This window comes from Copadichromis virginalis, linkage group LG15 (genome assembly GCF_057382275.1).
Source record: "Copadichromis virginalis isolate Kocher_CV1m ecotype Utaka linkage group LG15, C_Virginalis_male_GT1.1, whole genome shotgun sequence".
NCBI classification, from domain to species: domain Eukaryota; kingdom Metazoa; phylum Chordata; class Actinopteri; order Cichliformes; family Cichlidae; genus Copadichromis; species Copadichromis virginalis.
This window is the reverse complement of record NC_140632.1, coordinates 33,066,554-33,173,209: the sequence shown is the minus strand read 5'-3', so window position 1 is coordinate 33,173,209 and position 106,656 is coordinate 33,066,554. Positions and strand designations below refer to the sequence as shown.

General features: G+C 40.9%; 5 protein-coding genes across 7 annotated transcripts in view; 3 read left to right on the top strand and 2 right to left on the bottom strand.

Annotated features, from left to right (window-relative positions):
* Positions 1-1,272: 1,272 nt before the first annotated feature.
* On the bottom strand, positions 1,273-11,772 carry nus1 (NUS1 dehydrodolichyl diphosphate synthase subunit). Its single transcript, XM_085432969.1, has 5 exons — positions 11,207-11,772; positions 5,154-5,285; positions 3,614-3,766; positions 2,123-2,222; positions 1,273-1,962 (listed from the first exon to the last, which is right to left on the bottom strand). Exons 1-5 carry the CDS (start codon positions 11,616-11,618, stop codon positions 1,872-1,874), a joined length of 888 nt encoding a protein of 295 aa, XP_085289095.1. The 5' UTR covers positions 11,619-11,772; the 3' UTR covers positions 1,273-1,871.
* A 5,478-nt stretch (positions 11,773-17,250) lies between these two features.
* psmc6 (proteasome 26S subunit, ATPase 6) lies at positions 17,251-25,766 on the top strand. The gene is made up of 14 exons (XM_085432967.1): positions 17,251-17,384; positions 17,791-17,870; positions 18,302-18,341; positions 18,562-18,614; positions 19,044-19,111; positions 21,402-21,516; positions 21,695-21,782; positions 22,859-22,920; positions 23,006-23,129; positions 23,460-23,521; positions 24,668-24,788; positions 24,872-24,952; positions 25,237-25,308; positions 25,388-25,766. The coding sequence occupies exons 1-14, from the start codon at positions 17,300-17,302 to the stop codon at positions 25,504-25,506; spliced, it is 1,170 nt and encodes a 389-aa protein (XP_085289093.1). The 5' UTR covers positions 17,251-17,299; the 3' UTR covers positions 25,507-25,766.
* Positions 25,767-27,979: 2,213 nt separating this feature from the next.
* cgrrf1 (cell growth regulator with ring finger domain 1) lies at positions 27,980-36,424 on the bottom strand. Its single transcript, XM_085432968.1, has 6 exons — positions 36,184-36,424; positions 34,044-34,174; positions 32,097-32,274; positions 30,799-30,946; positions 30,286-30,393; positions 27,980-28,967 (listed from the first exon to the last, which is right to left on the bottom strand). The coding sequence occupies exons 1-6, from the start codon at positions 36,285-36,287 to the stop codon at positions 28,665-28,667; spliced, it is 972 nt and encodes a 323-aa protein (XP_085289094.1). The 5' UTR covers positions 36,288-36,424; the 3' UTR covers positions 27,980-28,664.
* Positions 36,425-40,612: 4,188 nt separating this feature from the next.
* Positions 40,613-78,590, top strand: ddhd1b (DDHD domain containing 1b). Its single transcript, XM_085432966.1, has 13 exons — positions 40,613-41,562; positions 43,594-43,770; positions 44,198-44,326; positions 48,070-48,217; positions 48,316-48,425; positions 53,972-54,078; positions 55,993-56,249; positions 56,776-56,851; positions 60,857-61,006; positions 68,631-68,695; positions 68,851-69,029; positions 69,767-70,024; positions 74,657-78,590. The coding sequence occupies exons 1-13, from the start codon at positions 40,848-40,850 to the stop codon at positions 74,839-74,841; spliced, it is 2,556 nt and encodes an 851-aa protein (XP_085289092.1). The 5' UTR covers positions 40,613-40,847; the 3' UTR covers positions 74,842-78,590.
* Positions 78,591-95,241: 16,651 nt separating this feature from the next.
* Positions 95,242-106,656, top strand: part of stxbp6l (syntaxin binding protein 6 (amisyn), like) — a 22,711-nt gene continuing 11,296 nt past the window's right edge. Inside the window, exons 1-2 of one of the 3 annotated variants that reach the window (XM_085432963.1) lie at positions 95,242-95,446; positions 100,446-100,613. In XM_085432963.1, coding sequence (XP_085289089.1) covers positions 100,460-100,613 — 154 coding nt within the window. In that variant the 5' untranslated portion in view covers positions 95,242-95,446; positions 100,446-100,459. The remainder of the gene's footprint in view (positions 95,447-100,445; positions 100,614-106,656) is intronic. The other 2 variants (XM_085432962.1, XM_085432961.1) reach the window with 2 other exon arrangements.

Genomic DNA, 106,656 nt, shown 5'->3' with positions numbered 1-106,656 from the left:
GACAGAGAGGGAGAGCGACAGATTTTCTGTTATAACCTTCATGTTATGGAGGCACAGTGTGCGCACTCAGGTCGCATCAGAGCATCGGGCCGTATAGTGTGAGACCTGCATCGTGACCTACCAACTTCTAACCCCTGCGAGTCAATTGTGCAGTTTGAGCAGGAGCTGAATAACGCGACTGAAAAAATCGCACAGTGTCTGCCCAGCTTTAGGTGTACTGTCATCCGAGACTTGCACCGCAGTGTCGGCGTTTGTTTCCCTGTTGGCCATGCTTCTTGTTGTGGTCATCTGTTGTCTTCCGGTATTTTCTCTGTAAGCGACCTTTCCTCGACCAATGAGATGAGCGGTAATCTGAATTGTTATACTCGAATTGTCATAAGTGTGGTGTCAGCTCATTGGTCACAAAGCAGGAGAGGGGCTGGGAATTATGTTTTCAAACAAAGTGTTAATTCCATAAACATTTATAGACTACTTTTGATTCTCACTGTATTACGGGACAAAGTGCGTCCCTTATTAGCTCAATACGGGACGTGTACTTTTGTTTCTAAATACGGGACGATTCCGTATTTTAAGGGACGGTTGGCAACCCTAGCCAAGTCACCCCTCCACGATTTTTTGAAATGATTGGTCTGGGAAGAAAATTGTGTAGTTTGGCATTGCTCAGCTTCCTTAAGAATGGCTTCTTGGCAGCAACCATTTTACATGAGGCTTCGAAAACATATGGATCACCTGAAGGGTCAGATCCATCTCACGGGTCTTGTGCCAATACCTTGCAGGATTTTTTCTGTTTCTATATCTCAAGGACATGGCAATACGTGCCTTGAGATGACTGTTGTGTTTTGGTGAAATAATAAAACTAAAATGCAAAGAATGCTAATATGCCAAGTTTTCAGTTAAAAACTTTTTTGATGCACAAATACTATTTGATGCCCATCAGAATGTCACCGTTGGCATTTTTCATAGCTGGATTTATGCTTGATTCAACGATCTATATGCTAAGTGACTTTAAAAAAAAAACAATAAAAAAAAACAACATTGTACCTAACCATTTTCAGACTAATGTCCGAAGAAAAACTTCAGACAAACTATTATTCAAGACCACCTTAAAAATGACAAACAAGTCTTGCTGCACTGAAGCAAAATATAAAGAACTGAGTCGTGTCCAAGCACACAGTGAGTCGAGGTTAAATCATAATAGAAAGAGTTCATTCTGTCATAAAAGGAGCTTTCTTTTCCTCTAAGAGTGTTAACAGACACAAAAACACACTCAAATACACACAGTGCATTTCTTTATTTCAGACCAAAAACAATGTTGAACAACCGTCTGTATGTGCATGAAACAACACTACACATGAACATGACTGCAAGCTGGAGGCCACAGAGACAAACAGAGCTACAGGAATTTCTCATATTTACACATTAGCCACTCTGCTGTTCAGCTCCTGTGCTGCATGCCCCTAAACTGCTGCTATATTTCCTTGTGATGCAGCTTGCACAAAAAGATTCGTTTTTTCTTTATATAGTCTATGTGAAGGCAATTTTTCCATCAGCAGTAAATGACAGCTGGAGAAAGAATGAAACAAACGAGGGTGTTAGGACCACCGAGTCTGTGGAGACAGTCTTACGTCAGTGCCATTTTTTCTTGTTTTACCGAGCATGTTCCATGAGTCCTGGAATGTGAATTCATTAGAAGACAAGCTGGTGGTAAACATTGGCTGGCTATGTTTCCTGGTTTCCATATATTTGAAATGTCTTGTTGTATTAGAGGTCCAGCAGATGGGCATAGCTGAGCCGACGAGTAATGAGGGACGGTAGTCATTATCTGTCCGGGATGTCCTGGCTGTGTAAAGCCCACACTTGTGTATTTAATATCACTGTCCGAGCCGCTGCTGACAAGCCCCGTACCGCTGCAGGGCACCCAACAAGTCCTCATACGAGATATTTCTGTGGGATGGCAGGGAGCTGAGGGCACAGAGTAGGTTACACATTGAACATAGTGCGCTTCAAAGTGAATTCAGTTAATGACATCAATTTCAAAATTCAAACAAACTTTCATACTTTATTGTCATTATTAAACGTGGTCCATCGAAACGTGCAAATTCTGAGATGTAAAGAAGCTTACATGAACTCTGTGAGCCTGATGTGCCAGGGGAGGAAGCCCAGTGTGCTGTTCACAGGACCAAACTTCACCACCAACTCAGGGTCTGGAATATTCTTTGATTCTGAAACAAGCACAAAGAAAGCGAACATGTTATCAAGACAATCTTTTTTCTCCTATTTACTGAGAATCTGCATGTTCTGACTATAGAATGAACTCAAATCTGAGAGTGGCTCCCATTCAGCAGTACTTGTGTAGCTGTCACCCGAGATCCACAGCCACACAGGTTAAAGAAAATTTAGGTAATATACATCCACTCTCACTGGATAATACACTTCTCCACAGTTATGGTCATTTTTGGTGCCATAAATGTGTCCAATCCCCGGAATTTTAGAAAACTTGAGTCATTATTTAAGTTAAATTGATTTTCTAGAGGTTGTTTGTTTTGCATTTATTTGTCTCCAATTGGCTGAACTGTTGCATTGGATAGTCTAATTAAATACAGAAGCCTAACCAGTGGACTGGAATTCTACTGGGGCAATATGTTGTGTAATACCTCTGTTACAAGATGATTTATTTCTTAAAATAGTTTAATGGTTTTTGGATATTATTTTGTGTCAAATAACAAAAAGACATTTTGACTGCTACATCTGTGCTTCTTTGTTCTTTCCAACACTCATAAATTACATGGCACACATTCACTTTTCTCCTCTAAGTATTTTTTTGGACATATCCATACGACACTTTTCCTAGGCCTCTTTACACAAGAGGTTCAACAGTGGGGAAAAATGCCCAGGAGAAACATTTTACAGCACTTCAATGTCATGTCCATCTCTTGCATGTAAAAGTACAATCCCATGACATGGCGCAGCTAACCTGGATCCTCTACAGGTTACGCTCCTTCTTTAAGCTGTCCAATAATGATTCAATCCTATTCAGTTTTATTTATACAGCACCAAATCACAACAACAGTTGCCTCACGGCACTTATATTGTAAGGTGACCCTAAAATAATGCAATGCAATAATAAATAAAGAAAACCAAAAACGCCAACAATCATATAACCCCCCCCCCCACCCCAAAATGAGCAAGCGCTTTGGCAACAGTGGGAAAGAAAAAAAACATTTTTAATATTAAGAAACCTCCAGCAGAACCAGGCTCAGGGAGGGGCGGCCATTTGCGTAACCAGCTGGGAGTGAGTGGATAAAGACAGAATAAAATACTTAATACACGTCTTAATTACTTTTAAAACACACAGTACACACATCCACTGGATCTTGAAATTCTTTTGCTTTCAACAGTAATGAGTTAATGAACTCCATGACACACTTCTAATGATTAGGGAAAAGAAGCCTTCTAAGACTCTTTCTTAATAAGCACACGCAGCTTCAGTAACCCCCTCTAGCTTTATTAAGGGCTACCAAGGTGTTCCCAGGTTGGTGAGCAACAATCTCTCAAGTGTGTTCTGAAAAACATCAAAGTATCTTTACACATGCACACAGGCATAAAGTGCTACCTCTGAGAAGCAGGTCTAGCATGGAAACATTAATGTCTTTGAAGCTCCTTTCCTTGTTTTCCACAGAGCGGCAGAGCTGCTGTGCTACATGGACAATGCTCTGCTTCCCATCGTCAGGAGACAGCACCCTCACTGTGGGCCTGCAGGACACAACTGCAACAAAGGACACATAAAAACACATTAAATTAAATATGACTACTAATGGTATTCTTCTGCAAATACACACCCAAATTTTCAACTTTGTAAATTTTTTTTTTTTAATACTGTAACCTCACTTGCACACCTGATGTAGACTACTGGAGCACACTGGTGAAGTATGGATTGAGGGATTTTAGATTACACCTGGGAAACATATTGTTGGGTAAACTGAGAAACTGCTGGGTCAATATAATGATGCTTCGGCTTCAGTCAGACATTACCTCAGTGGAACAAGCCAATTAGTGACATTATTTATTTATGTTACCATCTATGTTCATTTCGTTGACTAATAATTTTTTTCCACAAAGGAACTACTTAAAGAAAACTAAAATATGTGGATAAATACTACGATGAAATGAACTGACACTTTCTGACTCACCTATTCTTAAATGTAACCATTCACACCAACCATGTAACTTCACTGTATGAATGTGTGGCATTTATTACCAATCCAAGTCTGAATAAAAAGCTCTGACCAGCCAGACCAGTGGACTCGTAGCTCAAAACATGACTGGTCAACTGGGTATCTGAAATTATTTCTCTTCCTCAGATGTGACAGCAACTTTACCAAGAACAGCTGAAACTGCCCCATGAAATTTTACCTGCTACTTCTATCTGTAGAGAATCTGATGAACCCAGAATTTCCATTATTTTATTGTCTTAATTCGAAACTTCAGGACCAGCTCATCATGGTTTAACATTGACTTAATTTTTTTTCTTGACACTGTGTGAGGACAAAAAGTTCAGCCTGTACATACATTACATGAAAAGTTTGAACTTGAGAGTAAGTGGCTCAGGTGTGTGTTTTTGCACAATTACGTAACTACTCATTTAATTGTCTTTCTTTTATTTATTTTTTTGCTGTGTTCAGTGGTTGTAGAAATGGTTTATATTAGCATTTAGCTGAGATTCTGAGGTTTCTATGGATATCAGACATGTTGATATTTGCATCAAAGAATTGACGTTAAACTACAGTTTAACCCCTTTGCCCCCAGAACCGGGGGCTCTCCAAAGTAAAGGGTGTAAGGGTCTGAAGTTTGAAGTTTTATAAGTGGATTCCATCTAACCTAATGAAGAACAATACAGAAAACAAAAATGAGGTTGTAGGCACTTCCAACAAGTGGACACAGAAATTTTGGAATGTAACTACTTATATGTAACACAGTCACAGAATTTAATTACAAGAAAAACATTGATCTGGAAATATACAATTAAAATACAGTTACTAATCAAAATGTTGGTATTACAAGTTTAAAAGTTCTTGTTGGTAAAAAGCTTCCAAGTACATCTGAGTCTGTAATTGTATGAACTTAAAATCAAAGATATCATGCCAGGTTCTTACCATTGTGCTGGTGTTGGTCACTACCACTGCTCAGGAACTCCACACTGTGCATAGATCCATCAACACCCAGCAGATCCTGTTGCTGCCTTTTTATTTCCTCGAGTAGACGAGAGTTGTTCTTCTGAAAAACACCTGGGTTGAGGAAAAGCACATCATTCAGTTCAGGTTGATCAAAATCACCAAGTAGACCTAAGACAGAAACAGTAATTGTGAAGAAACATGACTTTTGGATTGATAGAATCTATTTTCTTTAAAACAAAGCAAATAAATCCAAAATTAGGGGCAACTGTGGCTCAGTCAGTAGGGTGCGTGGTCTACCACTTGGAAGGTCAATAGATAGATTGGAGAAACCAGGTATCAATGTGCAAAATACTGAATCCCCTAGTGCAGGGGTGGCCAACCCGCGGCTCTCGAGCCGCATGCGGCTCTTTGCCTGGTTTCATGCGGCTCTTACGTTCATATCAAAGTTTGTGTTTTGATTTTTTTTATGTTGTTGTTTTAAAATGTGCGCGTTCGCTTCGCTTGAGTTCAATACGGTATTTTCATCAAATGCGCATGTGTGTGAGATGAAAATACCGCAAAGTTTCCCAGTAGGAGCAAGTTCGCCCTTAAAATGGCAGGAAAAAAATGCACAGCAAAAAGAAAATATGAAGATGAACACAGGACGTTTTTAACAGAGTGGGAGAGTTTATATTTTTTTGTTGGACGCAATGGTAAGCCATTCTGCCTTATATGTCAGACGTCATTAGCGCATTTCAAAGCTTCAAATCTTCAGCGCCACTTCAGCTCACTCCATGCTAACATCGACCAGGAATTTCCAAAAGGGACTGAACTTCGCAAGCACGAGTTGGCCACTTTGAAAAGTCAGGCAGAAAAGCAGATACAGTTTTTCCAAAAATTTACGAAGCGGTCAGAGACCATAACGCTCGCATCCTATCAGCTGGCTTGGAACATTGCACGGGCTAAAAAGCCATACAATGAAGGGGAGTTCGTTAAAAAATGCCTCAGTGATGTTGTTGAAATCTTGTCTCCTGAAAACGACAAATTAAAACGCATGGTATCAGACGTCCAACTGTCCCGCCACACTGTTGAACACAGAATATCGGACATTAACACGGCTATTGAATCACAGTTGCACTCTGACCTTCAAGCATGTGAGTATTTTAGTGTCGCATTGGATGAGAGTTGTGATATACAAGACAAGCCTCAGTTGGCAATATTTGCACGGTCTGTTTCAAACGATTGTGTGATCAAAGAAGAACTCCTGGATATTGTGCCATTAAAAGACAGAACCCGTGGCATAGATGTGAAAGAAACCATGATGGCTGCATTTGAAAAAGCAAATCTGCCCATAACGAAATTAACTGCAATAGCCACGGATGGAGCACCAGCCATGATGGGATCTGTGAACGGGCTTGTGGGGCTGTGCAAAGCTGACCAAACTATTCCTGACTTTTGGAATTTCCACTGCATCATCCACATGGAGCAACTCGTGTCTAAATCATTGAATTTAGATAACGTCATGAAGCCTGTGATGGAAATCGTCAACTATATCCGCACACATGCGCTTAACCACAGGCAATTCAAGAATCTCATCGCTGAGCTGGACCAAGGGCTTCCAGGTGACCTGCCGCTGCACTGCACTGTGAGGTGGCTGTCAAAAGGCCAGGTACTCTCTCGCTTCTTTGAGCTTTTGGATGCCGTGAAACTGTTTATGGAAAAGAAGGACAAGGACTATCCCGAGCTCTCGGACCTCAAGTGGATTATGGATCTGGCCTTTTTGGTCGACATGCTGTGTCACTTGGACAGACTGAACCTGACCCTGCAGGGTAAGTTAAAAATGCTCCCTGACCTGGTGCAAAGTGTGTTTGCGTTTGTCAACAAACTGAAGCTGTTCAAGACACATATTCAAAAGGGAGATTTAACGCATTTTCCCACTCTGCTAAAAGCCAGCGGGCAAGTCGCCAGTGCTGCCCTGAGTAAGCAAAGAGCCAGATATGCAACGCTGATTGAAAACTTGCACGAAAGCTTCGTGACCCGGTTCCATGATCTACAATTGAAAAGGCCACAGATTACGTTCCTCGCCGACCCATTTAATGCAGAGACCGGCTGTTTGAAAGTCCCGCTAGTCACAGATGAAGCTGCGGCTGAGTTGGAGATGATCGATCTTTGTGAAGAGGACCAATTGAAACCTGCTTTAAGGGAAGGGACCATTGAGTTCTGGAAAAGTGTGCCAATGGAAAAATACCCCAATGTCAAACGGGCTGCGCTTAAGATACTGTCAATGTTTGGGTCAACATACGTCTGCGAGTCTGTGTTTTCTACCCTAAAACATGTGAAATCAAAGCATCGATCTGTTCTGACTGACACACATGTGAAAGAATTGCTTCGAGTGACAACAACGGAATACAAGCCAGATTTAAAGAGGATTGTTCAAGGCAAGGAATGCCAGAAGTCCCACTAAACAACATGCATTATAAAAGTAAATGCTATTGTAGATTATTATATTTTTGTTTGTGGACTTGGTTGAACTGAGAGTTCGTGTGTGTGAGACAGTGCACACAATGTTCATTGTTGAAAATGACTGGCCTGTGGTTTTAGTACTGTAGGAGTCCATTTCTGTCATTATCATGTTGGTGTGTGACATTTACAATAAATCTGGCTGAGCAGAGATGTGTGTATTTTGTGTGTGTGTGTGTGTGTGTGTGTGTGTGTGTGAGTGAGTGAGTGAGTGAGTGAGTGAGTGAGTGAGTGAGAGAGAGGAAAGGATGGGTGATGTTCATGTGTGCCCATGCGTATGATGTGGCTCTTTGCGGTAACACAGTAAAAAAAAAAGTGGCTCTTGGTCTCTGACTGGTTGGCCACCCCTGCCCTAATGCATTCATCTACATGTGTTTAAATTTAAATATGATCAACCTATCTCTAATAATCGGCTATGTACCACAGGCCTTCAAGCTGGCTGTAGTTAAACCTTTACTTAAAAAGCCATCTCTAGACCCAGCCGTCTTAGCTAATTATAGGCCAATCTCCAACCTTCCTTTCATATAAAAAACCATTGAAGAAGTAGTTGTCAAACAGCTAACTGATCATCTGCAGAGGAATGGCTTATTTGAAGAGTTTCAGTCAGGTTTCAGAGCTCATCACAGCACAGAAACTGCTAGACCTCAGAGTGCAGCGTTCGATACTGTTGACCATAATATTCTATTAGAGCAATTAGAACATGCTGTAGGTATTACAGGTTCTGCACTGCAGTGGTTTGTATCATATCTATCTAGTAGACTCCAATTTGTTCATGTAAATGTTGAGTCTTCTTCACATGGTGAGGTTAATTAGGGAGTTACACAGGGTTCAGTGCTAGGACCAATTCTGTTTACATTACACATGCTTACCTTAGGCAGTATCATCAGAAGACATAGTGTACATTTTAACTGGTATGCTGATAACACACAGCTCCATCTATGAAGCCAGATAACACACACCAAATAGTTAAACTGCAGGAATGTCTTAAAGACATAAAGACCTGGATGGCCGCTAACTTTCTGCTTCTTAATTCAGATAAAACTGAGGTTATTGTACTCGGCCCTGAAAATTCTAGAAATATGGTATCTAACCAGATTCTTACTCTGGATGGCATTACCTTGGCCTCTAGAAACACTGTGAGGCACCTTGGAGTCATTTTTCACCAGGACATGTCCTTCAACGCACATATTAAACAAATATGTAGGACTGCTTTCTTCCATTTGCACAACATCTCTAAAATTAGAAATATCCTGTCTCATAGTGATGCTGAAAAACTAGTTCATGCATTTATTACTCCTAGCCTGGACTACTGTAATTCATTATTATCAGGAAGTCCTAAAAACTCCATGAAAAGCCTTCAACTAATCCAATGCTGCAGCAAGAGTACTGACAGGGACTAGAAAGAGAGAGCATATTTCTCCTGTATTGGCTTCCCTTCACTGGCTCCCTGTTAAATCCAGAATTCAAGCGAATTCAAAATCCTGCCATTAGAGCATTTCACTCTCACGCTCCCGGCTTACATGTTGTTCCTAGAGTATTTAAAAGTAGAATGGGAGGGAGAGCCTTCAGTTTTCAGGCCCCTCTTCTGTGCAACCAGCTTCCAGTTTGGATTCGGGAGACAGACACTATCTCTACTTTTAAGATTTAAGATAAAGCATATAGTTAGGGCTGGATCAGGTGACCCTGAATCCTCCCTTAGTTATGCTGGCATAGGCTGCTAGGGGACTCCCATGATGCATTGGGTTTTCCTTTTCAGTCACCTTTTTCACACACTATGTGTTAATAGACCTCTCTGCATTGAATCATACTTGTTTTTAATCTCTGGCTCTCTTCCACAGCATGTCTTTTATCCTGTCTTCCTTCTCTCACCCCAACCGGTCGCAGCAGATGGCCCCGCCCCTCCCTGAGCCTGGTTCTGCTGGAGGTTTCTTCCTGTTAAAAGGGAGTTTTTCCTTCCCATTGTCGCCAAAGTGCTTGCTCATAGGGGGTCATATGATTGTTGGGTTTTTCTCTATATGTATTATTGTAAGGGTCTACCTTACAATATAAAGTGCCTTGAGGCGACTGCTATTGTGATAAAATTGAATTGAAAATTGAATGTGTGTGAAAGTTAGATAAAAGTACTGTATTTACGTCTGTGTGATTCAGTAATCAGACAGACACAATGTGGCATGTTGTATGAAGTGCTTTAACTGAGGGATAGGTAGAAAACTGCTAAATAAAAAACCGTCACCATAGTGGAGACTTTACATCATTTGGCAATGACAAAAACTACAATCTGAGAGACCCTAAGGTGAGGAGCTTGGTCATTAGAGAGGGATGGAATAGAGCCGCTGCTCCTCCATATCAAAAGGGGCCAACTGAGGTAGTTTGGGAATGTAAAATAACTTCAGTCAGAAGGCACTCTCCCTAATTCAGTCAAAACATTAATATCAGTTAGCTTTACGAGATTTGTCATTTAGGGAGAAGGGGACAATAATTTCAACAATTTGAGGCTAAAATGCTCAGCTGCAGTATAACCTCCGCTTAAAGTTAAAAAGCAGAAACATAACTGTAACAGGGGAAAAAAAGCAACAAAATGAAGTCTTGATGGATGCTCAATCATCCAGGTAAGTGAATCCCAAAAGTTGATTCTGTTCATTTGGATGTAGCGTTTTCACTCAGAGAAACGTTTCGTCACTCATCCATGTTTCCCCAATCTTATAAACAGTGCATTTGCACAATAACGTTTTATAAGGTTAGTGAAAATCTGCAGTCAGCTGAGGTCACTGTCAAGTTACTTGGATGAGTGATGAAACGTTTCTCCTACTGAAAATGTGACGGCCAAATGAACAGAATCAACCAAAAAAATGAAAAGATGAATACAAGTTTAATAGTTAAATATTGCGCAGTTGTTTTAACGTTTGAATAGTGTCTGTAGCTGAAAGTATGTTGAAACAAAATTAGGACTTGGAAGTGGTGAAAAAAGACAGATTTAATTTGCATTTAATGTAAACAATTAAACAGGGTATTGCTAATCTGAAAAGGAAAAGATTCGCTACATCTTCAGCCTAAGCATTAAAGGGGAAATTTATACAGAGAATGAATGTAATACAATGTAATCTTAAAAGCCTCAAAGTTGGAAACAATATCTTTAAAATGCATATTAGAAACAATGTACATCTAATAAAATAAAATAAAAATGCTTAAGAGTCAGAAGAATACTGAATATTTAAAGCTCACACGCATTAATACTCTTTAAGACTGGAATTATGATTTTCTTTTTTCCACTTAAGAATCTGTGTGTGTGTGTGTGTGTAAGAGAGAGATATAAAGATATAAAATATGGGTTCAGTGACATCTGCAAATCATTGCATTCACATCGGATGAACTTGTCCAAATAATATCCAAACTACACTAAACTACGTGTATAGTTTTTTTTAAAAACAACAAATTTAAAGCTATTTTTGATGAAGCTGTGATTTATTATTTTATGAACTTCACTGTATAAAAGCGCAAGCAGCAAACTCAGCTGATAGGAGTAACATGCTTACCGTGATTATCATACACGCTAACATAGGATATGCCGACAGCCATACACCACACCACCACGTTTGCTATGTCCGGATAACTGGGCTCTTCTTCCGCAACCAACAGGCCGATATGGACCGGTATCTTCTTCAGGGACTTTCCGTCAGACAGACACCGTGACCGGCCACCGCCGGTGCTCTTTTCAGTTATCGGTTTAACATTAGCATCTGGGCCATGATTCAGATTATTCTGAAAGTCTGGAAATCCAACTAGAGATATCGGCAACAGCAGGACAGTCGCTGCTCGCTCCCACAGCCGGCCCTTCCAGCTCTGGATGCGGACGTGGAGCCAAGAGAAGAGCGCTCTGTTGACGTGAACGAGAATCAGTAATAGCCGCCATAACAAACTGTACATAAGCGCCATTTGTGTCCGCATTTCGTGTAGGGGGAAAACCCAGGATAAAGTACAAGAACACGACCACTTTATTCTGATATATTATCCGCGTAAATGAGCTCAGCAGTGCTTATGGCTCATCATGACTGCAGCCATCTTGTTTTCTGGTTGGCAACCTCTGAACTCCGAACCCCGCGTGTGATACACGTAGCTCTCGGATTGGACAAGGTAAGCGAGACGCTGCTGCGTATGCGTTTGACTACAGAGAACCGAACAGAGTAGAGATGTGTCGTTCGCGAACGAAATGGCTCTTAGAGCCGGGTCTTTGACGTGAACGACGTAATTTATATTTAATTGGGTTGTGGTTTGCAGTGTTTTGTGTTGTTTCACTTTAAATTTGTAAAAGGAAAAAGCTGAAAATTTAAATAGTTAAAAGTTGAAATGTGAATAGTTGGTTTTTGTATTATATGATTTATTTATTACATTTTATGTGGAGTGAATAAATAAAAGTATATTTACGGTGGCCCCTAGAGACAAAGCACGTAAAAACTGCAAAACACGTAAAAACTCCAAAACATGTAAAAACTGCAAAACACGTAAAAACTCCAAAACATGTACAAACTCAGAAGCACACAAAAACTCAAAACACGTACAAAATACAACAGAAGTGTGCCAGGATGCTAGGACGCAGTGTTGAGCTTTGTTACCTAGTGGCTACACCAGCCAGCAAGTACCAAAGACCGGATTTGGTGTGTGGTAGTAACAGGTAAATGAACTTTTTTTTTTTAAATTATTTGAATATATATGAGTGCTTGTGTATAAATGCACAAACAATACACACATGCTTTCAATTGTGTCATTTAAGTGATCTAGGTAGCTCTGTTTTGGAAGTTCAGTTAATGCTAGAAATGTGTTTTGGAGTTTGTACGTGCTTTGTCTCTAGGGGCCACCGCATATATTTATATATGTTTATATATAAATATATGCGGTTTATATTTATATATAAACATATATATAAATAAAACAACTTCTTTTTTTTACATTAGTAATTCCTTTTGTGCATAATTTTATATTATTGTTAATAATAAATTAATTAAAGCAACAAAACAACCTGAAGCGCCGGTTCGGAGCCAAAAGAGCCGGCTCTTTTTATTGAGTCGAGCCAAAAGAGCTGGTTCTCTAAAAAGAGACGGAAATCCCATCACTACAGTGTGGTCTGTTGTTCATTAATGTAAGTCATGGAATTTAAATTGTGTGGACTGGACTCAGTTTTCAACTCATGCAAGTTTAGATAATAAACAACGTCTATTTTTCAAAGTCACGCTATTCAAAAATTGGATAACTTCAGGGTCAGCTTTGAAGTTATCTGGATAAGTCAAAAATCCTGTTTCATAGGCCTCTATACTGTGAAGAAAGGCTTTAAGCTTATGTGGGTAACTTCAGGGTTGACCCTGGGTTTTACTTTACAATCACTGTACATTTTCTATACACACGAAGAAACAGTGATATTTCTATATGATTGTTTAATGTCATTTCACTGTACTTACGGAGAGAACTTTGTACCCACACTGAGGCTACTACTGGCTACCCTCACATATTCAGTTTTTTCACCGAATACATCATCTAGTAAACGACTTCATTGTGTATGCCAAATTTTGCTAGTTTTGGTCATGAGTTATTTAAAAATGAATCTGTTCTGTCACGCACAAAGAAATTACTTGATCAACAACTTATAAACAAAGTAACCTTGAGAGCTTAAGTACAACCTGATATCAGATTGCACGCCTAACTTAACCTTTCATACAACTCATAACATGGACGACACAACAGCTCCCCAAAAATGAAGCCAAAACGTCTCTATCGCCCCCTGGTAGTGATGGCCCGCTTGAAGCTGACGCTCCGGAGCGTGTGTCGAAAAAAACAACACACTGGTTCAGAAGCACTGTGTCGAGGCTTGCTTCGTTTGGCAAAAGTCACGTGACCAGTGACGTCCGAAGCTTCATTACGCACGTAACTGCTTCGGTACCTGATTCAAACGGATATAAGGAAGTGAATCATCCACGGGATTCGTGGAGTGTGTTGATGGTGACAGAGAGCGAAGAGGTGATCATTCCACTGACAGATATGGAGCCAGCGAGGAAGAGAGGACATTCTGGCGTGTGGGAATATTTTGAGTTGATTTTGCTCAATTCATTTTATCTGCCGAAGTGAAAAACTTGAAATGTCCAAAATCATGTTTTCATAATGGAAATATCATTACAGCATATGACTTTAGGAACACTTCCATGTGAATTAAAGCTAATGAAGACTACAACAATGTATTTGACACTATACGTACATTACATTGCTACAGTTTAGAAAATCATTTTGTTTATTGTTTTTAGGTGATAGTCTGCAGGACCCAGGAATACCTGCATATCTACCAGCTTGCAGTGTAGTTCCTGCACTCCACAGCCTCTTCTGTTCCATGCAAGTGGATTTTCTCCAGGGCAGGAGAAACTATTTCTAAGAAAAGAAACAGACTCAGCCAGCGCACAGTAACACTAATCCTCTTTTTAAATGTAAATAACAAAAGGGCTACCTTACATTGATCATGTTTTTACTTTGCAAGTTCTTGATTAGGGGTGGGTTTTGATTATCGCCTTTCTGATTACAATCCATGCTAAATTGAATAAAGTGATATTGATTCATTAAAATCCCGTGTCGATTTGTAAATTAACGTTATTATGCCTGAAACGCCAGCATCTCAGGTTAAACCTCACAACATGTCGTCAAACACCATGCAGCTAAAACAGTAACTGCGAGCAGGTTTACGGATTCTGCATACAAACGTGAACACAGAGCGCGGACCCGACGCGTCAGAATCAGATTTTGGTGCGTCGTCGGGTCCGCGCTGTGTTTGCCTCTTTTTTTTCCCGCTGGCTTCTGCAGCTGCAGGTTTCATAACTCTCTGTTTACATCTCTAATTAAGTCTCACATGTGTCAGCTTTCTTTTAATAGATACGAAATTATGGATATATACTGTTAAATGATCAGACTTGTAATATTTCTGACTGAGGCAAAACTTTCCAGATTCCAATCAAATTGAATCGGATCCTGTATCGAATCAAAAATGATTCTACAAATCAGTGACGATGCAGCCGTACTCAGCTCCCTAAGCATTTTCCCTTTCCAGTTCACAATCAATCCCACCCCTAGGTCAAAAATATGTATAGGACAATTGGCCTCATCTAATATTTTGTATGAACCTGTCCAGCTGTCCAGTGATTAAACGACAAGTAGATGGAGGCAGGACTTCACAGCAGGGGCATACTCCATAATGTGCTGTGCATTCTCATATGTATATTATATATATTGCTCACTTATTGTATTTACCAACATCAAGGAGTTATGAGCAAAGAAAGGCCACACCATAGTGCAATAGGGAAAGTTTATTGATCAAAATGTATTACGCAGATACGCATTACATTTTTTTCAGCCCCCCAATCGAGAAAACAAAACCAATTACATGTTCAAAGCAACGGAACGGTGGCCCAATATCAGAGAGAACTCCACTCTTGAGTGAGCAGTGATAATTGAGCAGTCCGTTTTATTTTGCAGATTCAAGCTGCTCTTCAAAATTTTCACCACCAGATGTCACCGGAGAGGACTGTGTTGAAAAGCTTCGAGTAATGAACCGTTTTTCAATACAAGCTTCAGTGCTTCGGAAAGCTTCATTTGGCCATCACTACCCCCTGGTGTCTGGCTGCAGTATAGGTCATAAATCCCACCTCCTCCATGTTAGCGGATGGGACTGGGGTAAGACTAAAATAAAAATTTCTCCAAAGATTCTTTCGTTAACTATCAATAGTTCTCATCATTTATATTCAAGGGGTCTCCTTTCCCATGTTTGATTCTTTGACTGGCAGCTGCAGTCACGGTGAAACTTGTGTTTGGGAACGGCAGATAGAGCAGGCAGATAAAGTTAAAATTTACGTTTAATTTTCCCACAAATTAATTCTTTTTTTTTAGCACCGACTCTGTATTTTTATTTTTATTTTTACAGAGTTTGATTCAAATATTCAGGTTAAAAAACGAATCTGAATTCATGTTAATGGTCACAAAGTTACATGTGCAGCACTCTGGACAGCTTACATCCTTTAGGAGAAATAATTTGTAGCATTATTATTTGTTTTTCAGTACTCAGGCAGCAGCTTTAACACTGCTGTATGTCTGACCACAATGCAGGAACAGACTGAACCAGGACTACAAACCTGCTCCATCTTCTCATCTCTGGAGATTTCCATTTACAAAGCACCAACAACTCAAAGGTAAATATTATATTGGAAAATCTGTTTATATATGTTGTTTATATAGTATGTATGATATATAAGGCTTTGTCCTTTTTTAAATAAACAGCTCGTATGTCAGCAGAACTTTTCCATTTTTCCATTAATAGAAAAATGATCAACATTATTCATTTCCTGAAAACTGATAGTGAGCAGTTATTCATTTAACAGTATTTATTTATAAGAAACAATATTTTTATTATATACAAGGACCAATGCATTTTCATTTTAAAATCACAGTACATGTTCATTTAAAAGACAATCCAATGACAATCAGAAAATAAAAAGAGACAGAAATACAAGTTAACATTTAGAATTTGTTTTATTGAATTGGAAAATATTCTCAAATTGCTGAGCAATTTGATTTAAACAGGGCCCAATAAGAAAAGCTGATTGAAAGAGCTTTATATTATAAAGACCCTACAATGCAAGAGAGAAAACCCCAACAATCTGATGATCCCCTATGAGCAAGCACTTGGCAACAGTGGGCAGGGAAAAAAAAACCTTTTAATGGGAGGAAACCTGCGGCAGAACCTCAGGCGGGCGGCCATCTGCCGAGACCGGTTGGGGGATTATAATCCAGTTATAATCAAATTTCTCTCTTGCGACGACATTTTTGATGTTTGATGTATTTAGGTATTCATCTGCAAGGAAAAAGATGACTGTTTTTCCTTCAAGATGAATACTAAGTTGATGTTAAAAAACACCACTTCAAGTTGTGCGGTGATGGCTTTGGCCAACAGTGAAAAACTTGACTATGCCATTTGGCTTCTTTTTTGCGTCTGACGTTCAGTCAAGCTATGTGCAATGGTTTTTACAGCTGTGGGTTTCTGTAACTCCAGAGCAACCTGAACATATTCGACACTCCCAAAGAAATTGCGCAAGTCTCTAAGAATGTACTTTTCCACATTTTTTAGGTTTTGTGGCGTTATAGTGAGTTTTTTTTTTATCCCTGAGTTCGCCCCATACTTCTTCCAAAAGCCAGGTGTGGATCTTTGGTGTGCATACACAAGTGCACTTAATCTTTAATTTTTTAGCTATGCGGCTAAATAATTTATGAAGGACTATTTTAATGTAAGCTTTATTTACACGATCATCTAGTACAAACGGCTCAGGTTTTGGTTGGGACGTTCGTCATCTTTTGTCATCATCTAAGATGAGCTCTGTAAATTTTCTATAGGGTCCTCTTGTTTATTTATTTATTTCTATTAGTGTTATATCAGTTATTGCATTATACGTGTTGCATGTCAAAATGACAGGCAGCAGTGTGTGTGTGAATATCAATCCCAGCGAACAGCAACATCACGGGGCGCGAAATTTCGCTATCCGACTGAGGTAAGTGAACGAACCAAGAGTGGAGTGACACCGCATTTTCCCATCATTCAGCGGGGCGTCATGGCGGACACTAGAGAAAAAGCGCTGCAGGACTACAGGAAGAAATTGCTGGAACACAAAGAAGTTGATGGGCGACTAAAAGAATGTAAAGGAACATTTAACACTGATATTTGCGTTCGTGCTAGAAATTCGTGTTGTTTAGTTGACTGGTTACTTGTAGATGGACAGGCAGCATTGACTAGCATACCAGCTAGCTAGTGCTTTGTCATGCAGTTAGCTTCTTGGTGGAAATGTATGGAGGCTACCGGGTCTCGCTACCAGCTTAGGAGCATAAACACGACAGTGATACAGTTCGTCCGTTCATTGGATAATTCATATTTTAAGGCTGGTTAATCTAAGAATGTGAGGTCATTATTTGTTAACGTTATCAAGAGCTATAAGTAGAGCTAACGTCTGACTTTTCACGTTGATGCGAGCATTAGCTATAACAAACTGTTCCAATTAGCTCTTAGTGTGTGTATGAAACATGTTGACTGTCCGTTGTTTTCCAGTGAGAGAGCAGCTGCGAGAACAGACCAAACAGTACGAGAAATCAGAGAATGATCTCAAGGCTCTCCAAAGCGTCGGTCAGGTAAATATACCGTGTGGAAATTAATCATTTGGCTTCAACTAAAGACTGAAGGTTAACGTTGTACATCAGTGCAGTCACACTCAAGCAATGCAAAGAGAAGACTGTTCACTTGTTATCTGATGACAGAAATCTGAAGCCAGTGACAGTAATTAGATGTGCGATATTTCTGGCTGTCAACAGACAGAAACAAGCAGTTTCCACCAATGCGCTAGAGTGCTAAACACTTTCAGCTGACTAAGCTGCTTTGTGCTACAGGTGAGAAACTAACAGCAGACAATATGAAAAGAGTGATTTTTCTTTTCTCCTTTTCCCCTTTGTGTCCCAGTTAAATAACTAATAGTGAGGCTATAGTACATGAAGCTAATTTCAACACAAACAGAAGGGACCTGATGTATTTTTTTTTATTAGCTAACTATTTGTCTTCCCTGCAGATTGTTGGAGAAGTGCTCAAACAACTCACTGAGGAGAAATGTAAGTCTTCCCATATATTATAGCAGAGGTAGAAAAGGCTGATTGATTTTATACTTCTCTTTAGTCTTCTACTGTCAGGCTCATTATGCAACACCTATGTTGAAGCCTGGTAATCAATGGAAATAACAAATGTGAATCTGTGACATGTGTTACAGTGTTAAACTCAGGTGTGTGGTTTGTTTGTTTTTTGACTGAAGTCATCTGTGTTTCTAAATTACAGTCATTGTAAAGGCTACCAATGGACCCCGATATGTGGTTGGATGTCGCAGGCAGGTAAGGGTTGATCACATTCTAGTGTTTGTGCTGTCTTGTAATGCAGAATTTTCTTTAGGGTTTGGAAGCCCTCTGTAGTCACATCTGAGAGCTTTGAGTGCTAAGTCATTTGATTTTCATCATTTATCAATGATGAGGAAATAAAAATAGGTTTACAAAAGACTCTGTACCAATGACCAGATCTGTTTCTTTGTGTACAATGTTGTAAATCAGCTGGAAGTACTCCATTATTCAGCACTGAGTTATGTAATTTTTAGAATCAGCAGTGGCAGTCTAACTTTATTCTTGTATATTGGGTCAATACAGCTAAAGAAGAAACACACTTCACAATGTTTACATTGTGACATATTAAAAATGATTTGTTTAATTTTCACTAATCAAACTTTCTCAAAAAATGCTGACCTGACTGTATAAAATGGAAACTTCCAGTTGGACAAATCCCAGCTGAAGCCGGGGACCAGAGTGGCTCTGGACATGACTACGCTTACTATTATGAGGTAAGGTGGATATGATTATTATTTTGAATTGGTTCACCAGAATCATGTCTCACAGCACTAAGAAAAAGGTTTATAGAGGCACACCAGGTAAGACCCCAGGTGCAGGCTGTGTAAAGAAGCAGTGAGATCAGCACATAACAGCAGGGTGCAAGATGCTAGCAGGCAGGGCATACATGGAACACCATAGCCAAGTGGCTGGAATAGTATACAGAAACATCTGTGCCAAGTGTGACCTGAAGTCCAGAGGTCAAAACGGAATACAACCTAGAGGATGGTGGTGGCTAACCAACAGTATTACTATTACCATAGTAGTGGACAAGCAGAGGAAGGAGGCCGTAGTGATAACAACATCAGGAAGAAGGAACAGAACAAGCTCAAGAAGTAATAAGGGCTGAGAGAGGTGCTCAAGAAGATGTGGAGGGTGAAGGCAACAGTGGTCCTAGAGCACGTGGTAATCGGAGCACTCAAGCTAGTGACCCCCAAACCTGGCGAGTGGCCCGAGCAGATCCCAGGAAATGTGGAGCTTCCTGAAAACCCAAATTAGGAACACAGCATCTTTTATCAGGTTGTTATTCACAATAAGCTACAATAGTAATTCAGCCAGGAAACAAGAGAGAGCTGCTTTGATGACACAGGAAAGCTCTGACTGAAAGTTCAACAAAGTGCTCTCCTGCTTTGCAGTACGGCCCTCAGCACTGATTAATAAACAATAGATTTATCACAGCACACAGGTTTGTTTACTTTTACATCTCTGAATTAATAAGTCTGCTGCAGTGGGGAAACTCCATATGGGTTTGCTTTATTGTCATTATATGACATAATGAAATCACAGTTGCAGCTTCCTTTAAATATCAATATAAATTAAATAATTTTCATACTAGTTGTGGGGGCTTTCATCGGCCTGTAGGGCTTGACTGAAGACATTAAGCTGAACAGATGATGAGCTGGGTGGGAGGAGTCAGGATGTTTTTGGCTCTTCTGCATCTGGAATTGGCGATCTCCTCCAGGAAGGGCCAGAGAGCATCTGACGATCCTCTGTGCTGTGTTTATCACGCTCTGCTGCTTCCACTGTACCACACTGAGATGCAGTAAGTAAGGACACAAGCAGCTTCTGATTCAGTTTCTTTTTACTGAGGATTGGCACAAAGTGCAGACCCTGCATCGCCTTCACTGCCATCGCCCGTGTATTCTCCAACCATGAGAGATAATTTATTATAATTTATGATTGCAACTCCCAGAAATCGTCTCTACCCAGTCTCCATAGAGGGTATAATCCCCTGCAGTCTTACGGAAGGCAACGAGGACCTTCCTGGTTTTTGAGGTGTTTAGAAGCAGGTTGTTGGCTTCACACCACTCTGTCAGCAGCCTCATTCCCCTTTGTGATTAGGGATGGGTACTGGTATCCGGTGCCATTATTTCGGTGCTTTTTTTTTTTTTTCCTGAGATGGAAAGAATTTTTTGGGATTCTAGCCAATCATTTTACCTTTCCAAGGACAGTAGGCGGGCCGAGGTACGTACATTCTTTTAGAGCAGAGCTACAGATTAAAAATGTCCAAGGCAAAGTGGTCAAAAGTCTTGCTGTACTTCACAGCAAAATATGCAAACTCAGCAGCCTTCAACAAGTGCTTTAAGGTGATGCTGTGCAAAGGAGGTAACACCTCGAATCTGATGAAACACCTGGCGACGCATAGGGTTTTTTTAAAAGCCGAGAAATGCACCGTATTTGATAGCTTGCTGCGAGACCTCACACCGAGCACATCTACTGCGGGTGTGGTGCCTGTTATCGGACCCGGAGTTAGCAACATCCCCCAAGAACCAAAAGAGTAGAGTCCTGGCCCCTAGCCCTGCCAGTGTAGCAGAAATGATGACAGATGATGGCAGCAGCAGCCGTTCTTCTCTGGGCGAGTAGCTTAATGTTGTTCGTGTGTAATTTACATTAAGTAGGTTAACCATGTTATTACATTAATGCACGTAAGGTGAACTAGCAAACATCATCATAGCTACATGCGGCTGTCTTCTTGTTTGATGGCAGATACTCCCTTCACCCTGGCCAAAAAGGCTAAAATGACCAAAGAAAAAGTGGAAAACAGTTAAACATGAGAGGTTTTTGGACAAAGTTTGTGTTCTCCATTCTTTAAGCACCGGTATCGGATAAAACCTAAACGATACCCATCCCTATTTGTGCTGAAGCCCATCGGGGTGGTGTCGTCTGCAAACTTAATAAAAAGGAAGCTTCCTGAACTTGGCTTATGTGATGATGCCAGTGTATGTGTGGCCTGTTTTTTCACAGGTACCTGCCCAGGGAGGTGGACCCTCTGGTGTACAACATGTCCCATGAGGACCCTGGCAGCGTCTCCTATTCTGAGATCGGAGGCTTGTCTGAACAGATCCGTGAGCTGAGAGAGGTACAACAAAAATGAAGTCCTCCTCAACTCTCGTGTGCTCTGCATTATTTATCTCAGTGTGACTGGCTCCAGTGTTTTATTACATTTTGTTTGTATGATTTCACCTTCACTAGTCATTGTTTTACATTATATATTTAAATGAGTCTACAATAATGGGGCTGCTGCTGTTTTCCTGCAGGTGATTGAGCTCCCACTGACCAACCCTGAGCTTTTCCAGAGAGTTGGCATCATTCCTCCTAAAGGCTGTCTGCTGTATGGGCCCCCAGGTAACTGTCATTTCCTGGTGTTTTCACATTACAGCGCCAAATTGCAGCAATAATTGCCTCAAGGTGCTTTATGTTGTAAGGTAGACCCTACAATAAGATAAGATAACCTTTATTAGTCCCACACGTGGGAAATTTGTTTTGTCACAGCAGGAAGTGGACAGTGCAAAAGTTACGACGCAAAAATTAGAATACAATAAGAATAAATACAGTACACAGCTGTACAGAATAGAATAAAATAATATACTATATACAGTAGAATAAAATCGAATAAAAATATACAATAAGATAAAAATAGAATAATACAATGCTTTATTCTCTTGAAAACATTCATAAACCTATGAATATTTCTTCCTAATGGCCAATGGCATGAGGAAGAGTACATCTAACAGCTAGGATCAAGTTAGAATACAATGTTTTCACAGCTTGCCAAGAAATCCTGTGATTTCACTCATTTTAGTCCAAAGAGTCTTCTGTGTTTCTTCTTGTCTTTGTGTTAAAGTGAGGCTGAATAAGCTGAATTTTACTCATTTGTCACTAGTGTTTCAACTGCACCTGATTTTAATCACAATTAGAGTTCTTCATTGTTTTTCATATGCAAAAAGTGACTTTGAACATACAGTTCTAGTTAGCCTTGGGTTGTCAGTGCAAGCCAAAGTGCTGTACACATTAAAGGCTACACGCTCTAATCACACCTCAATGCAGTGTGGAGCAAATTGTTGCCTAAGCTGAAAATGTCAGCCTTGTCTTGGTTTCAATACACCTTCTTGAACTGATGTAATCACACCAATTTTCACTTAACGCATGGTGTGAATACGCCAATAGGCTTCATCATACATCCATGATATGTTTGTTTTATGGGTGCAACAATTTTTTTCCCCCACTGATTCTTCGTTGGGAGCATAATGTAATCAATCAGCCGTAAAAGCCTGGTGGGGGTGTTGGTGTCAGGAAGACAGGCGGGTGGCATGGACACCCAAGTCTGTGAATGTGATAAATCGAGTAGAACACGATGTAGTATTTTTGAAATCCGTACAACCAGTACTTCTAATGGTCAGTGATGATTTGTTGTGAAACAGGCACTGGAAAAACTCTTCTTGCTAGAGCTGTGGCCAGTCAACTGGACTGCAATTTCCTGAAGGTGAGTCTCAGCAGCTCCATCAGAGTGTACTGCCACACTCGGACACAGTCACTCAGCTTATTGTGTGTCTGTGTGGCTGCTGTAGGTGGTGTCCAGCTCCATTGTGGACAAGTACATTGGTGAGAGTGCCAGGCTGATCAGAGAAATGTTCAACTATGCCAGGGACCACCAGCCATGCATCATCTTCATGGATGAGATTGATGCCATTGGTAAGTCAGCGTCAGCTCTACAGAGAACGATAGGAAATGCTTTATCCCATATTTGGGAAATTCTTTTGTTAAAGTAGTAACGCCGTATTTCCAAAATTCAGATCATACTTAAAGTTAAGACGTACTGAAAACAGGAGCTGTCTTTTTATTTGCCTGCTTGTCACCAGTTTGAATTAAATTGAAGTACTTTGTAAAGACATGTCACAGGTGTGAGCTTCAATACTGACACAGCAAGCACAAAGTTCATTCAAAAAAGAGTTGTGTACTGAGCATTTATTTACAGTGAAATTGTTAGAAGGGTGCTTGAGATACTTGTGTTTTTCCCTGTAGGTGGCCGACGTTTCTCAGAGGGAACCTCAGCTGACAGAGAGATTCAGAGGACTTTGATGGAGGTAACAGAAGCACCAAAACACCACTCAGCAGCACTCTTTGTTGTTTGAATATAAACAGCAAATATGGAACAGTGTGATCGCCTGTTTTGCGTCATGCTTTCATGTTGCAGCCAGAAGGTGCTCAATCCACCCAATACCCCAAGTGTCCAGCTTAGGTGCCGTTATAAAAACTAAAAAACATTTCATTGGACTTCATTTTCCATTCTACAGAATTGTATTGTACTTGGAGGGTGTCCTTAGCTGTATCAGTCCCTGCCAATAATAACTGCCAGTTATCAGTTTATAGTAACTCTGCAGTCACGTAGTGACTATCTACAGTAAGAAACATACTAAACCAAATGAATTTGAAAGCAAAGTACAAATGAAAGTATAATTGAGCCTTAGTGAGTAAGGATGCACGTTTTTACCCTGCACGAGAAATAAGCTCACACACAAAATCTCCATCAAATTGATGCAAAGCTTTTAAAGTGGACTGGTTCTTATACAGCGTGCCTCATTCGCCCATACATACAAGCACTTTCTATGTTTAAATACTTTCTATATTCTATATACTGGGGCTAGTGTCTCGCCTGCTTTCCCCCCTGAGCTACAGCATCTCCACTTTTGTTCTGCCATGTGTGACATGAATCAGAAGTACTCCAAATTTCTGGGCTGGTACTCACTATGCTATCCACATACCACACATTCCCATTTTTCTATACAGGAGACAAGTTTACCTGAAAGTAAAATTGTGTGGTTACAGTGTTGTAAGAGAGAATGTCTGTGATCCTAACATGAGCAATAAAAGCGTCCCGATTCTCTGAGTCTGTGAGATTAAAAATGCTTTTGGCTGCTCACAAGCAGCACATCAACTCACCCTAGATGCCCTTCCTGACGCAGCCACCCAACCCACCCCACCCATCTGTTGTTATTATAACAGATGTTAACACAAAGACATTAACAGCACAACACGCTTTTTCAATCGTCTGTACTGGGTCTGTTTAGGCAATAAGACATCACGTCAGTATGTCGGTTGTTCATTTGAAGCAGACCTTTCCAAACATTTGTTGTTTTTAACTTGACTCTTGTAGTCACCAGTAACATGGTTGCCGTTGCAGTGGACAAGTGCTTAATCACACAGAATACATGACATCTGTGTGTTTTCAGCTGTTGAATCAGATGGACGGCTTCGACACATTGCACAGAGTCAAGATGATCATGGCCACCAACAGACCTGACACTCTCGACCCTGCCCTGCTGCGGCCTGGCAGACTGGACCGCAAAATTCGTAAGAACTTCTCCTGTTCAGCTTCTCTGTCAGCGCTATGTGAGCCCACGCAGGAAAACCACTTTCCTTTGTCTCTTCCTCAGACATTGAACTGCCCAATGAGCAGGCTCGTCTTGACATCCTTAAGATTCACTCCAGTCCTATCACCAAGCACGGAGAAATAGGTGAGTAGACGAGCTTCACCTCAGTCCTGCTGCACTTATCCAAATGTCAAACGGACTCTGTGTTACTTTGGTAGTTTGCTCATTTAAGGTGCTCTGCCTGGAAGTTTCAGCATGTTAACTTGACAAAAATCCCTCAGATGAACAACAGGTTGCTTTCCTCTTTGCTGCCTACTCATGACTTGTACATATCTCTGTTCTTTGAAGGCTTATGTTAATGTATTTGTTGCAGAATAATCGACACGTGACCTCCGTTTTCATGGATCTAACTGTATGATTACTTTCAGATTTTGAAGCCATTGTGAAGCTGTCAGATGGTTTCAATGGAGCTGACCTGAGAAACGTGTGCACAGAAGCAGGTCAGATGATCATTCCTTATCAGATCTATGATGAGCTCTGAGAAGCTCTTCTCTCACATGGCTCTGTGTATGTTTTCAGGGTTATTTGCCATCCGCTCAGATCGTGAGTACGTAACTCAGGAGGACTTTATGAAGGCCGTGAGGAAGGTGGCGGACTCAAAGAAGCTCGAGTCTAAGCTGGACTACAAACCTGTATAACTTGTCTGTCCTTTTCTTTATTTTTTATTCCTCTGTCATGGATTTGCTGTGTTAAAGTTTGTTTGTTGGGAAGCGGTATTAAAAGGAAAAAGGAAAAAAAAATCCCTCCACCTTTAAGATTGCCAAAAGTGACTTTCATAGTGACGTTACCTGCTGTTTCCACTTATTAGTCGAACCTGCCTCAGTGTTTACACCACATGAAAGAGGCTCTGTCTTATAATCTACACTTGTATAAAACGGCTTTATGTCCACAAATACAACTGTTGCCGAAGCTGTGTTTTATTTCCATCGTTCAGTTTTCCTCTTAATTATTCACAACTGAAATGGAAATTTGACAAAAACATGCTCCTGTTAACTAATCACATCCACAGATGACCACAGAGGTGTTCAGTTTATGTTTTAGTCTGCTTTTAAACTTTTTCAACCAGTCTCTGATTTTTATCTAGAAGGGTGATATTAACCTTTGAAATGCATATTTTAAGATGGCAGCAACTGGGACATAATAATATGGACTAAACTTTATGGATCCATGGTGAAGGTCCTACTTGATTTAATTTAGTGTTATTTATATAGCGCCAAAGCACAACAACAGTTGGCTCTTTAATATTGATTATAAAGACCTCACAATAATACAAAAAACCCAACAGTCAGATGACCCGCTATGAACAAGCACAAAAATAGGAAGGAACAACTCCCTTTTAACAGGAAGAAACTTCCAGCAGACCATCTGCTACCACTAGTTGAGGGTGAAGGGAAAGGAGGCGCGCCAGAGAATAATAACTAATGAGTAACTAATGCAGAGTGTTGTATGAACACACAGTAATTGAAGAAGAAACACTTGGTACATCATGGGAAGCAGCTGAGACCAATTGGAGTGTAAATGGATCCAGTCCTAACTCTATGCTTTATTTCTAAAAGTAGAGAGGGTGTCTATGGAGGGCCAGGAGGGACAATTCATGAATTAATTTTATCAGTCAGCCTCACCAATCACAGTCAGGGGGCGGGGTTAACGCTGGTCGAGTCAACACCATTGCTTTGGCCTTTCAGCGGGCGTTTCTCAGCGCCAACAACAAACAGAAACTAACTAAACTATCGAGTCTTTCTCTCGTGATGTTCGTATGTGTCATGCTCATTTCAGTCACCAATTCTGAATTATAACTAACATTAAAAACATGTTAAAGGAGGAGAGAGAGCAAATAAATCTGATTAATATCTGATCTTTGAGTTTTTGTTCAATAATCAGCATGACCTGTGTATACACACATAAGCTTTATTAAAATGGATAACATTGGTGTCCGTCATGTAGTAACTGTTTGGTTTAACTGTACCAGGCTTGTTAGTGAAACACAGACTAATATTTTATTGTGAATAATAATCATGAGGCTAAACAGGCAGTCCAGCTGCTGCCTCAGAGCCCTGTACACCATGGAGCGAGGACAGCATCTCCAGGATATCTTTCCATTATCTGGAATCGCTGACCCCAACACTGGGACCAGGATAAGAGGTTAGGAGCTCTAAGTTAACCCAAGGTTTCCCAGCATGGGCACATGAAAGCATCAATGGTCATATCTGTGTTCATCAACATAAACTCATCCTTATTACTGCCAACTATTCCAGAGATGGGAAAACCTGCATCGTAAAGAACATAAAAATATGGCAGTCAAACGCAACACTTGTAAAAGAGATGAATGCTTCAGTTTGTTGCAGGTCAAAGTGAAATGAATGCGATTGGTTGAACGAGTGTTCGTGATGTGTGTTCTTTGTTATCTGCATTATTTTCTTCAGCGTAAGAGACTCAGCAGCAGATTAGAATCAAGTACAACATTCATACATTTAATAAATCACCAAATTAATACACGCATGTTCCTGTGACCATGCGACGCACTGATTTTAGTACAGCAGGCTGCACACTGCTCATATAAAACATATTCCCCCATTATATTGTCACTTAAAACATGCTGTAAATAAAAGACTGAATGAAAATATAAAAACAAACGTCAAACATGGGCTCAGTCTACGTTTGATATGATAATGCCATCCAGAGTAAGCAAACAAGAAATTAGAGGTCATCAAGGTCTTTAAGTCTTACAGAAACACCTGCAGTTTAATTATCACGGAAAGATAAAGTATTATCATAGAAGTGAAAATGTATGCTGTTCCTTCTAATGCATCAAAGTTTTGCTGTGTAGTTTGACACAGAACTCGGAAGTTGGAGCTGGACAATGTTCCAGAGTTTAGTTAATGAGCATCAACAGTGAAACTAAACTCTGGCAAGCAGTTATGTAACAAGTTACTGTAACCAGTTTCCATGTTTTTAGTCATCATGTTTAGTAATTTATTACAATTATGTTATTATTTAAATTGCAATGGCTCTCAGGTTGTTGTTTTTTTACCCTGCATGCTCACACTACAGTCAGCTGAATCAGCTCGTTTCTGGGAGGTGGAAAATGAAGAGATTGACAGCTTTGATGAGTGCAGGTCTGGACAATCTTTTTATTGAATTAAAGGACAAGAAAAACAAAGCCAAAAATAACCTTGTAGCTTCCACTTCCACCTGTTTCTACCATAGAATCACCCCGGCCATCACTCTGGGCTGTTTTTCTGTTCATATGTCAAAAGTACAACACAGCTTGTATGCATGTTGTGCAGGACTGTAGTTTTAAATTATTAACTGGTAACTATAAGACAATTATGGAGTAACACAAAAGTGGTGAATATAGGTAATATAATGTATTACTTTTAGGAAGATTATCAAGTAATATCTAATCGATTACTTTTGTGAGTAACAACCACATCATAAGCGGTCACAGTGATGCCACTTTCAGCAAGAGGAGCCAGAAAACATCACAATATCCTGTTTGCGGAAGAACTGAGTGAACATAAGGAACTGTTTAGTGTAACAAAAGTACTGCAGAACAACCCGAGAACATCCTTCCATGTATGGTGGAGGCAGTGTCACTCTCGTAGAAAGGAAACTATCCCAGAGGCTAGCTGAAGCACTGCAGAAGTTGGGTAACGCTGTAAAGTCCTGGAGAATGTTTTAAAGAAAGCCACCAGACCTTAAAGGAGCACAGACAGGTCTGATCTGCTGCTAACCAAAACACCTGTCACACAGGCGACAGATCCTTGTAGTCATCTCTTCTATCATCTTCACCAGTTCACTGACAGTCATTGCTCTGTGTCAGTGCAAACGACTCCTGGACAAAGGCTCTACAGATGGGGCAGTGCTGGAAAAAGGACACGCAGCTGTCACACATGCAGGCGTGTCTGCAGGGCAGCAGCACCCTGTTCACTGCTGCATTCTGACACACCACACAGTCTCTGCCCTCCGTCCCCTCTGACCAGTCCTCCTCCTCCATCACTGGGATCTGATCCTCGCTCTGAGTGTCACTGGGTGTGAAAGTGTGCCCCGAATCAGCAGACCCAGACATCCCCCCGCTGTCAGCAGACATGAAAAGAGGCTGCAAGAGACAAGAGATAGGTTTTTCTTAAACTGCTGTAACAAGGCCCTAAGTGCTTGGCAAACTGGAGATTTTCACACGTGTATTGACACTGACAGAGACGACACAAAATATGTAACATTTTGCTAGTCTAAAGCCACAAGATCTGCCTGATAGGCATCTGCAGTAATCTGCATCAGGGTGAGAACTGCAAGAAGAGTCAGTGAATTCCTCTGAGTGTTCATCCTGCAAGTGACGGGAATTCTAGCTCTACTAAGAGAGCCTGCTCTTTTGGTTTCTAAGCAGCTCGTCAGAAGTTTTGTTAAGTTTAGGTAAAAAATTAACTAAGTAAAATGATGTCTATAATTAATGACTAATGTTTATTATATATAATGACTTATTAAAGTACAAAAACAAACATCCATCTCAGTTTGCCAAAAAACATACAATCCCTGATTATAAACTTTGAATTATTTACAGTGAAATAATAAAAGACAATCAAACAACTAAATAAATGTAACTGCTTAAAACAAAAAGAAAAAAGCTCTTAGTCCCATTGTTGACTTCAAAGAGACACATTTCATTCCTGACTGACACACCACTACATCATGATACATATTCCTTCAAAGCACACATTACAGAAGGCAGGAAGCACTGCATTAATGAAACCTGATTTACCACATGGAGCCTTGCTCTAAAAAACTGTCACATTTAAGACTGTCCTTGAAATAACTGTTTAAACCCAAACTTTTTAGAGCCATAATGTGGCACTACATAATAGTAACCAACCTCCTGTTGTTTGTATTGTTGGTAAAATAAAAAAAGCTGCTTTTTTGTTGTGCTGGCCGTGGCTGCAGCAATGACTCTAATGGTGAAAACCAAGGAAAGACTGTCCACTTTCACTCTTGGCCTTTAAACACAAGTGCTTCTTGATTGCTGGCTGGCTGCGCTGACACAGGAGAATCCAGGAGTCACTGGGATTTATGCTTCAGTGGGAAATGAAGTCATAACCGCAACCCCCTCTGAAACCATGGGTGAAAAATAACTGAACAAAGCCAACAACTATTCCGTTTTGTTCTTCTCATGCATTTTCTGGCCAATTCTTCACCTCAGTTTTTGAATTTGTCAGTGACAGAATAACAATGGTCTCAGTATAAGGAATAATACTAATAAGAATAATAGCATCAACCTAGAAATAACAGCAAAGTCCTGACAGTTTGATCAAACTGACATCAGAATGTACAAAGAAGTGGACCTTTTATGTTATTTTTGACATTTAATGGTGTCCTTGAAATCAAATGCATTATTATTATTATTATTATTATTATTATTGACCAACCTTTAACTCGTACATGCTCCCTTGTGAGGTGAGGAGGTACTGGAAGAGAATCCGTGCAGAAAGCTTGTATTTGTCATCAGGAACATGAATAACTATGACACTAGCCACCTGAAAGAGAAAACATTTACAATCACTTCTACCAGTTCACCATGTAAATCTGCATTTTTTTAACTCACTGTGAGTGTTGCTGTTCTCTGACTGACGGCTGCTCCCACTTTGACACACTTTAAGTTTTCTTATTAGATAAAACTCATCGTTAGGGTTAGATCAGACTGCTCGGGGAGTTCTCATGATGCACTGCCCACTTTCTCTACCCCCACGCCCCTCTTCATTTTGACCACACTGTTACCCTGAGTGAAGGCAAGATGGTATAGTGTTGCTTCACAGCAAGAAGGTTCCTGGTTCAAATCCCAGTTGGGGCCTTCCTGTGTGGGTTTCCTTCTCACAGTATAAAGAGCCTTAAGACAAACTGGAGATGTTTATAAAATAAATAAATTAAATGATTAAACTCACAATGTCGTTCACGTGTCTTTCTTGTGCCTCTTCCAGGGTCAGCACAGCCACGAGAGGGTAGCGCTGTCTTGGCAGTGGTCCAAAATCAGTGATGCCCTGATCAGCGGGGATTTGTGCGTGCCGCTCCGCTCTATCTTCACTGCTGATACTGAGAGAAGGTCAAAGACACTAACGGCAGGAGACATGAAGACATGCTTCATGTCTTCCTTCATAAGGCAGACATGAAGCATGAAGCTCAATGAGTCAAAGAGCGGAAATGTTAGAAATGATTGCTTTGACTGATGACTAATAACACAAACTTTGCTGCCACTGGCACAAGAACGTGAACAGACCACATGTAACAATTAGTCCAGTGCCAATCACCTGAATGGACCTCAAAGGTTCCTACAAGCGGAAACAAGCTCCACTGTGTGATCTCAGGGACTATGCTGTTATGCTGTAAGTGTTTGATGACCGGACCCTAGCCCACTTGGTCCAGCTGGGCGGAAAGAAAGGAGCCCCAAAAAGACAACATGGGCACGCCCACCCCCTCCAGGACACAGTGTTGGGGTCAGGTGCAATGTGTTTCAGGTGGAGGGCAGTGGCACAGGCCCTAGCAATTGGATACCCGGCTATCAAGGCTGGCTGCTGCAACATCGGTGTGCTCCAACTACAGGGGATCACACTCCTTAGTCTCCCTATGAAGGTCTTTTCCAGGATACTGGAAAGGACAATTTGTCCATTAGTTGAATCTTAACAGTGTGGCGTTCGTCCTGGTCATAGAACATTAGAGCAGCATTGCAGCAATAAGTCGGACTCATTTCTGGTAGGTGTTTTACTCCGCTAGAGCTCTTTGTCACTGATTCTCTTCATAATAAATTTTATGAACAGAAGTTCTAGGCATATTCAGGTGCCGGAAGGCTTCCACTTTGGTAGCCTCAGCCTCATCTCTGCTTTTTTTAGATGATGTGGTTCTGTTGGCTTCGTCAGGTGGTGGTGGCCACCAGCTTGCACTAGAGTGGTTCACAGCAGAGTTTGAAATAGCAGGAATAGAAATCTCCCATTCTAAATCTGAGGCCATCTGAGGCTGGGTCAAGGACGAGTTGACGCCCCAAGTAGGGGAGTTTAGATGTCTCTGGGTTTCGTTCAGGAGTGAGGGAAGAGGGGAGTGACACACAGTGTGAAAAAAGAAAGAAGAAATTTCTACACTCCAGCTCGACTGAACAACACAAGTTTAGATCTCACAGGTCAAAGATTAAGTCTAAACTGTTTGACAGAGGCATACCACTGAGATACTTGGTTAGCAACAAATAGGATACTGGAATTTCTGGCAATAATAGTAGTGGAGGTTCAGGGCTTCCTGGAAATGCTGGTGGGTGCTGAGCATCATGCCATGCTGGTGGGCATGTAGCACTCCTTGTAGGGTACTGACCTCACAGCCCCAGAAACAGCTCAGGACACAGGACTCCAGACAACAAGGTCTCACCAGCACACCGTCTGAACAGAGCAAAAACAGAAAAAGGTTCAGTGTTCCACAGCATCACCATTTAGAGTTCTTTCCATTGAACAGCAGACCACAAATCAAATTGATAATTATATAGACTACACAGTAGGGCTGGGCCATATTATACCGTTCACGGTAATACCGGTATAATGTTAGACAACGATAGGAAAATGAAGTATCGCGATAGAATATGAGTAAAACGCGCATGCGCAGTGCCTTTGTTTTCATACGCACATGGCCGATTGTTGAGTGAAACAGATGAACCAGAATTGGTTTGTAAAAATGGTGCAACTTCAGTGATGTGGAACTGGTTTGGTGTTTGTCCGTCAGATACACGACAAAGCACATTTTTTTGCAGAACATGCAAGCGGCCGTCGTTATTGTCGTATTTGTCGGACTAAGATGCTCTTAAATCTGGGAGTAATCTGGGTCCTAAACCCCGTATACTTCAGGTCAAACGAACACTGCAGCATCACTGAGAGTTAAAAACTGTCTAAATTCTTTCATCTTTAATAAAACGATCAGCATTGCTGCTTTACCAGGTGTAACTATGAAGTTTAACTTCCAGGCATCCATGAAAACAAAATTTATTACATTTAACGGAGTTAGAAGCTAGCAGGAAGCTAGCGGAAGTTAGCTCGCTAGTTTCGCTAGTTACCTAAGCATGATATAGCATGTTCTGACTGAGAGATTTCTGAAAAAAAATCAAACGTACAGCTCTGCTATCACGTCCAACATAAATGAAGACAGGAAACTAAACAGCAGTGACATTTGTAGGGTTACTGAAGTTGGGCTAGCTGGTATATAATGATGTGCTACGTGATCGCTAGCGACACAGCTATGTTAGCATAACATAAACAGTGAAGCTGGAGGACGAACACTAACACTTTTCCACTTATAAAAGTTAACGTTAAGGTTCCTGATAGTTAGAGACAAATGCAATCGCATGGCAGGATACTGTAAACGGACCAAACTTCAGTCAGGAGAACTGAGATAATCCATCCACAATAAAAGGTTAGTCATTAATATACTGCAACAACATGGGAATAGAGCAGCTGCCAGAGAATTCAACGTTAATGAATCAATGGTACAGAAGTGGAGGAAGCAAGAAGAATGAGTTTAATAAAGTTTGATTTATCTGACTGCTTTGTTTCGCTTAATGTGCCTTATAATCCCGTGCACCTTATGGTCCGAAAAATACGTACTGCACACTGCAGTTTAATGTTGCAAAGCACCTCTTTTTAACTTCAGTGGATATTATACATGGTTATGCTCAGGATATGTCAGCCCATTTCTACTGGAAATGCCTTTTGGTTAAACTTTCAGCAAGGAATTTGCATTTGCACTGTTACATTTTTATAAAGCTTTAATGTACATAAAAACCAGCTTCTTGTTTAAGTGAAAATAAATGGAAGGTTGTCTTTTTGCGCTAGTAATGTTGTGGAGTTGTATTTTGTCTCGCATCAATTATATCGTCAGTTATATCGTTATCGCAAATTTTCAAATATATATCGTGATAAATATTTTTGGCCATATTGCCCTGCTCTACTACACAGAAACATTCTCTTGGCAGTCAATAGATTTACAGTTTTTTCTATTTAGTACATCCAGCTGGACACCATCCTCTGGAAACACACTAGAATATGAGGGTTAACACAAGTTTCTGGATGCAGGCATGGAAGTTTCACATCCCCAAATACTTTTGGGCCAAAAAATACCTTTTTCCAGTAACAGCATTATTTCATTCCTCATCTGTTCTCACCGGTAACACTTGCTGATCCAGAACCCAACTCCAGGGCGAAGGGATTGGTCACCTGAACCATCTGTTTCTCTGGTAAGCTGGGCTCTTGCTCATCATAGCTGCGAAGTATAACTGGAACGTCAAAGCCAAACCTACAGAAAAGAGGCGAGAATAAGCAGAGTCTCTCTGTCTGGTGGTGTTCTCGCTTAAATCTAAACCGATTCGATTAAATGCAGAGGGGTGCACACACTGGCTGGCTGTGTAGAAACATGCTCTTCTGAATTAACTGCTACTATGTTGACTGTAGTCTAGAACATGACACAGTTATGCCTGGAAATGTTTCTACAACCAATTATCAACAATCAAAAATCCAACTCAAGTGCAGATTCTGAACTTTATTGTAAAAGGATTGAACAAAAATAATGCATTGAGGAATTACAATCCTTTATACAGAGACCCAAATCTTTAGAGCTTCAAATGCAGGTCATATGAGCAATTTGTTATTTCTTCATCAGCTAACCAGATACAACGTCTGAATTGTTTCTAAGTGTTGCATGTCCATTTCACAGAATAACATATTCAAGAATAACAGGCAATTATTAGGTTGCAAAATGAAAGAAATTCAGGTAGTGAGCAAAAACTTCAGAGGAACAAAAACCAATTGTCAAGGAGAAAAAATGACAGATGGCAGAGTTCCTCAGAGTAAACGGCAGCCATTCACCATTATTATCACTGCCATTGTGTACACTGCTCCCAGTGCTAAGGCTATTTCTAATTAGGCACTTGGAGGCCTACACGACAGCAACGTTGGGCTTCTACCTAAACACTTTAGCAGCTTTGAAGTGATTGGAGGGGATTTTAACCACAACAGGTTCAAGACTGCGCTCCCCAAGTTCAAGCAATACAACAACTTTAAAACCAGAGGGGTGAACATGCTGGACTCTTGGTGTACACAAACCACCAACACACATACAAGGCAACCCCCTGACCCCACCTGATCATCTTTCCATTATGCTTGTACCTGCTTACAAACCTCACTGAAGCACATAAAGCCAATGACAAACAGAGGATGCAGCCTTAGCACTTCTACTTTAGGCACACTGAGTGAAGCCTCTCGGCGAGACCACATAAACATCCAAGAGTATGCGAAGACAGTAACCAGCAACACTGCACAGTGTACAGAGGATGTCACTGTAGGTAAGAACTTCACTACATGTGGCAATCAGAAAACCTGGAAGACCATAGAGGTGTGCTCCCTGCTGACACATCACTGCTCACAGCACTCGGTATTAACCCACCTGGACAGTAAAGACAACCACGCCAGACTCCTGTACATTGATTTTATTTATTTTTTCTCCTTTGGGCGGGGGATCAGAAAAGAATTAAATGGTAAGCCGCGCTACTAGAGTCACATGTCATATTTACTATCATCTACAGGTCGAGGCCTCTGACAACGAATATTATTTTGAAACATCACTAGCCCATTATTTTTTTCACCTCGTTGTGTGTGTGTGTGCACATTTGTGAGGTTGTTCTAGTAATCTTCATAATACCCACAGCCCTAAAGTGCACCCCGATGAGACCCAGAAACCAAACTTAAGCAATGGTGAGTACACTAGCGTGGATAACGCCAGGTAGTGTGGTAAGAACATTTTCACACCCATCACCGGAACACAAACATCATAACAAAGCCCAGAAGTCCCAGATTGATCGCTCAGTGCAGAAGCTATGATTGTCTGGCAGCATCACCGAGGGGAAAAAAATCATCAAATTTGTTATTGCCCGTCGGTTCCAGTCTTAAGGCAGTCATTAGTGACTGTAAACATTATGATTAAAGTATCAATGGGAACGATACTAAACTCAGATTTTTAATTATGATAGTTTCTCCAGTTAGTTCTGAAACCGTGAAAATTAATGGACTGTAAAAAATAGTTTGGATTATTTTAATTACAGGTCAATGCAGTATTTTGTTCAACAGAAAATAAGCAAAATGATTGATAGACATGTTACAGCACGCTGCGCCAGACCTACATGCTATGTTATATCATGAAGGCCACATTCAAGTCGTTAATATATAAAGTCGAAGGGTACCTGTGTGGTGACAACGAATGTAAATTATATATCAAAGTGTGGCTAACTATATTAGCTAAATACAACTTACCAGCCGAGGACCATAGCAGCGGTTACAACGAAACAAAGCGACACCACACTAATATAAAAGAGCGGAGAGTACTCGTAGAGTGTGGCTAGAAACACCCCTGCCATTTCACATCAGCTTCAAGAATAAGCGTGTTTATTTAAAAAACCTCATATAACACCTTGGGTTCATTCCAATAATCCATCTTGCTTAGCAAGGTTCTCACTGAGACGTAACACGGAAATAGCTTCTTCTTCTTTTTTGTTTTTATTATGTATTGGTGGTTGTCAAACAGCAAAATGGTGCATTACCGCCACCAACTGGTGTGGAGTGAAATATCACAAAAATTTGAGAAAATGTCTGAAAAAATAAATTTGAGAAAAAAGGCAGAAACCTAACTTTTTTTCTCAGAATTCTGGAAAAAAAGATGTGCCCACTTTTATTTTTCCCCAGTGACTTTAATCCTCTTCCATAATTTGAAACAGTCTGATAACTTTCACTCCCGGAAGTATCTCTGTGGCTGTCATAGTAAGTAAGAGCTGTTCATATTCTTCAAATACTAAGGAAAGAAGCATCAGCACTTCCTTTAGCAGAGGATACACTGGACCACCCTTTATGAAAGGGGAGGAGAAAACGCCGCCCCATAATTCATTGTGACGGATCATCCGACCATTCACGAAAATAACAACAAAGTAGCAAGAAAGTTGCGCGTATCATGTAAATGTTAACTGCATTTTCCATTCATGCTAAGGAGGGATAAGAGTACTTTTAGAAAGTGAGTTCTGGCCCTGTGATTTATAACCGTAGAAGCAAAAAAAATCATAATGGAATACTGCATTTTGTGTTTACTTGTGTTATCCTTCTCTAATATTTAAATTCGTTTGATCATCTAAAACTTTTACATGTGGAAAATACACCAAAAAAATATGAGATCAGGAAGCCGGGGGGGGGGGGGGGGGGGGGGGGGGGACTTTTTCACACCAACTCACAAACTTCAAGTCCACACCTGACGATACTGGCTGTCTGGGAGCTCCTCCCTGAATCACCAATAAAGCAATATGGGATAGGCAGGCTCTCGCTTAGACCAACAAGAGAGCGGGGAGAATGGCTTTGAGCTGACCAGTGGGAAACGTAACTGATTTTACGGCCTTCTGAGGAAGAGGTTTTATGTTTCAAATCAGTCAGACAAAGGGGGATTTCAGAAGGTCACGCTGGGAGATAAGCCTCTGTGATGACCAAAGCCAATTCAGAGCTGATTAAAACAGATGGTGGTGTCCTGCTGTGCTTATGATAAGGCAGGGTGTTAATTTTACCTGGCCAAAGATTTGTTATTTTTCATGCCTCTTTTGTCAGCGTTTTGATAACAGGGGAATTATAGCACCTTAATGCAGTTTTACATATGTACAAAGCTGAAGACTAAGAAACGGTAGCTGATACATTTGATATCGTAGCTTCCTCTGACATGGTGTAGCCTTTCTTTACGTGTTTGAAATGTTTTTCACTGTTTACTCTTTCAGACTCTGATTTCACCATTCAAAATACAGATGAATGTGTAATTGATTTTTACTGATGATGGTGTTTTAGACAACATTAAAGAAACAAAAATGAGACCATCTCTCAATCTCTCATATAACAGCTGGTCCGGGACAGCAATGTGTGTCTTTATTATGCTGCACAACGTGTTTGGTGACTTAAACAATGTTAATATTAAAGAAAGAATACCGTTCTATGTATGTGTATTTTTAGAAATAGTTTTATTTTACATTTGAATGTGGAGATAGATCAGTCTGAAATCGCCTTTTTACTAAACATTTTTGCTGACACCCAGAAACGAAGCTCTTGAAGACTTGCGATTAGAATCAGAGATTCAAATATCAGATGAGCTCTTAAGTGAGATAAATATACTAAGTGAAAATTCGGAAGTCCAGTGCTTCCCAAATTTTTGTCACTGTCAACCCTTAGGTAACCTTATACCAAAACAATGTAGAAGATAGTGCATCGATTAGGACCTCGGCTGCAAAGTTTGCATTAAACCAGCAATGTGATTATTCATTACAACAACCAGGAGGAAATGCAGAACAGAGTACCACATCCTGCTGTATTTTTGAGAAGTGCATTCAATAACATGGAGATTAGACGCATTTTGAATTTTCCACTTCCAGATAATACTCCAAATTATGCCGAATATTATGGGAAGTGTGCCTGAGATGTAGTTAAGTTAGAATTGCGAGGTCATCGGCTGCAAAATAGTGTTTCTGCGACTGTACTGTAATAATGATCTGTCTGAATTTGACTGACTGTAATGTTCTCGCTGGAAGTTGGAGCTCCATTGTTACCATCAGAGCTCCTTCACATATTGATAGTTACTGAACAATGAAGTAATCAAAAAGAAAAGCTGGCATAGGGCATGACCTGAGTCACCATTTATGTTTCGCAATAAGTGTCCCTCAAGAGTTTAGCAACCTTCAGACAAAGAGTACGTCCACACACCATACTGCAAAAACCCTGTTTTTATTTCTATTTGAGAACCTTTATTACACCAATTAACATTTTAAAGCATTTCTGGGCACAAATGTTGTATGTGACCACAGTTATACAGGTTATACAAATGCCACAGGTCATTGTTCCGTCTGTTTGCAGCCATCTTGTAGTCACGAAGCTGCCAAGCCTGTTGTCTGCCCCGATGCAACCAAGCATCATCGTCGACCCTGATACACATGGATATGAGTGAATCAGGTGAATCAGGCGAGTCTTCACACAGTCGACCGAAGCATCAGATATGCATCAAACTGTGACACCTCATTCACCTTGTGATAGATCCATGTTTCCTTACTACAAGAACTACGGGGCTACACCAGGCACTGTGTGACTCTTCTATTACTCACATTTTTAGCATTTCAGACAATTTCTTTGAACAAATTGTCCCTAATGCTCAGGTAACCTGTAGGGTAACCGTCTCCAAATGGTGCTCCAGGAGATTGGTACAGCCGAATAAGGGGAGAATACATCTGCAAAACGCTGTTGTTATGCAGCAACGTCCGCCCTCTACTCCCCTAACATGTGAAGCTTTGCCCTCAGAGTGTCCAGAATGTATTAAATCTCATTTTAGTTGGTCTTGGACCTTGCTTCCAGTTTTCTTTCTTTAGGTCTAACACCTTGACTTTCTCAAAGGTAATTCCCAATAATTCACGCAGTTCTTTTAATGTGCGAGACATACACGATGTGTCCTGGTCAGTATTTCTTTCAGGATGCCAACTCAGAAAATGGCCTGAAATTGCACCTATGCAACACTCTTTGTAAAAAAAAAAAGGTGCACAGTAGCACTGCTTTGGGATTTCGTGTTGCACAATCCATCAGAACTAATACAAAGTGATATCCGCATGCACTAGGGTGAAATTATTGTCCCTTCTCACTCTTATTATCAACTATATTTTGTGTGTGCTTGTCTATCTGTAGCAGTGCAAAGCTCTATGACAGTCTGGAGGTGGACATAGCAAATATGACACTGTTGTAAATGAACATTGTAGCTGTGTAAGCATCCATTAATAACTGAAAGTTTTTGTTTGTTTGTTTGTTTGTTTACCCAGTGTGAAAGCAGAATATTAATTGAATAATTAATATTAATTTCAGGACTTTATGCATGACATTATGAACAGGGGCTGAGTCACCTAAAGATTTGATCCTAGAATCTGAAACTAGAATCTGAAACTGCATGTCATGTGCTGTTCAGCTGATAAACTTTCCTCATGGATGTAATATTGTGTGTGACTGGGGCATGATGTTTGACTGTTTGAGACTGGAGTTTGGGTTCCATTTATTTCACATGGCTTCTCTGTTTATGAGATATTTGCATACTCGAAAAAGTGTTGTGAGCACTGTTAACAAATAGGTCAGCTTGGCCAACTCTAGGAAGACTCCATTTCTGGATGATAGAGGTCACTGCGCTCACTGGAATCCTGGAATTTCACTTTGTCATGAATCCATTTCGGAATAAGGCTGTAACATTACAAAATTTGGTACGAGTGAAGCGCTGTAAATACTTTCTGGATCGAGCGATCCTTGAGGCGACTGTTGTTGTGATTTGGCGCGGGATAAATAAAACTTAATTGAACCGGATGCACCGTGCGATTCCTGCTATTACAAACAATTGTGTTTTGGAATTTAATTTTGACACGACGACAGATTAATAGTCAGTTTAGCAAAATTCTAAACAGTATAAGATGAAATGTCAGACGATTGTTTGACCTGATTTTGAATAAACGAGTGAAAAAACAGACTGATCTTCAAATTAAAGGTCTGTAGCTGGATGTTCACCGCGCGCAGGACGCACGCGCGTCGTGTGCGTCCTGCTCGCACGCGTTAGTTGGGTTTACAATTTTCGTCTTATTGTGAAAAATCTGTTTATTTTGAACGTTTGAACAGGAAGTTGCACTTTTCGTATTTTACCTAACACTAGGGAGCGACTGCGAATCCCATCATAGCTTATTGTGTTTATTCCAGCCATTATCAGAGAAAGGAGGATGCAAATGGGGCCAGGAAAGCAGGGATTTATCTTCACTTTGTTCAGCTTTAATGTGTAGCTATAATGGCAAGAAAGACAGTGAGTAGGTGCAGAAAAGTAAACCGTTAATCGGGTCCACTGGTCTGCTGGGAGGACATCATTGTGAGTTTTCCTGTGGACTCTAAAAATGAGCAGTATAAAGGAAAAAGGGACTATTCGGCAGCAGAGCTCCGAGAATAACTCTGTGAGCAGCAGTGAGTGGGACATGGCAAACGATGTGTTTGTGTCCGGTTTTGACGACAGCGTGTTAGCGGACAGCATCGGTGATGGGGACCAGGAGTCGGCACAGTCCAGCTTACTGGACACGCGTCTGCCCTTGGATGGGATGATGTTGGGCCTGGATCGGGTTGAATATCCTGCCTCATCCTATCTGGATTTCGAGCCAAACTACACCGAAAGCGATGGCAACCTTACAACCAAAAAGCGCATCCGGTCCAACAGCTCCCGGCACCGCGGTGACATCGTTACAGAGCTGGGGCCAGAGGAGGTCCGCTGGTTTTACAAAGAGGACAAACGGACGTGGAAGCCTTTCGTCGGACACGATTCTTTAAAAATCGAGATCATCTACCGGCGGCTCGTTGACCAGAACCAGGATAAGGCCCTGGATCCCAATGAAGCCGACGAAAAGGAGACAGCCGGGTCCTCTGAGCTGCAGCCGGAAAGCTCGGCCGTGGACAGTGCAAGTTTCAGGGCGGAACCGGCAGTGCAACAGCTCTCAGTGTCAGAGCAAATCACAGAGCCGGTCCACAACGGCGGCACCAGCGTGGAGGCAGTGTGTGTCAGAGGGGGCCTTTATGAAGTGGATATCAAAGAAAAGGAATGCTACCCTGTTTATTGGAACCGTGAGCATCTCAGTAATGACATAGCTGTTGTTAGGACTGTTAGCACGTGTTCTGCTGTCAGTATCTTTGACCACTTCTAAGAAAATGAAACGTCTGCTGCTGCTGACTCTGTCACCTCTGAGCTCTGAGGACTGAGCTAATAGGCTGCTTTAAAAACGTCCTCTGTTACTGACATCGTCATGGTCTTACTGACCACCCAAAGTGCTTTAGACCAAAAGCCACACTGAGCCATGCATTCACACAGCGCTTTATTCTGTACACATTAAGTGCTTTATCTGCCTCACATCCGTGGCCACGTTCCAACTACCAGTTCACTTAACAAGCATGTTTTTAGACATGCTCTTTGAAACGAGACAATAATACAGTTGTTTCCGCACAATTAGTCGCATATTAGAAGGAGACTTCTCAAGACTTTGTCCAACACAATAGCGATACTTTACAGGGATGTAGAGCAGAGAGCAGGAATACATATATACACACTACTGGTCAAAGGTTTGGAACACTGCAATTTTTCTAGTTTTTTATAAAGTTATGCACTTTATTCTCCCATTACACTCTGAAATGAAAGCATAGTACAATTAAGCAATTAGAGTTAAAAAAAGAAACCATGGAATTAATTTATAGACTAACATTTATTCTGACTCATCAAAGTAGCCCCCTTTGGCAGATATAACAGCTGACCAACCCGGGACATTCTTTCTACAATAGACATAAAATATTTTTCCATAAAGTTCCCATATCTGTTGCACAAGTTCCCATAAATGTGGGGTACTTGTAGGTTGCTTTGCTTTCAGTCTTCTGTCCAGTTCATCCCAAACCAGTTCGATGGAGTTTAGGTCTGGACTGTGCCACTCCATATTTTCAAGCTTACTATCTTGTTCTTTTTTCTGAGGTAGGTCTGGCCTGGTCTGGTCTGGTCTTGGGCTTGTGTTTTATCTTACTGTGGGATGAACCCCTGACCAACTAGGCACATACCAGTGGATATTACATGGTGCTGCAGAATGCTGTGGTAGCCGTGTTGGTTCAGTGTGCCTCTTATTCTCTACGTAACCGGAAGGTTGCCGGTTCGAGCCCTGCTCGGACAGTCTTGGTCGTTGTGTCCTTGGGCAAGACACTTCACCTGCCGCCTACTGGTGATGGCCAGAGGGGCCGATGGTGCGATATGGCAGCCTCACTTCTGTCAGTCTGCCCCAGGGCAGCTGTGGCTACAACTGTAGCTTGCCTCCACCAGTGTGTGAATGTGTGAGTGAATGAATAGTGGAATTGTAAAGTGCTTTGAGGACCCCGAAAAGCGCTATATAAATGCAATCCATTATTATTATTACAAGTCACCAGTCTGGATCCAGCAAAACAGCCCCAGACCATCACACTTCCTCTTCCACATCAGTCCATAATACCATCTTCCAGTCTTCAGTAGTCCAATGTCTGTGTTTCATGGCCTCTTTGTCTTATTCTGACTTCTTAGCAATGGCTTTCTTGCTGCAACACGTCCTGTCAAACCGGCAGCTCAAAGTCTTCTCTTCACAGTTGAAAGTGATACTTGCTTACTATGACCACTCTTAAGCTGTGCTTGAAGCTGTTGTCCCATGAGCCGACTATCACACAAGCCGTTAACTCTCAGAAACTTGTCCTCTGATTCAGTTGTGGCTATAGGTCTGTCAGACCTCTTCCTGTCAGCGTTTGCCCCAGTTTCTGAGTGCCTTTTGTTGGTGAAGGAAACTGTACTGTACACCTTGACTTTCTTTGCAATTTCTCTGTAGGGATGTTCTTAAACTTTTTAATGATAGTGTATATATTAATATATTAATGAACTAATTTGGGTCAATTCTAAATTGAACCTATAATTACACATTTGCTTAGTATTCTTAGATTAGACACACACACACACACACACACACTGACAGATATGATTAATTTAAAATTTTGTGTTTGATGTTTTCAAAATTAGTTCATCTTTACTGTTACTGGGATCCAACATTCTGTCTTAGATTACAATTTTTGTTTTTATAAACTTCACATGTTGTTCCACAGAGCAAGACCGAATTCCTGTGATGAGGGGCCAGTGGTTCATTGATGGAACTTGGCTTCCACTGGAGGAGGATGAGAGTGATCTGATTGAGCAGGAACATCTTTTACGCTTCCGGGGGCAACAGATGAGGGACACCTATGAGATCGAGGCAGTGACCACCACAGTGGACAGCAAGGACGGTAGGGAATTTAAAACAGACAGGAAAGACAGAGAGATGCCATTGTGTGTGTGTGTCAGGCAAAGAAGATGAGTGTTTGCAACCATGTCTGTAGATGTGTGTCTCTGTTGGCCAGAATGGTCTTTTACAGGAAGTTCACAAAACAAGTCAAGTGATGCTATAATGCATGGGTTTATTGATTCTAAAATCTGTAATAAAATAAGATATTTCCAGATTTGGGAAATTCTGTTTTCACAGCAGTTATATCTGTCCATGGGAATAAGAATATATAACAAGTCAAATATTTTCATAATCAACAAAAAGTAACAAATTTTAAAATGCAGTGATCCAATTAACTCCAATTCTGCATACTGTCATGGGAGTTGGTGAATTAATTATTCTGCATGAATTATGTCAGTTGCTCTTAATTACAGTGTGACTTCTCACAGCTAGCCACAGTCTGAAGCTGAACAGGAGTCATGTGGACTGGCACAGTGTGGATGAGGTGTATCTGTACAGCGATGCCACCACCTCGAAGATTGCACGTACTGTAACTCAGAAACTGGGCTTCTCTAAAGGTATATAGGATGATTAAAACTTTCTGTCTATTCCAAGAATTCTATCCATCCTCTTCTGCTTATCCAATTCAGGGTCATCTGACCCTGGAGCCTATCCCAGCTGTCACTGGGTGAGAAATGGGGTGCACCCCACGAAGCTGACCTGGTGAGTACTGCTGACATTCCATGCAGGATCAGGGAAACAGGACAGTAGTAGTCACCAAGGAACTCCAGCTGCTGCAAAGACGAGGATGTTTTAGTGTCCTTCTGAGCTGAAATATGTCATGAAACTAAACATAATTTCAACAAAAAAAAGTCTGGATTTTGATTAGGCCACTCCAAAACTTTAATTTTGTTTTTGTTTTTTTCAGCCATTCAGAGGTGGACTTGCTGTTTTGATATTCAAAATTGTGTTTTTTTTGCCTAGTTCGCTTTGTCAGAGAGATTCTATTTAAGTGAGTTAAATGATTAGGTAAGCGATATTTAAGCAATTAAGTATATCTGGCAGTAACCAGACCTGTGTGCTGCTTGTGATATTGAGCTGATTTTTTATTTACTCAGGTTATATTTTAGAATTTGTTTTATGTTCTTAAACATTTGTGCAGCAAACTAAAACAATCCTGGCTACCGAGGCTGGTGATCACGACATGGAATGTCACCTGTCTGGTGGATTGAGCCTGAGCTAGTGTATGAGGTTGAGAGCAACTGGCAAGATATAATCGGGCTCACCTCAATTGACTCTTTTGGGCTTTGGAACTAGTCTCCCTGAGAGGGACTGGACTCTGCCTCTGTTTAGAGTTGCCCTTGGTGAGAGGGAGTGGGCTGGGGTGGGTATCTTGGTATCTCATTGGCTTGCTGCCTGTATGTTGGATTTTTCCCTTGTGAGTGCAAGTGTTTGTTCTCTATGCCTTTGCGTCAGGGAACGAATGAAGACTGTTGTTTGTGCTTATGTGGCAAACAACTAGGGTTGCCAACCGTCCCTTAAAAAACGGAATCGTCCCGTATTTAGAAACAAAAGTACACGTCCCGTATTGAGCTAATAAGGGACGCACTTTGTCCCGTAATACAGTGAGAATCAAAAGTAGTCTATAAATGTTTATGGAATTAACACTTTGTTTGAAAACATAATTCCCAGCCCCTCTCCTGCTTTGTGACCAATGAGCTGACAGCACACTTATGACAATTCGAGTATAACAATTCAGATTACCGCTCATCTCATTGGTCGAGGAAAGGTCGCTTACAGAGAAAATACCGGAAGACAACAGATGACCACAACAAGAAGCATGGCCAACAGGGAAACAAACGCCGACACTGCGGTGCAAGTCTCGGACGACAGTACACCTAAAGCTGGGCAGACACTGTGCGATTTTTTCAGTCACGTTATTCAGCTCCTGCTCAAACTGCACAATTGACTCGCAGGGGTTAGAAGTTGGTAGGTCACGATGCAGGTCTCACACTATACCGCCCGATGCTCTGATGCGACCTGAGTGCGCACACTGTGCCTCCATAAAATGAAGGTTATAACAGAAAATCTGTCGCTCTCCCTCTCTGTCTTTCACTCACACACGCACACCACCACCATCAACTTTGCTAAATTGCTAATGAAAAACATTGATCAGGCAGCTGTGATTGAGCAGCAGTGTCGATCCAACTATTTTCACGGTTGTTGTGGTCGTGATCATTTTGTGATGCCACATCGAAAAGGCTCGGATGAGCTTTCCAAAGTTCTCCAAGTTGTGCCTCCGTCGCTTGTGTCCAGATCACACGCTGCACAGCCGTGCTGCTCCGTCTTTTTCACCGACGTTTACGTGTTTGCGCGTGAGCAGTGTGAGCCCCTGTGGTGACACCCTCACGAGCGATTGATGATCGGGAGCTGGTCGTGAGGTGTTAATCACTTCTCGTTACCCCACGTATACTACACGACGCACGATGAAGGCCAAAATCGGTCCGATCACTCAAAAATCGTCTCAAAATGGGCCTAAAACCGCACAGTGTGAGCCCAGCGTTAGAGCAGCAATGTTTGTTCCCCCTCAGAGAAAGGGAAGAATGGGAAAAGGAAAACACCTGGCTGGAAAAAGTTAATATGGGCATGTGCAATGAATATCAGCGCTATGTGGCCAGAAGTGTGATAATATAACTTATTTTGTGTAATAAACAACTGCAAGGATAGATGATTACAACAAATAGATGACTAATACATAAAAGTAATACATAGATGAATAATGATGATGAGTTATGATGCGTAATCATGGGAACAAGCGGGTTTACAAACAGGAGCAGCTGATTAGCATTAGAAAAGCTGAAATAATACCTCAACTGAAGCCAATTGTACTAAATGCACTAAATGTGCACTGTTACAAGAATATTTTTCTTTCTATTGTTTTCTATTATTTTAAGTTAAGCAGGACAGAGTTCTTTTAAAGAAAGATTTACTTATATTCTCAAAAGTTAAGCATGACAGGCTTCTGTTTAAGAAAGAGACCTGTTTTATTGTGTTAATGTTGTCATTTTGAGCTAAAAATAAATGGCTAAATGATCATTTGTTTCACATGTGTTCATATCACAAAGAATACACATCTACTTAAATCAAATTCAAGTCAAATGGTTAAAAAAATAATTTCACACACAAAAAAAGAGCTAGAAAATTCACCACACTGGGAAGGGTGAAGACAACTGGGTCGCCCGGCCCTGGCCACGAGGTGTCCCTTATTTATTTTTCAGGGAGTTGGCAACCCTACAAACAACAGTTCAGAATACTTGGCCTTTTGGAGTTCCTGGGTGGTGTTCTTAAGGGTGCTCCACCTAAGGACTCTGTTGTGCTACTGGGAGACTTCAACGCTGATGTGGGATTTTCAGCACCCACCTTTGACAGACTGGGGACATTGAGTCAGAACGGACCGTGTTCCGCACCTCCATTGGTGAGGAATTCTACTCGGCTTGGTTAGCCTGTGGGACTTTGGAGACAGCCGATGGGTCCCAGCAGGACAAGTGGAATGTGGCTTAGGCAGTGGCTAAATCAAAAACTCGGGTGAGGGAGGAGTTTAGTAAGGCCATGAAAAAAAACTTTGGACTGCCTTGAAGTGGTTCTGGCAAACCGTCATGTGAGTCAGGAGGGGTAGAACAGTGCTTTACCCACACGGTGAATAATGGGGTGGTGTGCTGACTTCAACCGAGGATATTGTTAGGCAGTGGAAGGAATACTTTGAGGACCTGCTTAATCACACTGGAAGGTCTTCCATAGAGGAAGCAGATGAGGGGCATGACTCAATCATCACTGGGGGTGAGGCTACTGAGCTCCTTGGTGGTAGAGCCCCTGGGACGAATGAGGTTCACCCTGAGTTCCTGAAGGCTCTGGATGTTGTAAGGCTGTCTTGGTTGACACGCCTCTACAATGTCATGTGGCGATCTCAAGTGGTACCGTTGTATTGGCAGACCAGAGTGGTGCTCCAACTATAGGGGGGGTGCTGGAAAGTAGGGTCCGTCCATTAGTCAAAGTTCGGATACAAGAGAGACAATGCAGTTTTTGTCCTGTTCACGTAACACTGGACTAGCTCCCTATCCTTTTGAGGATATTTGAGGTTGCATGGGAGTTTGACTACCAGTATACATGTGAAGTACATGTGAAGAAGGCATTCAACTGTGTCCCCCGCGACCTGGCCCTGGATAAGCAGAAGAAAATGGATGAATGGCTGGATGGACTAAAAAAAACAGGAAGAGAGCAAATACTTTTTTCACAGCCCTGTACCTGTCTCTCACGTCCTCAGCCTCCAGCAGTGGGACACGTCTCCATCGAGGGTACGTGGAAGAGGCTGCACCTGAAGACACCCCACCTGAAACCACACACATTGTATTTGTGGTGCATGGCATTGGCCAGAAGATGGACCAGGGTCGCATTATCAGGAACACCAGCATGTGAGAAATTATGGTGTTTCCATTGCAAGAACAGATAACAAATTAAAATTAGAGTAATTTTGGAAGTAACAGTTTATTTATTTTTAATTGCTGGATAGGATGAGAGATGCTGCCAGAAAGATGGAGGAGAAACACTTCTCAGATCGCACCACAGAGCATGTAGAGTTCCTTCCTGTGGAGTGGAGGTCCAAACTGTGTCTCGATGGAGGTATGCTTTACAACACTTTTGTTTTGGATTGCTCGCAAGCTTATTATGCAGTTTTTTTTCTGCTACAGCACGTGTGAAAAGCCTGCTTACAACACTTTACATTAAACGGACTCAGAGTTTCATCTTCTAAAACAGGATCAAAATTTGCATAAATACTTAGTGAATCTTATTTTTGTTCAGCACTTTTTTTTTTCTATGTCAAATGTTGAACATATACAGTGGGTAAATAAGCATTGAACACATCACAGTTTTTCTATGTAAAATATATTTATATTTCTAGAGGCGCTAATGACATAAAATTCTCACTAGATGTTGGTAACAACCCATCTAATCCACACATGCAAAGAAATCAAACCATAGATGTCTAAGTATTTAAAAGTGCTAACATTAATGACTGTACCAAACAGGTGACTGATTATATACATTTCTGTGTGAATTTAGTGGTCCCATCCAAAACTTGTAAAGGTTATACAAATGAAGAAAAAGACTTTTAAAGACTATGATGACATAGCCAGAAGTGACCTCCAGAGACAAATTAAAAGTACAATCAAAAGTTAGAGGGTGCTGTGACACATCTAGTAATTCCAGAGAAGCGCGGCAGAGTATCAAACCCATGATAAATGTCCCACATCAAGGTAGGGGGAAGGCTTCCCTCAACCTGCAGGTTAGTGAGGGTCTGGAGATGGCCAATCAACTAAACACCCTTTTCTGCTGCTTTGATAGTGGCAGCAGAAATGACTGTCCTGTTGAGTTGCCGTCCTCACCAACTCCTCCCTTGGACTTTATTACAGAATCAAAAGTATTGCAAGTTTTCGGAGGCTGTAAACCCCCAAAAAGTTCAGATCCTGACAATGTCTGTGGGAGTATTTGAAAAATATTTTTCAGTTTTTTTTGTTTGATTTTCTTTTAACAGTCATACGATACCAAATATCTGGAAAGTGTCAGTAACTGTTCCTGTTCCAAAGTTCCCTAGACCTTTGGTTCCAAAAGACTTCAGATCAGTTGCACCCACATCTCTGGCCATAAAATGTTTTGAACATGTGGTGAAAAGGTACATGGTATCGAAAACTCAAGGTCTTATAGACCTCATGCTATTTTCTTATCAACCCTAGAGAGGGGTGGAAGATGCTGTATTAATTTTGCTGCTTACTACATGCTCATCTGGAAAAAGCAAAGACTCATGCCAAGATTTTATTTGTGGACTTTTCCTCTGCTTTCAACACAATCTTACTGATTATTTTAGCAGATAAATTGGAAAAAGAATTTTTGCTTATTGATTTTCTTTGGAGTAGAACACAGCTGGTCAGAATGGTAACTCAACTTTCTGACAAACTGACCATTTCAACAGGCTCCCATCAGGGCTTTGTTTTATCTCCATTGTTGTTTATTCTGTATACCAAGTCTTGTAATAGCACCTTTCAAAACAGACTTTTTATTAATTATGCAGATGATACAGCTTTAGAGAGCCTCGTGTATGATGGGGAGGATGGGCCAGTTCTTGAATATTTTATTAAATGGTGTGAGAGGGCAAATCTTGTCCTCAACACCACAAAGACCAAATGCCAGTAGATTTTAGGAGGAATCCAGTATCCCAGCCTAAATTAAATGGAGAGCTGATCCAGTGTGTGACTGAATACAAATGTCTGGGCGTTATGCTCGACCATAAAACATAACTAAAATGCTTCATATGTTTTGTTGGGCTTTTATTAAAAGTGTGTTTAGTTCTTGTATTATTTGTTGGTTTGGAAAATGTCTCTGAGGCACAGAAAAAGATGACTAGAAAGGCAGTGATACTAGCTAGTAAGTTGCCTGGAACTGCATTGCTATTACATTTCTAAACTGCAAGTTTAGAAAGCATTTTTAGGGACTGGGCATGGAGTAAAGCAAATAATATTGTGAGTGATGTAAGGCATCCACTTACCTTTTCTATTATTGGATTATTATTATCTGCACAGCGCTATTGTCCCACTTTGTTCACAGAAAATACGTCCAAATGATCTTTTTTTCCTCAAGCCATCAAAATTCTGAACATAAGCAACACATAGGCTGCCAAGTTGGTGTGGTATAAAATCATCCCTAAGATATAAGGAAAGCCAAAGTGTCTATGTATTGTGTGCTTATGTTTTTTAAGGTGATGTGTTTGTTTTTTATGTGGTGTTTTTGAATGTCAGGTGTCTTCTGCTGTAAGTCAATTTCCCCATGGGCATCAATAAAAATATCTTATCTATATATAAATTAAGTAGTTAATGTGTAATAATGAGAAATGACACCAAAAAAAGGTATTGAACATGCTTACCGAAATGCAATTACCACTTTGTACAAAAGTTTTTGTTGGTGATGACGGCTTCAAGATGCCTCCTGTATGGAGAAACTAGTCGCGTGCAGTGTGATGCTTGATAATTCTTCCACACAAATAGTCTCCAGGTTCTGAGGCTCTGTGGGCCCCTTTTATGGACTCAGAGCATTAGTACTCGCCATAGATTCTAAATGCGATTGAGGTCAACAGATTGGCTGAGCCATTATTTTCTTTCTCTGAAAACAGTTGAGAGTTTCCTGTTTTCAGTATCACACATCCACCGGCGTTTTATCTTCATCATCCTAGTAGATGCATGCATACAGTCCATGGCGGTTGAGTGCATTACTTACTGTTTTCTTCAAAACAATTGTACCTGCTGATTCCAGGTCTTTCTGTAGCTCTCCACAAGTGGTCTTTGGCTCTTGAACAACTATCCACATTAGGTAATGCAGTGAAAGACTTTCAAAATTTCTCAATACCACACCAGAGGCAGACTAAATTACAACAATGTTTTTCTGAGGAATGGAAATATGGACTTTACTTTGATTTTAATTGCACAAAAAGGCAAAAGTACGCTGGTAGAGTGCAAACTGCATCTGGGACAAAACCAATACAACTCTTGCTCTTTGCATACGTCTACACAAACAGCATGCTGACATAAAGCTACAGAAGAATCCAGAGTGATGTTAAAGCTGAGCATATGCTGAACCAGGATGTAGCCAGAGCCTGAACCTTAACAGTCAACAAAAGTGGTGATGAGCAGTCAGGCTTGCAGCATTGCAGACTTCATTTCTGTCCGTATATATTCTAAAGTAAAATCACTGAGGGAATTCCTTTGAGCTGGTTTTCAGCTGCTTTGTGATGTTGTTTTTGTGGTTTTATGTAAAGACTAAGAAAAAGAGCACATGTATGTCCTGATTAGGATAGTGATTTGTGTCAGCATGGGAGACTATAGCTCAGGTTTATATTGTTATCTGGTCGTTGTGTCAGAGTGCACTTCAGGGCATATTACTGAGTAATCCAAAAGTAATATAACAAGAAATGTGACAAATTCTTTTTTACAGGGAGTGATTTAGTGCCATGCTGGATTACTTTTAAGAAAAGAAATCTACCATCATCCTCGTGTTTTGTTCTGTATTCTGATCTTTAACTGAATTTCTATTAAGATTTTTAAATACTAGTGCAAAAACTAAATAAAGAATTACAATATTGTAATATATATTTAGCTTTTTCCTTTTTTTATTTTGATGATTAGCTTACAGCCCATGATGACCTTATAGCTCATGAAATATCCTTTATGGTGTCGATGCAGCGTGGCATAGAGGTGATCAGCTCTGTTAAGCCCAGATTGCTTTGATAGCTCATCTGTGTTTTTGATTCTTTCTGGGGTTCAGGTCGGACAAGCTGCCTTGCCCATCAACCTCAGTAAGAACTTATTCAGCAAACCATTTAGTCCTGCTAGAAAAGGAAATCAGCATCACCATGAAGCTAGTCAGCAGATGGAAACACCAAGCGCTCAGATATCTATCTATCTATCTATCTATCTATCTATCTATCTATCTATCTATCTATCTATCTATCTATCTATCTATCTATCTATCTATCTATCTATCTATCTATCTATCTATCTATCTATCTATCTATCTATCTATCTATCTATCTATCTATCTATCTATCTATAATTTACCAAAAGACTGTACTGTAAGGGATCAAATGAACTAGAAAAAGTGCATTTAGCTGAATTTATATAGGTCCTTCACTAAAAAGTTTTAGAGCACAGCTCATGAGTTTGTGGTGAAAATTGTGTGAGCTGTCTATGGTCAAATATGGAGTTCCAGAAGGTTCAATGCTAGGACCAATTTCTGTTTACATGATACATGCCTTCCTTAGGCAATATCATCAGAAGGCATAGCGTACATTTTCACTGCTATACAGATGGCACCCAACTCTGTCTAGCCAGATAACACACACCAATTAGTTAAACTGCAGGAATGTCTTAAAGACATAAATACCTCTAATTCTCTAATTCAGTGGTTCCCAAACTTTTTTTGCTGCCCCCCCCAAATACCGCTTCGTCCACACCTCCATGGGTATTTTTGAAAACGCAGCTGTTTCTATGCGTTTGGGCCTTTCGTCCACACGTACACGGCATTTCAAATCACCGAAAACAGATTTTTAAAAACTCCTTTTTTGCATTTACGTGTGGACGAGGAGTACAGAGGTCGTCACACAATGTCAAAGGTATGTGCCTTTTTTCACGTCACGCTGTGCGCCACGTTATTGTTTACATGAGTGTGGGCGACCGTGGCTCAGGGGGTTGGGAATCGCATCTGTAACCGGAAGGTCGCCGGTTCGATCCCAGGGCTCTCTGTCCTGGTCGTTGTGTCCCTGGGCAAGACACTTTACCCTACTTGCCTACTGGTCTTGGCCAGAGGGGCCGATGGCGCGATATGGCAGCCTCGCTTCTGTCAGTCTGCCCCAGGGCAGCTGCGGCTACAACTGTAGCTTGCCTCCACCAGTGTATGAATGTGAGAGTGAATGAATAGTGGTATTGTAAAGCGCTTTGGGTGCCTTGAAAAGCGCTATATAAATCCAATCCATTATTATTACATGAGATGAATTCACTTGGCCTTAAACAGCTTACAAATATGGATATGAAACCAGATTCTTACTCTGGATGGCATTACCTTGGCCTCCAGTAACACTGTGAGGAACCTTTTTTGACCAGGATACGTCCTTCAGGGTACATATTAAACAACAACTGTTTTCTTCCATTTGCACAACATCTTTGAAACTAGAAACGTTCTTTCTCAGAGTGACACTGAAAAACTATCCATCTATCATCCTTATACTTCCTCCTCATACTTACTTTTCCCCCAAAAGCAACTTTTAACTACAGAAATGAATGCAGCAAACGAAAGGGACCAAAAGAGGAGAAGTTTTGTAGCATACTGTTGAATGCTACAAAACAAGGAGGAAAAAGTCAGTAGCACTGGTGAGAAAAATGTTCCTGACACTTGCTGATGATGGTACTATCCTCTTCACCTGTCAGTGGTTTCATGTTGTGGTTTACTCGCTAATATTCATGTTGGACAGAAGGACAATACTACTGAGTTTTGCCATATCTATACATTGCAAGCCAGAATCATAATGTCTACTCAAGTATATGCAGAAGCATTAAAAAGTAATTCATTTTGCTCTGGGAACTTCTGACAACTATGTCTTATGTATTTCGATGTTCTTCCTACAGACACAGTGGACTCCATCACTCCAGACAAGGTTAGAGGTCTAAGAGACATGTTGAACAGCAGTGCCATGGACATCATGTACTACACAAGTCCTCTGTACAGAGATGAGGTGAGTGAAAAAGCCCCACCATTTCAACATTCAGTGTAGCTGTAGCTCAGGTGGTAGAGCAGCCTACTAATCAGAAAGTTGATTGTTCAATCCTCGTCTTCTCCAATATCCTTGGGCAAGACACTAACCCCAAGGAGTTCTCTAAATGTTAGATAGAAAGAACTTACAGAGAAAGAGCATCTGGGTAAGCACTTTTGGAGGTCGGTGGATCCTGGGAGTCTGGCAGTCATCTCTGCACCTGAATGTGATCACTGATCCTAATGCACATTCAGGTATCAATAAATCAAGTACACATTAGAAAGTCTTTGGCAGCGAATTCACTTCTGAGATTTTTACTTCATCCATGTAAAAATGAGGGTCTTTCTCTTCCCAGCCTGCCTAGTCAGCTAAGATTCAGAAGTCTACATAATAATCAGCAACAGTCTGTTTACCTTGGCGAAGGTACTTTTGCCAGTCAGAAATCTCTGACTTATCAAATGTCTTTGAACTTTTACTATATATATATATATATATATATTATATATATATATATCAAAGAAATTGCCCTTTGGTTTAAAGCAAATACAAATGCATGTTCTCAGAAGAGGTTTAGTTCATGCTTCTTCTCTTGTATCTTCTTCATGGCACCTGTTAGTGGGTGGGATATAATAGTGAGCAATTCAACATTTTGTCCTCACAGCTGAAAATGGGCATCTCCAAAACTGCTGCTCTTGTGAGGTGTTCCTAGTTTGCAGTGGTCAGTATCAATCAAAAGTGGTCAAAAGGAAGGAATGGGTGGTGATCCAGCGACTTGGTCATGAGGAGGCAAGTCTCACTGATGCACGTGGTGAGCAAAGATTGCCCATTGTGGGCTGATCCAACTGATGAGCTATTGAGGTTAAAGTGTAAGTCAAAGTTGTTACACTTACACTTAAAAAGAAATGACCAGTCTCTTATTTTGATGGTAGGTTCGTTTAATGAAAAAAAATAGGATATCAACAAAAAATCCTACGCCAACCAAAAAACATAAATTTGATCCCCAAGCAAAACATGACTTAGTACTTAATGGAGAAATCCTTCGTGACTGTCGTCCCGACTGCCTTCATATCATCAACAAGCTCCGCCTGTGTAGTTTTTGGCTGATCCACCACCTTTGTCATGATTCGCTTACAGAGTGTGTCACTTACATGTTCCAGTTAATTTTCCCTTTAGTACAGGGAGTTAGTGGATTTCCCAAATGCTTAATTGATATCACATTTAATAGTTTAATAATTTAGTTAATAGTTTTCAGTTTCCCTTTGCACTTTGTTTCACATGCATTTTTGCAATCGGCCAAATAAAACACCTTACTTTTAGTTTACCTCAGTAAGTCTCTGAATGTCTGCATTTGGATCCTCACTTTTCTCACACTCAACACATGACAACGATAAAACTTTTATTTTATTTTAACCTTTTATTTCAATGTGCTAATAAATGAAAAACAATAACAATAAATAAGTATTCTTACTACAAACCGTGTTCCTAAGGGCTAGCCTTTGTCCCCTCACTGATATGGTGCTGCAGGGAGCTGGTGCAGTGGTTTGTGATGTGAAGCCTGGCCTTTCTGTAGCAAGTTGTGTGGCTTTCCTCCAGGTACTGCTGCTTCATGACATGCATGTTGGATTAATTGGTGATTCTAAATTGTGATCAGTGTGTTGAATAAACTGCTTCCCTGCTGGCACTCAGCATTACTCCTATTAGGCTAAACCAAACTTTGTCACACTTAAAATCTGGTTAAGATTTTGTAATCCAGACTGGCTATGCAGCACTGGTCTACCGGCCGATCAAAATGACCCTAAAACATCAAATATAATCATATCTATTTGAATCTGATTGACATAATTAAACTTATATCTCATGGTGTTGTGCACACATGCTGTTGTTTTGTTTGTGTAGATTACCAGGGGATTGACTCTGGAACTGAATCGTCTGTACTCACTCTTCTGCTCACGGAACCCAGACTTTGAGAAAAATGGGAAGGTGTCCATAGTGTCTCACTCACTGGGCTGCGTCATCACCTTTGACATAATGACAGGCTGGGATCCAGTTCGCTTTCATCATCCAGAAGCCCTAGACCCAGAGGATCCACAGATCCACTGGCCTACTGATGAAAAGCACCACCTTCAGGAGCAACTGAGACTAACGCGCCTCAGGTACTCCTCTGGCTTTTGTCTGAAACAGGTAAGGAGTCAGTCCCCATCTGTTTCAGCAAAAAGTGTACCTAATGGCACAAAGGAGTTTGAGGAGAGACCCTCTTTATTCTTCCACATTTTTTCATTATATAGGAAGGGAGAGAGAAATATTTAATCACTTGTGTAATATAATTGTATAATACTTGTGTATTAATACAAAGGTTAACTCTTTGTTTAAGTGGCCTTCATCAGCAGAATGGCTTGGAGCCGCTCAAAATGTAGGGAACAAATATCTTTATAAGGATCAATGCTCAATAAAATATAGCTTGAGAGTTTGATAATCTCTGTCAGAGATATCACTATGGTTTTGTCATTGACTTGGAGAAACAGTTTTATTTTATTCAGTTTCAGATTTTTCACACATTTTTCGGGTCACAATTTTCACATCAGCCTTTGTTTTTTCATTATGTATTAGAATGTTTTCGGCTGAAAGTCATGTCAACTGCTTTACACTGGCATAATAAATGGTATCCGTCATCCTGTCCAGGTTGAGGGACTTAGAGGATCAGTTCCAGGGTCTGCAGACTTCGTCTTGTGTTCCAGTGCCCGCCCTGAAATTCAAGGTAAAGATGGTGTAGCAGTTTCTCCTCAAACAGAGCAGATTTGCACACACAGATCTTTATTATAAAACTTTCTGGGAATATACTCTCATGGATAGTGTTCATTCCCACTGCTTTAGTTTGTCCACCACTGCGTTCCTTCAGCCCCACAGTGCAGTCAAAAAGTATTTGCCCCCTTCCTTATTGCTTATTGTGCTCAACATGTACTATATAGGGAAAAAACTAATTTGCACACCCTATGTGTCTTTCTGCAACTGATGCAGGAACCCTCGGTCATCCTGCCCTACCTTTCCCTGCTACTGCAAAGCCACAAACCATAACCCACAGCCACGCACCCCCACTGCCCAACTTAGGGCGGGAAGTTATTTGCTCTAACCCCTTCCCCAGTGAAAGAGAAGTTAACCACAGTCATCATCGAGTGATCTGGACATTGGCATCCTTTATGTAGTGGAGCAACTGCAGTGTGGCATGGTCCAAACTTGGTATGCTATATTAAATTACTAAGTTTCTCTCTGATGTAAAGCACTGAGAGTTAACCCCACACACCAACTGGAAAAAAATAAGCCCCCAACCCTCTGTTCAACACATCAATGTGCGAAATAAAAGGGACAGAGAAGTTGTTGATCAGGGTGTTCCACTAGTGGGCTATTTTCACCCTATAAAAAGCCATTTGGCACCAATCGGTCCACCAGACCCAAGATGGACCACCATTCTCGGTGTGTTTAGTTATGGGCTATTCACATCCGTGAAATGTGGGATGAACTTCTGATAGTAACAAGCCAATCCCATCTTGTCCACATGAGAGGATATTCGGCCACTTCCCAAGGGCAGTGCACCTGCCTCTGTCCAATCCTGCACTTCTTCAGGCTGGGAATAAGTCCAGCTTGCTTCAAGGGCTCCAGCACTGTGCTTACCCACTGTACATGCTATGCTCAGGTTTTTCTGTGGCTGATCATTTAATCTTCGTAGAAAGTAGCATTTGTAGTATTGGGATGCAACAGGCCGGGGCACCAAACCAAGGCATTTTTTCCTTGTACTCTGGAGATAAGAAAATCTGCCAGTAAGGCCTTGGTTAAATCCAGTGTCATGAAAAATTGAGCGGTGCCCAATTGTTCAAGGAGCTCATCAATCCACGGCATGAGGTAGGCAGCAAACTGGAAACCAGCATTCACCTTGGGATAGTCAACACAGAACCTTATAGACCCATCCCTCTTCATGACAATAACAATAGGACTACACCAGGCACTATTACTCCTACTACCTTCATTTCCAGATTTAGTTTAAATTCTTTCAGAACTACTTTTTGTGTTCTGGCAATCTATAAAGTCTTGACCAAACCGTCACCATTGGGAAGTCTTAACATGATGTTGTATGAAATTATTGTAACCTGGAAGATGCAACTTGGCAACACATGCCTTCTGGGCTGATTAAAAAAGGTAGTTAGAAGGGACTCATCTCAGCTCTGTCATTCATCTGGCATTTCTTGCAGAAATATTATGGTGCTTTGCTTTGTAATATCGAATTGCACAGTCCACCTGAACTTATCACAAATGGCTTGATGAAACGACCCAGTGAAATCCATGCCAGTTTGTTCAAACATGACCTCCATAAGTGGTAAAGAGCACAAAGGTGCTTTTGGAATGTGAGCTGGATTTATGTGGTTAAGTGTGCACATGCACCCAAATATGTGGCCAATGGGATCGGGCTACTGGCATTTTACCGTTGTACCTATTTTACATTGATGCTACTGCATATCAGTAAATATCCCCATTTACACACTTAAAATGTGTGAACCAGATCCCTTTGAGTCAGGGACTGAATGTAGTCTGAATCTATCATGTCACAATGTATATCCCCTTTGCATTTTGATCACAACACTGTTTGGTGCCCCCCTGACTGGGAAAAGGTGTTGGAAGTGACCTGTACCACCACCACCTATGAGGGCACTTATTTTTAGAAGTGACAGGGTCACTCCATGCTTGCAGCACTCCTGCCCAAGGCAAGCTGGGTGCAGTTCCAGCAAGCAACTGGACTCATGGCAGTAAAGCAGGGACAGTGACTTTAGGTCCAGTCCATGGTATTAGATGGGTAGCCTGGTTTGCTTCAGTGTGTTCCCCTATATGCACAGCAAGGTGGTTCTTAGCCAAAGTGACGACCTGCTAAGAACCACCTGCCTTCGAGCTCACTGGCCTGTGACATCTCATTTACTCATCTCAATCCCTCACAAACTGCTCCGTGATGACCAGCTCCTGTAGCTGTTGTTGTCCAGCCGCCTTCCCTGTTTGCAGCTACCACATAGCCGCATCTTTCAGCTGCTGGACGTAGGCAGAAGGGTGGTCGGCAGGCCCCAGCTCGGTGCTCATGAAGTGATGATTTTCAGACATGTCCAAAAAGGACTATGGATCATCTGTGACAGTCATTTTGTGTTGCAAATTTACACTCAGATGTCTTTAGTTGGTAGAAAAATACTCTTATGTATGGCAAACTGGCTGTCACACTGAATTGTGTCACATTTGTATACAAGACAAAGATAAATCAAGTAAATGCAAAATGCAGTTTTATATGATGATTTCATTTATTAAGGGAAAAACCAATCCAAAGCTACCTGGCACTGTGTGAAAAAGTAATCCCCCTCAATAAATCACAAATTAACTGTGAATAACAACATTTTATGGAAAGACAACTTCAATGTAACTTATGGAAGCCCATTTCCGGAACAAAAAAAGTATCCATAACTCTAAATTTTGAGTTGTTAACTCAAAATTTTGACTTGTTTTCTTAAAGTTTCAACTGATTAACTTGAAATTTCGACTTATTAACTCGAAATTTTGAGAAAAGTAACTCGTAATTTTGAGAAAGATAACTCGAAATTTTGGATTACAGGCTTCCATAGTCCCTAGTGACACCCAGACCCGATTATTGTCTGACCCACTGAATCACAAAGTCACTTAAATAGAACCTGTCTGACAAAGTGAAGTAGGTAGAAAGAGCCCAAAAAAGGACACATCATTTCACGATCTAAGCAGAAAAGAAACAAAAATATCTATCAGTCTGGAAAGTACTACAAATTAATTTATGGTTAAAATTTTATTTGTGAAGAAGTTTATGACGTCGTTACTACTTAACATTAAAGGGATGGTTGGCTCAACAGAGCTCTGACTTTTTGTCGGCCTGGCTACAGTGCTGAAGAGAAACCTGGGGTTGTTCTTATTTTCTTCAATCAGTGATGAATAGTAAGATGTTCTAGCTTTACAGAGGGCTTTCTTATAAAGCAGCAAACTTTCTCCAGGCTAAACGATTGTCTTCTAAATTTGTGACAGCTTAAAAGTTATCTGCTTTAGCTACGCGTTTGAGAATTATTCAAGGGAGTCAAGTCCTTCTGATTTGAGGCTCTATTTTTCGCAGGAGCTACAGTAACCAGTGTCATACGTAGTGAGGATGTAAAATTATTAACAAGATAATCTGTGGATGTAGCGTTCAGGTACTCTTTGTGATTCTAAGTAATTTTTTTCCTGATTTTTAGGGGTTTTTTTGTTTGGGAGCTGACACAGTCTCTAAGGGGATGGGGTTTTGAAGGGATAACAAGAGGAGAGAAGCCACAAAGAGTTGTGTAGGACTGCAACTTTGCTTCCTGGTGCCGAATGAAATCATCATTTAAAAAATTAATATTTACTGAAATGAACTTTGTCTAATACTAACATTGTTTGATGATCTGAAATATTAAAGTGTGACAAAATGTGAACCGCATATCAAAAATGATGGGTTGCTATTATGCCATTCTATTCATCTTTTGTCATAGATCTGATTGCAGCTATAGTCTCCCTGTATTTCAGCCTAAAAACATTGTTGTATAAATCGGCCTTCATATTTAAAGTACAAACATTCCTAGCATGTCAAATGCTCACAGAATCACAATCTGAGGGAGCTTCACTTGTAGTGTAAATGCCTGTGAGGAGCAATGACTATATCTCTAATATCTCTAATGATACCCTGTTCTCTGTATGGCAGGTAGAGAATTTCTTCTGCATGGGGTCTCCTCTGGCTGTATTCTTAGCATTGCGAGGAATCCGTCCTGGAAACAATGGCATGCAGGACCACATCCTTCCAAAATCTATCTGCAATCGCCTCTTTAACATATTCCACCCTACAGACCCTGTGGTGAGTCACTCGTTTCAGTTCAGTTTTATTTATACAGCGACAATAACAACAGTCGCCTAAAAGCACTTTATATTGTAAGTAAAGACCCAACAACAATACAGAGAAACCTCAACAATCAGATGACCCCCTATGATCAAACACTTCGGTGACAGTGGGCAGAAAAAACGCCCTTTTAACATAGAAAGAAAACGGCAGCAGAACAAGGCTCAGGGAGGGGCGGCCATCTGCTGCGACCAGTTGGGGTGAGTGTAAGAAGACAAGTTGAAGACAGGCTGTGGAAGAATTCCACAGATTAGAAATTAAGTCACACCCATTTCTTTTCTCACCAAGGTGCCCTGGTTCCTCAACAGCTGACGTGGACCATGTCAGGCAAATGATATATATATTAGGGGTGCAACAATATACAAAATTCACGGTTCGGTTCTGTCTCGCTAGCTTGCGCTGCGCTCAGTGGATCTGCACTCGACAGTGCAGCCTAGGCGGAGTAGTTGAACGCAGATCCACTGAGCGCTCAACACAGACAGCATCGTCAGAAGAAAAGTTGATAAAATAAATTAAACATTTTGTATTGTTCGATACATATGCGTACGGAACCGAAAGCACTGTATCGAACGGTTCAATATCGATACGAGTATTGTTGCACCCCTAATATATATATGTATTTACACACACAATTTAAATTATTTTTTATTCTGTCTTTAATGTTAAGCAGTTAAACATATAAGTCAGCACTTGCTGTTTTAAAGCGCTTTATAAATAACGTTGGGTGTGTTTGGCCAGAGATTAATAATAAATAATAATTAAATGCAGACTGGTGAGTGAAAAAGAAACTATTGCAGCACAACTAAAGGAAGATTCAGGGTTATCTGATCCAACTCTAACTATATCAGCTTTTTCCATAAAGGCTTGCCATCTGTGGAACACACTTCCAACCGAAATCAAATTGATTACAGACATCAGATCCTTTACATTGAAAGTTAAAGTTTTGTTAAAGGGAAATCAGAGATGTAGTAATTTTAACTAATGATTTTTAATTTATTTTAATTGTAATTAATTATTAATTAATTATCTATTAATTGTAATTGTATTTATGATGTATTTTGGTTTTATGAAAATGTATGTTTTATTGTAAAATGTATCTATGTTGATTGTAATCCCAACAAGGGACAATTGTTGAAAATTATTGTAACGCACCTAACATGAAACTTATGTGCGTTACATCAGTTTCATGTTTTTTACTTGGACTATGTTAAACTGCACGGAGCCCCGCAGGGGACATGGGAGAAAAAAAAATTAAGACGGACTTTTGCGAGATCTCGCAAAAGTTTTAGCCGCATTCTTCGGAGGCCGCCAGCTCGAAGCCGACCGTGAGGTCGAGGCACGATGTGCCGGGAAAGCGGTGTTCCTCCCGCCTGTAGTAGGTCTCAACCTCCCGTTAGCTTCGAGATGGAGCACTTTTGCAAATACGTGATGTCTTGTAAACCGAGCAGATATCTGACGTTTACACAACTACATTCACGCCTGAAAATATCTTAAAAGTTTATTTTGTGACCCAGAAAGAGTAATATTACAACTAGAGCTGGGCGATAGAACGATAACGATATGTATCGCGATATAACTTTTACTCGATAGAGAAATTAAGCTATCGCGATAGACCTCGCCGCTCTTGTCCTCTTAAAAAATAAAATAAAAATAATAATAAAATAAAAAAAAGGTCAGCCAATCCAAACTAAGTAGCGCAGAGCCGAACCAATCACAGCCGCAGCGTCACGTCGCGTGACTTGTTACGTACAGCACAAGTGTATGAGGTGCCGTAAGGGACATTATTACTGAAACGCTCTCACACACACTACTGAAATTTTAGCTCTCACACACACTACTGAAACGCTCTCACACACACTACTGAAACGCTCTCACACACACTACTGAAACGCTCTCACACACACTACTGAAATTTTAGCTCTCACACACACTACTGAAACGCTCTCACACACACTACTGAAACGCTCTCACACACTACTGAAACGCTCTCACACACACTACTGAAACGCTCTCACACACACTACTGAAATTTTAGCTCTCACACACACTACTGAAACGCTCTCACACACACTACTGAAATTTTAGCTCTCACACACACAACTGAAATGCTCTCACACACACTACTGAAACGCTCTCACACACACTACTGAAACGCTCTCACACACACTACTGAAATTTTAGCTCTCACGCACACTACTGAAACGCTCTCACACACACTACTGAAATTTTAGCTCTCACACACACAACTGAAATGCTCTCACACACACTACTGAAACGCTCTCACACACACTACTGAAACGCTCTCACACACACTACTGAAATTTTAGCTCTCACACACACAACTGAAACGCTCTCACACACACAACTGAAACGCTCTCACACACACTACTGAAACGCTCTCACACACACTACTGAAACGCTCTCACACACACAACTGAAACGCTCTCACACACACTACTGAAACGCTCTCACACACACCACTGAAACCAGAGGCATTTCTGCTGAACAGGAAGTTGTTTCCTGACAAGGAAACTGATGGAAAAAGTGGTATATTTCAAAACACTACAAGGATTTCTACTCAGCAACCTGCTAGTACAGCAGTCCCCAACCTTTTTTGCGCCACGTAAACAATATAAAAATAAAAAAACGATAAATACCATGAAAACCATAAATAGAAATGTGTTCGAATTTTTGTGGAGGAAAAAAACCCATTACATAGAAAGATCTCAGCTTGTGAAGGGATACAATAAAGGTGGTATCAAAACTCCAGAATTAGAATTTATGGTTGGCACCCTTAGAATTAAATGGTTAAAATCTTGTCTGTCACAGCCAGACTCTACTTAGCTCCACATCCCATGATTCTTGTTTAATAAAATAGTATACAGGATTAGAATTTATTCGAAATGTGATTTTGCGGCAAATAAAATCCCCATAAAGATATCAAACTTTATAAAACAGACGTTGCATTTTTGGGAAAATGAGATTTACCCACAACTTCTCCCCATAATTCAACCTTATGGAATAATAGGGTAATAACACTTAATCAAAAATCAATTTTCAAGAGTGACTGGTTTGAACAAAAATATTATATTCATAACAGATTTGTTGGATGATAACGGTGTCATTCTAAGTTACACAGACTTTTCAGAAAAATATTGTCTAAACTGTTCTCAAAGAGAATATAACAAATTTTGTGAACTGGTCCCACTGCCTCTGCTTCATTTGATTAAAATTTTTATGATATACAATAATTTCTCATCAGTGCTCCCAAATTTATTGCTAGGGCAATGTCAGCTGTTTGATAAAAATGCAATAAGAAATTTGTTAGTAGTTTTTTCAAAGACAAAATATTTCATAGTTACAACAGAATGGTTACATGGCATGGTTCTAATTTAGTTATTTCATATACACTGGATAAAGCATACTAAAAATTTATGAAATAGCCTATTCTACCTAAAGTTAAAGAAACACACTTTAAACAAAACTAATACTGTGGCAGAATTTCTAAAAAAAGAGATTTGGCTTTGAGGTGGATCAGTGTTCTTTTTGTACTGATGAAAATGAAACCCTAGAACATCTTTTTTTTCCCTATGCCCTATCAGACAATGTATTTGGTGCAACTTAAAAAATTGGATTTCCCTAAATATTAATGATGTGCCACTGTTTGAATTACATCATAATTTTTTTTATATGGATCATCTAGCATTGGATGTCTCAGACATTATTAACATCATCATACTTTTGAGTAAATATCATATCCATTGTGCTAAATGGAGGAACGCTAAGCCTTCTCTCCCTGGTTTTATTGATGATTTTAAGATATTTTTCTTTGCTAAAAAAAGACAAAAAGCACATATGCCAAAAAAATAACCAGGATAATGCACGTCTCCCGCTATTCTAAATTTTGACTTATGCTGAGGCTAATATATTCGATTCAATTCAATTCGATTTGATTATGGGGGATTTTGACAGTCAGAAATATTATAATTCAGATCAGTACATTTACATATTTTTGTATTTAAAAAAAGGAAGCTGACACACGCAAGACTTTATCAAAGGTGTGCGCATCACAGCAGATGCCTTTGTGTCAAAGTAGCTGAAGATAAAACACATAAAAACATGAAGGTGGTTTTCCTGGCCTGGGATTTTATAAAAAATATTCTGCAGTACATCAAAAAAGAAAACCATTAATCAACATATGAACGTTACCTCTGACGTTACAGTGGTTTTATTAGAGACACGGCTAACGTTTTGCATTTTGCATAATTTAAAAAAGTTAAAATTTATTCAGTATTGAACGGCAGAAATTAGGTTTTCTTTTCGGAAGTATGTAAAATGAAAAAAAAAAAAAAAACAGCGGCCGACTGCGCTGTAAACAACAGTAGACTTGTGCATAACAAGCAAGCGAATAATACAGAAAACAGATTTTTAGACGGGAAAATGTTCTTGAAGTACAGAGAGAGAGAGAGAGAGAGAGAGGGCTGTGCATGACGTGCGATTTTATCGTGGTGGAAGCAAAACAGTGAGGGAATTCATGACGATGTTTATGTGAAGCGCAGTTTGGATCTTCTTTTGCTGCTGGTTCAGTCAATATTGTTTGGAGAGAGATCAAACTAACAGCTTTAGAATCGGCGCAAAAACGGCGTGAAAACAAAGCGCGGACCTGCCGACAGATCAGAATCAGCGAGCTGTCGGCTTTCAGCCCCGACCGTGTCCGTGCTGTCGGGTGAGAAAGGCGACATCTCACTGATTCTGATCCGCGGGTCCGCGCTGTGTGTTTACGACTTTGTGCAGAAGCCGTGTACCTGCTCTCATTTACTGTCTTAGCTGTTTGGTGGTTGTTGAAATTTTGTGAGGTTTCACCAGAGATTCTGGCATTTCGGGTAAAATAAATTTATATTAAAAAATCGATTCAGGATTTTAATGAATCGATTTCACGTTATCCAAGCCAGAATCGATTTTAATCAATAAATCGATTATAAAAACCCACCCCTAACTAACAGGTTGCTGAGTAGACATCTGTGTAGTGGTTTGTTTGAAATCTAACACTTTTTCCTTCAGTTTCCTTGTCAAGAATTAACTTCCTGTTTAACTGAAATGCCTTCCTGTTCAACTGAAATGCCTTCCTGTTTAACTGAAATGCCTTCCTGTTTAACTGAAATGCCTTCCTGTTCAACTGAAATGACTTGGTTTTTCAGTAGTGTGTGTGAGAGCGTTTCAGTAGTGTGTGTGAGAGCTAAAATTTCAGTAGTGTGTGAGAGCGTTTCAGTAGTGTGTGTGAGAACTAAAATTTCAGTAGTGTGTGTGAGAGCGTTTCAGTTGTGTGTGTGAGAACGTTTCAGTAGTGTGTGTGAGAGCTAAAATTTCAGTAGTGTGTGAGAGCGTTTCAGTAGTGTGTGTGAGAACTAAAATTTCAGTAGTGTGTGTGAGAGCGTTTCAGTAGTGTGTGTGAGAGCGTTTCAGTAGTGTGTGTGAGAACTAAAATTTCAGTAGTGTGTGTGAGAGCGTTTCAGTAGTGTGTGTGAGAGCGTTTCAGTAGTGTGTGTGAGAGCTAAAATTTCAGTAGTGTGTGTGAGAGCGTTTCAGTAGTGTGTGTGAGAGCGTTTCAGTTGTGTGTGTGAGAGCTAAAATTTCAGTAGTGTGTGTGAGAGCGTTTCAGTAGTGTGTGTGAGAGCGTTTCAGTAGTGTGTGTGAGAGCTAAAATTTCAGTAGTGTGTGTGAGAGCGTTTCAGTAGTGTGTGTGAGAGCGTTTCAGTAGTGTGTGTGAGAGCATTTCAGTAGTGTGTGTGAGAGCATTTCAGTAGTGTGTGTGAGAGCGTTTCAGTAGTGTGTGTGAGAGCGTTTCAGTAATAATGTCCCTTACGGCACCTCATACAAGTGCCAAGCCGCACGTGTGTTTGTTTGGGAAGCAGCCAGCGGGTAATGGAGGAAATGAGTGTGCCGACTAGAAAAATCAACCGAGCGTGACCGAAGAGAAAACAGATGATGGTTCCAACGCCGGAGAGATTGTCGAACGGAAGAGCCATAGAAGTTCCGTAGTGTGAAGGTATTTCGGCTATTTCAAGTCTGACAAAAAACAGAGTAGCGTGCACTGTAAATTGTGCCGAAAGCAAGTCTGGAAATACAATGAACTGGTGCATGCGTCACACTGCGCCACATTATTGTTTCGGTGAAATGAATTTCTACAATACTGTTAATTCTACTCCCTGCAGTGTTTAAATGCTTACATATACACACAGTTACTGTCCGTCCACACATACGACTCGGTTCTGCTTCTATGCCCCAGCTTTGTTTACTTTTTCCCACCAAGGCTTCTAGACTTCTGATTGGCCAATATTTCTGCACGGTTAGGAATCGAGCGCCACCTGCTGCTTTGGCATGTTCATAGCAGCGTTTTCCTTCATTTCTGCCTTTATGTGTGGACGGGATTATTTTTTAAAACGAAAACGGAAAATCTCAGTTTTCAAAAATACCCGTGTACGTGTGGACGTAGCCTCAGTCTCTGACTGGAAGCGCTAATTCGTCATTCGGCTTTTGTCAGACTAAAGTAACTGTTAAAGCTGTTTGAAAAGCTAAGCTATACAACAAGGAGAGATTGAGAATTTCCTTGTAGTTCTCAGTTTATTTGATATTGACAAAAGTTAGTCAGTTTTGTCTGTTCTTCTGTAAAACAAACTAAGATTTATTTTTAGAATTAATATTTTGTTTCTAAGTGGAATTGACAATTTAGTCTGTTTCGTTTGTTCTATTTTGAAACTTAAACGCTTTAGCGGCTGCCTTTTGTGTAGTTTGCAATATTTGCCTTTATTTATCTGAAAAAGTCTCATGTTCCTTAAGTACATCTACCCTGTTGAACTTATTATGGGAAATAAATATTTAAATAAAAACAAGCTGCTGATTATTTCACATTTTACTTGTGAGCAACGGCACATTTAAATCTTACAAATATAGTTATTTGGCTTATATCGTGATAGATATCGTTATCGCCTGAAATGAAAAAAACATATCGTGATATGAAAAAATCTCATATCGCCCAGCTCTAATTACAACTAAGTAATTGTTGGAATTCAACTTTTGCGAGATCTTGCAAAACCGCAAAGGTTTTGCAAGATCTCAAGTTTGTTTTACGAGATCTTGCAAAACTTTTGCGAGATCCCGAGTTAGATCTCGCAAAAGTCCATCTTCATTTTTTTTTCTCCCATGTCCCCTGCGGGGCTCCGTAAAACTGCACTGTCCCTTTTAAATAAATAAATTCAAATTCAAATATGCTTTAGCAAAAAGCAACGTTTGAAGCCAAATATTAAAAGTAGAGAGGATGTGTGTATCATGGGTCCAAAGTGGGAGCTGTTGTGGCTGAAGCGCCACAGTTATGTATCTTATTAACCTGCTGAGATAATAAGTACCTATTTTAATGATCAAGCTATTCATATCTTGTTCAATGAATACTGACAAAGATAATGTTACAAAAGGTTACGGTAGTATTACACTAATATAAATTTAAAAAATTTAAAGACAAGCTTACAGTCATGATTAAATTGTGTCTTTAAAATACCTAATGAGTTTAAATATTTGTTTGTTTTAGGCGTACAGACTGGAGCCTCTAATCTTAAAGCACTACAGTAACATTGCACCTGTTCAGATCCACTGGTAAGAAATGTCAAGTGTCTTGTATATAAAAGATGTTTTCCAGCTGTAAAGGCTAGAATAAAATAAACTTTTTGGTTTTGTGTGTAGTAATAACTATCATGTCATTTAAGTAAGGGCGAAATGTTTCATTGAGCAGAGGTTGATGTGATGTGCAGGTACAACACTACCAACCCGGCACTGTATGATCTGATCCGGCCCACGCTGCTCAATCCCCTGAAGGAGATTGTGTCTGTCTCAGATTCAGAGAGCATCCCTAGCCCTTGCACGTCTCCCCCCCAGCCCCGGCGGCACTATGGAGAGTCAATCACCAACCTGGGCAAGGCCAGCATTATGGGTGAGGATTTCGGCAATAGAGTCATAGATGACAGGAGAACATTATATATATGTGATTTTTTCAACTTCTTATGTTTAAAAATCAGTTTAGTGAAATAATAATATCTGAAATGGATATGAACGCCAAGTAAAATCAGCTGATGTAAGCTGAGAGAAACAGAAGATGCTTGAGCTGCTGATATTGTAGCAGCCCCAGCACTGGGCAGTAAACATTTTCTAAACAAATCAATAGAAGCAATTAGCTCTGGAGAGTAACTTTAACTGGATAAAAGACATTTGATATTACACAGCAGATATAGAGGTACTGCTTCTAACACTATTAGAACTTCACTCCACTAAGCTCCCAAAAATTTAAGATGAGACAAGCCAAGCGTTTTTAGGTCATGAAATTTGTAGAGCACTAGAACGATAAAAACAAACATTTCAAGGTGACATTTTGCTGCCACAGTTGTGGTCCACAGACAAGGGTCATGAACCTGTTGCCCTTTTGCCCCCTTCGAGTGACTCCCTGAGGCTCCCTTGAGAATTAATACGGTTGGTGCATCAATCCAGCTTTTTCCATTACTGCCCAATACCTTGGTTGTGGGTATCCGGAAAACCCCAAAAGGGAGCAGTTGAAAGAAGAAAAGGGCAGAAGACACACGACTTTTTTGAACACAGTAAATATTGTTAATGAAGAACTTTAGATTAGGAATACAAAATAAGATGATCTAATGCATAAATCTAATTACCCCTAAGGTGCTGCAAGTCTCGGAAAGGGAATTGGAGGAATCCTATTTTCCCGCTTTTCCCGTTCCAGCGGCCAGGTGGGTGGAGTGGAGGAGGAGCCATCAGATTCTGAGAGTGGGACCTCTGATGTAAAAAATGTGGGAACAGGAGAGGAAGAAGTAGCAATGGCAGAGAAAGAAGACAAAGACAAACAAATAATGGAGGAAAGAAGGGAGGTGGAGCCTGCCATGTCCCAGTCCACCTCAGCTGTCTTGGACATCACCTCATGTAAGTGCTGTAAAGTAAAGCATCTATGATTTGCTGTGGTTATTGAGATCTTAAACCAACGTAGCTGCTCTTCAGGGGCTAGAGCAGATCATCCACTAATCAGAAGGCTGGTAGTTCAATCCCAGGCTGAGTCTGAATGCTAAAGCATCCTTGGGCAAGAACTCTGAGTTGCCCCTGATGCATTCATCAGAATGTGTGTGTCACACAGAATCTGTGTGAATGATAATTAGAAAGTACTTAGCTATAATCTCTACAAGTAGAGAGTAGTAAATAAGTGAATGAGACATGTATAAAGTGCTTGAGTAAAAGAGTACTATATAAGAACCAGCCCATTTACCATTTCTTTTATCTCCCTGTAATCATTTTTCAGAAACTTTTTTGTGAGTCAAAATCATGTTTGTTCTGTTAAGTCAGTTCAGTTCAGTTCTATGTATATAGTGCCATTTCATAACAACAGTTGCTTCAAGGTGTTTTATATTGTAAAGATCCTCCAGTATCAGAAAGAAACCTCAACAATCACATGACCCGCCTACGAGCAAGCAACAGTGGGCAGAAAAACCTCATAACCGGAGGAAACCTCCAGTGATGTGAGCTGTGAAGGATTATACTTCTTGGATCCTTCACCGCAGACATTAACTCTGTGGATAAAACATAAAGTTCACCAGGGAAGACACAAATGATAACAGGTTGCCATTCCTGAACTGTGCCGTGCACATTGAAGAGAATGGAAACCTCAACACTGAAGTTTACTGGAAACCCACACACATGGACCAATACCTCCTCTTTGACTCCCACCACCCTCTGGAACACAAACTTGGAGTAATCGGGACCGAGGGAACACACACGTGTAAAGGAAGCTCTTAAAACATGTGGTTATCCTAATTGGACTTTCATCAAGTCAGCAAAGACGCACAGAAAAGAAGATCAGACACCAACTAGGGAGGATCAGAAAGACAAAGTCAACAACATTGTCATCCCCTATGTAGCCGGTTTATCAGAAAAACTCAGTCTTCTCCAAGCACGACATCCCAGTGTACTCCCAGCCACACACTCAGATACAAACTGGTTCATTCCAAAGACAAAACTCTTAAACATAAACTTAACAACGTGGTATATGCTATACAGTGCAGTGAGGAATGCTAGGACCTCTACATTGGAGAGACTGGATAAACACATGGCACAACATAGAAGAGCCATCACCAGGGTACAAGACTCGGCTGTCCATCTGCATCTAAAGGACACAGGTCACTCTTTCGAGGATGCCAGTGTTCACATTTAGGACAGATAAGACAGATGATTTGAAAGAGGAGTGAAAGAAGCCATCTATGTCCACTTTGGATGACCATTATTGAACAGAGGGCGGGGCTTAGGACACCAACTGTCAACCCTCTGTAATCCAGTTTTGAGATCCTTCCCAGACACTTTAAAGCCCACTCACATCCTGGGTCATTTGACTTCAGTAAATCACATGATAGGGTGAGGCAAGGTCTTACAATTTGTTCACCCACACCCGTTTTCACACCTTGGCTCATGTGATTAGGTAGAGGAACAATAAGGGGTCCATGACCCTCTTGTGGACACTCCACAAGGCTTAAATCTGGGAATCTCCACCAATTGCTCTTAGAACTGAAGAAGCTTCTTGGATGAGATGTCTTCAAGAAAACTTTAAAAAATCCTGACGCTTTTCCAAGCTCCTTAGACTAGACCTTGGTTAGTTTTTCCCCAGTTTAGATTTTTAGTTTAGTTTATCTCCATGTTCTTTTGCCTTTGTTTCGCATGTATTTTGGCCGTCAATAAACAGCTTGTTTTTTGTTAAACCTGATTCCTGCCTTGAGCGTCTGTATTTGGGTCCTCTTAAATAAATACAGGGTCTGCCACTGCACTGCAATGAAGTGTTTTGAGCAGATAGTGTCTCAGCACATCAAAGACTGCCTACCTCCCTCTCTTGACCCCCACCAGTTTGCTTACAGAGCAAATCGGCCTACAGAGTATTCCATTACCATCACTAGGAAGAGCTGCGAGAGGAAGCTCTTTGTGGACTCAGCATTCAACGCCATAATCCTAGACATCCTTTCCCACCAAACTGGACCACCTCCACATCCCCCCTGCCTCCTGCTCCTGCATCAAAGATTTCCTAACCAACCGGCCTCAATCAGTCCGACTTGACCCCCACCTCTCCACTCTACTCTCACTCAGCATCGGGTCCCCAGAGGGTTGCATTCTCAGCCCCCTACTGTATGTCCTCTACACCTATGACTATACACCAACCCACACAACCAATGTCATCATCAAGTATGTCAATAGCACTGTGATTGAGCTCATCTTTGATGAACATGAGACAGCATGCAGGGTGGAGGTAAAGAGTTTGTCCCACTGGCACTCAGAAAATAACCTGAACCTCAAAAGAACTCATCATGGACTTCAGGAGGCACAGACAGGTCCAATTCCCTCCCACCCATCCATCCTTCCTTCCTTCCTATTATCCGGGGCCAGGTTGCAGGGGTGGCAGCCCAAGCAGAGAAGCCCAGACCTCCCTCTCCCCAGCCACTTCCTCCTCGACCAGGTGTCCGGGGAGACACCAAAGCGTTCCAAGGCCAGCTGAGAGATATAATCTCTCCAGTGTGTCCTGGGTCTGCCCTGGGGCCTTCACATGCCCGGACTACCTCACCCAGGAGGCTCCCATCCTTTTCAGATGTCCGAACCACCTCAACTAGCTCCTTTCGATGTGAAGGATCAGCGACTCTACACTGAGCTCCTCTTGGATGGCCGAACTTCTCACCGTATCTCTAAGGGAGAGGCCAGCCACCCTTCGGAGGAAGCCCATTTCCGCCACTTGTATCCACGGTCTCGTTCTTTCAGTCATGACCCACAGCTCGTGACCATAGGCGACCGGTACAGTGTCCGCATCACTGCAGCCGCAGCACAAATCAGTCTGTCAATCTCTTGCTCCTCCTCCCGTCACTCGTGAACAACACCCCAAGATACTTAAACTCTTCCACTTGGGGCAAGAACTCATCGTTGACCCGAAGTGGGCACTCCACCCTTTTCTGGCTGAGGACCATGGCCTCAGATTTGGAGGTGTTGATTCTCATTCCCACCGCTTCACACTCCAAACCATTCCAAAGCGAGCTGGAGGCCATCACCCGATGAAGCCAACAGAACCACATCATCCGCGAAAAGCAGATACCCCAAAGCAGACACACCCAGGTCCTACGCTCCTCGCCACCGCCCGGCTCACAATGCACCCGACCCCTACGGTGCCTTGTGCGGGTGGTAGGCCTGCAGGAGGATGGGTCCATGTCCCTTTTTCTGGCTGTGCCCAGCCAGGCCCCATGGACTAAGGCCCAGCCACCAGAAGGTTGCCCTCGGGCACCCTCCCCAGACAATGTGCCATGGGAAACCCTACCAGAGAGGGGAAAAAAAAACAGACAACATAGCCCCGGGGATCCCTGGGACACACAAATCCCTCCAACATGATAAGGTAGTGATTCGCGGAGGGGAGGTCCAATTCCCTTGCATCATAAATGAAATATAGGTGTAATCTGTCTCCACCTTCAGGTTTCTGGGCACTCACATCTCCGCCAATCTCACCTGGACCCACAACACCATCGCCCTGGTAAACAAGGCCAAGCAGCAGCTAGAGTAACCTGGACCAGAAGCTGCTGCTGGCCTTCTACCACTCCTTAGTGGAGATTGTGCTCTGCATGGGTGTCTGGTATGCAGGGGCCACAACTGAGAAAAAAAAAAGGCTGCACAGAGGTTAATTAACACTGCCCAAAAAATCATTGGCTGCCCTCTGCCACCCCTGGAGGCCATCGCCAGCTCCTCCTGTCTCAAGAAAACTAGGGCCATCACAGGTGACCCCTTGCACGACGCCCACTACCTGTTCGACCTGCCGCCCTCTGGTTGGCACCTAAAGTCAGTCAGGTCCCACACCTCAAGATTCACAAACAGATCCTTCTCCTTGGCTCCCCCACACCCCACCCACCTCACTAATCTGAGCCATAGTCTGAGTAACCCCCATCAGTCAGGCCACACACACACACACGGACTGTCTTCAGAAGTATTTTTTCTTTGCAGTACTTCCAAGCACTCTATTGCTTTTTATATATTCCTCTTGATTGTATATATTTCTCCTCTTTGTTATGTATTCCCGCTGTCTGCTATTTATATTTTATAGAATAGAATAGAATAGAATAGAATAGAATAGAATAGAATTCAACTTTATTGTCATTGCACATGTCACAGGTACAGGGCAACGATTATTCCTGCACAGCTGGTTTTGTGCACCCACAATTTTGTTGTACATGTACAATGACAATAAAGGGCTATTCTATTAAATTTTTTGATGAGAAAGAAAGGTTGGTGGTTACAAATGTATTACATTCAGTATTTATAAATATGTTTTATGATCTACTGTAGTTTACTAATGCATACCTACAAAATATTCAATGTTTGGTTAATAGTAAGAGTTTAGGCCAAAAGTAGAAATTTTATTGCTCCAGTAAACTGAAATGGAAACCACATGTTGCATAGTGAAAAAAAGTCAAATGAACTTCTTCAGTATGAGTATTCAGCACCAGCCTGGCTCACATGATCTTAGATCCTAATATGGCATTTCTTCTGTTGCAGTGGAATTGGAGAGACGCATTGACTTCGAGCTGCGGGAGGGATTAGTAGAAAGCCGCTATTGGTCAGCTGTGACTTCACATACAGCCTATTGGTGCTCATATGATGTGGCTCTGTTTCTCCTCACCTTTATGTACAGACAACATGAGCTTCCTGAACCTGCTGAAGACAACTCAGACGCCACATAAGTGCAAAGTGAGAGTGGGACCTGTACGCCTGAGTCAATTTACTTTCTTTTTCCAACTTTTGAAATCCAAATTCAATTTCAAAAATGTTGGGATGCTGTATAAAATGTAAATGAAAAAAGAATTTTCAAATTTCAAATTCCGTTTTATTCACAATGCAACAAAGAAAACATATCAGATGTTAACACTGAGAAAATTTACCATAAAAAAACCAAGGCCTTTTTAATTTTATTGAGACTTGTAACCAAGTCTCAAAAAGTTTGCACAGTTTCACGTTTACCACTGTGCACCACTACCTTTTCTGTTGTAGCTGGACTTCTGCGAGAGGAATGCTGCCTCATTCTTGTCTGTCTATGTTGTGTTGCTCTAAAACCTCTATATACATTTCAGCATTGATGGTGCCTTCCCAGATACATAGGTTGCCAATTACATAGGCACAAATGAAACCCTGTACCATCAGAAATGCAGGCTTTTAACTGGGTGCTGATAACAAGCTGGGTGACGCCTCTTATCGTTAGTCCTGAGGATAAGGTATTCATGTTTTCCAAAAACAATTTCAAATTTCTGTTGTGTGTTCAGAGAACGTTTTTCTATTTTGTCCATTCTGAGACAAAGAATGGACTGAGACTGTCTTCTCTGAGCTTTGACCCAGAGAAAAGTGATCATGTTCACATATGGCTTCTTTTTTGCATAATAGAGCTTTAATCTGCATATGTAGATGGCACAACAAACTGTGTTCAGACAGTGATTTCTGGAAGTGTTCCTGAACCATGCAGGGATTTCCATGACAGAATTATGCTTGGGAATCTAAAGACTACCAATCTCATAAATCCTTGAGGAGACTGCTGTTGTAATTTGGTACTATATAAATTAAAATAACATCACTCTAAAACCCTAACCACTAACCCTCTGAATGCGGCTTGTTGTTGGTTCACTGCTGTATAGTTCTACCTCCTTTGCACCGAATATATATGTGTAGCATGGCTTCTTTAATGGTTCCTCCTCCTTTTGTAATAGCGATACTAAATTTAGCCTGTTTGTAGTTTTGGAGACCCAGCACTGCACCCTTGAAAAACCTGTACCTAGCCAGGCCCCTGTAGTTGGTGTAGGAGAAGGTAGTTTTACAAATGTGTGCCTTAAAGCAGATATCCCATAAACCGGAGAGGAAATGGTGTTTCGACACTGTGTCAAGCTTGTGAAGTGCAGATGTTTTGAAACACTGCTCCGAAGCATGGTTCAAAACAACTGGGTCGCATGACCACAACTAAACAAGGTTTTGGTGCACTTCACCCCAATTTCAACCGGTGCCAAACCTGCTCCTTCTAGGCATTACAAAGCACCAGGATTCCAATGTTTCAAGAATCTGAGTCATTTGTAATTACTTCAATTAAACACTGGAATCTATAGTGTAATCAATCCAATATTATATAGATATATACATAATATGTAAAGACCTCTTTTGAATGATTACTAGCATCAAGACAGAGACTGGGGGCTTCTAGCACAAAGCTGACACTAACACCTGGAAAGCTTCAAAATCAACCAAAGACGTCCAAAGTTTGAAGGCTTTGAGGAAAAAACGAGACAGACTGAGCTCCAGACAGCTGGAAACCTCTGTGGTTATTCCAGTAAACACAGTGGTCTTTTCTAAGAATGATTTACTTTGTAAATTAAGTTGCTGAAAGCAATATGACTATTAACAGAGGAAAAATTTTGCTGAAGTACACCGATCACTATAGTCACAGGCTGCCACCCATCTTTAACGGTCCCAATATTTTTCTGGCCTCCAAAATATGTGTTGATCATAATTATTAACAGTCTGGTATGATGAGTAGCTTTGTTTGGAATTGTGCAGAGCTCGTCTGTGCCAGTGTAGTGTACTGGTGTAGTGAAGGTTGGCCAGCAGATGTCATCATGGAGACGGGTTTCAGATTGTTTCAAAGCCTCAATACAACTCTGGCACAAATGCTTTGAGTGTTTCAGTGTTTCACAAAGTCTCACTTTGCCCATCTATAGGTTTGATTTACCCCATTATAACTGCCCTAACACACAACAAACACAGGGGATATAACTACTGGCTGATCAGTCCAGGACGTAAGCACATAAGGTAATAACAAATACTAACAAATTATGTAACACCAAACAAAACAAAATAACTGTTAATTTAATAACCTCTTCAAATCAATAATACTGAACAACAATGCCTAGTGTGAGTCTATATATTAGTAAAAACTAAAACCTGTTTGTAGATTCTGTGTTACCCAGAGAATAGCTTTGTGCGCCAATTCAATTTTAAACAATTTTCTTAAAGGCCACTTTACCTAACTCAAAGCATTCAATGGAGATGTGCCATGTACATTAGCTGAACTGTAAAGACACAAGCATGCAGAGAATCTGACACTAACACCTCACACTAAATTTGCTAATGTACTATGCATACATTAGAATTCAGAGAAAAGTTTAACCTGCCAGTTAAATGTTTTAACTTGTTTTCACTGATCCCTTGTAATATGTGTTTGCACTTTTGTTTTTTAGTTGAAACCCATTATATGTGATGTCCTATATATGCATCGGTGTAGAGAATTTGGGGGCCAACAAAAATTAGGAGACAGCTAACAACAACAACAAGAAAACAGTTTCAACTAAGAGAGGTCTAGGTTCTGCACAGTAAGGATAAATTATATATCCTTTCTGTGTGTAGAACAGTTCTGAATTTGAGAATAGGTTGTTGTTTGTTTGTTTTTGCATTTTTAGCTTGTACCTTAAAAAGTCCAGTCAGCTTGTCAATTGTTTTGAATACCAAAACCTACAAAAAGTACCCTTGGATTCAAATGTACTATTATTTTAAATGTTTATAAAAATATAGTGATGTTTTCATCCTCAGTTTAATATTGAATAAAATCAGATCTAATATCAAATATGTTGGACATGAAATATTATGTTTTCTAAAAATTGTTAGGAAAAGGCCCTAAATGTCTGATGATGTGGGGTGGCCAAATACTCTGCATTGCTGTAAAAGGTAGCATAGCAAGGATACATGGTAAATGAAGACGGTTTTCATGAATGATGCATGATGATACATACTGTATGACTTAAAATCATCAGAGTGTGACCCCATAAACGACTTCCCTAAACCTGCTGGTTTGGAAGTCCAGCAGTTCATCTAAACAAAAGGAACTTAGAGTAAAACAGATATACGTGTGTTTGCTATACCATATATCAGTAAGAGCAGATATAACCTCTCCCCTGACCTTAAGTTGTGTGTGCATGCCAGAGTGCTCTGGGAGGCACACAGAGTCTCCACAGACTACTAAGGATCAACCCTCTACCAACATGACATTGATTATGCAACTCTAAGCATGTATGAGTAAATATTTCTAAGCATAAAAAACAATCCACTATATAAACCTGACACCCTGGAAGCAAAATGAAAACACTAACAATATTGAGAATTAAAAGGTTTCCATATCACATTGAGAAACAGAATATGTCTTTTGGACCCATCAACGATGCTGTTTACATTTTGTACAGTGACAACTTTTTCAGTCTTTTTTTTTCTTTTTTTTAATAAATGTAGTTATGTCAAATGTTACTTTGCAACTGATGAAATGAGAAGTCTAGCTAACACCATGTTTCTGTCTAGCTACCCCCTTCTGCCTACATTGTACAGTTCCTTCATGACTGATGTGGCTCTTATTAGATTCTTGTTGTTTTTTTTTTCCATTTTATGATTAAAAAACCAGGAACATACACTTCTTTCTCTGGTCTTCATTTTACATTGTGAAAGATTTAATTTGTATATGCAGAACACACTTCTGATTTAGCACATACTATTATGGGTGTAATAAAAGATAAGGGAGAATTTTTAAATAAAAATTATATTACTCTGCTTGAAATGTTTAACCCCGTTCAAACCATTTTTGGACAGAAACAACAACAACAAAAACAACTTTAGTTATTACTAATCTATGTTATATGTCCAACACAATATGTCTCGCTCACCATGTCGAAAATGTTTTACACATATAGCAGCAAAGATGAACAGGCACATGGCTAAAAAAATGAGCAGGACACAGAAAGGAATTGGTAGGAATACTAGAGCGAAACACTAGCTAGTGCTGTCAACCCAGGTACAGCAAGGCCTATGACTCAATGCCCCGCATGTAGATCCTGGAATGCCTCAAACTATACAAGGTCAACAGGACCTTTAGATCCTTCATCGGGAACTCAATGGGGATGTGGTGAACAACACTAGAGTCCAACTTCAAGAAAATAGCGCAAGTCACCATTAGGGATGAGTATCGAACACCGGTTCTTGTTGAGAACCGGTTCCCACTGTTTCAATTCCTTGGAATTGTTTGCCATTTTTGCAAACGATTCCCTTATCGATTCCAGTCGCTCCGAATGACGTCACCACGTTGCGGAGCATCAATTACCTGGCAAGAAACATGGCGGCTCAAACGCTCAAAAGTTTGGTTATACTTTACGAGAACAGATGACAACAGGGCAACTTGCAATACTTGAAAAGTAGACATTTCACTTAAGGGAGGAAACACTACGAATATGCAAAAGCATTTGCTCACAAAACATGCGATAACCTTAAATGAATGTCGTGTTTTTAATTCCGCTCCGGACTCGTGAATCTCAACCCAGCAGCAGTGGTAACGTTTGCACGTCCTCTCCCGTTAATGCGGCAGGTAAATAATCAACTAACAGTGCATATTATGTTCGCGCGATCTGCCTTATTACAAAACCTGCCATTACTGTGCATTTAGGTGACCATGATGAGAGACACAGACAGAGTCTGGCTCAGATGCTGGCATTTCTCACTGCAGTCAGAATCATATGTTGCATGAATGTTTTGGAGATGTTCACACAGGTGGTTGCTGTTGCCATTCCTGGTTAAAAATCTTGAAGTTGAGGATCACTGTGAAGAAATTCCAGGGATGGCTCTGGACAAACTGCACTGCAGAGAACTCCCTGAACCCTGTTGTAAATATTATTATCTTCTCAATTGTGGATGTGATTGCTCCCTCTAGAATAAGACCAGAGAAATCATAACAGGCAAACATTAATTTTGAACATGCACTCTACAACGTTTCCTACTGAATCAATCAGATAAAAATTGAAGGTGAATACTGGAGGTGATCTCTTAAAAATGCCACCACCTGGTTTTCTGCTGTTCACCTGTTCTCTGTACTGGAAAATTTTAAAAGGAGCTGTTTGTAGAAGATGTCTGGTTTCACCTTTGTAGTGTAGGCCTGTGACAAAGTAGGGGGTGGAACACAACTGGATAATATTGGATTTTTGTTGGAAAAATATCCATCCATCCATTCTTAAAGCAGAGAAGCATATGAATAAATAGATATTGGAACAGGTCATGCCATTCAAGTGATTGCTGTGACCTGGGACCTGGAAGATGTTCCTAACCATTATGTGCTTGTCGCCAACCTTTCTAACAGGACTAAGGCAACCTGCAATCACCAGGTAGTCTTGTAGTTCAGAAATTTGATTTTGGATGTCCTCAGTGGTCTGAGGATGAACAATCGGAAGAAAAAATAATGTTTCAGATTCCAAATGCACTGCAACAGATTCTCTTTTTAAAAACACATTACATGTTTTGGGTCCAGTTTTCTGGGCATGCAACTTGGGGACAGCACACACAAAAAAACAACAAACACAGAAACCTAGGTGTGTGCAATAACATTAGGAGAATCATTTAAAGTAATATAATGTACTGAAAAAAACAACCACTATGTTTGATGCTTTATCATCTATTAAATATTAGATACTCTAAGGCTACTGTTGTATTGTGATTGTTATTTTCCATTTTTTAATTTAGACTTAAAAAATGCCCATGGATTTCATCATTTCGATCTTTGGCTGCACGTCTCCATATTAATTACATCTTCAGTTTTTGGTAAAGCATTACTTGGACCCTTTGTTAAACATTCAAACAGACTGGTGGATAAGGTCCTCCACTGCGAGGAAGGTCCTCTTAAACAGCTATCAAAACTGACAACACAATGATATTGACAACAACAGAATATGTACAGAATTTGCCTATACTGTAGATTTCATTTCTGGATTGAACTTACCTGTGAAATCAATGGCCAAATTCTTCTTTTCTTCTGTCCCCTCAAAGCTCAATGATTACTCCAGAGATTGTATAAGCAGCACCTAAGTCCACTACCGGCATCATTATCGAATTTAACTTGGATGCGGTTTTTGGGATTGTAGGATGTGAGAAGCCTGTAAAAGCATCATCCAATATAGTCGAGTAACTGATGTTCAAAAGGTATGTGCTATTCATACCAGTTCTTGAAGCTATTCCAGAAATTAAGTCCTTTGCTAATACTGTATGTCTACACCTTTGTGTAATGGGGAAGGCTTTAGGACCCAGGGGACCCAATGGAGGGTATAAAAGAGGAAGTAGCAGCTGGTGCTCTTCATTTCCACTGATGAGCGGCTGTGAACAATGGTTGTGTGAGTAGGTGAAGAGCCTGAGAAGTTTTAATTGTCTGCTACACAAACAGTTGTTTTAAACCTCTACAGCAGAGGTTCAAGTAGTGATTTTAGAAGATAAGCCAAGATAAGCCAGGTGTGCAGCAAACACAGTTGTCTGCGGGAGGGCAGGCTGCACATGTGAATTTGTCACTGTTTTTTCCTCCTTCTCTTTTTCGTTGTGTTTCTCTCCCAAGTTGGTTTTAGAGTAGGGTCACCTTTTAAAACTGTTTGTTTTGATGCCGGGTTTGTTTTTATTTCTACTGGGCTGGTGCAATATTAGTCTGGCAATGTGCAATCCCTGAGCTGGGCTCTTACCTTAGGGGAAGTAGATCTTTTAGAGGTGCTCCATGTGGATTTGCAGTGAATAAGTTTTATTAAGAGTGATTTTAGTGCCACCGATTATTGCCTGAACTAAAACACTTAGTGCATGCGATAAGTGTTCTGTTGGGCTCGTATTTATTTGGGGTGGATTTGTTTCTTTTAAAGCAACGAGCATCTGGGACCACCGGGGTAGAGCAAGCCCTCAGGTGATAGTTGCATTGCTGGCAGGTTGCACCAATAAGACTATCTTGTGGTTGTTAGTGACCTTTTCCATTTTGATGTTTTAGGCCTTTTGCATGCCCTTTGTGTTCTTTTAAAATAAATTTTAACATATCTGACTGATATTGACCCTCTTGTCCCGTTTATTCTGGGCTCGTTCCTGTAAGAGCTTTGGGCCTGAAAGTTTGCACAAGTAGTATAGAGGCCCTTAGTGGTTACTCGGTGGCGTTTACTCGCTACATTTGTCTGTTGTTTGTCTTTAAAAACGTGTACATACAGTGGGGCAAAAAAGTATTTAGTCAGCCACCGATTGTGCAAGTTCCCCCACTTAAAATGATGACAGAGGTCAGTAATTTGCACCAGAGGTACACTTCAACTGTGAGAGACAGAATGTGAAAAAAAAATCCATGAATCCACATGGTAGGATTTGTAAAGAATTTATTCGTAAATCAGGGTGGAAAATAAGTATTTGGTCAATAACAAAAATACAACTCAATACTTTGTAACATAACCTTTGTTGGCAATAACAGAGGTCAAACGTTTACTATAGGTCTTTACCAGGTTTGCACACACAGTAGCTGGTATTTTGGCCCATTCCTCCATGCAGATCTTCTCGAGAGCAGTGATGTTTTGGGGCTGTCGCCGAGCAACACGGACTTTCAACTCCCGCCACAGATTTTCTATGGGGTTGAGGTCTGGAGACTGGCTAGGCCACTCCAGGACTTTCAAATGCTTCTTACGGAGCCACTCCTTTGTTGCCCGGGCGGTGTGTTTTGGATCCTTGTCATGTTGGAAGACCCAGCCTCGTTTCATCTTCAAAGTTCTCACTGATGGAAGGAGGTTTTGGCTCAAAATCTCACGATACATGGCCCCATTCATTCTGTCCTTAACACGGATCAGTCGTCCTGTCCCCTTGGCAGAAAAACAGCCCCATAGCATGATGTTTCCACCCCCATGCTTCACAGTAGGTATGGTGTTCTTGGGATGCAACTCAGTATTCTTCTTCCTCCAAACACGACGAGTTGAGTTTATACCAAAAAGTTCTACTTTGGTTTCATCTGACCACATGACATTCTCCCAATCCTCTGCTGTAGCATCCATGTGCTCTCTGGCAAACTTCAGACGGGCCTGGACATGCACTGGCTTCAGCAGCGGAACACGTCTGGCACTGCGGGATTTGATTCCCTGCCGTTGTAGTGTGTTACTGATGGTGACCTTTGTTACTTTGGTCCCAGCTCTCTGCAGGTCATTCACCAGGTCCCCCCGTGTGGTTCTGGGATCTTTGCTCACCGTTCTCATGATCATTTTGACCCCACGGGATGAGATCTTGCGTGGAGCCCCAGATCGAGGGAGATTATCAGTGGTCTTGTATGTCTTCCATTTTCTGATGATTGCTCCCACAGTTGATTTTTTCACACCAAGCTGCTTGCCTATTGTAGATTCACTCTTCCCAGTCTGGTGCAGGTCTACAATACTTTTCCTGGTGTCCTTCGAAAGCTCTTTGGTCTTGGCCATGGTGGAGTTTGGAGTCTGACTGTTTGAGGCTGTGGACAGGTGTCTTTTATACAGATGATGAGTTCAAACAGGTGCCATTCATACACGTAACGAGTGGGGGACAGAAAAGCTTCTTACAGAGGACGTCACAGGTCTGTGAGAGCCAGAGATTTTCCTTGTTCGAGGTGACCAAATACTTATTTTCCACCCTGATTTATGAATAAATTCTTTACAAATCCTACCATGTGAATTCATGGATTTTTTTTTTCACATTCTGTCTCTCACAGTTGAAGTGTACCTCTGGTGCAAATTACTGACCTCTGTCATCATTTTAAGTGGGGGAACTTGCACAATCGGTGGCTGACTAAATACTTTTTTGCCCCACTGTATGTATTAAAATTATACAATAGAAGCTGTTGTGGAGGTATGTAATAACGACAGGAGAGGTCTCTGTGTCTCACTCCAACTTTATTAACTGACTCTCAGAACTTCACATATATTGAGCGCCAAAATCTCCACCCCAACACTTCTGTTCAACTTGGGTGTGAGTGGAGCCACCTGGTGGTCCGCCACACATACCCCCCCCTGAACACACAGTTAGGTCCCTATTCAGTCCAGGACCCTGGGTCTAAGCAAACGACCCGAACGACTGAACCTGGGAGGGAGAGAACATGCAGAGGAAGGTCCATCCTGTGAACGAGGCTGGTGAAGGCGAGCAGGAAAGGCAGGAGGAGGCTCAAACGCCGGTGGTCCGGGGGTAGTCCTGGGGGGAAAACCAGAGTCTGTCAACCCCATCGAAGGAGGGCGGCCACGGCGAGGGGCCTGGGCCGGCACTACATTACCGTCCGGAAGAACATGTGCAGGTTTAAGTCTGTCAACACACACAGTCTCCCTTCGACCCCCAAAATCCAAAACAAAATGTTTCTGGCCCGGTTCAATAACCCTGAATGGGCCGTCATACAGCGGCCGCAGCGGTGTCCTGTGGGCATCGTGCCTGACAAAAACAAACTTAGCAGTCTCTAGAGTCTTTGGAACAAAGGTTTCAGGCACGCAATGGTGCACCGGACCAGGAACCCGAAGCGAGTGCAAAAGCGGGTTGAGAGATAGCACCGATGGATCGAAGCAGGGAGGAGGATTTTCGGGCAAGAATTCTCCTGGCACGCGGAGGGGCTGACCAAACACTAGCTCAGCTGGGGAAGCGCCGAGATCCTCCTTAACCGCAGAGCGCAGCCCAAGCAAAACCCACGGGAGGCGGTCAACCCAATTGCCATCCTTTAAGGAGGCGCGAAAAGCAGCCTTAAGCGACCGGTGGAACCGTTCACACATCCCATTAGCTTGCGGGTTGTATGCGGTTGTGCGGTGGACTTTAGCCCCCAGTCCATCAGCCATGGCCGACCAAAGCTCGGATATGAACTGGGGGCCTCTGTCTGACGTAATGTCCGCGGGTGGGCCGAAACGCGAGACCCAGCTTGACAAAAACGCCTTGGCCACCACTGCTGCGGTAGTGGACGCCAGGGGGACCGCCTCCGGCCACCTGGTGGTCCGGTCAACAACAGTCAAAAGGTGCGTAAAACCTTGTGACTGCGGCAGAGGACCCACCAGATCGACATGCACATGATCGAAACGTTTGCCGGGTATGAAGAACGGCTCCAGGGGCGCCTTGGTGTGTTTATGAACCTTCGCACGCTGGCAGGGAATGCACGCCGACGCCCATTCCTTAACAGATTTGCGAAGGCCTGGCCAAACAAATTTAGAGCTGACCAGTTTAACAGAGGCCCGGACCCCTGGATGAGAGAGAGCATGTACCGAGTCAAAAACTCAACGACGCCAGGAAGCGGGAACCACTGGGCGAGGGCGGCCGGTGGAAACGTCACAGACGAGGAGGGGACCACCGTCCTGCACAGGTCTGTCCTCTAGTATGAGGCCCGTCTGGGTGGATTTAAGCGCGAGGATGTCCGGGTCACTGCTCTGATCGGCAGCCATGGCGGAGTAGTCTATGCCGAGAAAGACGGGAGAAACCAGCGCACGGGACAAACAGTCAGCCACATGATTGGATTTACCAGCCACGTGCCGAATGTCCGTGGTAAACTCAGAAATGGCTGCCAACTGGCGCTGCTGGCGTGCACTCCATGGATCAGAAACCTTGGACATGGCAAACGGCAAGGTCCACGTATGCGGTAAAGTGACGACCCTCGAGAAAAAAACGGAAATGACGAGTCGCCAGGTGGAGCGCCAGTAGCTCCCTGTCAAAAACGCTGTAATTGCGTTCGCTGTCACGTAGCGTATGGCTGAAAAAGGAGAGCGGTTGCCAGACACCCGAGATTCGCTGTTCCAGCACCGCACCCACCGCTATGTCGGACGCATCGGTGGTCAACGCAATCGGCGCTGAGGGGGATGGGTGGGCCAGAAGGGCAGCATTAGCTAATGCTGACTTAGCATCAGAAAACGCTTGGATGCTTTCCGGAAACCAGTCAACTGAGTCATTAGCTTTTTTACCTTTTAACGCCCCATAAAGGGGCTTCAGCAGATGTGCCGCTCTGGGGAGAAAACGGTTGTAAAAATTCACCATCCCCAAAAATTCCTGCAGTGCCTTAGCATTCGTGGGACGCGGAAATTCCGAAACAGCTCGGACTTTGTCAGGCAACGGAACCGCGCCCTCGGCGGAAATACGGTGCCCAAGAAAATCGAGAACGGGCAACCCAAACTGGCATTTAGACGGATTAATAATCAGTCCATGCTCCGCCAAACGCTGAAAAACCTGCCGCAGATGGAACCTGTGCTGCTCCTTTGAGCTGCTGGCCACCAGTATATCATCAAGATATACAAAAACAAAGGGCAGCCCGCGCAAGACCGAGTCCATCAACCGCTGGAAGGTTTGGGCGGCACCTTTCAGGCCAAACGGCATGCGCAGAAACTCGAAAAGGCCGAAAGGTGTAATTACGGCGGTTTTGGGGACATCCTCCGCGCGCACGGGAACCTGGTGATATCCCCGTACCAAATCGATCTTCGAAAAAACCGAGGTCCCCGCAAGATGGGCGGAAAAATCTTGGATGTGGGGAATGGGATAACGATCGTTCTCTGTGACATTATTAAGACGGTGGAAATCCCCACAAGGTCGCCACCGACCATCAGATTTAGGCACCATGTGTAACGGAGAAGCCCAGGCACTGCTCGAACGTTGCACGATGCCCAGACGCTCCATGGTGGGAAATTCTTCCCGAGCAACAGCCAGTTTGGCAGGGTCGAGGCGGCGCGCGCGCGCGAACACCGGGGGCCCTACTGTAGTTATGTAATGCTCCACCCCATGCTTCGTCACAGTGCTCGAGAAGGTGGGGACAGAGAGTGAGGGAAACTCAGAAAGCAAACACTGAAAAACGTCACCCGAATCTACTGAGTTAGCATGCACCACGGGCTGAGCACCCCGAGTCAAACAGGGTAATGAGGAAAATGACACAGCATCAATTAAACGTCTGTTAGCAACATCAACCAGCAGTCCGTGAGCACAAAGAAAATCAGCGCCTATTATAGGCACAGAGCTAGCAGCAACAACAAAGTTCCACTGAAAGTCACGGTCGTGAAAGCAAACAGTCACCAACCTTTCACCGAAGGTTTTGATGGGAGAGCCATTAGCCACTGTTAGCAATGGCCCGCAGCCCTCAGCTAGCCTGTCCGAGCCAGCCGGGGGAAGAAGGCTCTTCTGTGAGCCGGAGTCCACCAGGAAACGCCTCCCCGAGCGTGAGTCCTCTAAGAAAAGCAGCCTTTCCTTGTTGCCAGCGGTCGCGGCTGCTACAGAGCGCTGACATGCCCATTTCCCTGGGTCTGGAAACTGCAAGGCGGGAGACAGCGCCGTGCCTTCGCTCCAAAACGCTGGTGATAAAAACAAAGCCCCTTTCCGCGGTGCCGCCGTGCAGCGATTCCGGCCACTGTGGACGAGTCGGAGGGCCCCTGGAGCATCGGTGAGGGGGCGGGGGAAAACGCTGGTGAGTCCTGAACAATCGCCTGGACGCCGAAAGTCCTGGTAGCCAGGAGAATGCGATCCGCCTCTTCCGCAAGGGAGCGGTAATCCTTCGTGGCCAATAGCGGGGAGTTGGCAAGGCCAGCGCGCACTGGAGCCGGCAGCTGTCGGAGAAAGAGGTGGGTGAAGAGAAATCCTCCGTCATCCGCGCCCAGCAAGGACAGCATGCTCTCCATGAGCTCGAGAGCGGTGCCGTCGCCCAGGCCCGCGAGGGAAAGGAGTTTCTCGGCCCGCTCAGCATCAGAGAGGGAGTAACGCCGCAGCAGCAGCGCCTTGAGGGCGGCGTACTTGCCTTGGGCTGGGGGGTCCCGGAGGAGAGTCATCACGCGGCGGGTTGACAGCGGGTCAAGTGAGGCCACCACATGGTGGTATTTAGCAGAGGTGGGACCAAGTCATTGTTTTGCAAGTCTCAAGTAAGTCTCAAGTCTTTCTCCTCAAGTCTCAAGTCAAGTCTCAAGTAATGTCAGGCAAGTCAGAGTCGAGTCTCAAGTCACTGGTGTAAAAGTCCGAGTCAAGTCACAAGTCTGAAACTTTGAATTTCAAGTCCTTTCGAGTCTTTAAAAAAAAACAAACGAAAAAATAATGTTGCAGTTATATGCTAAATGTAAATATTAGACCATGTAATTTTAAAATCTGTGTTTTTCTCAACACATGACAAAATAGTGAACTTAGAAAATATACACAAATTGTGAAATTGCACCTCTTTAAAATGCAGCTCAATTAAACCTAGCTCCAAGAATAATTTTCACCAACAGTTCTGAGATAAGCTGCATGTTATTCTTGGATGCGGTTGTAGGACCAGCTTTAAAATCGCATGACAAAAATATCATACACATTAAAAAAAAACTGTATCACCAACGTAGCCTGGACAACATTTGCTAGTTAGATGAAGTCAGCTATCTCATCTTAGCATATTTATATGCATATTTATAATTATACGGTTCTTGGAGTGAGTGCATACACTCATGAAGTTTAGTAACTTCAGGTCACTGCAACAAGCCCAGGTACAGTTTACCGACGGATGGGTGCAGGACCTTGAAATGCACCGTGTAGAACGAAAGACCATCGTACGTATCATAAGTTTACCAGTCTCACAAATTGTCGTCATAAATACACATTCGTTAACCGTTTATTAATAGGACCTTTGAGCTCAACGGTAATTAATTAGTAGTGGAAATAATTTCTGGTACCCATCACAGAAATGTAGCAGTGACAATAATACTGTATGCTGTAATCGTACTGGACAATTAGTGATACAAAAAACCTATTTTATCCTGTGAATAAAAGCATATGTTTTTGTCAATGTGCCATAATAACAGAGGCGAAACGCAATATTGTGTCAGGACAATTCACTATTTATGCACAATAAATAAAGGAGCATAGCGCGACAATTTCTGTTCAGCGCCAGACTTCCTTGTAACCTATATCACCAATTATGTTAAGAAAAATGACGTATTAACTACTAAAAAACACTGACCTTCGTGTAAATGCTTGGAGCAGACTAACCTGTGAGCTGGAGTGTTCTGGGACGTTATATTTGATCTTTGAATGGCTGCAATCCAGGCCATCCGTCGCGTCTTTGTTACTTCGGAAACATGAACAATTTCTCTTCAACGACGTAATCCGATAACAACCGATCTCTTTACTCGTCGGCTTCCCGTGGCTGTCATGCGACCAGCTATTGCAGTTAATAATACAACAGCTTCTTGACATTTTTGTGTTTCTTTTTATCGCTGTATAACTGATTTTAATTGAAAGCCTGCGTGCGCTAGTACCGCTTGCCACGAGTTCCCAGAATCCTTTGCGGTTCTACCCGTGAATGACGTCACATTTTCAATCTCTATATAATATGCATGTTAAATTTTATATTTGGGGTAAAATATCAAGTCTTTTCAAGTAAACCGGTTCAAGTCCAATTCAAGTCCCAAGTCATTGGTGTAAAAGTCCAAGTCAAGTCACAAGTCTTAGAACATTTTTTCAAGTCAAGTCTAAAGTCATAAAATTAATGACTCGAGTCTGACTCGAGTCCAAGTCATGTGACTCGAGTCCACACCTCTGGTATTTAGTATCGTCGGCTGAAACTCCACGAAGAGCAAACTGAGCTTCTACGTGCACAAACCATGAAGGAGGATCGTGAAGCCAAAAATCCGGCAATTTAAGCGCCACAGCAAACGCAGCCATCGGCGGAGGTGAAAGTCCGGCGGCAGCCGATGCTTCCAGGCCGGAGCTGGCTTCGTCGTCGAGCCTTAGCATGTTCGCTACAGGGGTCACCAATGTGGAGGTATGTAATAACGACAGGAGAGGTCTCTGTGTCTCACTCCAACTTTATTAACTGATTCTCAGAACTTCACATATATTGAGCGCCAAAATCTCCACCCCAACACTTCCGTTCAACTTGGGTGTGAGTGGAGCCACCTGGTGGTCCGCCACACTGTTAACATTTTTTCCATTGTCTTGATGTTGTTACGAAATATATATTCTTAGTGCTTATTTTCTGATTATATTGTTTTATGTATTTTAATAATAAAGGCCTTTATAAACCAAGGCCAGATATGACAAAGAACTAGGTCAGAGGGTGACAGGGCGCCTAGCAACAGAGGCTTTAGTAAGGGGAAGTTAAAAAGAGAGGCATGCAGAGGCATATTAATAAAATACAGGAAACCAGACAGAAAGTGGAACTAAGTAACACACACACACATTAGTCAGACCAGAAGGAGTTGTTTTGATCGAAACTGTGTGTCTGTGTGTGACGTATAGCAGAACTATATACATGTATTGTAGCTTGCCATGCTTTTAGAACTGTGGGTGCTCGTGTCTGCAGTTCTCAGTTTCCAGAAATGTACAATAAAGATCATTTTTTGAACTTGGCCACTCTGAGTCAGAAGTCTTTCTCTGTCGCCAAAAGAATTCAAAAGAACCGAATTTAATAATGTAGACTGTATGATTCTTAGTCTGATCTTGAGACCACTGTCATGTAACAAAAAATGGGTTTTCTGGAGACTAAGTAAGTAGTAACATATGATTGAAGACATATTTTGTCAATAACATCTGAGCGGGTAAAGGTTCTTAACATTCTGCCTTCTGTGTTAAAAATGATCAGAGTTCTAAAACAGAGCTTATCCCTATTTGGTAGTCTGTATGGCAAATATTAAAAAAGCATAGAAGATAGTGCTCGTGTGATTGGGTGAATGTGGCATGTTGTATATAGCACTTTGAGTACTCCAGGAGAGGAAAAAAGCGCTATATAAGAATCAGTCCATTGGGGTACCTGGGTGGTCAATTCAGTGTTTTATGTCTATGGTTTTTGAGTCTTGCTTATTCATTACAGTTTTCGCTGTTTGACTTGTTCCTAATTTAGTTAACTGTGTTTCCAGTCTAGGTTGTTTGGTTTTTGGTCTTGTTCATGCCTGGTCTCATCTCTGTGTCGTGTTTGTCTTGGTCTTGCCTCTGTGTCGTCCCCTCTGTTCCCCTCCTCATGTCTCTGTGTGTTGCTCTCTCGCCTTCTCTCGTCCCTCTGTTTATGTTGTCAGGCTGTCCTAGTTTTCTTATCTAGTCTTTAGGATTCCCTTGTCTTGCCTCCCTGCTGTGTTGTGACGCACATATAGTCTTGTCTCTATGTTTATTCCCTTGTTTCCCAGTTGTATCTCTGTCGCTCTTGCTGTTGCCTGTTGGCATGTTCACTTCCTATTTTACTATATGGTCTCCTGTTACTGTTTTGCTTTTCCCCCTGCCTCATATGTTTGATTAGTTGCCAGCTATTTTCCCCAGGTGTTTCCTCTTTGTCCTGTTCCCCTCTTGTATTTAGTGTGTGTCACCCTCTGTTCAGCGTCACATTCTCCCTCATTAACTGTCTGTTCTGCCTGTGCTTTAGTTTCTAGTTTCTCCCAGTTTAGTTTCTGTATTTATTCATGCAGCAATAAAGCTGGTTTTGAGTTACGTTCTGTCTTTGAGTCTGCATTTTGGTCCTCCAATCCTGCCTGCCCACCTGTGCACACAGAAATCCATGACAGAGGCAGCCATCTTACAACTTTCTCTACATAGTACTTATGGTCATGAAATTGACCTTTTGGCCCATTGTTACCCAATAGCGCCAGTTTCCATCATTATGCAAATGTACTGTTCATAAGGTCGGGAGAACCTGCAGTCAGTCTCTTGGATGGGTGACGAAACTTTTGTAGCACAGCATACGTGACTACCTTTTTCTCTTAATGATTAATATTTACTGTAAAAATAGAAGTCTTCTAGCATCTAGAAATCTGTATGTTTTTCATAGCTTCTAACAAGCCTTTTACAGTTTACCTTAACAGTTACTTGAAGTCTAAGTCTTCAGCCTAAAAAAAAACAACTTAAAATGCTTTAAAAAACAGTTTGATCTGATTTTATTTTTTGTTCTAGTAAATTTCCAAATCTCACACCCCACCTGCTCGTGCATGTTTTGTGCATGTGCACATCCATGACCCTCTGTACCAGACACTTTTGCTAGTTCATGAGAGACAAGTGTCACTGACAACAGGAGGTAAGGGGGGGGGATACCATTTTGCCAACATCAGGCTTTGCCTTTTGTTCTAATGGCTGAAAGCTTATTTTTTTCTGCAACTGTTTGTGTCTTTGTTTTAGAACTGAAAAGCCATAGGAACTGCTTCAACCCCCAGTCTCCCAGGAAGCCTTAAAAATCTCTCTGTATTATCTATGTTTTGGTGAACTTGTCCTTAAACCACAGTAATTCTGCAAATGAAAGACAATAAACCAAATATATTAACTACTTTGTTTAAACAAATTAACAAACAGGCCCCCACAACCTAAAACACAATTACACCAATTTAAATCAGTTGTGCAGTTTTTAAAGTTATATTGACAAAAAGTGAATAAACTACTGATCAAGACTGCATCATGACATTTAAATACACCTCTTAATGGAGGTGTTTGACTGTTAATATAAAATTCACACAAAGGCTACTACAAGTCTATTTAATTAAGCAAGTTTTCATCGTTCTCTCTCCCTTGTGTCTTTTGTTATAACAGCTAAACGGCATTGCACCAACACATGGCTGTGTGTTTTTATTTCTTCTAAGGACTGAAAGCTATTATACCTACAACTGTTTCTTTGTTTTAGGGCTGAAAAGCCAAAGGATATGGGGCATTTGTTAGTGCTAGACCTCCATCACCCCCAGTCTCTCAGGAAGCTAAAATATTCTCTCTGTATTATCTGTGTTTCGGTGCCCCGGGGTGAGTGTGTAATGGACCGTGGTGAAGGACTTCTGTTTCAAAGCTCTGGTCATCAGGGGTCTTACAGCCATTGTTGTTGTTGTTGTTTTTTTGTTGTTTTTTTACAGCAGTGAGATAAAGAATGAGATTTCCCCCCCCTTGTTCTGTGAATCAACCTGTCATAGCAAGCCATCCTTCTGTTAACTACAAGTCACAGCCCTATATAAATTGGTGTGTGGAGACTTTCACCAATGGCCCAGAGGAGCTACAGCATCAGTGTCTCGCAAGACATTTCTTTTTAATATAGATCACACAAATGGTAAGAAACACAATGACTAGGCTCTATATAAATGTATGACTGCATGCTTTATTCATAATGACTTTCTTTTAAAAAAAAAAAAAAGGTTGTTTTGTTCTTTTTTTTTTTTTTTTTTTCTTTTTTTTTTTCTTAAAAAACCAAAAACAAAGTAGGACAACAAAAGTCTCATTTTGGGGGTTGCCCTGAGAACAAATATGGTGTGTGTGTGTGTCAAATGGTTAGTGTTTTAACATATTTTGTCATCTACAGGTTTTTTCCTTGTATTCACACCCAGCGTGGTGTTGGGGCTGATGGGGCTGTATACCAGAGATGAAAATCCACATCAGAGACTACCTAACAATGGACACATCTGTTTGACCTTTCTGGACAGTTTATTAAATATTTGGTATGGCAAACTGATGGTCAGAAAAAAAGCTGAAACAGATGAGACACACACACACACACACACACACGTATGTATATATATATCCTCTACCAGAGGCCGGGGAGCTTGAGGGTCCTGCGTAGTATCTTAGCTGTTCCTAGGACTGCGCTCTTCTGGACAGAGATCTACAATGTTGTTCCCAGGAGCTACTGGAGCCACTTGCCTAGCTTGGGAGTTAATGCAAGTGGCTCCAGCAGATCCCGGGAATAACATCGGAGATCTCTGTCCAGAAGAGCGCAGTCCTGGGAACAGCTAAGATACTGCGCAGGACCCTCAAGCTCCCAGGCCTCTGGTAGAGGACCCGAGCTTGAAGGATAAACCGCCCGCAGGGGCGTGCTGTGTGTGTGTGGGTGTGTGAGAGAGAGAAACATGAAATAAAGGTGAAAGGTTGAATTGTGGGAGGCGTATGATGCATGTTTGAATGCCACAGGCCTACCCCTTTTCTGAACCGTGTTCTGCCCCAACAGTCATAATAGCTAATAAATTACAACTGACTGAGGACAGCTAGACCAACAGCAATCTGTACTTGAAAACTTAAAAGAGATTGGCAGTGCTTTTGCAACAGTTAATCTACTTATAAACTAGGGAGGGGGAACGCCATCAGAAGCGGTTGGGTTTTTAATGTCAGACATTAATTTATGGAATGGCCACTCCCACTAAATTATTCGAGCACAGTGATGGTTCGGGTTGTCTGTAAATAACAATAATAACATTCCAGCTGAACAGCAGGTGACCAACAACGGTAGGATTTCGAGGCACCGGCCTCTGACTAACGTGCTATACAGTAACTGTTGGCCTCCTGCCAGGCCACCTCCCGGGTCACGCCTCCTCAGTCGCCTGCCTATTGCGTGGCCTCCAGATCTGTTCTGCTGCTGGGCATGCAGCTGGTACCAGAACTGCTTTGTCACCTCCGCTAGCCCCACTGCTGAACTCCTGAACTACTCTCTGTTTGGCGATTGGACTCCACCTAAAACGTCTGATGGATTCAGTGATCCAAGCAGAAAACAGGTTATCACAAAAAAAAAAAAAAAAAAATCCCAAGAAAGACTTCAGTCCAAAATGCTGCAGTGAAAGTAGTGACAGGAACTAGAAAGACCATATTTCTGCTATGCTGGCTTCTGTTTATTGGGTCCATGTTAAAAGACTAGAAAAGACTGAATACATTACAGCTATAATGTTGACACCATTTAGTAAGCCCTTTTAAACTCAGTTGTTGCTGTACTGATTTAGAAAATATTTGCATTGTTATATATCACATCATTTCCAGTGGTAGGAGATGGTGTAAAATTGCACTCTAAAGATATTTGAAGGCATCCTGAATAACTCTGCTCAGCCACTTTAAAACAACAACAGTAACATCAGTACTCCTCTCTCTGTTGGGAAAAAATAAAATAAAATTCACAGAATAAATTCAGAGATATAGAAAATCATTCGCACCCACAACCATCAGGCTTTAATAGATGAGCTATGTCAGACATATGAATTTCCCTATGGGATTAGGTCATTTCAATTTTAGCTTATTTAAATTTTCTTATTTATTTTTTTTAAATTGGTTTTAACTTCATTATTTTTTTGGCATATTGTATTCTTGTTTTTAAAATAATTTTATAGTTACATAGCATTATTTAAGCTATTCATTGTATGTTAATTGTTATGTATAGAAAAGTTCAGAAAACTTTGGGGTTGTAGTGGCTTTTGTCTCATGTGTTCATGGAGTGATGCAGTGTCACATCATATAGATATATATATAGTTATTAAAATTAAATAATTTCACTATATTCTAATTGGCTGATAAAGATTTGCACATGTGTAATAATGAAGACTTCCACGGAAAGCTCAGTTTTTGAGACAGCAACTGTCTGTTCTCTGGCTCATACCATGTGCCTGTCAGCCTTTTGAAATGGGATGGACTATGGTTGCTGTGTGCCTTCACAGCAAGGCACGCCACTTAGTGTGCCTGGGTATAAATTCAGGACTGAAGCCTTGGAAGTATTTGATCAATTTAACCACATACTAACTGAACATCTGTACTAACACAAGAGTCTCACTGGAGTAGAAACAAAGACCAGTCCAGGATTTGGAAACAGAAGAAAAACAAGAACGGGTAGGATAACATTTAGACTTAAGTTTGGTAAATGAGTGAAAAACGTATTAGCCATGTTTGACTTAACTGTTTCATGCAATTTTGGGTTGGTTGTCTTATAAAGATGTAATTTATTTGAAGTGTAGCTGCACAGCAGCTGAAAACAATAACATTGTTTATAACTATGGCAATGAAAGTCTTTGTTTGGTAAATGCATGGTGGTACTCTACTGAAGACAAAGATCTGAATACTTTGTCATTTCACTGTTGTTCATTGTGTTTAATTGTCCCCCCCCCCCCCCAAAAAAAAACCAAAACACAAAAAAACAAAAACAAAAACAGAAAACATCCCGTCAAACATGAAGCATTAGAATAAAATAGGATTCGGGTGGGGGGCAAACCTGCATGCCAAATTAAAGAATGAATGCTAGATTGAAAGCACCTTTGTTGGAAAAAGTATAGAAAACAGTGCTTGTGCGAATGGTTGAATGACACATGTTATATAAAGAGCTTTGAGTGGGTGCTATATAAGGACCATTCCATTTATCATTAAAATGAGCATTTATAAACCCAGGTCACGCTCACCTTGTAAATATAGGTCAGTGATAACAACAATATTATAATATTGTTGATAATATGCAGCTGTTGAATTGGCTCACCAGAGAAAATCTTTGTTTCAGAAATTGTTTCCCAAAACATGTACATTTTGGATGATAAGAAAAACTGCCAATGTCCAGTGATTCACACATAGATTACTGAGTGATGAACAATAATGTAAAACAATCCTGTGAGGGATGAGTCCCTCAGGGACTCTGTAATGCTCAAAAACAAGATGGGTACAAAGAAGGAAAGAAACAGGGCCATGATTAATTTCACAATCACTGAGTCATTTTCATAATTTCCAAAGTTGATATATATATAAGTTGTTGCTATCTTATGGAAATACAAATAATAGCAAAATGCTTTCTCAAATGTGGCAGAGCAACTAAAGGTGTCTCAAAGATAGAAACACCTGTAACTGTAGTGTCTGATGTTGTCTGCTATTAGTGAAGATTGACAGAAAAAAATATTTTAAAAAAGCAGAAATGTTTTAAACTGTGTTTAGAGTTAACTGATTCACATTTAACTAAATAATGAAGGGCAGCCTTCTAAATTTTTAAAGAATATATAAAGTTGTATTAGTAAAAGCAAACATATTGTTGTTTTGAGACAAAATGGACACAGGCCTGACCTGGTTTAAGTCTGTGATCCTTGTGATCTATGATGATCCAGCCCATCATGCAAGTGGATTCCAATCTGAACCTGACTTGGTGTCATTTTGCTATTTGGATAGAATAACCGAGAATCATTTATCGCTGATTTTCAGTAAAAATTATAGAGGTTCTGAACCTGAAGAGCTGGAATGTGATTTTTAGTCTTGAGTGCCATAAATGATAAGTAAGACTAGAAAATTGCTTAACAAATGCAAATACATTACACTAGATTTTAAGACACTGCATTTAGTTCTGTTTTCACTCAGTATTAATCATATTCACAAAATATATTTATATTCACATAATCTCTAAGATGCCACTTGTAACTGAGATTTTTCTATCAGTGTGACCGATTATGACACGACAAATGGTTTTGGCCTTTTTGTAATAAATAAGAATTAGGTTTTTATTAGGTTTTTTTTAATTTTACTTTTTTCATCCTGTTCTGTCGGGCAGCTTTTGCAGTCAGAATTATGATCTGAACACACTGTCATGCCAAACACATTTTGCTTTTCCAAGATCAGCTCTATAAATTCTCTATAGGTTCCTCTTATTCGTGTTATTTCATTTATTACATTATACGTGGTATACAGTAAGACAGTGTCTAGGGCAGGACAGGCAGGTGAAGAAAAAACGATAGAGCACAAATAGAAATGCACAGAAACATGCATGTATCACCAACTGCTGCACCTGTAAGAAAAAACAAACATGCAACAAACATACAAAAATCACCTGGAACACAAAAATTCAAAAATGCATGTAAATCAACAATGTTTTTGTGGGATGCATGTGTGTGTGCATGTGTGTACCATGTTTACATACGTTTGTGATGAAAGAAAATTGGCATGCCACTATACTTGTGGGGACCAACAGTTACTTATGGGGACAAAATGCTTGTCCCCGCGAGTTTGAAGACATTCCTGAGGCTCTTTTAGGTTTTAGTATCAGGGTTACAATTAGGTAATGGTTAGGTTTAGGCTAAGGGTTAAGATTAGGAATTCATTTTTAATGGTTAGGGTGAGCAGCTAGGGAAAGCATTATGTCAATTAGATATCCTCAATAAAATGGTAAATGGACTGATTCTTATATAGTGCTTCTCTACTCACCTGGTGTACTCAAAGTGCTCTATGCAACATGTCACATTCACACAAGCACTTTTCTTCTAAGTCTTTAGTGCTTCCTAACAAACATTCATACGAGCAACTTGGGGTTAGTATGTTGCCCAAGGATACTGGGCATGCAGACTCGAGGAGCCAATGATCCACTAACCTTCCAGTCAGTAGGTGACCTGCTCTACCTCCTGAGCTACAGCAACCCCCAATAAGATGAGGGGGTCATTTCAGTAGGCCGCTGAACTAGCACATCTGGATATAAAAAAAAACCCAAACCCCTGCCCCATATAGACTTTGTGTGGTCTCAAACCACCTAAAGCTAAGGAAAATACCAGTAAAAAACACTTTGATTATAGCATTTTACAAAAAAAGAAAGATATAACTATTTCAACTGCAGGCCCCTATTCCAAGCAGCAGGTTTAGATAAGGACTATTGGTTTTTTAACCTTGAACTGAGGAAAACTGGATTTTTCTGTCCTAGAAAGAGAGTTAACTTAACCCTCTCGAGGCAGGCGTTGCCGATTTGCAACAGTTAAAAACTAACAACCTGATTACCCCACATACATATTTTATGAGTTTTTTTTCACTCAGAAGTACCACTGCAGGACTTGGTTGTGCATTAGCAAACAAAAAGTTTCATTTGAGCCTGAGAGGGTTAAACAGTCACTGGGGTAACAGACTGTCTGAGCTTAACATAGTCCGCCTATTCTATTTGTGGATGTATCCCAAAAACATTATTTTCCAAAGAAAAGCTCTCTGAACCTTACTTACACATTAAGTTGTGTTTTACATGGCTGACCAATGACGAAAAATGAGATTGAAATAAGTTTTGAGACTTTTAAAATGAAGAAACTGTATTTTAAAGTGATTTATTAAATATAGGCTATACACAGTCAGGTTGTGACCCGAATACATTTCATGTCGAAATGTGTTCACAGATTGATATTCTGTCATTAAACCATGTCAAGCAACATTATGAAAGGTGCAGTGAAAATTACAGTGTGAATCTTTGCCCTGTCCTCAGGCAGGCACATGCTAGGCTCCATTCTGGAAACCATGTCTATGCTGGAGACCACTTGTATAGCATGTCAGGTTCCAGCTGAATAATGAGATATAAAAGAAACAAATGTAAATCAATGTATGACAGCAGACATTAAATATTACATATTTTGTATCAAACTTTTATTCTGCCTATAATGATGACAAAGTGACCCTAGCAAATTAAATAACTCCCCCTTCTGTTTTATTTTTTATTTTTATTTAAATATCATGGTGAGGACTGACTCAGGTTTACATTCCGTGGTCCACTGGATAGAGGCTCTTTAATTACCTGCTGCTATGGTGAATCCTGGTATTGGAGGTCCTTTGAGAGTGGCTTTGTTGATCTTCAACCAGGCACACGCAATCCTGAATCTCTATATAAAAGCACTAATCTCTGATCCTATGAGTATTACCCAGTAAGCAAACAAATGGAGCAGGGAAGGAGACTCACCCTGACTGCTACTCAGTTCCTCTGGATGTCGATCTTCCTCCCTCTGAAAGCATGCTTGCCAGGGTGGCCCTCTGGTCAAGGTTTCACCTCAGTCAGATCCATTATCAGCAGCAATCTATTAAATCTGTGAACTTGGTGACTAAATCTAATTAACCTAAACTGATTTAATTCTGATCCTTGAGGACAAAGAGATTGGAGCGAATGGGCACGCCTTTGCAACAACGCACCTATCTCTGTGGGAATATACAGGAAAGGAGTCCAGTTCTTGGAAGTTGTAATCCATTAGGAAACGATGGAAATCTAAATCCTCCTGAACTTATAATCCAACACAGAAAAAATGCGAAGAGAAAAAGTCAAAATTACAATTAGACCCAATTAGTGGGTCCACATTGTTTGAGCAGTGGTTGCTCATCTGGCATATCTGTGGACTCTCAGAGCCAAATCTTCAGATGATGCCTTCTGGCCATCACAAGAACTAGTGTTAGTTTTTATATGTGTTCTCCCCTTCGCTCTCCTCCCTCTTTTTCTCTCTGGACATCTAATCATCTGTGTTAAAATCTAGTCACCACATGTCCAGCCAGACCCTATTTATAGAACCTATTTGTGTGACCTTAATTTAACATGATTTAAAATGTAGTTTAAAGATTCTTTTCCATGTTTTACTTTAATATGATTTATTATTAAATCCATCACTCTGTTTTTCAATTACAATATACTAAATGTAATTTCTCTTATTCAGCCATACATGTTAAAGTCAGACATTCAGTGAATATTTGCACTAAAGGCCTGAGGCAAAGTCTAGGCTGTGTGCTAAGTTTGCATTTCCTGTTGGTACAAACAGTCCCAGCACAGAGGCACACACACATCAAATCACAGTTAAAGGCCAGGAGGTCAGAACTCAAGTATTAGAAAGATTTCATTATTCAAATTGCATTTCTCATTAATCATATTAATCAGACTTATACTTTAATTATATTTCATTAAGAATTAAAGATGATTTATTATTAGCAAAAACACATATACATAAACTCCGCTCTGTATGACTTCAAACATAAAAGGCTGGATGTTAAGTCCGTTTGCCCTCTCTCAGATGTAATGATAGGATGGTAATTATTCCTAACCAGGGATAACAACAACAGTCATGTATATAATTTATTTGTGTAGGTTTCTGGACAACAATGAACATTCAGTCTGCCATTAACAAAGAGATCTTCATCCCTCGTGATGAGCGGATGCTGGTGGCGGTGGAGGTGAGGAGGAGGAAAAAAAAGAGGATGGCTTTCCTGCCTACTGGACCTAAGGGGGATTATGCCACATTCATCTGTATATCAGGTAAAAGTCTATATTAGGCACTCTATGTTTCTGATTAAAAAAAATAAAACTGTAGGTTGAAGTTCTAGTGAGGCCATTGGAGTCATAAAAAAAATCAGACAGGGCACATTCATATTTTTGTGACTCAAATCTGAGAAATTATCATCTCAAAATATTGGTTTTTGTTGTTGTTGTTGTTTTTGTTTAAAACCTCATTAATATCAGAGAATATGTCATACAACTTTAATACTGTGAGATCTCAATCATGATCTTATTCCATAGTTTTTGGAGACAGGGAAAAATAAAATTTCTTTTTAGGAAAAAAATGAAACATAAATAATTTTTGATATATGTGAATTAAAACAGGTATTAATGTATATTAAGAAAAGACCAACACTGCTCATCACTTTTGCAAGCTTGTTTTTTTTATATATGTTAATGGAAATAGCAGAGACTAACGCATAGTCTCTGCATGCGTTAGGATCTTATATAAACAAAGTCATGTGTGTGATATGTACCTGCACGTAGTATTTGTCAACGCTGGCTGTGTGGCAGGTAAAGGCTGGACCCAAATGCAGGACTTAAACATAAGGGGTAAACTAAGGAAGGCAGCTTTTATTGCTATAGTAAAATCAAACACTACAAACAAGAAAACAGAACCTGAACTAGGAGTAGCGCGAAAACCACAGTGACACAAACAGCAACGAGGGATGACAACAGGCAGGGGAATACGGAGTATTAAATACATGGAGGATAATGAGGGAAGGGGAAGCACAGCTGGAACTAATCAGACTAACAGGACAGGGAAATAAAGCTGAACATAATGCACTATCAAAATAAAATAGCACACTATCAAAAATAAAACAGGAAGCATGCGACACACTCTATCATGGTACTGGGTCTGTGACAATTAACCTCTGTGTATTTAGTCCTCAGTTTTCCTCTGCCTGTTGAGAGTGAGCGAGTGCATGTGTGAGTGAGTGAGTGTGTCTGTCTGTTTCACAAAATATCTTTGAAAATGAGGCTGGTAAGCCACGATAACATCCCCCAGGAGCCAAAGACAGAACGAGATGGATCCGGGAGAACCACAGCCCCAAAGAGTACTGAAGACCTGAGGCCACACATTTCGCCGATATCTGCGTGCCCATCCAGCAGGAGAAGGAGTGAGGCCCTAGATGGGGCACAAACGACCAAGGGGGGAGAGTCCCATGGGCATTGGACAGCCAACCCCAGTAGAGACCAACCACCCTGGTGTGAACCAAGATCAGGGTCACTGGGCTGACCCAAGAAACACCCGCTACTCGGAAGATCTTCTTCCTGTGGCCTCTGAGAGTGGACTCATCTCTGTGCTTGTCCTGCTAGACCTCAGTGTAGCGTTCAATACTGTCGACTATAATATTCTATTAGAACAATTAGAGCATGCTGTAGGTATTACAGGTACTGCACTACAGTGGTTTGTATCATATCTAGCTAATAGACTCCAATTTGTTCATGTAAATGGAATCTTCACACACTAAGGTCAATTATGGTGTTCTACAGGGTTCAGTGCTAGGACCAATTCTGTTTACATTATAGATGCTTCCCTTAGGCAATGTCATCAGAAGGCATAGCATATATTTTCACTGCTATGCAGATGACACCCAACTTTATCTATCCATGAAACCAGATAACACACACCAATTAGTTAAACTGCACTAATGTCTTAAAGACATAAAGACCTGAATGGCCTCTAATTTTCTGCTTCTAAATTCAGATAAAAGTTGGAGTTATTATCAGGATTTCCTAAAAAAAACAACAACCACACACTGAAAAGCCTTCAGTTAATCCAAAATGCTGCAGCAACCATAATGACAGGGACTAGAAACAGAGAGCATATTTCTCCAATATTGGCTTCTGTACTGTTCTCTCTATGTGTTGAACTCTCTGAATGTGAGCATAGATAAACAGCCAGCAAAACTCCTTTTCAAGAGCCATGAAGACAAGCATACTTGCTCCTTTAATGACATCATGAACTGGAGTGATGAAAAACACATACAAAACACAAAAACACAAAGGACTGTCATATTTCATTTCATTTTCATTTCATTTCATTTTTATTTATTTCACACTTGGTACTACAAATCAAACAAAACAACCACATCTTCTGTCAACAAAACACAACAACCATGTGTGAAAAGGAGCAGGAAGAAGAAAATATTCTTATTAAACCCTGCCCCCTATCTACCATCGAACTTATATCACCGGTGGGCACCAAAAATCAGGAACAAACTAATATTGACATTTCTCTCCGGTCGAATCCCAAACCAACATCACATTCATTCGCATTCTTCATACTGAGTTATCGTTTTAAACATATAACACTTTTTAAAACATTGTAAATTTATACAATTCTTTAAGTTATAATGAAGTGAATTCCACAGTCTTATACCCCTAACCGTTGTGCTCATTAATCTTTGTGTAGTCCTGGCTAACTGATGTTTAAAATAAAATTTCCTTCTATTCTCTTCTCCCCTTGAACACATCAAAAATACTCTTTGTAACTTAAAAGGCAAAATATTATTTTTAGCCTTAAACATAATTAATAATGTCCGTAATTTCACTAAATCTCCTAATTTTAATAATTTTGATTCTATAAATAATTTATTTGTATGTTCTCTATATTTAACATTATGAATTATTCGTATAACTTTCTTCTGTAATAGGTTTAAAGGTTTTATGGTATTCTCATATGTATTCCCCCAAACTTCAACACAATAGTTGATATATGAAAAAAACAAAGAAAAATATAAAATACGCATTGTTTTATAATTTAATAAATCTCTTATACTACCCAAAATATAAATACTTTTGACCATTTTCTTTCTAATATGTTCAATATGAGATTTCCATGTCAAATTCTCATCCACTATTACACCCAAAAAACGAAATTCAGTAACTCTTTCAATCAATTCTTCCTCTATAAACATAATGACTTTATCCTCCTTTACACGATTGCCAAATATCATATATTTCGTTTTTGTCAGATTCAAAGATAATTTATTTACATCAAACCATTTTTTTATTCTTAACATCTCAGAAGTCATAATTTCAACCAAGTCTTTCAAATTCTCTCCAGAGCAATAAAAATTTGTGTCATCTGCAAATAAAATCGAATTTAACCTTTTAGATACGTCACAAATATCATTAATATATAAATTAAAGAGTTTAGGTCCCAAAATAGAACCTTGAGGAACACCACATACAATCTTCAGTCTTTCAGAAGTATTGCCAAAATAATAAACATATTGCAACCTATTGTCTAAATAACTCATTAACCAATTCAATGCTACTCCTCTCACTCCATAGTTATACAATTTAGAAATCAAAATAGAATGTTGTATCGTATCAAAAGCTTTTTTTAAATCAACAAATACTCCCACTGTATATTTATTATTATGTGTTGCAGATGAAATATCTTCAATAAAAGTCAACAACGCTAATGCCGTTGACCTATTTTTACGAAATCCAAATTGGTTTTCATGTATTAGTTGATATTTTTCAATAAAACTATCAAGTCTTTGTGCAAAGAGTTTTTCTAGCAATTTTGAAAACTGTGATAAAAGAGACACTGGCCTATAATTGTTAAAACTATGCTTATCTCCTGATTTATATAATGGTATTACTTTTGCCACTTTCATTCTGTCAGGGAATACTCCTGACTGTAGCGAAAGATTAAAAATATAACAAAGAGGAGTACTTATACAATCTATTGTCTTTTTAATTATGACCATGTCTATACCATCACAATCAGTAGATTTTTTGTTTTTACAATTTTTTACGATTGCTACTATTTCTTTTATGGTAGTATCGGCTAAGAATATGGAATTAACCATTCTATTATCACCTATCCAGGCTTCCTCATCTCATATAATCAGCATGTAAGTATAGTTAGGCACTAACATAGGAGACTACAAAATAAGTATCCTGTAGATATACAGTCTGACATTAATACAATGAAAAATGAGCAGGTAGTTGGTAAGTGTACGCTTTTATCATTAGCTCAGAGGCTACGACCTATAACTACTGCACTTCAAAGAAGGTACAAAACAATGTCACAAAACACCCTATTACTAATTACCTAATATACAAAGAACTGCAAGAACTTAGAACCATTGCTTTCTGAAGGACTCCTCTGAAGGATTGTTTTGGATTCAACACAAATGATTACAAAGGGATAGCCATTCCCACTGTTCTCTGCACTTCCTGTTTCCTGTCTATAGACATGTCAAAATAAAAGCTTCCCTGTCTATCCAGGTGTCAAAATAAAGGCTTCACAATTTTCTGATGTATAATAATCAAAATACAATATTCATGGCTACTTATTTGTCCCATTAGCAGATTATCATATTCAAGACAGTATAGAATCCCTTTATTGGCACCCTGTTAAATCTAGGTTTGAATTCAAATTCCTACTCAGGCCCCATCTTATCTTAATGACCTTATAGTACCATATCACCCCATTAGAGCTCCTTGGTCTCAGACTGCAGGCTTACTTGTTGTTTCAAAGTAGAATGGGAGGCATAGCCTTCAGTTTTCAGGCCCCACTTCTATGGAATGAGCTTCCAGGTTGAATTCAGGAGACAGACACTATTTCTACTTTTAAGATGAGGCTTCAAACTTTCCTTTTTGCTAAAGCATATAGTTAGGGCTGGATCAGGTGACCCTTATGGAGCCCCGCAACGGACATGGGAGAGAAAAAAAATTAAGACGGACTTTTGCGAGATCTCGCAAAACAAACTCGGGATCTCACAAAAGTTTTGTGAAAAAGTTTTGTGAGATCTCGCAAAAGTTTTAGCCGCATTCTTCGGAGACCGCCAGCTCGAAGCCGACCGGGAGGTCAAGGCACGATGTGCTGGGAGAGTGGTGTTCCTCCCGCCTGTACTAGGTCTCGACCTCCCGTTAGCTTCGAGATGGTGGGTGTCAGATCTCCGAAAATGTCGGAGCACTTTTGCAAATATGTGATGTCTTGTAAACCGAGCAGATATTTGACATTTACACAACTACATTCGCGCCTCAAAATATCTTAAAAGTTTATTTTGTGACCCAGAAAGAGTAATATTACAACTAAGTAGCTGCCGCCATTGTTGGAATTCAACTTTAGTGAAATATCGCAAAAGTTTTGCGAGATCCCGAGTTTGTTTTGCGAGATCTCCCATGTCCCTTGCAGGGCTCCATAGACCCTGAATCCCCCCCTTAGGTGTAGGCTGCTGGGGGATTCCCATTATGGAATCTCCCAGCAGATTCCATATTTCTTCTTCAGTCACCTTTCTCACTCACTATGTATTAATAGAACTCTCTGCACTGAATCATACTTGTTATTAATCTCTGACTCTCTTCCACAGCATGTCTTTTATCCTGTCTTCCTTCTCTCACCTCAACCGATCGCTGCAGATGGCCACCCCTCCCTGAGCCTGGTTCTGCTGGAGGTTTCTTCCTGTTAAAAGGAAGTTTTTCCTTCCCACTGTTGCCAAAGTGCTTGCTCATAGGGGGTCATATGATTGTTGGGTTTTTCCTCTGTATGTATTATTGTAGGGTCTTTACTTACAATATAATGCTCCTTGAGGTGACTTGTTGTGATTTGGAGCTGTATAGATAAAACTGAATTGAACATGAAGCCACACACTCTGGAACGAACAACCATCCCAGCAGGGTGCAGTGAACCCCTCCCATCATGACCATGACCATGTCCATTCACACACACACACACACACACACACACACACACACACACACACACACACACACACACACACACACACACACACACCCCGCTGGAACATGACACCAATAACTACACGACAAAACAAGACAAGATAGAGCTCTTTGTCTTTGTGGCTCGCGAGGGAAGTCAGCCCAGGCCTTCATCTTTCCTTAGCCAACTTCAACTTATTCCTTCGCTACAGCCCTTTTTATTGTCAGCAAGCAATCATTCATGAATATGCAATTACAAATACACGTGACATTCTTAAACAGGCATATCTGAACAACATTCTGTGTGTGTGGGTGTGTGTAGGTGCATGTGTGT

Bases quoted from the DNA above. Each gene is read 5' to 3' on its own strand.
- nus1 (XM_085432969.1), bottom strand. From the start codon at position 11,618: ATGCGGACACAAATGGCGCTTATGTACAGTTTGTTATGGCGGCTATTA. The intron at 3,767-5,153 runs GTAAGAACCTGG...CCTTTGTTGCAG, and splicing joins TGACCAACACCAGCACAATG to TTGTGTCCTGCAGGCCCACA. The intron at 2,223-3,613 runs GTAGCACTTTAT...TGCTTGTTTCAG, and splicing joins GCTAGACCTGCTTCTCAGAG to AATCAAAGAATATTCCAGAC.
- psmc6 (XM_085432967.1), top strand. From the start codon at position 17,300: ATGGCGGACACTAGAGAAAAAGCGCTGCAGGACTACAGGAAGAAATTG. The intron at 17,385-17,790 runs GTAAAGGAACAT...GTTGTTTTCCAG, and splicing joins TGATGGGCGACTAAAAGAAT to TGAGAGAGCAGCTGCGAGAA. The intron at 21,783-22,858 runs GTAACTGTCATT...GTTGTGAAACAG, and splicing joins TCTGCTGTATGGGCCCCCAG to GCACTGGAAAAACTCTTCTT.
- cgrrf1 (XM_085432968.1), bottom strand. From the start codon at position 36,287: ATGGCAGGGGTGTTTCTAGCCACACTCTACGAGTACTCTCCGCTCTTT. The intron at 34,175-36,183 runs GTAAGTTGTATT...TCTTTTCTGTAG, and splicing joins GCTGCTATGGTCCTCGGCTG to GTTTGGCTTTGACGTTCCAG. The intron at 28,968-30,285 runs GTTGGTCAATAA...TGTCTCTTGCAG, and splicing joins GGAGCATGTACGAGTTAAAG to CCTCTTTTCATGTCTGCTGA.
- ddhd1b (XM_085432966.1), top strand. From the start codon at position 40,848: ATGAGCAGTATAAAGGAAAAAGGGACTATTCGGCAGCAGAGCTCCGAG. The intron at 43,771-44,197 runs GTAGGGAATTTA...GACTTCTCACAG, and splicing joins CACAGTGGACAGCAAGGACG to CTAGCCACAGTCTGAAGCTG. The intron at 69,030-69,766 runs GTGAGGATTTCG...ATTACCCCTAAG, and splicing joins GGGCAAGGCCAGCATTATGG to GTGCTGCAAGTCTCGGAAAG.